A 142924-nucleotide genomic window follows, 5' to 3' on the forward strand; every position below is an offset into this window, starting at 1 on the left:
GCATGCCGCCGCGGCCCGCCCCCGGGGGGCTCTCCCGCACGGGCTGGAGGCCTGGGCCGAGCCGGCTCCCTTCCTCCTCCTCCTCCTCCTCCTCCGGGAGGCTGGGACTTGTAGTGCTGCCAGCCGCGAACTACAGCTCCCACAATGCACGACCGGGCACGGCACGGCAGGCTCGGGGTGCTCGCTCCGCCCGCCGCGCCCACCCGACCCGCAACCCCGAAGCAGCTTGTTTCATCGATGTATATACACGCACATATACCGATATATCGGGTTTGCCAGGGATGGAGGGGTTGAGGCTTTCCCGTAAAGTGCAGAGGACTGGGAAATGTTCCACCGGGAAGTGCTGGGGAGGAGAGAAGGTGGCAGGGGAGCCCCCGCACGGCGCCAGGCGCTGCTCAGGGGGGTTGCTGGAGCTCCGACGGGGCTTCCAGAGGGTTTAAGGGAGAGCCCTTCCCGGACTTCCACTCAAACTTTGTAGGACGAAGCTGGGAGCGATGCTGTGTTGCAGCTCACAAGTAGGAACAGGGACACGACGACGCTGGTCCTCTGACCACGCCGTTATCAACCAGCCTCACTGGTCCTTACCCCACCCTGCAGGAGGGTCAGGATAAAACCCGACGGACGTTTTCTGTCCCGGAGCACATAGCGCCTTTTTTTTTTTGCCATATTTTTTCCCCCTCTATCCTGGGTTGACATCTGCTGAAACCGTTTGTGAAAAATATTAGCGAGGCAGATGAACCTTCAAGTACCTCTGCACCGGCATTTTCAGTCCTGGGAGCCACGTTAAGACCATGCACAGGCCTCTCAGTTTCTCTCCAGGCTGCAATCCCACCAAGATGGGTGAGAATTGCAGGTATTTACCCCTCACTACTCACTCCAAGGTCAGACCACAAAGCATAGAGAATAATCTCTTTTTTTTTTTTTTTTTTTTTACACACAACAGAAAAGCCGCTGTTGGCTTTCTTTTTTTTTTTAATTCTGTGCATGACTGACTTGTTTTGTTGCCAACCTCTGTGGTTCTGCTGTGATTTTTAAGGGCTACAAACGTTTCCTTTTGTTTTCCCTGTGTCGGCACCCCAGCCTTTGAACAATGGGATGGTATTTCAACAAAGACTCTATTATTATTACCCAGGCTTATCTCAGTGCGGTAAGGCCTTACCTTTCTGCACAGAGCAGGTGACTTGCTATTAAGAGCAGCACGTGATTGCTATACAGTCGTTCGGTGTTTTCTGCTAGCTGGCAACGATCTTTCCTGCAAGTTACACAATTAAAGTGTAAATACGCACATCTAGTGGGCTATTCATAATATTCTATCTATTTCTAGAGAGAATCAGACCTAAGTACTGTGTTCTTCCACGATGCATTAATGGTAAAACTGAAGGAGCAGCTGACTGGGTTTGGGGTTATTCTGTTCGGTATCCTAAATGTTTGACTGCTGCCTGAAACGAAAAACAGTCATGGGGGTTCTACACTGATTCAGAAAGCCCATCCTTACATGTGGGCATCTCTCAAATCCCGCCGGAATGGGGAGCGTTAGCCTGGAAGTTAAGTACGGGGTGATAAACCTGTTTGTACCCTCACAGCAATGGCCGATGGCTTTGGCTTGAAACACGTCTTGCACCATGTCTGCCTGGAAGGACGCAAATGTTTCTACTTATAGATAACGGGGCTTTCTGTCAGCAGTTTATCTCAATGTGCTGATGAGTTACAGTTTCAGTGAATGCAGGAAAATCTTTCATTTATGGTGTGCTGAGCCTTGCCTATGCACAAAAAGAAGGCATTGGACATTTTAGAAATGGTTTCAGCGACAACCAGCTCTGTTTGCAAACAGCTCAAAGTCCTTTTGTACAAGCCGGTGTTTGTCCCCAGTCAAAGCCTCTCCGGCAGCCAACTCCCATCCTCTCTGCTTCAGTACAGAGGGAGGTGTTTGAACCTGCTTTGTCTGAACAGACATTTTGCTTGTCGAACAGGATGGTAACTGCGATGGTAACCCTAGCAAAATGCCACGCTGATGAACGGAGTAGCTTGGGCCATCAGGCTGGTAAGGGTGGCTGCGTGATTCTGGGTGCTGGATTCTGCATCTGAGACTGAAATTACATGTTAGGAAATTACACGGTAGCTGAGATAACAGCTTGTCGTTGACAAAAAAGGAAGATCCTGCTCTTTACTCCCTTCACCCACCATCCACTCTCAACCTGAGTACGGAGTTTGTGCTGGCTCTGGCACTCCTCTGACCCTGTGCTGATCCACCTTGCCACGCAGGCAAAAAACCCGCAGTTTCCTTTTGCCAGGTGAGTGAGGTTGAACTGGCTCAGCCAAACTTAACAGATAACATCTCTCTGAAGGGGAGTTTTGTAACTGGCTTAAGCTGCTCTGGTCTACGACAGCACTGTCCCCAAAAAAGGAGCATTCCCACCCTATGGTCCATCGCTTGCCAAGTTTTCCTGCTACTTCCATGTGTTGGCAGAGAGCTGTTTTTTCTGAAAGGTAAAGCAACCAACAAAATCAAGGTCAGTTTTCCTTGACCTTTCCCGAGGAAGGCAGCAAGTTGGGAGTGGGAAGGCTGTAGGACCACCTTCTGTGGCAGACTTAGCCCAGCTTAAACCTGTTGCAAAAGTGCATGCTAACCCAAGTGAAATCCTAGTGAAGGCACAGCAGCCTCTGGGTGCCAGATGTTTATCCAATTAACCGTATGTCTCTCTCATTTGATAAGGCATGAAACAGCTAAAAGACAACAAGACCTATGAAGGCAAACTTCACCAACACACCGGAGAAACCAACTGGAAGATTGAGCATTTCTAACTCATCTTTCCAGATAAATTCTCTTTCTGGTTGGCAGTGGCTCTCCAAGCCTGTCGTGTCCCTGCAATTACATTCCTGCTACCTACTTTTTTATCCTACAAACTCCAGTTCAGTGACATTTCTTCTGAATAACACCTACTGCTTGTCTCTGGTTTGATCTGTTGGATGAAGAATTGCTTGGGTTTATTCTGCTTGTGTAAAGACATTAGCAGGGGTGCTGGTATACTAATTACAACATAGGCAGCTTTCTGATGGCCTGAATTTTCCTGGGGGAAAAGGCAGGCTATAAATGATCATTTTGCAGGGGACTACGAATGGCCCTTGGTACAGGGCAGCCACGAGGTGGCATGCTGGGCTTTCGCTGCTGCGCCTCACTGCTCTGAGAGCAAGTTATTCAAGAAAAGTGGGCAGCTCTTTAGTGGAGTTACGTAAAACACCATTCCTATTAACATCCATCCATCCTGCAAGAACAGGCTTTGATTTCCACATAAATGGCTGGTCAGATTTAAAGTTATTGTCATATGATTGAAATAGATCTCTTATGTCAGTCAGTCAAAACAGAATGGAGAATGTGAGTCATGCTTTGCAAAAAGCAGGAAGTTTGGTTTTGTTGGCACAAATTTTTAATACAGAGAGAAAATTACACGGCTGCATTGCCGTGTTTGTTTTAAAGATTTGTGAATAACATTGTCCATGCCTTACAGAAATGTTTCCAAAACAGAAAAGTAAGAGCTTTTAGATTACGATTGTTATTCCTTATGCCTCAGTGGTAAGAAATCTAGGAGTCTAGAAGAAAACGTGTACTCTTGTGAAAACTGTTAGAGCCCCCTTAAAATAAAAGGCTGCCATTGCAAGACTGCTGATCTGGGGCAGGGGGTGGGAGGAAATACAAGAAAATGAGGTAATACTCATGGGTGTGATAGGGACACTTGCACAAGGCTGTTATTGTTTTGCCTTAAGCATAATAAACCTTCATGAGCCAGGACAAAGGTAGAAGCGCAAGTCTACTTGTGAAGTATTCCGATATTCTGAAACTTGCTGGGGTCTGTGGTTACTGCGTATCTGTCTTTAAGCCCCTTGAGTAACGAGTGAGACAAGAGATAAGTTACTGTAAAAAGCATGGCACAGAACTAGTTTTTCTGCACAATCTATAAATATAATGGAGTTTAAAATTTAAATATATTAGAGTTACCCTTCAACAGGACTGTTCAAAACATCGCTATGCAAGAAAGATTAATTTCAATGGGAACAGGTGCAGGGGAGGGCTAGTGAGATGAACGGGGGGAGCAGAGAGCCAGAAGTGTAAGGGAAGAACAAAAGCCTTTGGCTTGGTTTGCCTAGCAAAACAGAAGGAATTTGATTACTCTTTATGAACATATGAACGGGTAGACACGCAAGAGAGAGGAGTTATCTAAATAAAGAAAATATTAGCACAAGACTATATGGGTACAACAATAAAATGTCATTTAAGTTACTAAAAATGACATGAGCTGTTTGGCATGCAGCACAAGGTAAACTCTTTCGGACTTTGTTACAATGAAATAAGTTAAAAAAAAAAAACAACCAAAAACCTCTGGATTGTAATTCAGTGGTTGTCTGGGGAGCAGTGTTCATGACCTGACTTTACATACATCTGGTGCTTTAACAGAGCTGTATATCCAACTCATCAGAAAATAAGAGTGCAAGCAGGAAGAAAAATTTAGGTAGACATCTAAAAGTGACAATTACAAGCTCTTTAAAAAGAGTTCACTGCGTGATCAAAGAGCCACAATTTCAAAATCAAGAGAGAAAATACATTGACAATTGCTGTTTTATTAGTGGACTGGAGAGAGTCATTAAAAATGAAAAATAAATAGCCAAAATGGGGAAAGCGGGAAATAAAAAAGTGTTAGTATAAATGAGAAGTTATGAGAAGCAGAATAGTTATTGGAAGAGAAGCACATCAAAGGAAATCCATAGCTGGCAAGGCTAAATCCCAGAAAACCCTAGTAATGGTACAGGCCCATTACTAGGTGGACATGATTAAAATGTCAATAATGATGCAAAAGCGTTCATTGAACATTTATGATCCATGTTTGTAAAGCAGCAGGAAGATATGTGGATGGATTACTTAACAGATGTGATAAATTTCAGTCCATTAGTAAACAATGAAGCTTTTATCTTCTAGGGATAACTGTGGCCCAGTAGCTCTGAAACAGCTGGCTGCGGAGACCCCTTGACCGCTGACGTTCATCTTTAGTAAACCCTGATACACTAGGGCAATTCTAGAAAGCTAAAAAAGTGCCAGGTTGGTATCTGTCTTCAGAAAGGACAGTTGTATGAAATGTTAGTAAATATAGAAGTAAGAACAGTTCCTGTTTAAAACTTGGTATGTGACTCAGATTAAAGAATTAGCAATGCCAGTCAGAGGTCTAATAGAAATCTCATTTCATGCTTCAAGAAGACAACAAATAATTTCATTTCCTCTGGAAGGTGTAATAAACTTTTTCAAGGATTTTTACTTAGAACAGCACAGTAATTTAATTAAAAAAAACCAGGGTAACAAAGCATCAGTTAAGCATATATTAAACACTGGCCACATAGAGGTTTTTTTTTTAAACGGTTATAAATCATTACTGAATAAGGCTACTTCTAATGGGATCCTGTATAGGATCATGTATGCTATACTACACATGTACGTAATCAATATTTTCATTAGTCATTTGGAAGTAAATACAAAATCACTCCTAATACAATTTGCAGATGACATCTGCATCAGCAGGGTGGTACAATCAGGATGACAAGGGCTGTTGTTCAAAACATGGCAAACTGGGTCTGGATAAAGGCATAGCCTCGTAAAACAGTCAAACGCAAAGCCACGCATCTCAGGTACGCACACATACGCAGAGGAAGGAAAGCATCATGCTGTGTGCTCTCTCAAGGCCTACAATCAGCCTTTGCCCCTATGCAAAGGGGAGGCACACCTAGGGGTATACTAGGGCCTTTTCTGCCCCTGGATACAGATGAACACAGCACCCTGATCTCCATATTCTGAAATGCAGTGCTGAAAAAACTGGCAAAGGGGAGGAACAGAAAATTGTAATTTAAGGGCTAGAGGAGATGCCTTAGGACGAGAATTAGAGTTTGTAACTAATTTGGTTAGTTACAATGAAGATAAAGGTGTGGCTTGATAAACTATGTACTACCTCTACAGTCTACAGGGATGAATACTGGCACAAAGACTCATGGTAGCAGTGCAAGTCATGACATGATCCATCGCAGGCCGTAGGTATGCAGTTGGTGTGGGTAACTGCCAGCCTCGGTGGTGGGAACTGAAGGAGCAGCCTCTCCTGCTCCCCAGAGCAAGGGAGATAATGGGAAGTGCTGGAAGGGGGGGGAAATGGTCCCTGAAGGAAGCACAAGGTGTTACCTGCTTGATAAAGGAAATCAAAATCTGTGAATACATGGAGGGAACGTGAGTTGAATGTACCACCGATGGCTTCCGAGGCTGCTGTGACGCATGGCCAACATGCTGGGGCAGCTGTTCTTGGCCCTACTGGTCACCATGTTGTGCCACATACCTACCCAGCCAAGCTCATCCGCTGGAGCCAGGCCAGCCGAGGCAGCCATTAACTGGGGAATGACGGGAGCGGTTGATGCCGCCATGCCCTTTCCTGAAGGAGACAAGGCACTCTGCTGGAGAAGGTGCCTGAGGCAATACAAACCACCGGCCTCGGGAGGGGGATGGCCGCTACGGGCGCCTCAGCGGAGCCTATACGTGTTGGTGTGGGTGTAGGCATGGGTACGCGTATCCTCGCCTCGGCCGGCCTCTCCCTCCGGCCGCCCGGGGGGACATGGCGGGCCCCGGGCCCGAGTGCCCTGCGCCGTTCCCGCCCGACGAGTCCATTCCGCCCCGGAGGGGCCCTTTGCCCGTCCCTCCCCGACCCCCCCCGTCCCGCGCGCCGGGTGGTGCGCGCCGCTGGCCCCGCCCTGCCGACACGGAGGAACAGCCACGTCTCCAGCCCGGCGGAGGGCCGGCCGGGAAGGGGCGGGGCCGCACCTCCCGGCGCTCCAGTCAGCAGCACGTGTGGCGCGCCGGCTCCGCCAATCCCAGAGCAGGTCGGTGAATCATGCGCTTCCGATTGGCCGGGGCAGCGGTAGAGGGAAGGGAGAGAGCGGCGTGACTCCAATTGGCCCGGCGGCTCTGTTGACAAACACCGCTCCTTCCCGCCCTCGCCGCCGGCCGCGCCAATCAAGAGGAAGAGGCGGGCGGAGCGGCGTGGCGCCGGCCCAATGGACTCCCTCCCCGCCGCGAAGGGGCGGGCGGCGGTGTCAGGGGCGGTTGCGCGCGGAGTGCCGGTACGTGGCGGACGGGCGGGCGGGGCGCGTGGCGGGGCGGGGCGCCGCGGGGAGGGCTGCGGCGCGCGGCGGGCGCCCATTCTGTGGCGGCGGCGTTGGCAGCGGCGGCAGCGTTCATGTCCTAACGGCCGGTGGCGGCGGGCGAGGCGGGGCCCCTCCATGCGGGGGCCGCGGTGCCGCAGCGCTCTGGCCGCCTTCACCTTGTTGGTGCTCTTGGGGTTGGCGGCGGGCGGCCCGGAGCCGCCGCCGGGCGATGCCGCGGCTGTGGAGGCCGCTTTCGGGTTGGGGGCGGCCGCCGCTCCCGCCGCTTTACCGGCCGGTTCAGCTGACGTGACGGTGGAGGATGATGAGGCCGGTGTGGCCCCCGCGGCGCCCGGCGAGCAGGAGCCTGAGGAGAGCGGAGAGGCCCGGACCGGCGGCAGGTGGGCGGCGGGGGGGGGGGATGTAGTGACCGGGATTAGGATCAGTGCCTGGGCCGGCTGAGGGGGGGTCGGTGCCTGCGGTTGCTGAGGAGGATCGGCCGTCTGGGGGGGGGGGTCAGTGCGTGGAGATGCTGGGGAGGTTAGCGCCCGGTTTGGGGTGCTTGGCGGGGGCCGGTACCCGGGGCGAGGGCCAGAGCCTCAGGGGAGGGCGGGGCAGCGTCCAGGGTTGGTGCCTGGGGGTGTTGAGGCGGGGGGCTGTGTCCAGACTGCGGGACTGGGGAGGGGGGCAGTGCGCGGGAAAGGGCCTGCACGGTCCCGGGGGTCGTGTGTGGGAAGGGGGTCGTGCAGGAGTGGGCTGGGAGGGGTGCGCTGCAGGGGAATAGCACTTGGTAGGGTCAGAAGGGTTGGAGTGGGAAGAGCGGAGAAGAGAGGCGGGAGAGTTGGGCTGTGGGTTGTTGGTAGAGGGAGCGGTGCCTTGGGAAGGGGGTGCGTGGAGAAACGAGGGTGCCGCAAGCTAGTGCGTGGGGTTGAACTGTAGGGACAGGCAGGAAGTATCTGGCGGTGGGAGGAGAGGCGAAGGGGTGGAAGAGATGAGTCCCGTGATGGGGCCGGATGGGCTGGACGGGCTGGACCGAGGGAGAGGCTGTGCGGTAAGGAAAGGGTACTTCGGGACCTCACCATCACCAAGGGTCTTTCAGGACCTCACCATCGCTAAGGTACTTCTTCTTTTCTGTAGTTGTTAGTAGGGAGAAAGAGTGCCTTCATTCTTTGACAAATAAGCTGCCAGATGTCATGCTATGTGACATCTGGCCAGTCTACTTACCCTGGTAATACCGAGTCTCGATCCCTTCCTTGACTTGTTACCGCGTGTCAGTGCTGTGCCTGCGGGAAGGAGACTCAAAAGCACTGCATCTGTAATCTAAACTCTTTCCAACATTGGCAACTCACGGTTGTTCAGAGCATTGTATCCCTTTCTGTCATCTTTTCTTTTTTTCCTTTAAAGAAAATGCAGTTCTTCTGTTTACTTAATTGTCTGTTAAACACAGACACTGGTGTATGCTTGAAGGGAAGCAAAACATGCAAGACAAATTGCCGAACAAGTTTCAGAATATAACAAGGGGAAATAAAATACTTAATAACCGCATGTGGCAAGAAGCTCTGGCAAAAGGAAGATTTTAATGAATGACTCAAGTGCAGAAATGTTACTGAGCTGTTTCCAGCCTGTTTCTGAATTGGCTGAGAAAGATGAGGTGATAAGCCACAGCCAGAGTTTAAAGGAAGAAGAGCATGACTAAATGCCTACTATATTTGAGAACCTGTTCTAAAAATGAAAAGCCCAAAGCTTTTTATTAGTATACCCGAGCATTCACTTGGAGCAAGAAACTGGCTGATAACTTGGCATCCTGTTTTGTTTGAGGAAAATCTATTCACCTATTAGCAACAGGATCATTCTTTTGTGTATCAGGTCATCAAAATCCTACGTAGTTTATTAAAATTCTACTGTATTCAGTTTAATAAGACCTTCATTTATTTATCCCTGAAAATATTTAAAAATGAATTTTCTGTTTGACTACTAGAGCTAAGTAAAATACACTAAAGATGTCCAATTTAGTAATTTAAGCCTGAGATTAAATGTAGCTGTTCTCTAATTGATTGTCATCAAATAAAAATAGAATGGCTGCCTGGCCATAGTGTTTGCCTGCATTTCTTTATTTTTTTCATCTGTATTTGTGAGAGCTCTACTTACCTCAGCTAATTGTACTTCAGCAATAAAATACCCATGTAATATAACAGGTCAGTATAATCTGAAAAAAACCCAACAAAACCAAAGTCCAAACCCCAGCTGGTTTTGCTATAGGCAAATGAATGTAATCATCTTGGTTTTGAGGGTTTTTTAATTTCCTAGAAGAAAATGCGAGGGTTAGTGAATTACTGTGCTCTTTACGTACAAACATGCAGGTTTTGAAATTGGAATAGCTGTTTAGAGTTCAAGTTTGACAAACAGCTGTATTTGCGGTGTCCCAAATGGCTTTTCAGGGTATTAGGGTTGTTTGGGTTTTTTTAAACTGGTAAAAAAAAAAAGTGGTAAATGTTGTACCAAAATGATGATAAGTTCTGCTTTGTTTTTCTAACAAAAACAACTTACTTGAATAAATACAAAGTTTTTGCACAGTGAAAGGGTGTAGATGAGCTAAATAAGTGTTCCTCTATTCTGCTTACATCTTCCCTTGCAATCTTAGCCCTTTTCTTCTGTTTATAGGTAAATCAGATACCTTTACTTCTGTAAAGCAGAACAGAGCTGTGCTCAGGCCACCTGATCTCAAAAAGTGGGCTGTGTTCATGATGGGATATAAACAATGGTTTTAAGGCCCAGGATTGGCCTTTTGTCAATGTATGTGGAAGTTTGTAGTAGGTATTTTGCATAGTTTCAAGGGGGAACATTATAACTGCACTGCAATAACAAGCTCATGTCTGAGAGCAAAAGAGGATAGGAAATGGTAAGAAAGCATTTTCATTTAACTGTTGAAGCTATTTGTAGATGGTCGGGGTGGGGGAAGTGTGTCCAGAGGTGTTTTCATATTGACAAAGTGCAAATAAAATCTGACTATATAGTATTAGCTTAGTCTCTGCCAGCTGCTGTGATTACAGATATCTTTGTATGCGCTATGTTGTACTGGCCCCTTGCTTTAGTCCTGCTGGCCATCTGTAAGGGCTCAGAAGGGATTTTTTTCTCCTCCATCACTTGGTTCATAATATGTTCTGGAGCAGCAGCTAGAGGCAAGGTGAAGTACATAAGTGTCTTCATCATTTTACTGATGTTCGTTTTTCAGGTGCCCGGTTGATGAATCCTGGAATTTAAGTAACTGCCTAGTTTGATGTGATTCCTCTCTGTATCTTTTTTTGTTCTGGTCCAGGCTTATGGAGACTATTGCAATTCTGGTTTTGTGTTGGTGTTTTTGTTTTTTTTTTTCTTCTCTAGTACCTGTGTGATGTGATTCACTCTGTAGTGTAATCTGTGATTATACTGTCAACAAACGTCTTGCCATTTCAGGAATTTGCAGCCTTGATGCTGTTTGTCTCTATCCTCCTTGCTTCCTTGGCATTATAGTTGTGACTTTTGACCTTTTCACCTTTGACCTTAAGTTGGGTAATATTTTGTGGTTTGTGTAGGGTGGTATGCAGAATCGAGGTCTAGTTTGGTAGTGTTTGAAAACTTGTATGTTGTTGGAAGCTGGCTTCTTTGGTCAAGGTAGTCTTTAAGCTTTATCCCAGTCAGGAGGTGGTGTTGGTAAAGCCAGCGATAAGGTATCGTTCTGCAGAGAATAACAGAGTTTATCAGGCTTAAGTGAAATAGAAGCTAATACCGGAATTCCTTTTCCGTGCAATTTGTCAATTAGGTGTCCCAAAGATGCATCCAGAATATCGCTATTTCAGTTTAATGTAACAGGATTGCATGTACAGTCCTAACCTCTACAGCCAGCAAAGGATTGCAAAGAGATGGCTAAAAGGACAGCTCTTTATTCTTGAATCATGGCCATATTCTACTGGTGTTTGTAAGAATTTGCTGTAATAATTGGGCATAATACGCTACAGTAAGTTTATGATAGCACTGTGGAGTGACAAAAAGAGAGCTGCCTGCCTGTTTTTAAGCTTTAAAATAGTTTCTTGAAGTAGTTGCCTAAATTGCTTTTATCAGAATGTCTTAATCTAGTGCTTGATTAGATGACCTGGAAGATGGGAAGATCTCTTGTCACCACTTCATACTCTCAGTACGCAAAGCTGCAAGCAGGAATCTCACAGAGAACGGGGGAAAAAAAGGAAAATCTGATAGTGAGAAAGTATAACAGTAGACGAATTGCAGATCTTATACCAATTAGAGTTCAAACGACAGGATTTTAACTCACTGGAGTTGGTCAGAGATGGGGAGAACAGGTATTAAGATTTTAACTTATAGAAAAATAGAGTAAGTAACAAAGAGTATTATAAGAGTAAGGATTTTTAGCAGATTTTTTCTGACACACAAGATTATTGTTGAAGAGCAAGATGAAGATGGGATGAGAAACATGACTATTTAGTTCAAAATGAGTCACTCATTAAAAAAGCAGAGAGAAATGAATGCTTTTCTTGCACCTAGTTCCAGTTCTAAGGGTAGCCACATGCAAGATTTGGGTATAGCCGAGCCGGTCCCGTTCCCATGTCTCATCGAAGTGTTTGCTCAGTAGGTGGAGTTTGTGAAACGAAGTCCATTATACAGCTGGTGGCCAAGAGGACTAATAAAGAGTACCACTGCACCCGAGAAGTCAGGATTTTTAGGGTATGCAGAAGCGGTTGGTTAAACCAGTTTCTCAAAGTGTGTGCTATTGGTACAAAGGTTCCCTCTGAAGGCATGCTTTTATTTTTTTTCCCCTCCTTTCCTAATCAGCTAAACTTAAAACATAAGTGCGGTTACACCACGATTTGGGTGACTAGAGGTCATGATGCAGGTACAGATTCCAAAACTGCCATCTCGGGTGGTGGTGGTGAGGCTTAACTAATGAGATAACTCTTGGGGAAGGTTGAGGTTTGCGTCTGGTGGGGAAAGATAATATGGAAAGGTAAGATATAAAGGCATAAAGTATTTGTTACTTGAGGGAGAAGTCAAGCGGGAAGAATTAGATAAAGGAAAACAATGGGAGTAGATGGGAAGGAAACATTTCACAGTGTGATTTTAGGTTTTTTCTTCTCTACAGTGTTACTGCCAAAATTCCCTCCGTTCCAGCTACATTTCTACCTTTTTTATAACCTAGTTGTCAGTTGGATCAACATAAAATTTAAACAGTCCCACTTGGAATAATATTTTTATGCAATGCTAGAGGGCTTCAGATAAATTGTTTTACCATAAAGCAAACAGATTCTGTTAAATGTGTGTCCAAGGCCTTTAGTGCGCGAGCACTTGTTTACGGTGCTTGAAAATAGATAGTCTCCTGCAATCCGGTTTATTATTAACCTGGTCTTGGTTTCTGTATAGTTGGAATAATTGTATGTACTCAGCTTATAAAAACTCATCAATTCTACTGTTCAAATATTTGCACAATTGGTATTTTTCTAACAGTTTCTTAAACTAAGCTTTTGGAGGAATGTGATGCTTGGCCAACTTCAAAAGCAGGAGCTGCTATGTTATTTTTGGTACAGGTTAAAGATGTATTTAATTTTCTATTCGTTAGCTATATAGCGCTATAGTACAGTATAAGGTCCTATAAAATGTGTGGGTTACTTTTACATGTAAAACTGCAATGTTTTACATGACCTTTGTTACAGATGATGTAATAAGCTGCTATCCTTGAACATGTTTTTAAGATCATGATTTTAGTTTTTCCCTCTTTAAAGAAAAACAATAGCCCCCATCATTTCCTCTCTAAACTTCAGCGTACTACACTGGTAACTTTGGACAAGTGAATATATTTGGCTTCAGTTCTACACAATAATTTAGTGTTCCTTATTGTTTAAAGTAATGATTCATATACATGTCTGTGCGTTACCTCCCCCCTGCCCTTTCACCCCCACCCAAAAATAGTTAATCTACCCATCAGGTTTATTTGCACAGTTCCTTATTCTCATTGAAACCAATGTCTATAAAGGTCCTTCTGGGTCATTAGATCCAGCCCCCCTCAGTGCAAGCAGTGTGTAAAGTGATCAAGCTCTGCTCCCACAGCCTTTGAAGATTGGTGAGCCTGCTGCAAGCCAAAACTGCCAACACATCCCAGCTTTTTCAGGTCAGAGTGAAACAATCTTCAAGGAAAAAAAGGCCCTTCAAAAATGCCTTGTCAGTGTTTTGTCTCTGATGTGTTGTTTGTTTTTTTGGTTTGTTTTTTTTTTTTTATTTTAATGCTTGAATTCTAGCCCAATCAGAAATGCTTATTCTAATTGTACTGCTGTGTAAGAAATAAGATTTACTAAAATTGATGAGCTTCAGGCGCTGTGGAAATCAGCAGCTAGCCTGCCATTACCATGCATCCCCAGACAGACAGGCTACTTAAAGCCTAAGCTGCATAGGCAGTTTGCTTGCTTTGTTGTCTGCAGAGGCTGGAGGTTGTTTCTAGTGTCCTGTGTATGCCTTAGGCGAAACTTGCTTTATTCTAAGACTTGTCAGATCTCCAGGATTTCGATGTTTCATCCAGAGGTATTGAAAACTTCGTTGCGACTTACTATTTCTTACGTACTGATGTGCTGGGTTAATTGTTTCAGGTTTTGGATGTTTTGAAAGGACGTGTTAAAGATCAGTGTGGAAGGGACTGGAAAAAATAGGATCTATACTGCTCACATAAATGTCTCAAAAGATAATCTCATTCAGTGTTGTAGTGGTAACACCTGCATGTGGGAGCAAGAAGTCAACTATCTTCCCCTGAAACTGAACTCTGAAAGTGTCTTATAGCATGTAAATTAGTTTATGACATCCAGCCAGACACTTCAACTTTTCTACTCTCTCTTGTTAGTCTAGGTAGAGCTACCAAGTTAAATTGCTCTTTTGCAGAATGTATAGACTTAACTTTAAAGTTGAGTTGCGCTGTGTTATATATAGAAAACAGCTAATAGATAAACTCCATACTGCTGTAGTTTTGACTGTGAATGCTTCCAACTTGCAGATCTCTAGTAATTATCAGCACTTTGGATGGACGAATTGCTGCACTGGATCCAGAAAACAGTGGGAGAAAACAGTGGGATCTGGATGTGGGATCAGGTTCTCTTGTGTCATCCAGTCTCAGTAAACCAGAGGTAAGGCTTAATCTCTTTCCTGACCAAATCTTTAAAAACAGAATTTTCTATAATAAAATGAATGCAACTTCCTCCATATTTGATAAATGTTAAATAATGCAGCAAATTTAGTTTGGATAAAGTTTGATAGCTATTCTCAAACTTCTTTTTTGGAGCGCTTACATCATGTTGCCATTTCAAACTAGAATGTGTCAGCATTTTAGTCTTGCGATTGACGTGTGTGATAACTATCAAACCAGATGATGTAACTGAGTTCAGGAATTGTATGCGATTGCTGACTGAAAACAAGTTACTTGTAACTTGAAGCAAATGAAAGGATCATCTGCTTTGTATTACTAGAGTATGTTTTGGCAAGTACTGGCTTCTCCCTGCCCGCCCCCTCCCCAAGAAAAGCAAAAGTCCTTGTGACTAAATAAATGAACAAAGGATTGGTTTTTTTTTTTAATACTAGATAAGCGGGCTGCCTATGAAATAGAATGTGTTAGCAATGAAATAGAGCACTGAAGGTCACCCTGAAGTACTGAGTGGTAAAGGGTTGCATCACTTCTTGCTGATGAACTGTAAGAAGGAAATCTAAAGAGTTAAATTTCTTGATTGGTGCTATTTCCACATCAGTTTGAATAAACTTAGGTTAGAAATTAGAAGGAAGATTTTTTGCTATTTTTTTTTTTCCGGCATTGAAGAAGTGAGATCCATGAGTCATTCTCTCCTAGAATTAGGAGGAATAAATATACAAACTAAGAGGTAGTTTGTGGTGAAGACAAAGTGCACAGTCCTTCACTGTCATGGATGGTTGGATTTGATGACCAGTCCTACCTATATCGTGCTTTCACATGACGAGCATCAGAGAATGAACGTTGAATTCAGAGGTATTCAGACTGTATGAGCTGCTTGCCTGTGGTTCTTTGTTGCTGTCTAGTCTACATGGCCTCTGTTTCGGTACAAAGAAGTCTAAGGAAAGATTTGGTCTGTTGCTGTGGTAGTGCAAGTACGAGAGCTAGTAATAACTATCTCAGATTGCAGAAGTAATGTGAATGTTACTTCATGTTCCTTTGTTTCTGAGAGAGAATTTTATTTACGGATGCAACTTTTTGAGTCTCGTTCAGATATATTTTTGTGTTTAAGATGTATTTTTGTGTTTAAGAAAAAACACTGTGGGAAAGAAGAACTTTCTTAAAAATATGTTCTAGAACAGAGTTTAAAAGAATATGGAAACTGTAAAGAGAACTGTAAAGACCTCTGTAAAGAGGAAGGTGCCAGTTATAAACTGTGGTCCTTCAAAAATGTTTTCAATACTAGATACTTAAAACATTGTTGTTATCTGTTGCTGCGAATAGTTTCTAATGACCACTGTGAAAATACAACAACCAGTTATAAAACGCACATTTGAAATATGTGTAAATATAAACTTCATTTTTCAGTACAAATTAAGACATGAACCCAGGTATTTAAAGATTTCAAGAATGCAAGCATTTAATACTATAGAAGTGTTTTTGCAAATCTAGATTTTGTCGCTCAACTGATCTGTCCAGAGTTTTGATCTTTCTCCAATGTGGTTTGACTGTAGAAATTAAAGGTTGGTGCTTAGACAACAAAAATTGTAGTTTGTCCATGCAATATTTAATTCTCTTTCGTGGCTACAAGTTAGTAGGTTGTGGGAGTCATAAAAATACACTTTTAAAGAGCGTTTATTATGCGTATAGGAAGTTTTCAGATGGGCTTTCAAATTGTTGCATTTCTACTGTGGCCAAAGACACTGATGGATTTTGGCAGTTAAGATGCAGAGCCTACGAGAGAACTAATTTTGGAAGTAAAACTTCATTCTGGCCGTTAAGCGTTATGAATATAAGCCTTTTTAGACTTACTGTCATGTAAACAAATGCTGTTAAGATAAGATAGAATTTAAAAAGAAAAAAAAGTGATGAATACTCCAAATAAGTTACACTTAAACACTTAAATATTTATTTGGAACACTTAAATATTTATTTTAAACATTTAAATATTTAAATGTTTAATCTGCTGTCAGTATCAGCTGAAAGACTTCATGCAGTGAATCTAAACACTTCTTGAGTGAGTAATTGGCCTCATTAAAGTGTTGGGACAATTCTGTTTTGGGTCAAAATATTAAATTCATTAAAATCTCAGAGTCTGTTATCTCATCACTCTACAGTATTTCTTCCCTGATTTGGGCATGTGCCATGTTAAGTTTTAGTCTCTCAAACTATTGGGGCTTTTACTTCCTCTTCCAACATTTTAAAGGTAAAAAAGGTCTCTGTGCTTGAAACCACAATATTATCTTCATCATAAACTATCATTATGTAAGGTGTTAACCTACATCTTCTTGGAAGAAATGGCAGATGAGAAACTCTTTTTGCATTACACTTGCAGTGTTAAAGATTTGTGTTCTTTCAGAGTGAGGAAAGTGTGTGCTGCTGTGTCTTAATTGTTTTGATGAACGGGTTTTTTTAACTATCTTGGGTGAGAGTGCAATGAACTGTAGTTCCAGGTCCTGGTGCGAAAGCATCAATTTAGTTTCCAAGTGTCTTTTAAGAAAAGACATTAGATCTTCAAACTTTCAGTGTTTAATAGAATAGTAGTTACTTCCTTTGCCTAACTGTAAAATGTCAGCTTGGCTGTCTGGAGCTCATGTGTTAATTAGGGAAGTGAGGTAGTAAAATTTCAAATGTTCCAGCAGCTCTGTCAAACACTTCAGATCTTGAAACTACTGCTTAAGATACTGACAAGTGAGATGTTCATCATTTGTCATGTGAACAGATCAGTTAGAAAGGAAAGGCTGCTGAACTACTAATTGTGTGTCTAGGTAACTAAAATGGTAAAATTCATTCCTTGGCTCTAAGCTCCAACATAAACAATCATGGTCAGGGTGCCAATGCTGAAAAGTTATGACTCTGCATTTCAGTCTCGTGCATAAGAATTTAAAAACTTTGTTTCCCTGTCCATTGTGTTAAAATTAAAAGCCCTTCTCTATAAAAGCTGTATGTTTACCACTCGAAGGTTTCTTGTTACTTGCACATAAAGATCGCTTGTTAAAGTTCAGGGTAAAATCTCAACTTTTCTAAAAGGGAGCTTACTTTTCATTAACACACTTTAATTTATTATTTAAAATTTAGCTTTGTAATGAATACATCGTCTGTACTTAGACAGAAGAGAATACTTTTGGGAGAATCAGCCTGTTAAAATAACGATGCTTAATCATAGTGAAAATAGAGAACTGCCTCTCAAGCAGTGGAAATGGTTCATAGCACATCATTATGAGACTGTTGTTTACTAACGAGGGTGATGCGTCCTCTTACCTGCATAGCTTTATACTGAATTACTTAATGGGCTTCTGTCTTTCTTTTATGAGGCTCTATTATATGAGAGAAATGCAAGTGTGAACTTGCCTGTATGTTAAAATGACTGGCCAGCGGTGGCTAGCATGACTGATGGGACAGGGGGAGGCTGGGGAAGAGGTGGAGACAGAAGAAAGGCTACTATGGGATGGATAAACGGTGGAGATACTCCTGATGTTTGATGAGAAAGGGGAAGATAAGTGGGATACTTGATGGTGATGATGTAAGAGTAACAGCTTAAAAATACATTCACGACGGTGACACGATTTTTCTTTGCACTGTCGGCAATGCTGCAGGGAGTTCAGCCTGATGGGGCAGCTCCAGTCGCAGTAGTTTCAGTGCTCTGGGCAGAGGCTGCACTGGGACGTACTCGATAAAAGTAACTACATCGGCTCATGATTTGTCTATTACAGACTAATCCCTAAGTAAGCATCTTATTTCCTTATTTGAGAGATTGGGGATCATGGGACAAAACGAGTTTCAGGCCACAAGGCTGACATTTATAGCAGTCATGGTAAACATACCACTGTATCCTGGAAAAATGAAATAATTGGGTTATGTCCTGTCATAAAATCTGTCAACATCGTTATCCTTCTAACGGCTCTCAGAATCTTTGAATTGCATTGTATATATATTAAATACTTGCCTTTTGTTTCTTGTGATAGCCACATAAAATAAACTTTTCTACAAACTTAGACATCTGTGTGATCTTTTTTGGACATAAAAGTGGCATATTTTTGTGGAATAGCCCAGTACTGTATTTTTTCTCCACAGAAGAGTGGAGATGCAAAGAAATTTTATACTGAAGTCAGCTGAAAACTAATTGCCTTGTAGGCAAAATGAACCCATACATATCTTTAGCAGGTTGTTCCTTTTTTGCCCTTTGGAGAGGACAGACTGATGCTAAGAGCAGTGAGTTGAGAAAGGATTTTGAAATCTCCAAAGCTCCACTAGCGACAAGATTTAATGTACAGTATGAATGTACCTTTTTTTTTTCCTTTCCCTTTATCAGCATAATAAACACTTTCAAATTTTCAGTGCTTTGATTCCCCAAAAGAAATACTAAGTTCTGCTGGGAAGTGTCCAGGCACCTGGGAATCACTTTAAGGTACTGACTGCCTGCCCTTCCCGGCACATTGGGTAAGGTGGCCTCTGTACCCAGAGAAGAGCCAAAAGCTGTCCTGGGTTGCTTTGGGAACATGGGATGAAATTCAGCAACTCTCATCCTTGGGCCTCTCACACTTCAGTACAGAAGAAATTGCAAAACCCACGCTGAAGCAGGTCAGGGCAAGACAAGAGGTCAAAACGCTCTCTGAGGGGCTTGAATTGTGATTCCTGGATTCTTTTATGTGTGTTCCCAGAGGTTAGAGGAGGGTAAATAATTTAACCTTCTCTTTGAAAGAGAAATCTTGTGACATCAGTTTTAGGAGAGTCACACCCACCACTTAGGGTACCCCTGCAGCAGCATTTTATTAGCCTGAATAAAAATGAGGTTTTTGTTTGGTCCATGGCTTTCTACTTCAGTTGGTTTTCAGTTAGGTCACTGCCTGTAAATATCATCCAGCAAAAAGCTGAGATAGGTTTGTTTTAGGCATGGGTGGGGAATACTTAAGACTCTCAGTCAGACTTGTTTGAGTACTTTCACTTAAAAGGTTATTGTAGCAGCTGTTGAATACAGTGCTGAATATTATGAATTTCTGTTAAACGTGTGTAAATCTGTTCTAACTCTGCTAACAGTCACTGGACAAAACAAAAGGAGATTCGTTTCAAACTACACAAACATTCTGAGAAAATGGCTTTCTCTCTGGCTTTCTGCTTAAAAATGAATGGGTCTGTCTAGATCACTAGTGTTAATCTTAACTTTTAATGTATTTGTGCATCTTAAAACATCTGGCATGGGATGCATCAGCAACAGAAGCAATCTTTCCTGCTTAGCACTTGGAAGAGTCTGTGCACCGAACGCGCTGCTTGCAGGAGCAAATGCTGTGCAGCGGGGTTAGACTTCCATATACAGAAAATAACAAGTTTGTTCTCTTAAGCCTTTGAGTATGTGCAAAACTTTCTAAAGCAAAGTTTTACTCAAGGAATTAAAGAATCAAATTTTAAAAAATTCTATTAATGCTGTAAAATTACTTTCCAGCTGTAATATGTTGTGACCAGATGTAAAGCCACAAATTGCCACTCTGTGCAAGCAGGCAGAGTGTAAATCAATGGACTTGTTATTGAGGTGACTAATCTGGAAAATCAGTTTCCTCGCAGGTAAGGTGGTATAATTTTAGTTGTCTGGAAGAGTATTCTAGTAAAGTTCCTTGTGTCCTGTAGCTGATCCGTATTTTTGTACTGAGACAGATGTAGAACCACCAGATGCTTTGATAGCTGGAAGTATCATTCCTGTAGAGGAAGACAGGGGCATTATTCAGTTCTCCATCGTACAGGTTTTCTATAATAGAAATGGAATTAAAGTGTCCTAAACAAAACACAAGATGTGGGGATTGATAACAACAATTTTGTTGAAGGTTGGAGGTGACCAGTTTAAAACTGAGAATACTGTGTACTAAGAGATCCTGTGACAGGTTATCAGCTGCCATCTCGATTCCTCTGCAAGGGAAGGAAATGTGATCCTGTGCTGCCTGCCAGTAGAAAGAGAGATATTAGTGTCTTAAATGGTCCTGGAAAGGCTCATAATGAATAAGAAGTGAGTGTTCAGAATTGTACTTCAAAGGAAGATAAATTCTAATTGCAATTGAGGCAGAGAAGGTTTATTACAGCTATCAAAGGGAGTGGAGCCTGTGTTTTGCAAGAAGAGAATAGATGTGACTGCTCTTTAACTACATAGATGTATTATGATTTCTGATGGCACAAGCGGTTCTTCTCATTTCTGTTGCTGGAAACGTGCACGGTGTGCGTGGCCATAAAGAGGTGACAGGCTTGGGAAACTTGCTGGGGAGATCTGTGAATTTCTGAGTATAGATCTTTGCTGCTTTTTGGTGAAACAAAAAACTATAATTTGTAATTCTCCTGAAAATAAACTTCTAGTAATGTTTAGTGGACAAAAAATCATTGGCAAAAGACTAATTGTTTTAAAATACTTGGATAGCTAGAAGTTGTGCTTTTCTAGGAAATGCAACCAAACTTTTTGATGTGAAGTGGTAAACCCGCAGGGAAGGGGAATTGCTGTTGGACACCTGATCTGAGTTAGTGGTTAGCATGATGCAGCATTATGATTTTTGTCGGGGTGACAAGTAGGGCTATTGCTTAGACAAGTGGTCTTATGTATTTACCAAAACTGCACATCTTCAAAGACAGTCAGCCTAGTTCAATGTCTTGTTCAATTAAAAAAAACAAAAGACTTCCTATAACTGCAGCTTGGTGGCTTTCTTGCTGACACTTGATGTAGTTAGCACTGATAAAGCTCTGATAAAGTGCTGACATGTGTCCTCTGACTCGTACTGTAAGGATGTTTGGGGGCATGACAGCTTCCGTTATAAGACACGTGGGAAGCTACAGAACGAGATCTTGTGGCTTGTATGATATCTGAGCTCTCAACCCCAATCATCACAAGTGATGCTCTGCCTTGAACAAAGCCAGGAAAGTTTCTCAGAGTCACTCTGGGCTAATGTTTAGGACCAACTTTCGTCTGTCAGGCTCACAGACATGGTCGAAATGCATTGCTGCAAATCTTGGAAAGTATGTTTATTATCAGCTCGCTGTCTGTTGTTTAGTTATCTTTATAGTAGCTTGTAATTTAATTACATATGGTACACTGCATGTTTTGTATTGGCTGTTAAGCAGTTCTAGTGTTTACAGATATTAAAATAGATCAACTCTAGTAATGCCTAGACAAATACCTGTTTCAGCACAGCTATTTGGAGGTCAACTGCCCAAAATACAACAAAGTGATTTACTCTGCCCTAAAGCCTTTTTGAACTTTCAGCCTGTCTCTTTATCTGTAAAAGAAAGTGCCTGTTTCAAGCGCTAAGCATTTTAGACAGTTTAGCAAATCATTCCTCTAGCAGCACAGCCGCTGACATCTCGTTGCCGAATTTCTTCTGGACTTTGTTTTCCATATGCAGGTAACTATTAATCTTCCTATCAGAGTCACTACATGTTTTGTGCTCTCTACGTTCTTTGCATCCTTGAAGAAGAGACTGTGCATTTGCGATGTTTTGTTCTTCTCCCGTACTAGGCTCTGCTTTCCCATAGGAGTCGCTCTCTGACTTAATTTTTCAGGATGAACAGACTGTGTGTCCTTATCTAAAAAAGGACCCTGTCCAGGCAGGGCCAGAGGAAGAAACAGAGATCAGCTTAAATCCTGAAGGCTTCTGCTATTGCCCATTCTCCCTGTCTCTGAAGAGAAGCATCTTGCTTAGCTCCCAAGTGGTGCTGTAGGAGCCCAGGTAGTCTGCAAGAGAGCTTGGGGGCTGGCGGGGAGGTGGTGGTGGAGTTAAAACATCATCTTAAAATGTCCCAATGCGGAACAGTACCAATTTTGACATGGTGGCTGATGAGCTTCTATATAAGACCTGTTTCTGTAGAGGCAAGGTGCTGGGTAATTTTCATTTTCTTCACTAACCTTCTCCCTTATGTGCTATTAGTTTTAAGGAACTCAGTGATGGGCTCAGTAGCAGCAGCTCCAGTTTGTCTTGGAAGGGACTGCTCTTAAGTTCCAGAAGACTGTTGCAGTCTTTTCTTATTAATAAAACTTGCCACGTTAAAGAGGGGGATGGAATAATGTCAAAATAAAGTCTTTCTTAAAGCACTATGAGGTTTTTTTTATTATTAAGGAGAACAGTTTTTAAAAGTCTGTTACCATGGCAGCAGAGCAGGCTGGCATCTCTGTAGTCAAAACCCCAAGTCTTGTTTGACTATGATTAAAGTAATGGTGGTATTTTAGTTTGCCAGCCTTCAGAAGAAGGGTCTGTTTGATTGCACAGCAAACAGTATTGGGGGCCCGATCTCTTTTGAAGCTGGAGCGGTCTAGTTAACACACTGCAGTTCCTCCGTTTCCCTGCTGCTGAAGGGAGGGCAGAGGGCAGAGTAGGACTAATTCTTTTAATGGCAAACTCAAGACGAACAAGATACTGTACCCCTGACGCTAAAAAGGAGAGTATAATTCTTAAGCTACTGAGCTGCTGTCATCTGCTGCTTTTTGCACTGTTTCTGTACAAGACAGTTGTGTTGGGACCCTGGTAGCTTACACACGATCAGGTTTTAAGATCTGAAGTGTAGAATCAGGACAGATACCTACTATAGTAATTTAATAATGTTGTTGGAAGTAAATTCGTTGCAGGTGTTGCTTTGAGGAGAGAGAATAAAGGAATTTTCAATCGAGTTCTCTAGTACTCATCCAGGCACAGGATTACAGCATCACTTCAATGCGCTCATCATACGCAAAATACAGGGCTGTGAAAGTTATGTTTATGACTTGGCCCAGTCTTCTCTGAAATGAAAATAGAAAATGAAATAGAAACTACCAGCTTGTGGAGTATGGGTGGTGGTGGAGGGAGAAGACAGACCGTAATAGACATGAACTTCTGTCATATGGATCTTACAGTGGGCAGGAGCAGGGGACCAGGTTTGGCCACTTGACAAATTCCTTGAACTCCTGTTTCTGGGTGAGCCATACAGCCTGATGGTAAAAATCATCCTGAGGTTTGAGAAACATCCACACTCGCTATGGCTGTGCAGAGCTGGTGTGCCCTTTGGTGTGTCACACCCCAGCTGAGATGAAACCTATTTCCATGGCTTCTCTGACGTTCCGCTCTGGCACAGGCTGGCTCTTACCTCTTCAGAGGAGGAAGGCCACATAATCCTGCCTCCATAAACTGCTCTATAAAATACCGATTCATCGGATGTCCAAGTGCAGCCTTTCTCACGGTCCTGGTCTTGAAGACAGTCTGGGCACGTACGCTGGTTAACAGAAGCAGGAGGTAGTCAGGAACAGGTATGCACTTTGTAAACAAGTGTAGTGCTGAGATCAGAAGTAATGGCATTCACAAGAAGAAAAGGGTTTTTTTTTCTAGACAAAACAACCAGCTGTCTGTTGGTACTTCCTGCTTCAGCTTCCTCATTGCCCTTGAACATGTCTCAGAAGGTCATTTTACTGATGTAAATCATGGACTCCCCTTTGCAGTCAATTTTGTTCGTCCTTGGCTGGTTAAACAGCACTGTATGCTCTGAAGAATACTTTGCTCTTTTACCAGTGCTTTAGGCAGTGGAATAGCTTAACTCAACAGCCTTTGTTTTTCAAAAGATTGTACTAGTGCCTGGGTCTTTGTGATGTTGTGGACCTTGCAGAAAGTTTGAAGAAAAATGCCTCCTTAGACTCCAGCTGGCCCCTTCATCCCAGCGTACTCCTGTTTGATTAGGGTTTGCCTGTTAGTAATAGTATGCTGTCATCATCTGTGCTTCAGGATTTCTGCAGGTAGCTGAAGGGAAAACCGATGAATCAACATCCTGAAATCCAAGCTGAATAGGAGAAATAACCTCTCGTATATTGGAAGGAAGTCATAAACCAGTGCATCTGTGCAGATACCTCCCTGCATGCATGCCAAAAAAAGAGCGGACAATAAATTAATTCCAGACCAACCTGAACTAGGGACATCTCAAGACCTTGCCCTGTGTGTGTGTGCGCGCGCGTGTGTGTATATATATCTCACCTGAAAAATCTGTAAACATTTATAGTAGGGATACCTGTATTACTGTATGCCTATACATTTTTTTAAAAAATGTGGAACGTACAATGATTGCTTTCTCTTTCCCAGATTTGTTTGTGCAGACTCTTGTTTTTCTACCCTTTAGAGTGAAGCTGTCATATGTGGCTTTTAATGTGTTGCCTAGATTAATTTTAGAGGGGTTTAAAAGACAGAGTTCTCACTGAGAAGTAGCTTTCTTAAGAACATACCTGATGTTGGCTTTAATCCTGTTTGTTACAGTGATCCTATTGTAGAGATAATCATAGAGGAAAAAAATTGGTACCCTTGTCATTTAAGATAATATAGGTTAGTCTTAGTTAATCAGTAACTGGAATGAATCTCTCGCAGTTTATTGTAAGAGTAAGGTTTGAAAACCACAAGCTGAAGTGTTAGAAAAACGTAAATACATAACACTTCCTATTCTAAAGAAAATATTTTACCTGTGCTTAGTTATTTCCTTGGAGTTACTGGAAAGTCCAGCCCATCTGAAAATGATAATACTGACTTTTTTGGCACCAGGCTTGTCTCAGATGTGTCTGCACGTGAGCAGGCTTGATTTTTGCTTCGTATGATAAGAGTCTTAGGCATGGGAAATGAATGTCACACTTACTGTTAAACAGCTTGTGGAAGCTTTAGTACTTCAGCTTGTTTTGATCTCTGTTTACAACAATTTTTTTCTTTCTTTCTTCCCCCCCCCCCCCCCCGCACTGCTATAAATCAGCAGCTTTCTTCCTGCACCGATCAACCTGCTGTGGAACCTCGCGTGTGGTGCCCTCCTTTCCAGTAAAGAGTCTAGACAGCAAATTCCCTGGTAGCGTATGCCATTTCGGATCGTTATGCCTTTTTGCTTTTTTGTGAAGGCTTTTTAGAAACTGCATTACCTCACCCGTCGGCCTGGAGATTGAGCAGCCAGCGCCGCTGATAGGGCTGCGGCACCCTGCGCCGAGCCAATGGAGAACTTCAGCTTCAAACTCTTAATGAGCAAAAGAGCAGCGTCTCATTTAGGGCTCGATAGTTAATGTGGGGGGTTTTTTTAAGTGTTACTTCTGAAAGACAAGCCACTTAACAATTATGTGCCATATTGCTGACCAGTGAAGCTGAACAAATAGCTATTTACATTGACAGATCAGAGGAATGTGTAAGTGCATCGTGGTAACCTACATTTTCTGTGCCAAGAGATTTGCAGCTGACTGCCTGGGTGACTCACTCCTTGGATTAGGAGATGAGGTAATGCTTTTGAGATACGGGGTGATGTCATTCCTTTACCTGAGCTGCATGCCGATGCTAGTTGCTAGTACTTTCAAGGAAAGTCCCTTTGCTGCTTCTGATGTACTAGAGAATGAGCTGCATAACTCGGATAGGAGTTGTTATTATTAATGTCCTCCTAAAGCCTTTGGCTAAACTGCTCATTTAAAAGATGTCAACGCAAGTGCCCACAAATGCCTTTTGTTATGTGCGTGCGTGTGTGTGCGCACCTGCAAGCATGCACATTTGCCTACCTGCCCCATTCTTCAAATAAAGCTATTTTAGTAAAAGTGGACCTTTGCAGTAATCAGGTGCAGTCCCTTGTCAGCACCATGTCACGTAATCCCACTTATACAGAGATTCATCTTAAAAGAAGGGCATTATTTTTTTTTCCTCTGTTCTGTTTCTGTTGTGAAATACCACGTTTGTGATGGTTAGTAACCGAAATGTCTAGCTTGCACTTACTCACGGTCAGTTTAACCCCATCTGCTCGTACTCTGGCATTGTCCTTCAGTGCAATAGCTCTTTCCGCTGCCTGCGCGCCCTTTCCTGATGTGTTTGCCGACAGCAGTTGGGTCTTTTCTCAGCCTTTCTCTCCCAATGTCACACAGGACGTGCTGCTCCCGTAGGCGCCCTCAAGGTTGGGAGCACGGGCAGGTGATCAGCAGAGCTGATGGGGACCGAGGTTTTAACAGATGAGCAGGCAGCACCCCACTGTTGGGGAATTTTTGAAGGCATACAAGCCATGACCTGATTTGACCCCTATCTTGGGAGCATACAAGTGCGGGTTGCTGAGTGAGCTTCACGCGTGTTGGGAATTTGGGTGTGTGATTCCCAGAAACGGCCAACGTTTTGCCTGTTATTTGCTAGTGGAAAATTTCCTACTCGGGCCCTGGAGCAAGAGCGTCAGGACAAGGGAAACGCTTCAGGTGACGTGTGTCACACTCTCCCCAGAGCTCGCAGAGTTACCCGCCGAGAGTCTCCCTTGCTCAGCAGCGATTCCTGGGCAGTTCGCACCGCTGCCTTCTCTCTTCACAAACTGATGGGATGCTCTGCAGCCCTTGGAGCACGCCACATTACAAAGCCATTGTGGTTGTGGCTTCCAGCAAGTGTTTCTGAAAGTCTGAACTTGCAAGTGGCTGTCGAGCTGCCACTGGCACACGTCTAGTTTGACCACGCTGTATGAATTTAGCTGACGGATGGCCAGTAGAATTTCTTCAGGATCCAATTTGAAGTCAGTTAATGGCTGGGTTTGCCAGGCTTGGGCTCTGTGTGCTGAAACAGCAGTACAGGAACTGGTTTTGCTTTTGTATATTTGGAAAGCTGCTTATAAAAAGAACCTTTGCTGTTCATTTGTATTTATATATGGAATATCTCATATTGCTGGAGGTGAGCATGGGTCTCCAAACTACTTGCAGGTATCTGGACCATGTGCAGGAAGACACCTTACAGAGGATTTATTAATGCAAAGTAACAGCTGCACAGGCTAAAAGTTGTCATCAAAATTACTATGCATTTCTGAAACAATATATTACAAAAACATTTCGTAATATTACTCTTCTGTGTTGAATGTTTTAACAAGATACTCCAACAGCTGCAACTTTGGCACTGGCATCTTTTGTTTTTAAAAAGGTATTTTCCAAAATCTGCATGCCTTTGTTTCTCAAGATCACAAGGCTGCTCTTAAATATGAATGTTTATGTAAACCTTATTTGTTTGCTTTATTTTTGCACTGATCAGGTGATTTCTACAAATGACCCCTCCCCACACAAGTTTTTGCTCTTTTGTTGGTTTATTTCTGCAAGCGTATGTATAGAGCCGTGTGTGCGTGTATTTTTCCTCCCCAACGGTAGACTATAATGCAACATTTCTTGTGCATCACAGATCTCATGCACTGTCTCTTCCAGGATGTTTGGCCTTTTTTGCCATAAGGTAAATATCTGGGAGGGAAAGAACATACCTCATTTTGCTTTGTAAAGAACTTTGCAGCTACTCTCAGGGGTTTATTTTTATCATCTCTTCAATTACACATTGTGCTCCTGAGAGGAGTTTTTATTTTAGTTGTCAGTCATCATGAGGCTTTTCAAAGCCAGAAAGCATCGGCGGTGGATCCTTTAGGGATCTTAAATACAGTCACCAGCATTGTGGTGTAACTCACCTAAATTTTCTCTTTGAATGAGGTGTGTCAAACAATGTAAGAAGAGGTAGTAGTCATGACATGCATGCGTTTACAAGATCTGTCTTTCCTTCCCTGTTTAGGTGAATCTCAACTTTGCTTAATGCTGTTTGCTCGTCTGTGACCCAGTTAGAGGAATAAAAAGTCTCACGTTAGAGAGAATTTTAATCGTGCAGAAGATGTGGTTTCAGATCCTCACAGTGGTTCCAGAAATAATAACCAGAAACCTTATGGATCTTTTGTATGGCTTCGTAATACACATCTGCGCCTTGGAGTCTGAGCAGGAATATTTTGTTTGAAGTGACTAATATACATGTACCAGAAGTAGTCTTTAAATCCTAATGTGTAAAGTATCTGAATTTAATGTAATTATGTTGTAGGGTACTGCCCAAATGGACAGAGGTTCTGAAAAAGCATTAAAATCTTCCATGTTAATCCATATCCTCAAAAGCTAAGATTATGTGGATTACAGTTTCTCACTGTTCTTGATGGGCACAGCCACTGTGGCTCCACAGTATTAGTTATGGTCTATCATGCTGATAATGAGTTTCTTAATAAGTCCCTTAGTACTCATTGACAATGACTCATACTTCCGAACTAGGATCTCCTTGAAAATCTCAATGTAATGGATGAAATGCCATATCCTGGTGAAGATTTTTTTTTTTTGACTTGCGTGTTTAAGAAAAAGCCGGGCAAGTTTTAAAGGAACGGTATACTTAAACATAAGAAATTCTGGGGAGGAGAAGTTAGATTTAACTGTCTGGAAAGGCAAAGGTGAAATGTGAGCTTTGATCTCAATGATAATTGCCCTCTCTGCTTTAGAGGAGGATAGATATTCTGGAATAGTCATTAGTTGTAAAAGAGTTCACATACAGCCTCAGCTTTTCTTTTAAAACCAAATTCAGTCTTCTGATCTGGAGAGAATGACTGATTCTGTGTTTAGCAGTAAACTAGCTCTGGAAAAAAAACAGCAATGAAGTAGAACTTTACCTACAATGCCACTGTCTTGAAACTATCACAAATAATCTGCAAAACTTGCATTTTAACCAGTGACTGTCTCTTCAAGAATGCTTCTGCCCCTATCATATTTTCTACAGTTTGGATGAATACTAATCTATCAACTGATTGAGCTTTAAAATGTTTTGCTTAAAGTGGAAGAAGTGTCACACACTGAACTTTTTTAACTAAGAATAGTGAAATACAGATTTGATTTGAATGCCTGAAAGTCGAGTATAACTTGAGTATAACTTTGAAAAATAAGACTCCAAGATACGAAACCATAAAATAGGACACTGGAATATAATTCACTGTACTTGCTTATACAGCGTTTCTGTTTCCATTTGTGATCTGTGTGTTGTGATAAAGTTGTGGTTAAATGGTAGCTAACCTTCAATTCAATTATTGTAGGTATTTGGAAATAAGATGATAATCCCTTCTTTGGATGGGGACCTTTTCCAGTGGGATCGGGATCGAGAGAGCATGGAAGCAGTTCCTTTCACAGTTGAATCTCTTCTCGAGTCATCCTACAAATTTGGCGAGGACGTTGTCTTAGTTGGAGGGAAGTCTTTGACGACCTATGGGCTGAGCTCATACTCAGGGAAGGTAAAAGCCTGAAAAGTTGCCTTGTGTATGTGTGTTTTGAGCACTGTCTTGCAGATAGGTTGCTCTTGAGATTTAAACTGCAGTGCAGCTCAAGTATACAACTGCATGGCACAAAAGAGCAGAACCTGAGCTTCTTGGGCAGCAAATGCAGCGGGCTGGAGTAAGACTAACGGCTGGTGCGGTTAGATGGTATTGCTGAGACCCTCACTGCAATCTCCTCCTGCCTGTGAGCTCCCGCTGTATACCCTGTGGTGGCTTTAACACTTGTCTCACCCTTTGCTAAGCTGATTCAACTTGCTAACCCTACAGAAAACTGTTCACGTTTTATTGGATTAGTTTTGCACTGGGTTAGCTGTAGCCAGCTCAGCAAGGGGTTGGGGAGTGCCAGAGCCAGCACAAGGGAAGGCACAGGGGTTTTGTGACCAGAGGTGAGTGAGGGGAAGAAAGAGGATGACCCCTTTCTACCGAGCTGGGAGAGGAGTTCAGCTTTATTATATAGCTCTGCTTGAAGTAGACTTTGCTGTTTGGCTTACTGAATATCGAAGGAAGCTTTAGGTGACATGTTTTTTTCACAATTAATTTCAGATTTTTCACAATTAATGAGAGATAGCTGGTTGAAAACAAGAAAAACACTCAACATATGCAAAAGTTTAAGACTTGTAGTTGTTGTCAGCAAGTTTACTATCTCTTAGAAGAAGTTCTCCTTACATTTAAAGTCATATGCAAAAGTTAAGTTGAAAACTACTTGCTATTGACTAGTTCAGAAGGTATTTTTCTTCTGAAATCCATTGGTTAGAAGTGGTATATTTTTAAAAAACACAGAAGAAAAAAAGGCTAGGAAAAGCACAGGAATTAATTGCATTATTGAGAGCCCTAGAATTGACATTCCCTCCCCCCTTAATGTTAGATGTCATTAAAGTGCTTGTAGAGTGTTTGTGTAATGAAGAACAGACATTTGCTAAATCAGAAACGTTGGTGCATTTTAAAACCAGTTAAAAAAATATATTCAGTTTAAAAACTTTAAATTTCCAATGTTTGTTTTCCACAAAATAATCTTTTTTTTTTTCATTTTCACCGTGCATTTTAATGTAGAACACTTCTATGGCATGGTGTAAAGTGATCAGTAGTGATAAAGAGCATAGACCCAGAACAGGAGTTCGTGAAATTATTTTGATTTCCTCATTGATAGCAGAGAGCACTGTGCACCAACAGGCTGCTCCTCCTCCTCTTTCTTTTAGGTTCTTTTCTCTGAATTTATCACTACTTTTTACGTGAAGTTGATACTGAAATTGAATAGGTGCTCCTTCTTTATCAGTCAAGCTAGGTTTCGTTTCTACAGTAAGATATGGCTCTTCAGTCGCAGCTGTAAACAGTGTTCAGGAAGTGGAAGTTTTGGGTTTCTGCTTTGATTCCTGGCTTATGCTCACGGTAGCAAAGGTGCCTCATACAGGAAATAGTGCCTGACTCTTCCTCGTTAAGAGTCTGGGCAGTCTGTTGTCTTTGGCAGTACGGTGTCCATTCAGACTTCCTGAAAGTGTTCAACTCGGTTTTCAAAGTACAGTTGCTGTATAATCCAAATGCTGTTTGAGATTGAGGCTGTTGCAAAGTCTGTATGACTGCGAGAGTTCAATAATGTCTTCTTTCCCCTTTAATAGCTGACAAGACAAAGGGGGAAGGCTCTGCGGTATTTTATATAAATCAATAGTACTTCATTTGAAGCTAATAGGGTTATGCTGAGGCAAATACGGCACAAAAGCGGAATTATGCTGTGGGCCTTGTAGGAATGATCTTTCGATGCCCATAGAAATAGTGGGGAAAGAGAGAGCTAAGATTTCTTTCTGTTAGATGTAGAAAAACATTCATGGTAGTTTTTCTATGTCAAGGGTAGTCAAAGGTAGCCCAAACCGTAAGCTTCCTAGAGTGTTTTGAAAACTACAGTTCTGAAATGCACTTATCTCTTAAACCAGGCTTTTCAACATCTCTCAAGTCGAGCATGTAAAATCTCAGAGCTCCAAATCGCCTGTGTGCCAAAAATGTGTTGTAGGGATTGTTAGCTTTGAATATTGCTGTTGATTACATTTGTTTGTCGTGAAGTTCTGCAGAACTTCCAAGCACGTGTGACTCTCTTGCTTTGTCCCTTAGGTGAAGTACATCTGCTCAGCTATGGGCTGTCGCCGGTGGGATGACGATGAAACAGAACAGGAAGAGACGCTCCTATTGCACCGAACCCAGAAAACAGTCCGTGCTGTTGGACCACGCAGTGGCAATGAAAAGTAAGTGTAAGAATTGTTCAGAAACAATCCGATAGAGCTAATTTCTTAATACGTAATGTTTTAAGGATTTGACCTTCTTTTTAGTCTCATTAGACTAGGAATTGCATGAGGGAGTTTAGATTGTTAACCAAAGGAATGCACCAGACTGTTGGCTAGGATCTAACCCCTTTGCTCTTCAATGCTTTTGAAAAATGTCTTGAACTTCAGTTTTATAGATGATTAGACAGAAAAGATATGTGCACATATTATTCCCTCTAAATCAAATGAGAATTACTTTTTTTTGTCCTTGCATACCTCAAAAGAGTTTGTCACTGCTCCGACTGCACAGGCAACTGTCACTAATGTTTGTTCCAGCTGTTGATTTTTGTACAAAAGAAGACAAAGTCGTCTTATGACTTACTGATTCACTTTCAGGTTCTTTACGTACTCATGGTAACTGTCACTGTTGGTTTTTTTTTTTTAACCTTGATGTCTTTAGCTTTCATTTTAAGTGGATTTTAGAATGTCTTCAGTCTTATCTTTTAAAAGTCTCATTCTTAAATCTACTTTCTTCGTTTCATAACGAGGTGGTCTGTTCTCTACAGAAACTGGTTCAGTCTGTGACTTTCCTAATGCTGTCACGTTGAAGTTTTAATACATCAAGATTTCTATAAAAATACAGACATGCATTCCACAAGAAAAACCCCAAAACCCACTTCATAAAGTGCAGGCTTAAAAGGCTGGTTGCCATACACAGATACAGTAACTGCCCAACAATTTAGTGGAGAACTAGTCGTTCCTTGTTCCCCTGCTCCCTCTTCTGTTTGCAGCAGGATTTGACAGGTTGTGCATCTGTAGTGTATCAGAGATAACCTAACTAGAACTCAAATAGATTAGCAGATCAGAAGTCTGAAAAGAGAAATCTTGGATTCCATGGTTCTTGGAGACTGATATTGGCAGGGAGAAGTATGTCACAAGAACATGCTTTCTCCTTTGTACATCTCTCTCAAAAACAGAGCATGACATCTTGTACACCTGAATCCTCCTGTCTTTGTAGTCAGAAACAGACGTGCTTTCCTGGTGGCATGGTATTGTTGCTATGGAGTTTACAAGATAGCTCTGTTTTTAATCCAGAGAAAGAAAAGCTTTTAATAAATCAACTGAATATAAAAAATACACCAAACTTTTACCATAGAGGTGTATATTCTTTAAGGAGACAGTTTTGGCTCCTAGTTGATGCCAGGCTGGTCTTAAGAAACTTTGGGTACCCAAACATACTGTTCAAGAAATACTTTCCCCCTTCTTGCTCTTCAAAACACAAATTTGCCATCCTTTCCCTCTGTATCTTCTCTACAGCATTGGGCTGTATCATGGAAATAAGAAAAGAATTACTCTTTCTCTTTCTGAAAATAATTTTCAGTTTCTGCCCTAATTTGTTGGTTTACAAATATTAAAGAGCTTTTGGCTATGCAAGACAGGTCTGTGTTCCTTATACAGTTGTCTTTTTTCAGTGTTAACCTATGAGACGTGAGCAGTCCTGGTTTCATGAAGTATCTGTCAAACAGATCCTATGTTAGGTTGTGCGTGTGATTAAAACAAAAAAATAGCATTGTCCCTCCCCAGTTTGAAAAACCTTACATTTCAAATTAAATCCGCTTTATTAATGAAGAGAAATGTGTCTTGTGTGGAATGCTGCTTCCTAAATGCTTTATTCATCAGCTATGTAACATTTTCTTACCTAAAGAGACCCAGCTGTACTGCTTGATGATTTTAATTGCCCTCTCCATATACTAAACCTTTAATGCCATTGGCCCTACTGCACCAGCTGTTTTCTCAACTTTCCCATCATGTTGGACGAGATTTCTCAGCTTGTTAGGTTTGTATTCTGGATTAGCGCTCCCCCTCCTGGTACAGTTGTGTTCATCTGACAATCTGAGAGTTTACTGTGAAAATATGGGCCAAATATAGGTAATTCAGGTTAAGAATCTTCTGGACGGAGGATTTGGGACTTCCTTGGAATCTATATAAGTTGTTTCTATGAAGTTTTTCTCTTTTTCTTTAAGGTGGAATTTTAGCGTTGGTCACTTTGAGCTGCGCTATGTCCCAGATATTGAAACTAGAGCGGGATATATTGAGAGCAATTTTAAATCAAATATGAACAAAGAAGAAACAAAAATTATTTCAGATGTGGATGAGCAGGAAGCTATGATGAAAGATACAGTGATAAAGGTCTCAGTAGCTGACTGGAAGGTGATGGCTTTTAACAAACGAGGAGGACATCTGGAATGGGAATACCAGGTAGGGGAAAAGGCAGAATATTAAATATTACAAAAGTAGAAGTTTTGCAGCGTCATAGATGATGTATTTCACCTTGGGTTTCAGGTGCTGTCTTTGTAAAGAAGCACACATCTGCTTGTAATTTTTTTAACTGAAGTTCTGACTTTGAGCTGCTACATCTGTTACACAAACAAGGAATTTAAGCCCATTGTGTAGCAGTATTCTTATATAATATCTAGTTAATACAACATCAGTTTTCCAGTTACCTCTCTCTTCTTCAGTTTTGCACTCCAATTGCTTCTGCATGGCTGGTTAAGGATGGCAAAGTAATTCCAATCAGTCTGTTTGATGACACAAGTTACACTGCAAACAATGAAGTATTGGAAGATGAAGAAGATCTTGTGGAAGCTGCCAGAGGGGCCACAGAATCCAGTGTCTATTTGGGTGAGACACCGACTGCAGCATTTTCTGTAGTAAATGTTACCCTTTTCTCTGTTGAGGTTGTAGTAAAGCAGACCTTTCTGTACTGGTAGATTACAGTTAAGAGGAGCTGTAACATGCCAGTCTGCTATTCTGCATAATGTAGATTGTTAAATTTAACCCACATTGCTCAAAAATGGAGGCTTCACTAACATATATATCCCAGAAAAGCACCTTCTCTTGATTTAAAGTCTTTGAAACAGTTCAGATGTGTTCTCATCTCTTCCTAGCCTGCTCTGGTCGTCTTTGATGTTGTCATTCAAAGTCAGAGTTCTGTGTACCCATTTTAGAAATTCTGACAATTACAGAAGGTATGGCAGAATTAATATCTATGACTGTTTAGCCTAAACAATGATAATTAAAAGATTCTTTTTCTTACTTTTTTTTTCCTTTTCCAAAACCAAAACATTTCAAAACCATAAATCTTTTTGCTTTTTCATTCTGAAATGTTCACTGCTTTGTAGTGTCAGTACATTGGAGATGATTGAAAGTCTTGAAACTTGTAAAGATAGGTTTATATCTAACAAGGCAGTCTTACTGCTTGGTAAGCAATGAGCAATATCTGCCTCCAGCCAGCTAATTCGTGACATTCATTTTTTCCTCTACATTGATTACAGTAACTTACCATGAAGAAATTTCAGTTAAGATTTTGTGACTGAGTTTTCATCCAGCTGTCAGAATTTATTTGACGTAGTTTGTGACAATTTGAAATAGAGTGGCCTCAGGTCCTTCTTCCTCTCAGCTGTCTGTCTGTCTCTGGGAGGTAAAGGTGCTTTGGTTTTCCAAGACGTCGTTTGCCTTAGCCTTTTTCTCTAAGTCCTTACGCCTTGTACCATTCCTGTTAGTGGTTACACAGACAAAGAATAACGCTAGGAAGAAGCCAGCTTGTTCCAGCCTTCCTGGTAGTGGCTGTTGAGGAGTAGTCTACCAGCATTAACAAGGGTAGAAGTTTGAAAGACGTTTTACCAATGCAAAGCCCAAGCTGCATAGCTCTTCAAAATTGCTGGCATTTTTCTGCAGCCTCAGCTCTCCAGCAGTGAAAATGAGATGTCCTGATCTCTTGCTTTTCTAGAACAAAGGGAACATATTACTTGAATTCATCCAACCTGGTAATGAGAGTCAGTATCTCAGATTCTCAGAATTTAAAGAAATATTTTCAGAATGTTGTTAACCATGTACTTTAACTGGGCAATTTTACGCTGGGGGTGAAGAGAACTAAATCTTAAGACTAATATGCTCTATGGTTTATTACTCAGGTATGTACAGGGGCCAGCTGTATCTTCAGTCATCAGTCAGAATTTCTGAGAAATTCCCAACCAACCCAAAGGCTCTGGAATCCAGGAATGATAATGCAATTATTCCTCTTCCCAAAATCAAATGGAAACCTTTAATCCGTAAGTAACAACTCGAGAGTTTCATTTACCATCCCGGCTCTGAAAAGACAGGACAGCTTTCTGATTTCCAGTATGTATCAAACTAGTCTAACGTTTCCAGCTGTAAACCAGTTCAGGAACTATCTTTGTGCTTTATTAATTATTTAACTTTTTCTAATTAAATGTTTAATGTCTGCTTTCTTTTACCATGGATCTTACAGGGTCTTTTTTAATAATGAAATGTTGGTCTTCTAAATCAAATTTTTCTACAAAAAGAGGAAGAAGTTTTTTGCAGTGATGTGAATATAAGTGAATTGACTTTGTCCAAAACTAGTATTTTGGCGGGGGAGAGAGGTGTTAACTAACAGTTACCTTAAAATACCCATCTTAATGTTCCTTGCATTAATTTTGGTTCTCATGGTCTGGTCCAACAGACATTTTCTAAGATTATGCAATTGGAATTCTCATGAAATTCATACAAGAATAGAATTTTTATAACAATTCAGCTCAGAAAATTGTGTCTTTTCTATGCCTAGATTCTCCTTCCAGGACTCCAGTGTTGGTGGGGTCTGATGAGTTCGACAAGTGTCTCAGCAATGACAAGTATTCTCATGAAGAGTACAGTAATGGAGCACTTTCAGTTCTGCAGTATCCATATGGTAGGTGGAAGTCCCAAATTTTGGAGAGTTTCAAATAGCCAGGTTTACCTATTTATTATCTATGAAATTCAATAACTGGCCATTTGTTTGATCTTACATGTGTTTTGTTTTGGTTTTTTTAACATTTAGTGAACCAGGAAATTATTGCACAAACTAGGATTTCCAAATTGTGGTGTATGTACAATTAGTGTCACACACAGCTCTTCGAAGCGCCTGAAATTGCTACTGCAGAGGTATTGTGTGTGCTGCCATTGCCACTGATAGTTGGTCCGAGTGGAAAAAGGTTGTGAATTATTTTTTTCAGAATTTGCTAACAGTGCTAGAGACTCAGACTGGCAGTGTAAAGTTTTCCATATGGAAGATATTCTGGTTTAAAGTTGTCAGTGGTCAGGCCTTCTGAAGGTGGTGAACTTTGATTGGAGACCTAGTTGCCATGGTGTCCACAACCTTGATTAACTGAATTTGCTTATGTGCCATTTAAAATCATGGGACATGCAAACAAAAATACCCTGTGTCTTGAGGAAACCTTTTAATGAGAAGACAAAATTGTTTTGTAGTTACCAAAAGTAAATCTATGCCCTCTTTGTATCTTTTATACACAGATAATGGTTATTACTTACCCTACTACAAGAGAGAGAGAAATAAACGTAGCACCCAGATCACTGTTAGATTTTTTGATGATACGAATTACAAGAACATTCGCAAAAAAGATCCTGTTCTTCTGCTTCACTGGTGGAAAGAAATTGTTGGCACCATTATATTTTGCATTGTGGCCACAACTTTTATCGTACGCAAACTTTTCCATCCCCATCCTTACAGCAGAGTAAGTATTTTTTTCTGAATCCTAAGTACAGAAGGTATTATTCTAGCCTTTTCTTTCAGATTGGAGTCTACAATGACTAGTATTAATAAGTTAATAACTAATGAGATAATAAAATCAAAAGCCTAAATTTATTGTTTAATCTATCTGTGAAGGCTGTCAGCTGCCATGTATGATTTGCTTAACTGCTTCAGCAAACAGATTAGACTGCTTCAACCATATCTGACGTCTTTGGAGATATTTACACTGTAATTATTTAATGCCATATCTAGGGGTACAAACTGGTCTCAAGCACTTAAGGAGTTGAATTTGTTTGTTTGTTTGTTTTTCTTGTTTTGGTAACCCTTGTTAGCTGCGGAAGGAATCTGAAACACAGTGTCAGACTGATAGTAAATATGAGCCTACTTGTGGAGACGTTAAAGACACCAGCTGGAGTGACGTCAAGAACTCTGGATACGTGTCAAGGTGAGCTCAGTTCAACACAACACGTACAGGGTTTTTAGTCAGTGTGACAACTAGTGCTGTCTGGAGGAAAGAGTAGGTGTTCTTTTGTTCTTACCTACCCAAGTCCTAGTCCTGCAACTTTGCAGGATAATTGGCAACTGACACAAAGAACCCTGTCACCCCATTATCAATGGGAGATTGCAGTTATGATTAGTCTGAGCAATCCCGGAGAGTCTACAGGATACCTGTGATCAGGAATGTTGCTCTCATATTTCCTGCTGATATGTGAAATGAAAGATTGATTCTCGAAGTTCTTAATCAGTGCTTACTCCCTCTGTTTCTGTGTTTATGGATTAAAGCAGAGAATGGCAATTCCAGGTGGAAACAGATGATGTTTTATATACTGTGCAGAATAAGCAGACTGTATTTGGAACAAACCTTTGTTGCTGTGATGAAGGAATGACAGAAGGGTGTACAGGGGCATGTCATGATATTCTGGAGAAAATGTGACCATTTCCTGTACATTTGTAACTCACCAAAAGTAAGAACTGGAGTGTGTAAAATGAGGAAGAATAAGAAAGGTAGTGAGATTTAAGAACAGTGATGTTTCGGAAGGGATGCTTAGAAGGACTAGTTGCAGAAATAGTTATTTGGGGTGGGGTTAAAGGCAAATCATGATTTAGAAAATACTTACCTGTTACCACCTAGTTTGGGTATAGAAACTTGGGCTACGTACCTGTGGTCCATGATCCAGTAAGCATGCAACCTGACACTCTGAAAAGCTGCTTCAGTTTGTCATGTGCATGCATAATGGCTCTTGCTGGGTTGTGATAGACACTGAATAAATGCATAATCAGCCACTGTCCATTTCATAAATAGGTAACCATCTGATTGCTTCAGTGTGTGAGCAGGGAAAAAAGACAAGAAATGCTTCAAGTCATTCAGCATGTTTTGCCTGTACAGAAATATTTCACTCTTAGTCATAAATTACTTTATTTTTCTGTCTATACTGATGTATTTTTCTCCTCTATCCTCCCTCCATTCTTCTGTCCCTTCCTCACACCCTTCTCCTCCTAGATATCTGACAGATTTTGAACCAATTCAGTGTCTGGGTCGTGGAGGTTTTGGAGTCGTTTTTGAAGCCAGAAATAAAGTGGATGACTGCAACTATGCTATCAAAAGGATCCGTTTACCTAACAGGTAATGAATGAGTTTGTTGAGATACAGAAGAGGTAATGAATGACTGGTGGGATCCCGTCCTACACTGAACCATCTGTTCCTGAACTGACTTCCCAGATATTACATTAGGATGAATGACATACTTTTTAATGGGGGGGCTGACTTAGTTTTGGCATCGAGAATTTGGCATATGTAATCACAGCAGAAGGGTGACCTGCTTGGCTAAAATAGTTGTGTAGCAGGACCCTTGTGAGGATGCTGCGGCTACATGGGAACTCCTTTGATTTCCTTGATGAATAGAACCTTTGATAACAGGACCAGTTATTTGTAGCGCTGTTAATTTGCTTCTCTCCTTCCTCTCCTTACCTTTCCTACTCCACCTTCTCTTTCTTTTCTCTCTCCCTCACCAGCTTTTCTGACTCCATTTGTCCATTTGTTTCATTTTCTGGTCCCACAACCCCTACCTTTTCTTTCAGTCATAGGTGGTCAAGCCATGCTGCTGAATTACCCTACACAGAGCTTGCAGCACTTCCTTTTAGTGGGAGATGGGAGACACTGCTTCTGGAAATCTCAAGTTAGAACAGCAACAGGCAGGCCAGTAGAGGGAGGGGGTAAAGCTATGAAATCTAGAATAATATTTTCTTAATGTGTTAAATAAGCGTGACTATTTAAGATTAAAGGTTTTGTTCAGAAATTTAAGGTAGCCTGAATTCTTCTTTTCCAAGCATATTCAAAGCCATTAAATAAAACCATCTGACTTCATTTGATCCAGTTACGGTCTTATGAAGAGAGATTATTTACTTCAATAAGATAGCAGGCTACCTGCTTTCCTGTCCATAGAACGGAGATAGTCTTTATGCAGTCTCCTTACGTTATGCCAACTAAAAGAGAAATACTAAGGTATTACTGTCTGTCTTCTTTTGTGTCAGTGTCTTCTATATCCCTGTAGAATATTGCTGTTTAGTGGTCTTTTTTTCTATCTTTGTAAACAGTTGAGAGCAAGATGAACCTTTTCTTCTCAGTTTCGCTGCCTGTAATTATTTGAAAAAGGATGACTAAATACTTAGCTGTTACGAGCACGTACTGCTCCCCCACACTTCTAACGTAAAGGAGTTACTCTGGGGGATTTAAGGCGTATCTGTCTTTTGGTGTGAAGAGCAATACTACTGGCCTGGTTTATACTGGGCTATCTTTGATTAAATTCCTTTGCAGAAATTTCTATGCTATGTTGTTGCTTTATGTGACCATGTCTCTGTTTTTCTTCTCATCCCAAATCCTAGGGAGCTGGCTCGTGAAAAGGTGATGCGGGAAGTCAAGGCGTTAGCTAAACTCGAGCATCCAGGTATTGTTCGGTATTTCAACGCATGGCTGGAAGCTCCACCTGAGAGATGGCAGGAAAAGATGGATGAACAGTGGTTAAAAGATGAAAGGTAACTCGTGTTTTTTTAACAATTGAATTTGAGGTTGTACAACAGAACTGGAGAACTGGTAGATGATCCAGGAAGATGGAGAGACTATGTGGGAAAGAGATGGTTATTAACTTAGCCTGTCAACTTTTCAATTGAACAGGGTACAAATATATGACACTTGTGCATAGTGTCTCTCGATTTTTGGATCCTCTGTTGTGTTAAGGTTCTTCTTTCAGCTTAGGAAACATCTTGTAGTTATTAATTTAACTTCTGTAATTGAATCTTTGGGTGGCTGGAAGGTTGGAGCATTGCTACTGTGATCCAATTTTAAACTTTGGCATCTCTGTCCTCTTTGTTCCTTTCCACTGCTTTCCTTCTCTTTGTTGTTTTGGTTTAGATGGATCTGATTCAGTACTCCAATGGTTCGATGAATTTATTTCGGCATAAATCTGCGAGGGATAATCAGAGTGGCGATTTATAAAGCTTGGTAGAAGTAGGTTAAAAATGGAAAATTTAGATAAAGGAGTTAGAGGATGTTAAGAGAAAGGAAAAAGTGGGTGTATGTTAGCATTTAATGAATGAGGCCGAATATAAGACTATTTAGTGGTCTCATAATAACATCTTAACATGCCTGACAATTTTTAGAATATAGCGACCTTTATATTTCAGGCACCAAATTAATGTTTCACAGCTGTAATTCTTCCAAGGCACTTTAAATAGTCATCGCAATGCATGTTCTAAAGGACTGAATTTTTTCAAGCTGAAGATGAGTCTGATTGCACATTGGGAATCCAGGCAGTAGAGCTTGCTAAATTTTCCTTTATCAACACTCTCGTCTCAATGAGAAAACATTATCCTCGCTAAGAAAAACAGATGCTAAATCCTGGTTATTAGTGATTCCCACACTTGGGTAGTTATTTACCGTTATGGTATGACATGATTCTCGGAGGTAGCAGTTGCTAAAACCTGGGCTTCTGAAAATGCATTTCTAGTGGAATTAAGTTCTGTAGTATTGATCGCTCGATTTTGTTTCTCTAGCACTGATTGGCCACTCAGTTCTCCCAGTCCAATGGACGTCCCGTCATTTAAGATCAGAACAGAGCCATTTTCTACAAAGGAGCACATTGAAGTTATTGCCACTTCGTCGGAGAGGGTAAGGTCCGTGGGAATACCCTGTGGTCAATCCGATTCATCTGGAAGCCAGTTTTCTCCTTTGGAATTTTCTGCCACAGACCACAGGGACTTACACCAGTCAGAAGATCCACTATTAAACCTTCAGGACAGTGTCCTTACAGGCTGTGATGTAGAAGACAGTACTGTCTACAATAACGAGCTGGGTCACTCCCTGGAAATTTGTTCTTCAGCTGTTCCTGTTGTACACCTGAGGGAAGGGACCTCCTCTTCTATTGTGTTTGAGGATTCTGGTTGTGGAAATGCTTCTAGTAAGGAAGATAAAATTGATGTTTCGCATGATGAAAGTCTTTCTGAGGATAAGGCAAAAAGTACAAAGGAATCCGATAACAAGAAATCTGCTTCAGGAAGTCCCCTCTCTGTTTCTCCACCAAGGCCAACAAGTTTAAGCCTGGACCTTTCTAAAAATATTACAGAAAAAGTCAAGCCCACTTCTCCAAAGGTGTATCTTTACATCCAGATGCAGCTCTGCCGGAAAGAAAATCTTAAAGACTGGATGAGCAGAAGATGCATGATAGAGGAGAGGGAAAGGACAGAGTGTCTGCAGATATTTCTGCAGATAGCTGAAGCGGTTGACTTTCTGCATAGCAAAGGATTAATGCACAGGGATCTCAAGGTTTGTATTCATAGGTTACTGTAGGAAATGTGTTGGGTTTTTATTTATATATTTGTTGGCATGATCATCACTGAATGCCTGAACTTTCCAAATTCTGGTTGTAACTGGTTATCTCACTGGCTATAGGCAAATGTTTTCTGGTTTAGTACTGTGAGATTATCTTTGGAGCTATCACAACTTGAATTATCTGTGCCTAAAGTATCATACAGCAGTCTCTGGTGCTGTGAAATTCCTGAAACTCAGGGACTGACTCAAATGGCATCACAGGGTAGCTGTCCTTCCAGTGCATTACAAACTTGAGCATCACCAATTCCAGATTTGACTGCTCCTATTACAGCAGTGCCAGGCTGTTCAGTTCAGTGTCAAGTTCTGCTTTAAACTGACAGATCGTGAGTGTGTGGATACAGGTAAAATCTTTTTTGTATGTGGGAGTAATATGGCATGGGAGACAAATCCTGCTAAAATAGTTGACTCTTATCAGTGACCTCAGCATGGGTGTTACAAAAGCTGAGTTAACGTCTGTACATAGTCTGGAGGTGCAGTGCTCCAGGAAATAAACATTAATCATTCATTATTGCAATTAAAGTCTTTCTTAAGCAAGACTTCTTGCACCTGGCACAGATCAGTTGCATTTGTTTTATGGCATTTTTAATTCGGGTTCTTTATACAGGGTTGTTCGTTGCTGAGCGGTGTGGCAAAGAAAGCTATTTTGGATGCTGTTCTACCATTTCAAGTGAAGCAGATAATTGGCAGTGTTAGGTTTACAGTTGGACTCGATGTTCTTAAAGGTCTTTTCCAACCTAAATGATTCTATGATTCTAATTCTGGTATTTTCCTTCTTTCTGTAGCAATACTGCCTAAGAGCAGCAGTGTTACTCCTGGTTAGAGAAAGTAAAAATTAAGTATTGCTGCTCTAGGATAGAAATGTAAACTGTCCTGGAGTTGAATTCTGAGTCAATGCCGACTAGCATAATGCAGCTTTATAAAGGATTCATAATGTTTTTAATGTCTGATAACATCCTGCCAGTTAAGACTGGGAAAGGTGGTTTTTACCTCTGGCATTTAATGTAACTGAAGTCAGGAGTAACTTTTTGTGCCTCTTCTTTAATTTTGCTTCTGATACTACATTAGTGCCTAATCTTGCTGGAACTTTTAGTGCTGGAAGTGTCAGTATGTGTTACCAAATACCAGAATTTAATTAAAGAGCCCAGCTGAAGTTAGTCTTATTATTATAAGCTCTGAGAAATGGATTGCTTTTGCCAAACGGTGGAGAGGCAGTTCCTGTTTCTCTTTGCTTATTTGAGGAGGCATTAATACCTACCTCCATGGAGTAAATACTGAAATGATTATAACCATTGTTGTAGCTTCTCAGATGGTAATCGTTTGGTATCGGTAGAAACAAAAGAAAAAAATGCCATCTCAGATGTGGCAGTAAAAGGGGATTCAGTGACACTGAAAGGATATGTCAAAGTTAGAAAAACTGACGAACCCATCCAAGTATTTTCTTTCCCCATCAGCATTAAGCAATTACCTTGAACCAGTTATCTGAAAAATCTTTAGTGCTTGAGAAACAGACCAGAAAAATAATTAAATCCCTATACTAATATGTTGCTAGACATGTTAATTAATAACTTTCTTAACAATACTGTCAGTTGTAACTCTCTGCAGTCTTTACTGAGATGACTGTTCAGTAAAGCTTATGTAGATCTTCACTTAAAGCTGTATTAGGCTTTATCAGCAGTTGGGCAGCGTTTTTTTGAAACATCTTAAAAGTTCAATATTGGCAGCAATTTGAACAAGAGATTTTATTTTGTTTACTTGGTATAAACAACTTGGAAAGGCTTTCCCTGAACGAACAATTTCCTGCTTCGGAAAACTTCCCATGCGTGTATAGATGTTATTGTTGGACCCTGGAAGTTTATTTGTCTGTTATGTGTTAATATGGTCAAAACAACAGCCAGTATATTTAATTTTTTTCTATAGTTTTCAGAAGCTCCTAGAAACATATCTCACCTAATTTTGTAATTTGTCCAAGAGACTGGTCCCGCAACCCTAAGTTCGTGCCAGCACTAATAAACAAATAACCTGCAAAGCTGTTCTGTCTTTGCTAGAGGCAGAGCTAGCTGATAGCAGAGGCCAGTTCTTGCTCCCATTGGCACCAACAAAAACTCACTGACCTATGTGAAAATAAATTCGTATGCGTGCATATTAAAAGATTCAAGAAGATATTTTAAATATTTAAATTAACAGCGCTCATTGAGATGCATTAATTAGGCTCCTACTAATCAGAGCTACCGTAATGACAAGATGGCAGCAATTTAGGTAGGCAAGTGAACAGGTCACAGTTCAAATTCTTTTGAAGAAAATGAAGTACAGAAACAGAAGTCTGTCAAGTGAATTTACTGTTATTCCCAGGATAAGCTGTCGGTCATGCTTGACAGCTCAAAAGAAATTGAGTTTCATAGAACTGCAAGAACAGTCTTAGATACATTTTGCAGCATTAATTGAATTAAACAGTAGTCTTCCAGATGTGTGAGTAGCTTATTCATATCTGTGAAAAAATGGGAATTTTTACTCTGATTGAAGAATGTGGAGAGAAATTTCTTTGTGCAGGTGGCAAGATAACTAAAATAGAGGGTGGTTATATTCTTCTGATTTAAATCAAAATTGTGTGCATCTGCCTTAAACTTCCTCTTTCCGAATGTGGTCTTGATGGCTTATTTTTGCTGGCAGTTTGCGATAGCAGAGTCCATTCTCCTTAATTTGTAGAAACTATATGCCAGCCCATTCAGATACAATCTGTTTTCAGCCAGAGAATTACAAGAAATAAAACTTTCTGTTAAGAAGAGTTTTGCTCCGTGAAGCAAGACAGATCTTGTTGACTTCTTGTGTGTTGGTTAGAGGAGGAGGAGGGCAACGGAGATCAAGGCAATGGGATACAAATCCCCTGTGGAGACGTTTGTGCCTTGAGCATTAAAATTCTGATATAAAGATTTTTGACAACGTGGGTGTGCAGTCAGAGGGTGGGTGCCGTGTAAATGCTTCAGAGAGAGCCTGGAGACGCTATGGGTTTAAAGGGTAGTAGCTTTTGTGCACTAAATGAGCTGTGACTCCGAAGGGCATGACATTCATTACAGGAAAATACAGCGGGAGATAAAACCTGGCTCAGAAGGCAGTTTTAGAGGCAGGATGTGGGCACTGTGGAACTAACAAGTTATATGTAACTATTTCTGTAGTGCTTATCTCAGAGCTGTCGCTTAAAAAAAGCAAGAAGCTTTTTTTCTGTGTTGTTTCTCTCTTGCACAGAGTGGGTTTGTCTTTAACTGAGGAAGTCGGATGGACTTTGAAGTAGGTCAGTTTTGTAGTCCTTTAATCTTGTGGAAGAATATTGCTCTGTATCTGTCTGCCACCTCCTGTTCCAGGGTTTATGTCAACAAAGCATGGACCATGTTGTCCCAGCCTTGAAGGTCCAGGAGCTCTGAGAGGAGCTTGTCCAGCAGCACCTGCCTCTTTACCACGCCTCGGCCCTTTCCCCGTACATAATCCTGCTGCTTCTTCCCTCGTGCACGATCAGTCTGTTCTTCCCCCAAAACTCTGCGTCTGTCTCTATTTGTAACTGAGGTAGAACAGTCATGTTTCAAAGAAATAATAATTCATTTGGCATGTGCTATACTATCAGCCACAGTGCAAGTCTCTTGAGAAACCATCTGAGATACGTACCATAACCAAGGGGGCATCTCAGTTCCAGTCTCCTTTATCAGTAGGTTAAGCCACAGGTAGTCGTACCGGGCAAACAAGCTAAAGGAGAGTTAAGCCAGGTCATCACTGTTGCTGCTTCTGTGAACTGCAAAGTTCTTAAGCTTCTATCAAAAATAAATTTTTAATTCTGTGATGTAAACAGCTATTCCCACAGTTAAACTGCACAGTGCCAACTGAAAAGCAGACCTTGTTCTCAGGTTCCAGTGTATCTATAATTTAACACTAAGATGACGTGCTACATGCTCGTTAATAATATGGCGAATGAGTTTAGCACTCAGATTAGAATAAAAAAGACTAAGAGTCCGAACTCCAGTATCTGGTGTGAATTTACCATGTGATGGAGAGTTGGATAACTTATCTGTGCTGTTGCCCACAGCTGTTGACTTCTGTGCATGTTACTCAGCAGACCTATGTAATGTTAGTAAATGTCTATTGGAAGGCAAGAAATGAGCAATCTGAGTTTCAGGAAGGGAGACTACTTAATGCAGAAGTAATTCCTTTTTCCTGAATAGCTAAGATTCTTAGCTGGTTCTGCTAACCTGATGTTTAATGAGCATTTTTAGCCTTGACAGCATGGCTTATCTGAATTAGAACAAAATGTTGTATCTACTGAAACACAGAGACTTGTTTATTACTTACGTATTTTTTTCTTTTCACCCGTTTGTTTTCTTAGCCTTCCAATATATTTTTCACAATGGATGACATAGTAAAGGTTGGGGATTTTGGACTGGTAACTGCTATGGACCAAGATGAGGAGGAGGAATCAGTACTTACCCCAATGCCAGCTTACGCCAGGCACACAGGACAAGTAGGGACCAAACTCTACATGAGCCCAGAACAGGTTTGTGCTCTCTGCTCTAAAGCTGTATCTGGCAGTGCCTAGAAGACACCTGAATGCCCGGGAGCTCCAAGATCAGGCACTCTTTCTAGCAAATTGTTGCAATCAAGTTACTTAAATTCTTTCTCATCAAAGTAGAGTTTTGAGCTAAATTGAATTCCAAAATCAGTATTTTAATGTATATATATTTATTATAGCAAAAAAGTGGCTAATGATTCATACTTAGATGCATTCATTTATCTTGCTTTTAATGTAGTAGAAAGTTAACTGTGTAATATTCAAGTTAATTGAGGAAGGAGACACTATTGTGCATGAGGTTTAAGTTAAGTTGAAACATTTTACATTACAGTTGGGTCTGCAAAGAGCAGCTGATGATCAGGACCTTGCTCACCCATGCTCATTTGATGAAATTTGCCAATGTGCTTGTCTTGTAGTTTTCAGCTCTGCACAGGGCTAATCACTTCCATGTGTTGACTTGAAAGGGGGCTGTTTACGTTGTACGTAATTACATATAGCGAGTAGCTTGATTGACCTAACCCTAATTTTGAATTTTCAGATCTGTGGGAACACCTATTCGCACAAAGTGGATATCTTTTCTTTGGGACTGATTCTCTTTGAGCTGCTTTACCCTTTCAGCACACAGATGGAGAGGGTCAGGGTATGTACGGTATTGGATTATCCTCAGCTTGATCATCTATTTAAAATAGCTGTTCGCTTGGTGAAACACTTGCAAGAGGTTCTTCTCAGTTTTGAAAAAGCCTTGCAATTAGGAGCACAACTTCTTTATCAGCCTTGTACAGACCCCCTGAATCATTGAAAATAAATTGCAGTCTTCCTAATGTGTGCAGTTGAATTGAGGCCTTAATTTCTTTACAAAGCTCCTCTGTTGTCAAGCCAAGTAAAAGAAACTATTGAACTAGGATATCCAAGAACTCAAGCAACAAATATAGCTTGTGACTTTAAGCCTACCAGCTTGTTTTTCATTAAAGAATTTGAACCATGCTGTGCATTTTTATCATTTCTTCCTTCATTTGCATCTGCAGTGCTTTTTCACCCAAAGCACTTGGTGAAAAATTGCTGTTCCTTTTCCTGTAGTAAGTCTTAGCTGTGAGTCTCACTCAGCTTCAAGCACAATCTTCACAGTAATTGATGACTTTCATTGCATCAGCTGTGAATTTGGGGGGTTTGATGGTATATAGTAACTCTTCCTTGCTGCTAAAATGCATGCGAGATCCACCTTGCTCAGGAACAAGTTCATAGAGAACAGGGGCTATAGCCAGCAAGGTTTTTCCTCTTGTATATGGTGACTAGTGACCTATGCAGGAAAGAAAGAGTCATTATAACCTGTATTTATCATTTATGTGTGCTTGGGGTGTTTAAATTCTCATGTGAAGATGGATTGGTTTTAGCAGAGATGTAAGAAGCAGCTTGAACCACACCATGAATGCAGCCTGACCAAATGCTTCAGCTGTGCTGGTGGTATATTCTCTTGCTTAAAATGCTCTGGCTTTTCATGGTACAAAAGAGCGTAGTCTAGAGGAGGAATGAGAGTGCTTAACTTGAGCCCCTTGCACTGGAACCAGTTTCAATTTCCCTAAATAAAATCAGTTTTACTGAGACATACCCAATAAAGAGCTATCCTGGGTTCTCGAGATCTCCTGCAGCAATGACTATAAGCTTTGTCCTTCCAGTTTCTGTCCTGAGTATAGAAGCAAAGCAAGTAATCGGAGTGAATCCTAAATTGCATCTAACTCGATGTTTTACTTCACAAGACGGTAAAAAAAGTACCCTAACTTCCCATGATTTTCACTTTTTTTGATAAAAATCAAAAAGAAACTCCCACCCCTTTATTGTCAAGTTCTGGAGTATAGCTACTTTAGTGGTTGTTTCCGAGCTGTTACGCTGAAGTTTTCATTGGCATCAGCCAAGCATTAGCGCTACTTGCTGAAGCAAAACATGCTCTGTCTGACCAGGTAGCCCAGCAAATTCTAGGAATCTGTGGCAAAGAGCTGGAAAAATCCCCAGAGGAGAAGCATGAGACCTGCCTCTGTCTCAAGCTGTTAGCAATTAGTCTGTGGCAGTGCAGTTTATTTCCAAATTAGGTGTTTGAAAGCAGATCGCTAAATGCAGACTGAATTGGTAGAGAAAGGGAACAATTATTTGTAGCATTTTGTTGTCACACAAACTCACTTCTCTTGAACAGGAGTTTGACTATAGCCCATCACTATTAACTGGTCAGTTTATATTTTCAGTGGAGTGTAATAATGAATTGAATCTTGTTTTAACTTTAGAATTCTTATATTTTGTGCTCAAACTTTTGCAAAAGGAGATCCTTCCTAAAAGAAATTAAGTGCTAAATATTGCCCTTCTGCGCTAAAAACATGCTAAAGTGGGTCATGGGTTGCTGGAAATCACAGAACTTAAATTCATAAGGTAGCCTGCTGCAAATAAATGTGTGCCTGAACATTTAAAATTTACTGTCACTAGATGGAGCCAATGTGCTTGTTATGCAAGAAACACTGAAGGAGACCAGCTGCCTTGTAAGGACACAGAAATACACAACACGAATTGCTTTCGAAACTGCTGATAAATCTGCTCGTTAGTCCATAAATGTTAAATAAAGACTAGTGCTTACGTTGTTAAGACAGAGCCAATCATTTCATGTGTCTTAATACTGGTGTAGGTGATCTTGGGGATTATGTGTGGTGCACAGATTTGTTGACTTTGTTGAGCCAAAGTGAGAAAATACAAGTTTGTATATCTGGCTGATTTAAAACTGCAGAGATCAGAATTTTTGTAACATGATTCCTATTGCAGGCTGTATACCTAGGGAAGCAGCAACTTGCCCATTTAAGTATGTTGTGATTTTTAAGCACTAAAGCAAAACTTTAAACCAAGGTTTTTTCCATCAGGTTGATTTGTTTGCATAGTTTGCATATTTTTTGAAGAATAATAGAATAATACTACTGAAGAATGGTATTTTGGAAAAGTTACATGTTTTTCTTAATATTTTTGCAGACCTTAAGTGACGTTAGAAATTTGAAGTTTCCACCATTGTTCACTCAGAAATATGCACAAGAGGTAAGTATATCTGATGCTACTAATTGTAGCTTTTTCTTTAACAATTGCAGCTTTTTTTCTTTGCCTTCCAATTGCCTTACAGGTAAAAATGGAGGAAAAAAAAAGCTTTCGTCTTATTAAGATGCATTTCTCTATCCCTGTACTTTTCTACGTTTCAAAGATACAACGTTACAATAATGTCGATGATGATGATGATGATGCTTTTGTCACACAGTTTACCTCCAGTAACTATACAATATTGCCTGGCTTTCCTTTGTCACTTGCAGTCATTCATTTCACATACATCCTGACATGATTTCTTGCAACAAATCCATATTCATAAAGAGAAAGTGCAGAGTTCTAGACAGGTAAAGGGGAGACTGTAGGTAGCACCGTGGCTGTATGGGATCTCGCTCCAAGAACTGGATCTCTCAAGTAGGAAACCATATGAGCAAATTGTGCTGTGTTCTTACTAGGCAGATCTTTAAAGTGATACGGTTGCAGATAAAGAGGAGGTGATGTACAAAACCGTTCCAATAAAAAGCTGAGATGCTTTCAGGTTTTCATGGTAGCTTCAGACCAGCAGCTAAATGAGACTAAGCTTTCTTGCTGTACAGCTGCAGGCTCCCCCGGGGAGTGTGATGTGCTGTGCTCAGCTGGAACAGGACACCATAATTCTGATTAAATTTGAGACAAATATTCAAACTACGTATATATTTAAAGGAAAACCTCTAATTCACTGTGAAAAATTACTGTGTGGCTTAAAACATGGTGGCTTAAACATGAAGCTAAAAATTACTCACAAATTATGTTTCATATGTTTTTAAATTCTTTTGATTGCAGATAATGTAAAGGTTTTATAACTCTATTGAATCTTTGGTCTGATTTGATTTGCCTAATTGATTGTAGCCCTTGACAGTAAAGACAGTTTAACGGATGCACAGTGATACATTTTCAAATGTTTAATGCACTTTTAACTACTGTGCCAAAGCACTAATACCCAAATTAATCAGAAAGCAACTGGGGACATTTTCCACTTGTTCATACAGCCACAATTGAAGTCAGGACATTAAATAAGAAAGAATTTATGACTTGGTTCATGTAGCACATGTCATGTTTTCTTTTAGTACACCATGGTGAAGGACATGCTCTCTCCAAGTCCCACTGAAAGACCAGAGGCTGCAGCAATCATAGAAAATCCTGTATTTGAAGACTTGGAACTCCCACCAAAACCAGTGCTTAGGCAGAGGTCACGGACAATGAGTTTATCAGGAAATAAGCATTCAAGACAACCAAGCAAATAATTATTCTCAGGATCCCTTCTTCCACTCGGCAGGTTTTACAGGGATTGTTCAGCAGAAGGATCCTATGATGCAGAATGTCTATCTTGGAAATAGTTTACTTAAACTTTTTTTGCTATGTTTAATGTATAAGACGTATTGGACAGATTTTCGTTTACTTTGACAGCCAACGAAAGCCAGTAACCACACTTTTCACATTCCATTTTTCTTACCTTAACTCTCCTAGGCGGATGGGTCCAGCTACTGTGCTTACCAATGTTGTGCTCCATTATCGGTTTTATGGGTTTGTTGGGTTTTTTTGAAGCTTGTAAATGTCAGCTTGCTGGGTAAGTGAGAGATCTGTAACATGTAAATAGAATTAAAATACTGTATTTTTATAGAGCAAATTACAGTCTCTAAGCCTGGTGAGTATCTATCCGGATCACTTGCTCTTTGGTGAAACGAAGATGATTTTGAAATGAACTATGACTCCATTTTTGTCCCTGGTGGGTAAACTGGGAATCTGCACTATTTTTAAAGCAAAAAAGTACCACAGTTGTACATACTGTCACTCTCCATAGCCAGTCATTAGAGGAAATCATTTCATACTTCTGCACTATAGTAGATCTTAGGGAATGCATTTTATACAGATAAACCTGTAGAGAAGGAAAAGGAGCTTTTTGCCATTAAAAAAGGGGGTTTTATAGGCAGTGGTTGGAAGAGCCATAGTAAAAATTATGTACGAAAATGTTGTGATTCTGAAAATTTAAACCTACTGAAGTTATACGTGTCGTATGTAATCTTGTAGATTTGTACTTTTTAAAAAAATCAACTGGTAGGCATTTGTGTAATCTGCTAATTTAACTGCCTAATGCCATGCTTTTATTTCTCATTGTAAATACGTTATTTTTTATTTATAAAATACAGAATCAATCCATTTGGGTTGGTGGTGTACAGAATGCACTTGCTGTAATTGTTGAGTGCGTTAATTATTGTGACTTCTTTCAAGTCTAAATGATTTAATAAACTTTTTTTATTTATAAAAAAAATAGTTGTTTCTGTTCCGTTCATCAGTGCATGCTGCAGATGGCAGCCGTGTGCAGTTGGAACAGGAGGACAGGTACTGCGTTTCTGTAACTTGCTTTGCTTTCCTCTCTCATACCTGCATGTGATGATGCACACGTGAACAGGCTGCTTGGAAGTGAGATGCTATCTGAAGAAAGAAGGGCACTCTCCTAAACCGAGTGGATTATGGAGGCAATCTCTCAACTGTTAACAGAGAGGGAAGAAGAAGGGATAATTCTTACACTACTAGAACTGTTTTTGCATAAATGCATTTTCCTGTTCTACAGGCTTTAAATTTTTAAAGTTGTCAGCTCTGAAATCAGTTCCTTAAAAAGATGCTGGATTCAAATCCTTCTGGGGATCACTGTACTGGCTGTGACACTAAAACTAGCAATTAAACCAGCTGACACTCTGCAGCCTTATGATAAGGCAAAAGTGGATTACAAAGATTGTCGTCTTGTGCTCTTGGATAACCCTCCTAGATACGGGCTTGTCCAGTTGAAGCCAGAATGCTGCAGTGAATATTTAGTCAAAAACAGAACTTTATCGAGTTTAGCTGGGTTAAAACAGAAGGCAGGTCAGTGTGTCCTCTTCCTCTGGATTTCCCTGTAATCAGCTGTAACTGCACAGTTAAATGGCTGCATTTGAAACCTCCCTGGCTTCCCTGCCCATTCAGCGATTACTGATAGAGCACAAGAAATGAAGACTAAGGTATTTTTAACTTGCTGTGTATCTGTGCTGGATGTAAGTGGCTGCCTATTCCAAGGGCCCTGCAGCATTTCAGTACCTGAAGTGAAATACGTATTCTGGGATGTTACACTTACCCTCAAAGGCCTGTACAAATCCTACCCTGCGTGGTGCGTGCCCAGCCACAAAAGCTCAGCTCTTAACTGCCCCTGTCAGCGAGTCTTTGCTTCTCTTAGCCCTGGGTGCGGGTGTGCCTTGTGCCTGACTTTGCTCCTTTTTGCTCCAGAGGGGTTTCCTCTGAACTCAGGTCTTGCCTGCAAGCCCTCATTTCCCTGCCTCTCACAGCTCCACTTGCTCTGCCCCACCAGCAGGAGAAGAGGACACTTCTCTCTGCTATGAAACATCCACCTGGGCTTCAACACCCCCATCAGCTCCAGGACTATTTCACCAGCTCTTCAGAGCCAGGCTACCCAGAGGGGTGCACCTCCCATGTTCTTTTCCTTCTTTAAGTCGGGTTTTAATTAGACTACACTTTCCTGTTCCATCCCTGTCCTTCTGCCAGATGATGTTCTTCAGTCAACCATGACAGAAAGACTGAAGGCCTTTGGTCCAATGTGCATTTGCTCTACACTCACGTCCTGGAAGGGAAGGCAACAAAGGCAGGCTTTTCTCAGTTCTGTACAGATGACAGCAGCAGCTTTCCACCTTGTCTCTGAGATCCCAGTCTGTACACGATGGCCCTGTGGCAGGAACATCTGATGGCTCATAAGTTTATTTGCCTTCTTTCCGTTTACGAAGGAGCTAGAACCCAACTATCAGACTGTCTCAGGTCTTCCTGTGGCCATGGAAATCGGTGTGTACCTGCCTGCCCCCTTTTTTTGCAAAGGGACACCTGAACGCAGAAGCTAGCACAGCTGCCAGCTTACAGCCCCGCAGAAGGGAGCTCTGCTCGCGGGCTCTGCGGCGCTGGCCTCTTCTTGCAGAGGATGTTGCCTATCCCTCAGCTCCCTCCTCACCATAGCTCTTGGGGCTAAAACACAATTCTTTGTCCTGTTTATCAAAATGAACTGGGTGTCAGGAGCAGGAATCCTGCCCCATCCACCTTTGTGTCCGCTGGACCTAGATGCTTCCCCCAGAATACGGGCAGGATTGTGTCGTTATTCTCCTTACCGTCGTTATTCTCCTTACCGCTTCCATGTTGCTGGAGTCATAGGAGCTGGGAGCCCTAATCCACTCCATGAAGAGTCATTTGACAGAAGTCCCAGCATTGCAACCCCAGGTCAGGGCTGTTTCTTCTACCAGGCCCTTGAGAGAGAACTTCTGACCCTTGTACCAGTGTCTTCAGTAGCTGAGCTGCTCCCGGCAGTAGCTATTTGCTTTTTGCTACACCTCTGAGGACAGTCCTCTGCTACCTTTGAGCTGGAAGAGCAGAAGGACTCAGGACTTTCACTAACCCCTTTTTTTTTTTTTTTTTAATTTTATTAACAAAGTGACATTCTTCACCCCTCTGCGTGCCTCAGACCAGCAGTTTTAGCATTAAATGTTAGCTCTTCCTGCTGTGGTTGCCCTGCTTCCCAGGCTGCAGAAGTCTTGCCTGTCCCAAGCAGGTGATTGAGCACTCAGAAAAAGCTATTTCAGGAACCAGCCTTGAAGTGTTTCATGTCCACAGAAGAGCAGGCTCTAAGAGCAGGGTCTAAGGGGGTCTAAGAGCAGGCTCCGAGTGCCACGACTCTCCCATGTAAACCAGCGTGAGAGCCCACCAGAACCATGCCGGGGGAAGCGATGGCTGTTGTCCACGCGCTCACCAGCCCACACGTGACCCCGCTACAGAAAAGCTGTGGTCCTGGGGGCTCAGCTCCTGCTTTTACTCACTGTTACGATGCTGCGGAGACGTTCGGGAGCAGTCCTGCCTTTTCAGGGTAATCCTTCAGTGAGGTATTCCATGGCTCTCCTGTGGGGAGCCGGTGCTCTTCAAAGTCCAGACAAGCACGTGGGAGTGGTAAAAATAACCATTCCCATTTATCATCATTTTTTTTATGGCTGTGTAGTCCAGCAATACTCCATAGCTGCGCTCATAGCTTCAAGGCATAGACATCACAGTGCAAAACACACAAATAAATAATAATTCCTCTTCACATCCCCTCTTTGGCTGGTCTTGGTCACTTGTAGTCCTCTTCAAACCCCCTGGGCGCTCGGCGCTCTCGGTCTTACAAGCAAGTCTTGCTCATCTCCTGGGGTCTGCCCTTCCAGAATTAATAAGGGCTCACAGATAATTCACAGAAAGCTCTGAACCTCTCGATATTTCGGAAGCAAGTGAGTAGAACCCTGAGCAACAGCCCAGGCTGGTGCCTTTGTAAAGAAGTGACCTCTGCTCTTTGACCACGTCCCTCCTAACACCCATACACAGACTGACACAGGTGGAGTTATTAAAACTGGTCAAATTTGTAATGGAAGCTGCAAGATGAGAGCTACGGTGGCTTGATAAGAAAGACATACCGTCCCACCTTACGTTGTGGATCACCAGGATGTACACAAAGACAAGTTCACATTATGATACTGATTATTTTTTTTTCCCCCAGTGTGAAGACTGAATTTATCTTAGGAAATGCTCATTAAAAAAATAATTACCCAGGAAGGAATTAGCTCCATTAGTTATAACAAATTGCCCCTACAATATCAAAGTTCCTCCTTTGTAAAACTTTGGAAGATGAAGAAATGCATCTTCTTTGTATGCCCCCAGCTGTAATATTCCAGCCCCTCCTTCCCCTGTTTTCCTACCCTTTATTTTTCCATTAGGATGTGCTCCGGCACTTTCTGTACCACCACCTCCAGCAACTGATTCTGGATCCCTATTACTTGGGTTTGCCCTTCAGGGCACCATTGGGCACTGGTACCGTAATGCTATATTCTAGGTCTGGAGCCGTCTTGGAAAACGTGGCTATGGAAACCATGTCTTCTCCAATGTCCACCTGAGACCTGTGTCTGCAAATGAGCAGCTTCTTCAGGGCCCGTTGGAAGTCCCGGTTCAGGAAAGCGTAGAGCATTGGGTTGATGGTGGAGTTGCAATACCCTAACCAAGTGATGAACTTGAAGGTGTCAACCAAGACCGTGCTGGTGGAGTCGGTGCCTCTGGCAGCGAGCCAGACATTCAGGACAAAGTACGGCAGCCAGCACAGCACAAAAACTGAAATGATAATGCTAATGGTCCGCGTGGCCTTGTTCTCCAGCTGCAGATGGTTCTGCCGCTTGCTGTTGGGGTGGTAGTGAATCTCCAGGGTCTGAGACATGATACGAGTGGCCTTGAGCCGTGAAGCTCGGTAGATGAAGAAATACATGCTGCACATGACCATGAAGGGAACGAAAAAAGCCAGAGCAGAAGCCACGATGGCAAAAATCCAGTTGGTGACAAAGATGCATTCTCTGCCTGCATCAAAGTCCACCCCGGGGATCTCGTTCCAGCCTTGCATGACGGGAAGGAAGGAAATGAGGGAGGAGTATACCCAGACCGTGCAGGTCATCACGATGCATCTGCGCAAGGAAGAAGATGGGGAGGGGAGAGAGGGTCTGAGTTATTCTGAGTTGAGAACATCCAGTACGATTCAATCCCAGTGGGATATCACTGCTCAGCAGGCCCCCAGGGCTCGGAGAAGGGGAAAAAGCCAGGGTACAACAAGTCCATACGTTAATATCTCTAACGACCGGGTAATTGGGTCTGTGGTTTACAGAATTGGGGTCAGTGTGAGGGGTGCTCAGACCTGCCTGAAAAAAGAGGAGGAAAGGTTTTACAGAGGATTTTTGTTAATGTTCAAAACAACAGCATGTAGATTTTTCTATTTGGTTTCAGCTTTAATATCTGGCCATTATCTTACCCTCTGAGGAGCAATAAGGGGTGGAGCTGATGGACACCAGACGCTCAGCGCCGCTGCAGCGCTTGCGCTGCGACACGGCGTGCTGCGCAGCCCCCTCTCGTTTTGACCACTGCCCGCGCCCCACAAATCGTACACAGCAAGATTTGCAGTGGGAAAAACATCCCCAAAAGAGCCTGAACCCACCTTGTAAAGCGCCCCGCAGCTGCGGTGTCCTCTCTGCCCACCCTCGGACAACTTTCCCCACCCTGCAGCCCTCATTTCAATGTTTCATGCGAAACCTCGACAGGAGCTTAGAAACTCGTCGCTGTTTCCTCTGCATTTCCCCCATGAATATCACTTCAGAAAACGTTGTGAGTTTAAGAGGGGGAAGACTACAGCTACATCAATTCTTCTGGGTGTCATTTCTCCTAGTCCTTGGGGAAATCCCCACGAAACGCCTGCAAAGGGCAGAAGTTCTTGATACAAGTCCACACCACTGGTTTCTACCCCATTTTGCAACCCGTCCTTAACTCAAGAAGTGCTTTCCCAGGAGCACCATCAAACCAGCTCAGCTCTCCTTTTCTCCTGCACCACATTAAAAATTGTCCGCAGAGTTTTAAACGGTGCAAAGATCCTTTTGCCACATCGCTCCGCTTTTGGGCAGCAACTGCCGATAGCTCATTTGGTCCCTAGTCCATATAGGCCATGGCCAAGTACAAATTCGGAGGGACCCAAAGTGAGGAGCAACTCCACTCACCTGCCACGGGACATCCTTCTTGAATAGTGGTAGGGGGTCACCACAGAGCAGTATCTGTCCAGGCTAATGAAGCACAAGGTGACGATGGACGCAGTGCAAAACATGACGTCAAAGGAGATCCAGACTTTGCAGAACAGCTTCCCGAACAACCACATCCCCGTCACCTCGTAAATGATACTGCCAGAGAAAACGGGTAGAAATCAAAGCTAGAAGAACTGATTTCATCTATTTCTTCAAGACTCCACTGAGGTAACATCACATTTTAACGCAGCAGTACTAAAGATGGGCGTGCAGCTCAGTTAGACAGCAGGGATTCATCCTCAAAGCACAACCCAAGACCATAATCCACAGGTGGGCATGGCTGAAGAAGATCAAACCTATGCTTCTTATAAGCGGGTGCCTTGAGAGGGGTGCTTTGCTCTCCAGAGCTCCCCAAATTTACATCTGCACAGCTTTGTTTATCACAGCTTTTTCCAGTGCCCTGTGCAGCACAGACTTTTATGATTTCTCCCCAATTCCTGAGGCATGGAAGATGCTCTCTCCTCCAAGAAACTCACTTTTCATCTGGTCTCATGCTTCGAAACTAGAGGATTTCATCTCTTGGTTAAAAAAAAGAAATAAATCCTAGGAGGAAGCCTATGCAGCTTGTACGTTACGGAGCTCACAAATGCCTCAGCGAGGTAAACACACCAGCAAAAAGCAGGCGTTACGCCAAAATTATTTCTAACAAAGTCAAGAGGGGCCTGGAAGAAGTGAGGAGCGAAGGAAGGAACATATGGCAGCTGTAGGAAGGCTGATGCGTGTTTCTATAGCATTCAATGAGATGCCATTCGCTTCCCCTTTCTTTCACCAGCTTTCTGCAACTCCAGGGGTGCTGCTGAAATAACCACTGCGTGTGAAGTTGATGTGAAAGGCTGAGTAATTACCTAGTCCTGCAAAGCTTTAATTATCCTGTAACTTCACAGCTTGCTGGTCACATACAGTGAAAGTGGGGCTGCCGCGGTGCGCTCAGGTGGGCTCTGCCGTCCAGCAAGGGCAGAAAGAGTCAACTTGATGTCAGAGGAGTTAGAAACCAACCCCCGCTCTGCATCTGATTAGCAACGACTCATTAAAATGACTTTATGAAGGTTCTTTTAGAGGACAACTAACGTAAGTGGGTACCGTGCTGGCTGAAGGGCCCCAGCCCTCGGCAGCTTTTTGTTACGCAGGATGCTATGCAAAAAATTCAAGCAAACGTTAATCTAGAGCTGAACCTGGCCCTACGCCATGGTGGCCTCCACATGGGCAGCGTGGAGGGTCCCGCTGCGCACACATGGAAAGGTTTCGTGGCTCTTTTTTAGATGGGGAAATGAGACATATAGAAATTGAAGCACGGGTCCATAACGGACTTGGGTGCCTTGGTGCCACTCCTGAGAAGCCCTCAAAGCCTGTGGTGCGAGCGCTGCGGCCATCCAGAAGCGGACCGTGCTGCTGTCATGAACATCTCTGCACACAGATCCCAGCTGAGCAGGTACCTAGCTCCCATCAGCATCTGCTGGGATGCTCCTGACCTAGGAGATGTTCTCACAGCACAGGGTAGGAGATACCTGTTCCCTTTTCTCTGATGCATAAAGTCTCTGCAGGCTGGAAATGATGGTTATTAGAAAGGAATAATAAAAGCCCGAAGAAATGCACAGTATGAGAAGAAGTGAAGTCACCTCCATGTTTCACTTACGCTTGCAAAAGAAAAGGGTAGCTGGAAATATTCAGCCTGGAAACGACTGGGCTGGCTGGAGTACCCAGACGACAAGCTAAGCACAGCTGAACTGCTCCTGCAAACAAGCCAAACCAGGAACAAAGCAGAAGTCTCACTCTTATGAAATTAAGGCACCAGGCGACAACCTTGGGTTTCCTTTCTATCACAAAACCTCTTATTCCTGAAACAAACTGGCTCCCAAGATCATTTCTTTTCCTTCTCTTGTGCTAACATGCCGACTGAGGAGCAAACTGCAATTCAAAAGAGCAATATAGATACGAAGCTGAGACGGTGGGAAAGATGTGGACCAAGAGCCACTCCATCAGCAGGGCTGAACAACGCCCAATGGAGATGGCAGGATCCGTTCCTCACCATATGGCTCACCAAAACCTGGAAAGGCTTCACACCAGGCGATGCTGGAGCATTCAGGAGGGGCACAAAGCATCAATCGTGCTCTGCTCTTTGCTCGCCTTCGTAATTTTTTTGGTTTTGTTAAGTAAGACATCACTCTCCTAGGTGGGCCGTTTTCTCTCTGGCTGCATAGCAAAGCCATTGGTTTTCATGGAAATCTTCCCCCCCCCCTTGCAATGCCCTCTACTGTCCTTTGATAGGGCAAGGCGGAATGGTTTTAAACTAAAAGAGGGTAGATTTAGACTAGATAGAAGGATTAAATTTGTTACGCTGAGGGTGGTGAAACACTGGCACAGGTTGCCCAGAGCGGTGGTAGATGTCCCATCCCTGGAAACATTCAAGGTCAGGTTGGACGGGGCTCTGAGCAACCTGATCTAGTTGAAGATGTCCCTGCCCATGGCGGGGGGTTGGACTAGATGATCTTTAAAGGTCCCTTCCAATCGAAAACATTCTGTGATTCTATGATCTTTCCCCTCCCCTTATATTCTTCACAGCTGTGGTCCCCTCCTCATCCCTGCTATGCCCTTCTTCTCCTTTCTTGCTGGGCATGAGAAGCCACAGACAGATTTCCCAATGAAACATATTTTCAGCTGCTTCTTCTCATTCCCTCCATACTTTCCTGGGACCCTAGAAGTAGGAATTATCCGATTTCCTTCCCCTTTGCATTCCTAACCGAGCAAAACCTAGTGCCAAGTTTCCTCCTTCTTCTTGCCAAGGAAGAGGTCCTACTCCAGTTGTGAATGATGCTGTCAGTCTTACAGAGGGAAATTACAGCTGCCGAGACACCTACCTGCCTTTGCTTTTTGCTACCGCTCCCTCCCATCAAATACCACGTCAGTAGGTGGGAGGCAGAAGTAACAAGGATGCTGGGTAACTGGAAATGCCCCAAATCCATTTAGAAAAAAAAAAGAAGAAATCGAGGACAGATAGATACACCCAAGCATGAGCTGATCGTGGAGACTCCAGAGGAGTCGTCAGGTGGACAACAGGCAAATTTGGAGAGGAAGCGGTGATAGCAATTATCAGCTGGAACTCACTCCAAAGCAGGAGCTGTTCAGCTTTTGTCTTCTTTGAGCAAAGGAGGTGCCGCCGTTCCTGGGTAAGGTGGGGGTAATGGAGAAGATGATCTCCTGGAGGGATGGTTGGAGTGGGTGGAAGAGCAGGGGATGCTGTGCAATGCCAGAGAGGAGCCCACCTGGGCTGGACTGGGATGAAAAACCCTCATTTCTGGGCTTAACAAGAACATGGAAAGGAGAAGAAAAATAGCCCAGGGAAATGCCAGGTAGCAGAGAGATCGTTGCTTTAGCCTATCCTGGGTGTCTGACACGCGGTTTTTCTCTTTCTAGGAGGCTGAAATGGTCTGCCGCATTTATTGCGGTGACCTTGTCTATGCAGTGGGAAACATCAGAGCTTCTCTTGGGAAAAAAATAGCATGTGCTACTGTCGACAGGAGCACAGGGATCGCTCCTGCATCCCCCCCGGGCAGGGCAGGGGGAACCATGCTGTTGTGCAGGTAAGCCCAGTTCAGGCCCTGCAGACTCCACCATTCCCAGTCGCAGCCCAGCTCCAGCCCAGTTTAGCCTGGCAGCTGGAAACGAGGAAGGAAGCAGATACCCAGACTGCTGCAACACCAGCCAGGTCCTCACCCACACACCCGCTCGGAGCTGCTGGCGATCCTCAGGGAATAAGATCAGCCAACCTGGAGACCCTTCCCACCCCTGTCTGGCCAAGAGCCGCTTCCACAATCCCATCTTTCTCCAACATAGAGCAAAACCCCCACTATCAGCAACACAAATCTCCTGGTTAAGTCACCACCCTCATTTCCACCTTTGTATTCCCTCATTCCCCGACTTTAACAGGGTAGGAGAGGTTGGACCATGGTAGAGCTGAGCTGCAACCCAAGCCCCCAGGGCAGATATTTGTAGCACCAGGTAGGGGGGAGAGACCGGTGAATACAGATGGATGATTTCAGAACCTGAACTTTTTAAAAATTCACCGAGCTTAGAATTGAAATTGGCAGTGATATTTTTTAAAGGGCATCATTCCCCGCGCTTTTTTTTTTTTTTTTTCACCTGTCGCTATAAACTTGTAACTCGGTTTGTAATTCCTTGTTGGGAAAATATCTTGGGGTGCCAGATTGAAAAGCGTAGGCAGCCCTGTGAGAACTGAAGCACAGAACGTGAGAAGAGTTCAGCTTCTTCACATTGCTCCAAGAACACTAAATAGGGTGCAGCCCCTCGCTTTACACAAACCTACGGCCATTCTGCACCCAGGACAGCCAGCGCCTACAAGTAAACTGGTTTCTGGATTTGGTTTACTATGTTTTAGCCAGGTAGTGAAGTTCCTGTAAATATAAACCTCAAGCAGGGAGAACTGCCCTCTGAAGTGCCTCTTCCTCCATCAAATATAGGGGCGGCCTAAATTACCCTACTTACACTAAACTAAAATCCTTACATTTACACAGAGAGAGGGGAGATGGCCTTTGTCCCCGTGTCAACACTGCCAGTTATCCATGTGCGACGCAGTCGGGCAACAGGGGCAAAACAATTCCCCCGAGTGCAGCGAATCCCGTTGGTTATCCACTGCAGACTGCAATTCTTCTAGTCTGTTTATGCAAAAAAAGATTTATTTTGCAAGGTCGCCAGCCTTCCCCGCAAACTCCATCGGTACGTTGTCTGAACCAGAAGGAGCAATCAAAATTCTGTGTTTCACCAAGAATATGAAGAAAAACATCTCTGCAATAGCCTTTCAGGTTCAGTAATATGAAATCATCCGTTTTCTTACGCTAGCAAGGACCTTTTTTACTTCTCCCTCCCACTACCAGAAAATAAAAGATAAGGTTAAAGAAGTGTGAAATGGAAAGCACAGAATTTAACTCCACTGATTTCAGCAGTCATTCTTGATTAAGAAAAATAAGGGAAAAATATACTCCGTGATTTGCTCTACCTTTGAAATGCGAGATCAGCGCAGTCATCGCACTTCATGCTGACACACCAGTGACAGTCCTCGTCTCGCATTCCCCAAACACTCAGAGCATGAAAAATCATCTAGCAAGCATGCTGGCCCCACGTGCAACACAGACCTAGTCCTGGAAGAGAGGACTCATCGCACTGGAGCCACCTGAAAAGCTGGATACCTGGTTCAGACCAGCAGCCAGAGTCCCTCTGGAGCCAACAGGAAAAATACCCTTGGGAAGTCTCCTCCACTCAGTATAAAGGGACCCATTATAAAGGGTAGGGAAACTGAGGCACAGAAGCACATATAATCACTGACCCACCGTTAAGCTCTTTGAAGAGCCCAGCCCTAAGCACAGCACGTGAACATCTAGCCTGCTCAGACAGCGGCCGCGAAGCTAGGAGAGATGATGTTGCACGCACGCATCGCCATCTGACCTTACCTTACAAGCACTTCTTACCTAAAGGGCATGACCAGACAAGCTACAAGGAAATCTGCCATGGCTAAGGACATAATAAACATATAGGTGACGGTGCGCAGCCTTTTTTCCACCACGGGGCAGATGAAGACTACTGTATTTCCCAGGAGCGTGATCAAGTCAATGAGGGATAGTATCAGCCCAATGACCACCTCCTGGAGGCCGATCCCTGCCCAATTGCCACCTCCCTTCACGAAGGAGGAGGCAGCAGAGGAGAAATTAGAGAGCCAAGATTCATTTTTGTCCATCAGCATCTTCCCACTGTTAAAATCTGAAAGAGAGAAAAGGGGAAAAAAAAAGAAATAAGGACTGTAACGCACATGACTTGGAGGTCTACGAAAGGAACTACAGAAATAATATTTATGCTTCATTTACTTCAAGAAAAATCCACACACCCTGCTGTGCCATCACTGTCCCGTGGTTATCAGTCCGTTAGAAGTGTCTGAAATCCTGAGGGTGAGGATAGATGTGCAGCATTGGCTGAAGTCCTTCATGGCAGTTAAAAGCCCTCCTGTGAAGGAAAATACATCATCAGGTGAAGCGTGATACAAAAAAAAAGAAAAAAAAAAGAAAAGCACAGAGCAGAGAGAGGACAAGCAAGCAACCGAAATCCAGAATTAAAGCAGCTCTGCTAAATCCCACTGAACAGCATGCCATGTCCACAAAATATGGAACTAGGTGATCTTTAAGATCCCTTCCAACCCAAACCATTCTACGATTCTATATTCTCATTAGCACCTTTGCCACCCACAGCCCAGATGAGGCTGCTTGCCCAGGCTGGCCGCTTTCCGAACCCCACTATCCAGTACATGCTCTGCCCTGGAGTTGTCCTGGTACTTTTCTAGGCTCTGAAGTTAAGAGCTTTTTACTACCACGGCGGGCAGCTCCATCCTACAGTCTGAATGGCCGTGAAGAGCTGCCAGCAACCACACAGGGAGCTTAATGCAAGTAAACGAGTAATTGAGGCGTCTCGGGTGCAGCAGTGACCTCAGACTCATGTCCCCTTCTGTGCCCAGCTGGGAGAGGATGCTCCCAACCCCGTAATGGGGAACTTCTCAGTCGAGGAAATTCACGTGCTTGTGTCCACAGCTCGGTTCCCAGACTTTGACCGAGTGGTGTCACAGGTACCTGGGAAGGTGGGAATGATGCGCTGCAAAAATTCCAGCAGTTCAAAATTCACTGGTGTGGCTAATGGGAACACAAAGACAAAACTTGTGGGGAAAAGAAAATTATAGAAATATTTCCAGACATCAAATTGTTATATTTGAATACCGCCACTTCTCCTGGGCTCTGCTTCCACAGTACCCTCAGGTCAAGCCCACATCTCCAGGGCATCACTACGGAGTGCGGCATGAGAATGGGTCAAGATAAACGTCCATGTGGTCCAACATGCCTTATCTCACAGCGGCCAAACTTTGCCTTAGGAGGATTATAAGAACAAGGCAGCACGTAGCAAAATTTCCCCAATGTCTGTTTTCCCTTCCAGCAGCCTATGATCCCGAATTACCTCTACTAATGGTTTCAAGGACTTAGAAATCATGAAGTTGTCCCACTTCCCCTTTGGCCAATGCATACTTCTAGCATCTGTGACCTCTTATTGCAACAACTTCCACAGCTCAGCTATGCACTGTGCAAAGAAACACCTCTTTTTGCTTGTTTTGAGCCCGTCACGGGCTAGTTTCGTGTGATGCCCTCTGGTCCTTGTATTGAAAGACACATCACGCAAGCAATCCCCATCCACTCTCTCAATGCCACTGGTGGGGTCTTTAATCTCTGCCACACCCCCCAGCCCCCTCGTCATCTCTTGGTCAGGCTGAGGAGCCTGTGCCGACTTGCTCATTCCTCGTACAGACGCGATTGAGGACTCCTGGCCATCCCTCCGGCTCTTCCGAGCCTCCGAGATGAACCAAAACTGCAAACAATTTCCAAGAGGTAAATGCACTGTGGATTTATATAAGGGCATAATGATGTTCTCTGTTTCGTCCTGCTTCCCTTTCATAACGATCCCTAACGTGGTTTGCTGCTTTTGATTGGCACTTAGCACCGAGCTGACCTTTCCAGAGGACTGCCTATCGCCATCCAAAGATCTCGTTCCTGAGCAGTAACAGTCAGCTCAGAGCCCGCTGCTTTAGATAGGAAAATAGGATGAAATGAGGAAATTAGGTTCTCTCCGTTTTCCCCAAACTCCATCACTTCACAGTTGAATTTCTTCTTCCATTGTAATGCTCGCTGAGCCTCATAAAAGCTTTCCTGCAATTCTTTAAGTCAGGCCTTATCCTTCGTGCCCTGATTAAACTTTGTTTCACCTGCAGATATCACCACTTCACGATTCACAATTTTTCCAATTAGAGATTTATTGAACCCCACGTATCCCAGCCCCTATCCCGGTAAAGAGCATTGCTGACCTCTCTTCCACACGGTAACTCGCCGTCCACTCCCCCCCTGCATTTCACCTTTCAGACAAGTATTTATTCACACAAGGAACTTCCTTCTTAACTCCGGACTAATAAGTTCCCTTAAAAGCCCCCGACACGAGGGACCGTACTGAAAACCCTTCCGAAACCCAAGCAGACTACACCAGCTAGGTGCTTCTCATCCACATACTTGCTGACTTCTTCCAAGCACTCCCATAGGGTTGTGAGGCTGGGCTGCCTTTTGTAAAAGCAAAACTGACCTTTTCCTTGGATGTAATCGTGTATTACGTGCACCCACTCATCCTTCAAAATTCTCAGCTCCCTCCCCTGACTTCTGGTTATTTGCTGGGTTTAGTGGTTTCCTTTCTTTCAAGTTAAAAAATAAAAATAAATAAAAATCAAGACATAACTAAAGCTGTCTAGAAAAAATTAAGAAGGAAAGCTCCTCCTCTCCGGAGCTGGGACTTGCTGACTGAGACCTGAAGCTCTCCTGCTCCTCCAGCGCTGAGAACAAGCAGCTTTGTTGGACATCAAGCTCTGTGGCAGGCCCCTGAGCAGGCGCTGCTAAAAGTCTATGGGGTGTCTTAAGTACATCAGTCTTAATGAAAATGATCCTTGGACAACATTTCACACCCTGATAACACCCCATAAAAATAAAATTAAAAAGTCCTGTCTCCAGCTCTCACGTTATTGACAGGAAAGAGGATAATCTGCACCATTCTTTCTAACAACCCCACTGAGGATGTCATCAAGCTGGATGAGCTCCTGCGGAACAGTTTGATTTCAATGCAACCCCACGTCGTGGCAGAAAAATTGTTCAGCCCGTTCTCCTCCCTACGTGGTCCGCACGGATGGCACAGTGACTGCTGGCTGGCAAAACGACACGGTGACAACGTGGTGACAATGTGTGGCCGCACAGCCAGCTGCCGAGTTGCAGAACCTGCCACTGCAAGGTCCATTACATGGTCCACGACCATCTTCCAGCTCATCTGCCATCTCCCATACCTGCTGGGAGATGCTGGTGTCCTCACACCTCCGGGGCCTCTACAAGGTCTGGAAACAGTCCTCCGATTTCCACCTGGAGTTGAACCCTAACCAGTTTAAGCACATGAACACCACCCAGTCAGCCCTACATTCTCGCAGAAGAGCGTGCAGCGTTAAGACAGGCTCCCAAGACATGAACAGCAAAAACCAGGTTTAATGAAAAATCAATGGTTTAAAAAATCAATGTCAAATTTTAAGGTTTAAAAAAATTAGGTCTTAAAGTTTAAAAAAAAATCAATGTCAAATTTTTGGTCCATGGCCTTGAGTAATCATCGATGAGAATGCTGGATTCGTTATTTGGGATTTTTAGATGTAACACTGAAATAAGAAGGTTTAAAAGTCACATCTTCCTTCTCCTGCAAACGACGACTGTGCTCACCACGGTTGTTAGGTATGTATCAGTGTTAGCACAACTCTAATTAAAGCAGATCATTACTTACACAGCGTTACTTACTGGTCTCTGAACACACACTGCACTCAAACTTTAAGTAGAATTAGGACACAGCTATTATTCATCTTTGGAAGCTCTCCATGCTACTCAAGTACCACCTTAGCCACCAGCCTGGGTTAAAAGGTCTTCTCAAGTGAAAAACTGACAGCAGGTTGCTTCATGCAGGATATGTCTAGGAGCATGACAAATACATGAGACAAATGTGCCCACACTCACAAAACATTAGAGGAACACTCTCTTGGTCATACTGGTTTTTTGGTCAACACAAAGACAGGCTGAGGGGTTGGAAATGAGATTCTCCTCATTTGACACCCATGATTTCTCTGACAACAAAAAAGAAGGGGTGACGGATGCTTGAAACTGCAGGTTTGAACCCTGAACTCTAATTCAGGGTGCAGACAACAGGGTCCTGCTGCTCCTGGCTCCTTTTCAAGGATCCCCGGGCAGAGAGTCCCTGGAAGCTCATCCGCAGTCTGTGTCACAGCCAAGCAGCCAAGCTTGATGTCTCTCATCCTTTTTGCCTCTCACCGTGCAGCCAGCAACTTCTTTTTTGCTAAGAGGTGCTACTCCTGAACCATCTGGAGAATTGTTAATACAGGAAAGCGAGGGATGATACAATCATAACACCTCTGTGGAAATCTTTGGGACGAAGCCAGATGTGCCATCCTTCCAAGGGATGTACTTCCACAACTTAAATATTGGAGCTTTTAAATTCTCCTGTGGGCTGCAGCAGCTCCTGTGGTTAGGCTGCTGATACAGCACAGGGTCTGTCTTTAACATCAGCCTTTCCTGTAAGGAGCCTTCTTAAATCAATGGGATAAATGCCCAGTTGTACCATGACGTGGGATCATCCCAGGTTTTCTGGGGATCTCAGATGCCTTAGGGTTTGCGTTGTTCTGAATTGGACATTACAGTTTTGCTTCCCTTCAAAAATTGATGGGCTAGATTCTGTTCTCAGTCTGCCTGAGAGAAGCACCTCCATCATTTCAGCAGTTTTCCTTTAATATACTGATTTATTCAGCAGACAAAGCCCCAGCAAAAGGTTAATTTCACCACTAAATGGTAGGATTTGATGGCAGGGGAGGAAAAAAACCTCTGCAATCTCAAGGCTGACTGCATTTTAAAATCTTAGAGAAATTATGAAAATTGGAAATATATTTGCTGCCTGACTCTGCTCCTCTGCTAAACCAAGTACAAATCAGCATATGGCAGCACGCAACCGTACCTGCCCCAGGACCTCAAAACACATTTACCTCCTTCCCTCTGCCACGAGCCGAGACTGCAGCGCCTCAGTAATTTGTCAAACAGTGCATTGCTCTGCAAGGCTGGTGTGCGGTGATAAAGGAGAAATATCCCTGGGGATGCTTCCACCTGTAAAACACGCATTCAAGGAGGCCACGCAGCAGGAGAGCCTTTGCACTGACTTTCCTTCTCTCTCTCTCTTCCTCCGTCCAACTTTCCCATTTGAAGGGCAGCATCGCTCAGGGCACGAACGGTTTCTTTCCACCCCCAAATCAGCGCAGAACAACTCCTACAACCTCTCCGACAGCTAACCAGCCCCAGGTCTGGAAACCCAGCAGAGGCAAACGCGCGATCCTTACCTTCAAAACTGAGCGTTGAAGGCAGGCAGCCAGCTTGAAGCAGCGCAGCGGTACCGGCGAGCCGGGCGCACGGTGCTTTTCCCAGCAGCAGGGTACAAGGGACTCACGCCAGCTCCAGACCCCATCCCACGGAGCTGCTCCCAGCCCGACTGCGCGTGGCCAATGGTTTCTGCCCCGGTGCAGGATGTCGAACCCGCACCTGTGAGACAGCACAGCGGTTTGCCCTTTGAGATCTCCCCCCGGCCCCAGCAGAAGTGCCCGCTCTTCCGCAGCAAAAGCAAGTCTATTGCAACCGCTCCTCCGAGGAGCGAGGAGAGACTGAAGCGCAATCGCAGCAGTAAAACTCAAGGCAAAGTTAAACCCACGTTGCAAACGTGGGGGTGCCCATTGGCATTAGGGGAGCGACTGAGCCGGGGTGCCAAACCCCAACCCCCCGGGGGGGGAGCAAAAACCTCAACCCCTGGGTTGCAAAAAAGCCAATCCCTAGAGTGCGAAACCCCAGCCCCAGGGTGCCAAATCCCACCCATCGGTGGTCAAAAACCCCAAGCCCCGGGGGGCAAAACCCCTTGTTCCCCAGGGTGCAAAATCCCCAGCTCCCCGGGAGGGCACAATCCCAACGATGTTGGAGGGCACATCCCCCCCTGCACCAGCTCGGAGCAGGGGGAGACTGGGGGGGCTCCTGCCCGGGAAGACGGTCTGCTTCGGAGCGAGGGAAGGAGCAGGGAGTACCCCTGCCCGGGGGGGGGGGTTCTTTCGGGCGGGGGGTACAGGACCTACCTGGGAGGAGCCTGCTGGGGGGGGGGGGGGGAGTCCCACCCGGAGGGGCGAGCCGGGGCAGTCCTGCCCGCGGGGAGACCTGCCCGGGGAGGGGGGGTCGCAGGACCTACCCCGGGGATGGGGGATGCCGGCGGCGGCACTTACCGGCAGCGGAGCGCCGCTGCAGCCCGCAGCCCGCCTCCCGCGGGGGCCGGCAGCCGCTCCGCTCCGCTCCTCCGCCCCGCTCCGCCCCGCTGCCAGCCGGGAGGCGTTTCACCCCTTCGGGCGCCGTGGCTCCCCGGGGAAACGGTGCTTTTTCTTTTTTTGTTTGTTTTTTTTTTTTCCCCTGCGTTCAAACCTCCCTAACACGCAGCAGCTGCACGGGCCCGGCAACGGCTCAGCTGGGTAAAAATAACAAAAAAAAAAAAAAAAAAGAGGCGTGCAATCGGATCGGCTTCCCCGCCGCTAAAAGCAAAGGGGTGCTTTGTTCATAAACTACTCCAAAATGCTAAAAAATCCCAGGCTTTAAGAGGAACCTGTTAGCATTAGGGTTGGTGAGATGTTACCTGCCCAGCCCCTCTTTGCTTTGCCGGGGAGGCTGAGTCGGGCTCGGTGCGATGGGATGGTGGCTGTTGGGTTTGGGAGCAGAGCTGGTCGGGTTGGAAACTGGGCACTGGGTTGTTTAGGCATGTCCCTGGGGGAAACCCAGCTAAATTGGCTGCTTGGAAAGGAGAGGTCCTCCTCCCAGCTGCAGGTCTGGGGTTGAAGGAGTGACTGGCACCTCTCGGACTCCTCAGGGAGCTGATTCAGCTCAATGGTCTGGCAGAAAATTAGCTGGGCAATAAACGGTATAAAAATCTGGTTCTTTGAGAGCTTGGGTGAATGTTACACACGAAGCTGTGAGTGTGTAAACCTCATCCATAGCTCCTGTCCTAAAACACCCCCCCCAAATCACATCCAAATGCATCAGTTCTTCACACTTGCTTGCTATCACCAAAAAGGCCTTCTCCTCTCCCACCTGTTTTCCAAAAACAGTCACTGAGGTTTTGGACTGTATCTTCACCCATCACCAAAAATGTCCTTGGAGCATTTTCTCAATGAGTCTGGAGAGGAAACGTCTTGAGCAGGGTTGGTGGAAAATACAGAAATCCAGATTTACTGTCCTCTCCCTGGAATAGCTCAGCTCTTGGCTGGCTATTGGCCTTTCAGGTTTCAAACTTGTGTTTGACATTAACAATCAAACTGTGACAGATGAGCATGTTTGGAACATTTTGTGTCACGTTTATGGCTTCAGAAATAGCAGATTGCCCTTTGAAAATAATAAAATCTACTTTAAATGATGCTTTTCCACTCCAGGAATGAAAAAAAAAGAAAGAAAGGAAAGAAAGGAAAGCAAGGAAGGAAGGAAGGAAGGAAGGAAAGAAAGAAAGGAAGAAAGAAACGAAGGAAAGAAAGAAAGGAAGAAAGGAAGGAAGGAAGAAAGGAAGGAAAGAAAGAAAGGGAGAAAGAAAGGAAGGAAAGAAAGCAAGGAAGGAAGGAAGGAAAGAAGGAAGGAAGGAAGAGAGAAAGAAATCAAGAATGAATTTGTATCACACCCAAACACAATCTCATCTCTGTATTTTCCTTTAATAAGGATAAAATATTTTTTATAAAGGTGGAGAAATAAGTAATGTGTGGATCAGAGTATTTTGTGAATCTAGATTGATTTTATTACTTTAGTCAACATAAACGTCTGTGTATTTCTAAAAAGGTCCGTTTTGACAACTTCTGTGTAAAATACTTTAACATTGCTGTGTTTAAAGTTATCTTCTAATTTACATTTCATTTTTAAAAAAGGCTTTTATAAAACTTGAAATTTGAGCAAAATGTTTTCTTTCTGATCAAAAAGAACAATTTTCAACCTGAAGGAAAGTTTTTGCGTACTGTTCGCCAACCCTCTTTGCAAGCTGAGCTCTTTTCTAACCATTTTCTGACCTCCTTCCTCACACCGTTAGTGCCACTGAGCCAAACAGGAGCACCCAATCAGGGAAGATAAACAAAGGGGAAGAAGTTATAATAAAAATAATTTAGGAATTGAGGGTTTTATTAAAAAGCTCGTACCAAACTCTGTTGTTTCTCCAGCACTGACAACCAAACATCAACAAATAGAATGAAATTATATATAATATATATAAATTATATATCATATTATATTATATTATTATGTAATAATATATTATATATTATATAAATAGTATTTTATCTAAAATTTTTGTTATGCATTTTATATATAAGAAAATACAGAAACAAGAAAAACCATGTCATGTTAAATAATGGCTGGTTCATCTTTTGTTTGACAGGACCTTCCTAAAGCACGCTTTTTCTCCTCCTCTCCTACCCTCCTCCTGCTGGAGGGTAGGAAGGCTCTGCAGAGGGACCTGGACAGGCTGGATCGATGGGCCGAGGCCAACTGTATGAGGTTCAACAAGGCCAAGTGCCGGGTCCTGCACTTCGGCCACAACAACCCCAGGCAACGCTACAGGCTTGGGGAAGAGTGGCTGGAAAGCTGCCCAGAGGAAAAGGACCTGGGGGTACTGGTTGACAGCCGGCTGAACATGAGCCGGCAGTGTGCCCAGGTGGCCAAGAAGGCCAACAGCATCCTGGCCTGTATCAGAACTACTGTGGCCAGCAGGAGCAGGGAGGTGATCGTGCCCCTGTACTCGGCACTGGTGAGGCCGCACCTCGAATCCTGTGTTCAGTTTTGGGCCCCTCACTACAAGAAGGACATGGAGGTGCTGGAGCGCGTCCAGAGAAGGGCAGCGACGCTGGTGAAGGGCCTGGAGCACAAGTCTTATGAGGAGCGGCTGAGGGAGCTGGGGTTGTTCAGCCTGGAGAAGAGGAGGCTGAGGGGAGACCTCATCGCGCTCTACAATGACCTGGAAGGAGGTTGTAGCGAGGTGGGTGTTGGTCTCTTCTCCCAAGTAACTAGCGATAGGACAAGAGGAAATGGCCTCAAGTTGCACCAAGGGAGGTTTAGATTGAACATTAGGAAAAATTTCTTTACTGAAAGAGTGGTCAGGCCTTGGAACAGGCTGCCCAGGGAAGTGGTGGAGTCACCATCTCTGGAGGTATTTAAAAGACGTGTAGATGAGGCCCTTAGGGACATGGTGTAGTGGGCATGGTGGTGTTGGGTTGACGGTTGGACACGATGATCTTAGAGGTCTTTTCCAACCTGTATGATTCTATGATTCTATGATTCTATTCTATTTCCCTTGAATTTATAGTGCAAAAATAGTTCAAAAAACCCTAAAGAACTCGCTCCTGTCCCTAAATTAGAGTTAATTGATCGTCACCCTGGGTTGGAGGGGCTGTGCGGGGGCAGCTGTCGGCAGTACCCGAGGGTCCGCACAGGGGATCGCTCTGCCTGGCCCAGGCACCGTGACTTTCCTCTCGCTGTGGCTTTCTTTATCTTCACATAATCTAGGAAGGCTGTCAGTCTCGAATAATAGTTTTTACAGAGAAGAGAATAATAATAAAGACTTGCAGTTCTTCAAGAGATCCCAAAAAGCTGACGAGATAGATAACGGCAAGAAGAAGAAAGTGGTTTGGACAAAATGCTGCAAATGCTGTGTCAGCCACTTGTGTTAATGTCATATGTGGTTGATATCACCTGTCAGCATGTCACAAACCATCAAAAAACTTGGTGAGATTTAATATATATTGGAATTTCTAGGATGTTGTCAAGCCGGAAAAGGTCTCATGGGTTGCTGGGGTTTTGTTTTTACATTATACGCCATGCTATCTGGAAAAGGAGGAGTGAGGAAAAATAAAATTTAATTGACTTTCTGATCTTGGCAACAAGAAGAGTAATAGGAAATGTGCATTCCCGAGTCTTTTGCATATCAAAAGCAGCTTGATCTCAGAAAATCTGAACAGTCGTAGAGCTGTGTTCATGCAGACACCAACGTACAGCCAAGGGTAGAATGCAACAAATCTCCTTAAAATTGCCAAATAAGAGGGTACAGGGTGTAGAATACCCAGGAATGCTTTGAGACTTCATTTACCCTTGGCACCAACTTGGAAAGCACTGATAAAACCCCTGGGAAGGATCTCAAATGAATGTTGAGTTGCCAAGTGGAAGGATACAAGGAAACACTTTCCTTGGTGGGTTTTGGACACCAAGGCTTCAGCAGTAGGGATACTGCCATGGCATATAACCCCATCGCACAAGGAGATCTGCCGAAGGCACAAAGAATAACAAATAAACAAGGCCTGTAAATCGCATGGCATTGTGTAAATAGGCCCGTAGGAGTGGCAGGTTTGGTTTTGTGTTTTCTCTTCCTTTGTCTTTTCGGGGGGGCCTGTCCTGACGGTACTGCCCTGTGTTAAACAGCCTTCGTAGGGCAGCTGCATGAAAGGTAGAAGGAAGAAATGAGCATTTGCTTTCCTGTCTGTCTTGATTTAGCCAGGCGTGAAACTGTACAAACAGTCGTCTCTACTGTTCAATAACTCTTTAATAACTCTGCTGACTGACAGGGTTTCTGAACAGAGGCCACCACAGACACCTGCTAACCACCGCTTTTCTAGCAGCACTACGGATCAGAGGCAGCTGCCTCTGCAATGTGCTTTCTATCAGGTTGCATTGACGTGCTACGCTTGATTTCTGTATAAATGGTGTTAGTCATCAGCTCAAGCAACGGAGTTCCTTTGACACATGATACCTGCTGTGCTCCCTGATTGCGCTTTTTTGATATCTTACGTGCTGTTGTGTCTGAGACATTTCTTGTACTTGACGAATTCTACCTGACAATTTCCCTTTCATTTTTCCCTCATCAGACCCCATATATTTATATTTTCTTTTTCAGGTGGGATTTGTAATCCTTCTACCTTGACATATTCACCCCTAAAATGAACACCAAGGGATTACTCCTATTGCCTGCTGCAGGCATTTAGCTCAGCTGTTCTACGCTGCTTCCAGCTTGCCCCTCTGCCCCCAAAAGTGGTCTCACTTTTCTCCAAAGGCTGTATAGAGGATATACGCTCTTAATTTTTCCTTTCTCAATTGTGTCTAATTCATGTTCTGGAAGTAAATAGTACAGATACTACCGCCGGCCTTCCACATTTGGCTTCCAGTAATGTTTCTGTTGATATACTTCTAACCCTGCAAACACCTCCATGTCTTTGTGCGTGCCCTAGGTGAACTGCAGCCTGGGTCATTCTGCTGAAAAATCAGGATCCTCCTGGTTTTCAAGGAAACTAGAAAACCCAAAAACATTCCTAGTGAAATCCACAGGAATTACTGGAGCCTGGGATGGAGTTTATCAGACATTTATTATCACAGCACCCATTAATTCAAGGTAGGAAGATGGATAGTTAAGGAATTATAGAAAGAATAAAAGAAAAACAATTCTCAAAATTTAAACTGGCTCAGCACAGCAAGTGTTTGCAAGCTTCAGGAGGTTTTTATGGAAGTGCTCAATGTTTTTGGTCTTAAGGGGCAATTTTGGGTCATTGGATCAATCCCACTTGGAGAGGAAGAAGTGCAATTGTCATTTAAAAACTTCAAAACCCAAACTCTAAAATGCGGTAGAAGTCTCCCATCCAAGTGCTGATCAACCCCGGTCTTTGGTGGTGTTGAGGATCCAAATGTAAGGTCTGACAAAGAGCAGGACTGGACAGCTGCGATAGAGATCAGGGCAAAAAAAGAGGGCAATTTTGCAGGGGAACTCCTGAGGTGTAGTTTGTGTGACTCATGTTGAGAGGACAATGTATCCTTGGTAGCTTGTTGTTCATGAAAATGAGTTTCCAAATCCCTATTCTGTTGTTCTACATGGGTTTCTTGTTGGTACAAAAAAGCAAAGTATGATTTTCAGAAGGACCTGTGGTCACTCTCCCCATACCTCTGCTCACAACTCCTCAGCTGCAGGGCTGTAGGTACTGAACTAAGTTAATTAATATATGGAGTTATGTGTCCAAATTCTGCTCAATTATGGATTCTCCTTTGAGCTACAGAAAAGTTTGAGGCTTGTAAACTGCAAAAGCATGTTCAGGAACAGAAACGGCATAGCACTGCCCGGAACTTGCAGTGGTGGCAGTTCCTGAATGCTCTTTAACGTTTGAGTTGTTCCTTGTGGCTTCATTTCAGCCATACTCCACACAGCAATAGCAGCTCCAGCTGAATCTTCATGACACCTTGAGGAGACCTGGGATATTTTATCCCAGCAAGAAAGATCTGATGCTGTCAGGTCACGGTCCTTTCACACTGACCGATAATCCAACAGCCATAGTTATGCCTGAGATATCCTATAACTCAAACAGAGGTATCTAAGGCTGGCAGGAAAATATCCCTGAGTTTACATGAAAGCAATCATGATTTTTACGGTAGAACCAGCTGTTACGTATCAGGAGAACATTCTGGGAACATCGGTCAGCTTGCATTGAAGTGTGCATGCATCTGCTATATATTCTAATGAAATTGCTTGCTCACATCTCTGAAGTGGCTTGTTTATCTCTTCGTAGCTGCTGGGCAGATGCCTTGTATTTGTGTGGGAGATTTCTCCTGAAATTTGATGGTACTTCTAAGCAAAATGGTTTTGCCTGTAAAAGGGCATGTCCTAGTTATCAGATGGTCAGGTTTTCAACATGGGCACACTCCTTTCCCTTGTTTACACCACTGCGCTTTCACCTGAGGATCACCGTGTTTTGCAAACAAAAGCCCGTTGTCAAGAAGGAACCTTGGTATTTTTACCCTTATGTTAATGAGGAAGGAACCGAAACCCAGTGAGTAAGACCAACATTCCCCAAAGTGCTCTCTAATTACGGGCACCTCCGTTCCTAAGCGTCCAGATTGGGATACCTTGGCTGGGGTTGCAGCTGGGTTGTGTAACTTCGCCTTGTGTGCGCTTTGAGTTCTCACAGACCTTCAGAAAATTCAAGCCCAAGAGGTATGAAGATGCTCAAACTGAGTCATCAGAAATGAGTGGACATTTTTGTAAGCCTCCATCGCTTGCCAAAAACTGCATAATGACTCGATGTCACGGTCTGAAACAAAAACTCTGAGTTCTGTGTGTTAACTATTAGACCGTGTCTGATGTGAGGGAGGGAGAAAAATATAAATCTAGTCAGAAATCCCGCTAGGTAGACACTGGAGGTCTGTTGCAGAGACCACCAAGGGGAGTTGCAGAGGCTGTCATTGACCTTGGAAGCAAAGACCACCAGTGGGCACAGTGATACACAAAACAGTGTCCTGAGAGGGAGGAGAGCTCTGAAGGCCCACAGACAAAGCCACCGGAGGAAAAAAGACAGTACATCCTACGCACTGTATCAGGATGCAGTATTTATTTGAATAGCTGTGGTATTTTCATTTGTTTCCACCAATTCTGTTTCATGGCTCTATTATGTATCTTTAGTGACAGCGCTGAAATTATTTTATAACTTATTGGGAAAAAAAGCCATCTAAGAAACTTGTCAGGCTGAAAAAAGTTGCCAAAGAAATTTTCTTTTCCCTTTTTATTGTTTTCCTGACAAGCTGGACAGGGACTATTTTCTCTTCTGCTGCAAAATCTATTTATATACATACATAAAAAAATAGACGGCACTAACCATTTGTCTCGCATGACTCACCACCGTCTTTCCAAATGTCACAAATGCTGGCAAGCGAACTACAACCACGAAACACATTAGCGTCTCACAAGGCTGCTTGGCTTGATTACAGGCTGGCAAGGATTAGGCTGAGTAACTGGGAGAAGATGGGAGGAAGATTTCACTGGACATCTGGGATTATTGTGTGCTGGAAACATTGCAGAAGATAAACCACTAAAAGACAATCTAGCGCCTTCAACGGCAATCCCCATCACAGGGCGTTACGGTTTGTACAGCGCAGAAGACATGAAGAAACAGAACGTTGTCCAAGTGGAAGAGGAGACGCCCACATTTGGGATCACCTAAGAACAACGTCTTGAACACGACCATTCCCTGGGAATGGCTTTCTTCTCATGCACCCTGTTACTGCAGCAGCCACAGAAACCAAAGCCCAGACCTGCTCCTACCGAGTCTCTGCTATCGTAACTTGAACTTCTCGCCTGGGATAGACCTCGGGAAGCGTGCTGAACGGGACCACAAGCTGCACTTGTATCACAAGCACAAGCTGAGTGCTTCTCTGGGGTTGCCCTGCCTTAATCAGGCTGTTCAGATCTAACCCGAGAAGTCAAATTTAGCCTTGCATCTAAAATAAAGGGCTGTGAAACCATAACTTGAGTTTTAAAACAAAAAGTGGAGACCCCTCTCTGGATTACATCTTCATGGCCACCTCCAGTGCAGGAGTGAGGCTGATGCCTGAAAGCCCTGCTCTGGTCCAGGTGGTGGGGAGGAGGGTTTCCAGTACACCATGGTGAGACCCCCGGACATCCTCACCAGGGTGCACCTTCTCACATGGCTGCAGACAGTGCTGCACAGCAAATGCATTTTCCTCGCAGACCTCACTGGAAGATCGGGGTCCCGCTGGGTAGCACGGAACAGCTTCTTCTCTGCCCTGGGACTACACGTGGTGGGGCAGACCAGAGCCCAAGAGAAGTGCATTGGGCTGAGTAGAAGACGGGACCCAAAAGAGTAAGTCTCAGTCTCAGAACATCAGACACAATGAATCTGATATAGATAAGCTTTAAAAAAAAAAAAAAAAAAAAATCAAAGTAATTCTGAAACCCTGGAGAACTTTGAAGAAACTCATCCCTTCATAGCGAGGTGGGCAGCACCTTTCTGAAACACAGTGTTTCTTAAATTGTCTTCCTCAACCTTCATGGCACTGATTTGCTGGAACAGATCCTGGTGCCAGGACCTGTCTGTTCCAACAGGAGCCATTCTCCTTTCGATTTTACAATCCCGTTTAAAAATGCATCCCCTCGCTGTTTAATTTCCCATCCCCGGAGCGCAGGGCTCGGTCTCGTTCACAGGCGCAGCATTTCCCCCCGCGGGTCGAGCCAAGGCTGGCGGCCGCGCTGTGAAGTGCGTGAGCTGCCACCCCGCCGGCTCCCTCCGAGGGCCTGGAGCAAAGACTTTATCTCGCTGGGTGACACCAGGACGGTGGAGCCTGATCTGCGGAGAAGATTCCCAGTAGAATATTACGAATCGGGAAGAAGTACTCAGGCAGACAGGGAAATTGTGGAAAGTAAAAGAACTAGGCATGATGGTTTTTTGGGATGGGTTTTTAGGCTGTTTAAATCTCAGACCATCCTATGCTGCATTGAGATATTGTGCTCTCCTCTACAAACAGCTGCATTACATTTTTGTCATTCGGCAAATATAACTGTGGTTTATTATTAGCTTTAATTGAATATCTCCTTTTAAATCTTATCGCTGCCCACCCACATCAAGTGGAATGGACATAAATACAAACATAATGTAGACTACCTTGTGCTGAAGAGCGCAGCAACAGCAAATTAATAATCTTTTTTCCAAGGCATTTCATCGCAAATCCAGGAGAGACTTGTTTACTGATGTGATTCATAGCTGAAGAATAAAATGTTGTCTGGCAAGGTTGATATTTCACATTTTAATATGGATTTTCACCCGAGGATCTCAAAATATTTACAAACCTTAAAGTCTGATCGATACACAATTTTTTGCAGCAAATATCCTTTTTTTAATTAAGAACACGATTTTCCCCCCCCAGTACCTCTTAATAAAATCACAGTTACAGTTATAAAATACTTTAGAGCTCTACAACTTAATTCCCTTACCAATATAGAAAATTTTTTTACTAACATCAGTAACTTGATGATACTAAACCCATAGAGCATTCGTATATAAAAAACATACTATCACTTGTCTTCTGAAGCTTAACTAATGCTGTAATATGCCTTGCAGCTCCATGGGTGGAAAGTTGAACAGAGCAGTCAAAGCCTTGCTGTGGGGGGGTAATTGTTGAGAACACACACCTGATCTCAATATCTATGGAAGCGTTTGTAGAAACGAGGATGTGTTTAAACTAGCAGGATGAGAAACATGCTGCTTCACTGTGATGGGAAATCAAACTCTGGCAATGGTATTTTGCTCCAAAGGTAAGTAAGTCCTGGGGAGATTAAAGGAGCATGTGTTGGAAATTAGGTGTTATACTCCAAGGATTTTTTTTTTGTACAATGTTGAATCTCACTTGGTCATAAAATCTGGATGGCAAGAGAAGGGCTAGAATACAAATGCGAGGTCAGTGAAGGAAGATAAAAAATGAAACTGGGAGCCAGCAAGAATCATTGCACATGCTGGTAGGTTGTTAAGGAATCATTGCACATGCTGGTAGGTTGTTAAGGAATCATTGCACATGCTGGTTAGGTTGTTAAGGTGCACCAGCACCTCTGCTGGGGATGCCCAGCTGTGCCCAGCTGTGCCCTCTGCCGCTGCGCAATTGCATCTGCTGGGTCTCAGAAGGAGCAGGAGAGAGGGAAATTTCATTTGATAGGTTATGATTTAAAAGAGGCTGCATAGATGATAACACATCTTTTCTGCTAAGAAGATGAACTACTATTAGCTGGAATACACAGCTCTTCAGGAGCAGGACAAAAATCCATCTTGTCAAAACCCTTTCCACGAGCAAATACAAAGAAAGTCGGGAAGGGAATGAAAAATTTACAACATCATTCACAAGGACAACAGAAATTGTGGGGGGACATTGTCCTGCCAGTGAACTCTACCCACCCAGCAGATCTCTACATCAGCTCTTTGCTTTCTCCTATTTGCTTTTTTTCCCCTTTCCCCCGATCTTCCAGCTGCATAATTCTCTCTTAGGCATTCGCATAAAGCAGCGCACCAGGTGCTGTCTCTGTGTGGATCTATAACATGAACTACTTTATCTATCCAATAACTTAGGAACAAAGTCCAAAAATGTATTTCTGTTGACATCTGTGCCAGACTGAGTCCTAAAGATCCCCAAAGACCTCCTTTCACAGTAATAATCCATCTGCTTTCCGCTGCCTGATCTGGAATACTAAAACGTAGATTTACCTACTTTTTGGTTATTCTATTTTTCATGGCTGGCTTCAGGTCTGGCAATCTGATCTGAATAGAGTTTGGAAATCTTTAATTCTGCTGAACGCCTTGGTCACCTCAATGAAAGAACATCCACTTTTCTCTAATTTCCAGCTTATGTGCTTTTCATGTTTGAGCTTCTATCACTGACGTATCTAAGACAGAGTATTTTAAGATGTGATCTACATTTATGTATGTGTGCGTGCACTAAGAAAACTCCGTACTTAGTAACATAGGGTGGCTGTGTTACATTTTTCAGTCAAAGGACTGCATGCAGGGGAAATTGGGATTCAACATTATAGAGCCAAAGTTATGATTTCTACAATAAAAGGAGAAATATTCCTCCTCTTCTGCTCTTCCATGAATTTTATTCCCATCCTTTGGAAAGCAGAGTGCTGGAGTACAAGTCTATATGATTTAGTGTCTGTATTGGCTTTGTGGTTGCACTACGCTCAGATCCCATTGTCTGCACACAACAGAAAGCTTCCCACCTTCTTGGCTCATGGTCAACTTGGTGTCCACCAGGACCTCCAGATCCTTTTCTGCCAAGCTGCTTTCCAGCTGGGTGGCATCCAGCATATATTGGTGCATGGGGTTGTTCCTCCCCAGGTGAAAGACTTTGCACTTCTCCTTGTTGAACTAAATTATTGCTATTATTACCCAAAAGTCATCTGTTCCCTCCTCTCCATGCACCTTAGTCATGCTGTGTGTGGTTTTGAAAGGTTTCAAGTGCAGACTTGCCTTATTTATGAATTCCCAGGCAGCATCAGCCTAGAGATAAGTAGCTAGGTGTTTACCCAAAGCCATGACGTGGGCTCCTCTAGGCACTCACAGGAGGATTTTACGTTTCAAAGCAAGTTTTCCTGGTAGAAATTCCCTGGGACAGGTGTCTGTGACATCTCAGGTGCTTGGCCCTCTTTACATTTTGGCTGCTTGTTTTAATACTTCGTCCATTGTACTTAAACGCTTAAATTCTGCCAAAGCTGCACTTTAACTCTTTGTCAATGGATCTGCTCCATGTCCAGTGAAGCTGCTAGATCAGGCTCTAAATAAACCCTCTTTTATTGCTCAAAGGAGGTATTTGCCTGAAGGCTTTGCCCATGTTCAGAGCAGAGGCACTAAGGGAGCGATGCCCATGCTGGGTTGCACGGGATCCGTGCCCCATGTTTCTGTCCCCACGTCTCTTGCTGGTTTGCCACAGGACTGCCTGTGTGCACACACTAATACCTATTTTAGTCAAAATCAGCTGCTAGATACAGACCTGTCAGCTACATTTAAGCTGACCTGGGTAATTTTGACTGAAATGCTTAGAAAGCTCTCACAAATAGTTCAGCTGGAGAGGGGGAAGAGCAGGCACTGGCAGATGGGGGGTGCTCAGCAGCTGGTGAGAGGTACCCCTTTTCTACCTCCAAAGGTGGTTACAGAAATACCCCCTTTAATTCAGCTAGATAATGCAAAAGACAGGGACAACGTTCCTCCATACAAGCCAGCCTATGTTGGTTTATTTGACACTGACTTATGCAAGATAAATACGATTTATGCTAGATAAATATAGGTTGGATTCAAAGAATTAGTAACCAGACTATTTATATTAGGAGTTCTACTGAATCAGTTCTAATCAAGTTAGATAAGTAAAATTTGAATATAGAAAAAGAACCTGATACAAGCAAGAACACAGGTTATAAGATGTTCTGACACTTCTTCTTTTCTTTGCAAAACTACCTTTTTCTGATTATGGCGATGAAGCCATCATTCACCCCTTAAATCTAAGGTGACACCATCCATAGCCACAAAGCTGGCATTTCCCAAATCAGACACATCTACAAAAGCAGATCAAGGACAGAGCGAGCTTTAGGCTCGCCAGGACGTCGTCTGGAGGCACTGAGCTTGAGCCTAACTGCTAACACTACCCAAAGCAAAGCTTAACTCTCTGCTTGCTACCATTGGGGAAGAGTGGCTGGAAAGCTGCCCAGAGGAAAAGAACCTGGGGGTGCTGGTTGACAGCCGGCTGAACATGAGCTGGCAGTGTGCCCAGGTGGCCAAGAAGGCCAACAGCATCCTGGCCTGTATCAGAAATAGTGTGGCCAGCAGGAGCAGGGAGGTGATCGTGCCCCTGTACTTGGCACTGGTGAGGCTGCACCTCGAATCCTGTGTTCAGTTTTGGGCCCCTCACTACAAGAAGGACATGGAGGTGCTGGAGCGTGTCCAGAGAAGGGCAACGAAGCTGGTGAAGGGCCTGGAGCACAAGTCTGATGAGGAGCGGCTGAGGGAACTGGGGTTGTTCAGCCTGGAGAAGAGGAGGCTGAGGGGAGACCTCAACGCGCTCTACAACTACCTGAAAGGAGGTTGTAGCGAGGTGGGAGTTGGTCTCTTCTGCCAAGTAACAAGCGATAGGACAAGAGGAAATGGCCTCAAGTTGCGCCAAGGGAGGTTTAGATTGGACATTAGGAGAAATTTCTTTACTGAAAGAGTGGTCAGGCCTTGGAAGAGGCTGCCCAGGGAAGTGGTTGAGCCACCATCCCTGGAAGTATTTAAAAGACGTGTAGATGAGGCGCTTAGGGACATGGTGTAGTGGGCATGGTGTGTTGGGTTGACGGTTGGACTCGATGATCTTAGAGGTCTTTTCCAACCTTAATAGCTAGATCCTCCCTGCGGCTTGGGGATGAGTCTACAGAGGAAGACTAGGCAATGGGTGACTTGTGTTTCTGACGTGCTAAAATCAGACCCTACACCAGGCAGAGCTCTGGTTTTTTGGCTCTAAGTGACTACCGGGCAGGGACTCTGCCCCTCTCCCTGGGGGACCTTCTCAAGGGTGGCCGTCCCTGTGGTCTGGCCTCTGCTGGGTGGTCTCCAAATGTCTGAGGTTTGTGTGGAAAACCCAGCAGAGATTTAGCTACAAGTCAAGTCCCCAAATACAGAATCCTGCATTTCCCAAAGCTTCATCCTGGGGAATGGGTACCTTTGATGGGTCATCAGATCTTAGGCCGTCAGATATTTTTTCTAGATTATTGCAGAATATTAAGAGGGATATTAAGATAGCTTTTCTGATAATTGGGTTTTTTTCTTTTTTTTTTTATAGTTCATGTTGCACAGAGCATTAACAGAGAGTATCATGTGCTGTTCCTTTTTTAATAAAAACACAAGATGTCCTCAGAAGCTGCTCTCATTAGAGCAATTCAAATGCCTTCGAGTGAGGTCATTGCTTGGGAAATGCTGCTCCATTAAAAAGAAGAAAAGATATTACAGAAATACAGACACCCCCCGTAGAAAAAAATAGAATATAGAAAAAAATTTTTGGGCAACAGAAACCAAAGCAGAATTTCTGGCAAAAGAAAAAAACCCTGCAACAGCCCAGGGTCCCCCCTCACTGCCCAGTTCAGACCTGGCTTTCCTGCCTGCTGCCCTTTTGGCTGGTCGACAGGTCTTGGTTCTACTTCATGTCGCGTTAAAGTCTTTATTTTTGGTAAAACAAAATCCTATTTTTCTGGCTAGTGCTTGTTATAATGGCCTCAAGGGAGCTTTAAATGTTCATTTACTTTACCAGAGTTCAGAAATACTTAGCTGAAGCCAATTAAGTTTTTAATTAAACATGCATTAGGAGGAGAATCTTGCATATGAAATTTCTCCACATCTTTTTTAAGAGACAGAGCAATCAGTAAAGTTTGGCAACCCCTGCATTACAACAAGTCAAAGCCCAAGAACATTTTTAACCTTCGCTTGTGAATTGCATGACTCACAAAATTGAAGATCTCGGAGCAGAACCCTGCAACTCTATTTCTTTTTCCCAACGTGCTGATTTATGTATTGATCCTATTCCCCAGGTTCCTCTGATAGAAAGGCTGTCATTTAAAAAATAAGCAGCATTTCATTTGTGGCCACTGTGCTTCTGTGGATTGCAAAGCCAATATATGCAATTCTGCAGTTAGGCTGTTAAAGCACGAGCGTGTTCAGTAATTGATCTGCGTCAGCATCCTCCACCACTTGAATGATAATACATGGTTTAAACAGATTGGTCTTAAAAACTGGAATGAGCCTGGCAAGAAATGCCTGAAGAGATCCAAAAATGAAAGATATGATAAAAGAAAGTGTTACGGAGTCTCCTCTGTGCAATGTCTTGAGAGGGTATTTAGACATTTGGTGTCCAGAAGAGGTGGCTGATGCTGTTGATTTAAAAAAAGATTTCAGTCTACTTATTGCTTTGTGCTTACTCAAAACAAATGAAATCGCATACCAATGGGACAGCAGGTTACAGAAAACATTTCTGTTAGGAGGATGAGTCTGAAACCCAGTCTTTCGTGCTTGACAGCGGGGAAAGGGAAACTTATTTCTGAATCTTCATAAACTTGATTGCGTGTAGGCTGCTGATGCATTTAGTTAGAAAATGAAAAATCCCACCAAAATGCAAAAATCTTTTTCGTTTGGTTGAAAAATAAATCATGTACAGTGGAAAACAACCAGCTCTAAAGTGAAGACAGGAATGTTTTACAAGGATAAGTTAACCTCAGGTGAAATTGCTTTTCCGTAAGACCGAATCTATATGAAAGCAATAAAAGGAAAATCCAGTGCTCATATCTTTTCAAAGAAGAAAAATATCCACCTTTGAAGATTTGCTAAACTCCTTAGGTGGAGGTACCTAGCAGCACCTCTTCACTGGCTTGTGGTGTAACATAAAATAATGAAAATATGCTACCACAGCGATGTGAAAATTCATTGCAGAGGCAGCAGTGGGTCATCAGAGGTAGGGAATTAGCAGGAGAGGCAATGCTCACCCAAAACATGCTGCTGAGGTACCCAGGAGAGCCTGTGAACTTCCAGCAGTGCAAACTAGAAAATGTATTGATTGGCTTTGAGTATGAGATTAAACAAGCAGCAATTCTCCGTGTATAATTTATAGGTTACTGGTGACAATGTCACACTTAGCTGTTCCTTCTGAAGTGGCATCCTTCTCCCGTGATTCACCCTCATCCCTATCAAGGATAAAAGTGGTATAAAAAAACTGCAGCTGGAGCCAATCTATATTTTTCATTTCAAACTTTGACACATGAAAAATAGCCTGTTTTGACTTAGTGCTTGGATTTTAAATTTACCCTTCCTGTTCTGTGTTTAAGAAAAAAAAGCCTGTTTGCTTTTTAAAGATTTAGTTTCCTGTTATTCATCATTCTTTATCCCTTTAAATGAGGCCCTTCGGTACCTTTTTCAAGTTGGCAAAAATGCTGAGAAAAGGGAAACCCAAAGAATTTTTGTTTCTAAACTGAGAAAGGAATGTTATTTTTTTTATCTGATAGCAGGTAGAAACTAGTTTTGGAGAACAAATGAAGAGAATAAACTTTTCAGATACTCTTCCTCAGCTATCCGAGTGTCATCTTCTCCTGGCCACGGCCCTTACCACCAGATCCCAGCGTAAGGAGGCAGCCCTGGCTGAGCTGCATGGAAAAGGCCATGAACTGCAGGAGAAATGTCTTCTTGCCTATCCGAAGTGGGGGAAGTTGCCTAATTTCCCAGAGAAGGGCTGGGCTCAGCATCCCCCCTTGGGCATGTTCAACAGCATCCTCTTCCCAGTTTCTGATCACGTTTCCCACATGCCCAGTTCTCCCCTTGCATTACGGTGGGGTTGAAGGCATCAAACTCAGGCAGAAGAGTGCCTAAAAGAGGATAATAGTACTGTGAGAAGAATGCTCTGAGCATTTCTGGTCACCCTCACCAAAAAGCACCTTGCTGCAATACTTAGCAATTTTCCAGTGCTTTGCAAGAGCCTGGACCCACAGGTCCCTGCCAGCCCTGAAGCGTGGTGGGAACTCGATGTGGAGCAGAACCACACCAAAGCAGAAGGGCTTGGGCAGCATCCCCCATCCCAGCCTGGTTCCCAGCCTCTGTCTTCTCAGCGGATGTTCGCGATGAGGTCCTGTTTGAAAGGTTTGTTTTGAGCATCAGTCCCAATGAGAAAATTGGGATAATACCCGATATGTGAATTACAGACAGGCTTAGACGTTCCCAGAAGAGGAATCCGGATCCTCTTTTTTTGTCAGAGGGACAACACCCTAAAGACCCTTCCTACCAAAACCACAGGGACAAACAAACTTCCAGTACTGGCTAGGTGCAGCTTTTAAAGCCATAATTTGGACTTGAGTACCTAAATCCCTTTATGGCATAGCCATTGACCTCTAAGTCCCTTTGGGAAGCAACCCACATTTAGAAAACATATTTTCAATGTTGAAAAAAAAAAAAAAAAGAAAAGTTTTATTTTCCTTTTTGCCTGCAGGAATCCTTTAGCAAATGCATCAGACAGTGCCTGCCAAGCGTAGTCAGCTGGGATGTCAGCTGGGAATGAACAAATACGGGGGAGGAATCTGCCGGAGTCTGCAGGCACTTGGAGATCTGTTCGCAAAAACAACACGTATCTCCACAGCGGGACTGACCTACAGCTTTCTGAGCCCCCCACAGAGGAGCACCCGCTCCTCCACGGCATGTACAGTCTGCCTGGGGCATACATTACAGTGTCATGTACAGCACGTCCTATCGTCAGCCTTGATACAATGGCCAAGGCGCTCACTAGAGCTTGGAAATACCTGGAGGAAAATAAGCCATGAGTCTGAAAGGGATGCGTGAAGGATTTAAACCTACTTACAGTGCTTCTGCTTGTCCTGAAGATGTTCTTGAGATTCCTGCTCTAAACCAAACGCCCCATGAGATCTATGGCCATACTGGTTTTCAAACTCTGCTCCATGAGACTCCAACTGGTGATCTGCTGCTGCCTTGCCAGGTTGTATCCCTGCTACAGGATGATCGTTTGAATTCAAAACCCCACAGCGGTGAAACACACCTGTGTGGGTGGTCATCAGTGGGAGCAAGTTCTTCTGCAGTAAAAAAAAGAGTCTGAGACAGAGGGTCTAAAAAAGGCTGAGGATAATGTTGTCTGAGCTGCGCTGAAGTTCCCAGCTCAGTGTCAGACCAAACCAATTCTCTTGTTATCCATTGCCACATGGATAACACATCCATCCTCACGAAACAAACCAAAACCCCATTTTATTCACAACATGAAAAGCTGAGGCTTCATCTTGCCCCTGGCACAATAAATAGACTGACTGAAGCAAGCGCCCACCCTACTTTATAATTTCGAAAGGCCCACTGACCCGTAATAGGCTTCAGCAGTGTCCGGGTGCTGTACCTCTGGTCACAGAACGGGAAGGAAAATGCAGATTTCATGAGTTGCCCGTGGAGATTTATATTCAGCTGGTTAATATCTCTGAGCTTTCTTCACGAGATAAGTGATTTTAGTTGTCACTGCATGTTGAGCTGTGTGGCCGAGCCTGGCGATGTGATCAGTGCTAACCTGGAGGCGAAGGGACCACCGCAACGCTTCTGGCATTAACGGGTATCACCGCTTACCATCTGTGGTCTGCCAGTTGAACACACTTCCTTCCCATGCTGCGTCAGATACGTAACCATCCATTTTCAGATCTCTGCGATCTTTGTTGCCAGAAAAATGAAATGATGACGGCACTAGACGCTGGACAGAAGAGCTGAGTGTTTCTCATTGTTGCATATCTCTTAACAAATGTCTATAGAGTATCACAAGATGAGCAAGGTTGGCCCACAGTAAGTGGTACTGTATGGAGGAAAGTGTGCAGCCAGAAAATATCCAGGCATGGCATTGAAAGCTTGAATTGAATTCCCAAAGCTGATAATTACTGGAGTTGCCTGGGTGCTTAGCAAGCAGATAAAAGACTTGTATTAACGAAAGGTTCATGATAGATAAACGGCAGGCGGTAACGGGGTGCAGGAGGTACGGTATGATGCACAAGGGACTGATTAAGAGGAGCTGTAACTTGGGCACTTTGGGTGCTGGCCATCTGGAGCGTGGGGTGCACATGCTATTTTCCCTGCAAATACAGTATTGTGCCTAAAATTAGGTTGAGACACACATATATATACATACACACACACAAATCTATATACACACAGTGCTAAATAAAAAATGGTCAAGACAAAAGCCTGGCCACAAGGCTGAGCAGCCGGAACTGGCTTTCATCCACACCAATTGAGGCTAATCCTCTATAGCAACTTTGTCTCGGAGAGCTGTGGAGTAAGCCACCAATTCAGTTACGTGGACCACGGTGGTCCAATGCTTCAGCTGATTTCCCTGGCCCTCTCATTTAGCAGCACAGATGTGCCTTCAGGATTTCTTTTAAACCCATTCTCCATGGTTTGTTTAAATGTGGAAACAACAACAAAAACAGTTTTCAATGCCATTCCTTCGGATAAGACTATTAATTATTCATATCGGTCAAGATTTTGAGTGATCAAGGGACAGAGGAGTGGGTTCCTGCCATCTCCAAGGGGAAAAAAAAAAAGCAGTGCTTGAATAGGAAAACATCTATTACAGGATGTGCAGTAACCGTGGAAAACATGAATCCAGGAGCAGCTTTATGAGGGGATGACTCAGACATTGGTCATCCCCAGAAGAGTGGTCAAAACAGTCGGGAATACGGCGGCGGGAAGGCACCTGCATTGCAGAGCTGAGGTGACTCAGCGGGAGAGTTTAACCGCCAGCCTCTGAGATTTCTGTCCTGTCGTGCAAGCCCCATCCCCAGGAGAATTCCCAATCCACCCAGTCCTTCCTCCTCCAGCAGCTGCAGGCCTGGGAGTCTGGGGCTCACGTTCAGGTACTTTCCCCCTCCTTCCCAGAGGTGAAATTTGGGGGGAAGGGAGGGTCCCCTTCAATGCAGCGTTCATTCAGAATGAAAAACTGTTTTGGCCACAAAGCCGTTTAAAAATTCAGATGGGTTTCACCAAACACCACATGCTAGCATGGTTAGGATGATGCTGACTGTAGGGACAGCTGACTCTGCCCTGGGAAAGGTGGGTGGTCTGCTTAGGTCAAAAATGAATGGAAAAAGGCCATTATAATTTTCCAGAAGACCAAGTATTGTCTTTTCTCAAGTTCTTCTGCTTTCCTGCCATATTCCTTAAAAGCTAGAAATGTGTCAGTGACCGGAGAAAGCCTGATTCCAGTTCAAAGACTATTCCCAAACTTCTTTTAACCTATAGCAATTTACTCACCAAACCACAAAATGCCCCACCCTCACACTCCCCTGACACCTTGTGCCCCAATCCCAACCAGGACGGGCTGGTCCCCGCGCCCCACAAGCACTCCCAGCTGCCTGGGGATCTCCAAGTTGTTCTCCATCCCACAGATCTACACCATTACCATCTTCTCCTAAGCCCTCCAGCCCTTTCTTAGACAACAGAGGAACTCCATATGGTCTTCCTATAGTCTCCTCCTCCTTCATGTCTCACCTCTTTCAGTGTGACCTCCAGAGAGGAGTGGAGTTAGGTAACTTCCAAGGATTGCAGAAATGCTGCTTTGATGTTTTTCCTGCGAACACAATATTGGGTTGAGAAAGAATTGTATGTAAAGCCAAAGCATCAGAGCTGGCATTTCTCAGGCTGGCTGCACAGCTCCATTTGGAATAAAAACCATTTACTTTCTATTAGGCAAACAGGAAACTGATGCAAGCAACACGACGGCTGAATACCTACCGTTCCTTGTATGTGCACTGGCTGGGTTTCAAGGCAGCATTGTACAGGCATAAATACGCTGATGTAATTACGAGTTTCATCACCAGCGTCTTGATTCAAGCACACGTACCACCATACCAAGTCCTCCATCATCCTCCCTCACATCCAAAGGTCCTTGAAACACCAGGGTCCCTGGGGCAGGCAGCAGGCAGCCCTGACCCCACGAGGACCTTCATCCCCTGTAATGAGCCCCTCATCCTCCTCCAAGCCCAAGGTCTCACCCTTGTACAAGATGTCCAAATCTCCATGCAGCCCTCAGCCATCGACCTCTGCCCCCACGCACTGCATGGACTCAGAGGGCATCTTATTCCCCAGGCGCATCAGCTGCTGCTCAACTATTTTTCCTTTATTTCACCAAATCTTCATTTCTTTGCTAGGCTTGAAGCAGTTTCTTCCAGTTCTCAAAGCTATACTTCTCCAACGGCCTCAGGGGGATGTTTGTAGCTTTGAGGGCTCTGTTTTGAGCCAGTGCCCCTATTTTTAAGGGCTCTGCTATTAACCCATCTTTTACGCCCCATCACACCTGGTACCCAGCACCAGTCCGTGCAGCATGATCATGTAAACAAGCCTAACTCAGCAGCGGCGTCTTGCAAAGCTAGCGTAAGGTACAGTTAGCATAAAAACCTGCAGGCTGGTATTAGTAGCAGCAATATTGGTTTTACTGGTTCTAACGCAGGGAGCTGCGAGCGCGTTAAGGGTGATGGGGGAGGTAAGTGCTTTCAGCCACAGGGCTGCAAGCAAAGAGCCACGATGGGGGGCTCCTCTCATTAATTTTTTTCAAATGCTATAAAGTCTGAGCTTCTCGAAAGAAGTGGAAATCTTTCCAGGGAATTTAAAAGCCTTTGGATGCAGCTTTCAGGGTACGTGGGCCACCTGTCCCTGCAAGGTCACATGGGTGACCATGCCATAGCGAGAAATGCAATCTGATTTTGGGAGACTCTGTCACGTGTGGTGCAATACGGCTGATCTGGCCCTCCAGGTAGATTAGTTTTTCACTAGAAGGTGTCACAGCTGAATTAAAGATGGTGTAGGTAATTATACACGGTAGGAAATCTCAGCCCGTATCTGCTCTCCTACATTACACTCAAGACAGCTTGATTGAAATAAAATACTTAAGTGCTTGTTTTCACTTTTCGTATTTATTTATGTCTTTGATATGCGCATTCCTTGGGTAAATACAGTGAAATCTCATACTGTGAACTGAGATTGAAAGCACGAGCAGTTGGCGCAGCCTGGCTGGAAGACTCTCACGTGTTGATTAGAGCAGGAGCTTTCTGATGTGACCATTTGCCCTGCTGACCTATTTAATTAATTGGCTCATTATCAGCAACCCAGCCAGGAGCTATGTATCATCTGTGGGAATATTTTCCCCAGATATGCAGCCTATAGAGAAATAAAATCTATTTCTTTTTCCTATTGCTTTGGCATCTCATTTTACTATTGAGTAACACATACAGCTGTATGTCTCCAGCTGGCCATGGAAGGATGAGAACTGAATTTGCAAATATTATAGCCCGTTTCAATTTGACAATGTTAAAAAAAAAAAAAGGAAATGTTTCATATAGGCTTAGTTCCATGTAGGATTGGCTCCTCCTTAGGAGGACAGGCCTGGCTGGATGGCACCACCGTTCGCTGGGAGCACGGCAACGCTTAGGTCTTATGAAGGCCACATGATCCCAGCGTACCCGAGATGTGTCCTCTGCGCCAGGCATGACCTGCAAGGCAAAGGGAAGGCTCAGGCCACCCAAAAGACAATTTTGTCAAGGTCCAGTGACTGAGCAGTTAAAGAGGAAAGTAAAACATTGGGGTCAGCTCAGCCCTTGGTTGAAACATTTTGTTTTGATCTCACCAAAGGAGAACTGAAAAATACAGGCAAAATCAAAATATTAGTATTACAGAATATGTCGTTTTCAATTTAAAAAAAAAAATCAGTGGAAAATTCCAACAGCTTTACCAGCGTGGCTTATGTCTGATGAAGGCAAATCCAGCAAGCAACGTGCAAGCTGACCACGAAGCGGCAGAGGTGCCAGTGCCAAGCCCAACAGCAGGCATGTGTGTTTTCTTCCAAAAGAGGGAGAAGTGAGGCAAAGCATTTTGAGAACTGAGGTACCTGCCTCTGAGCTGAGCACAGGCCAAGCAGTTGCATGTAGAGGACTTGCCGTCATGATGTAGTCATTTATAACTGTAAACTCATTTTTGAGACAGCATCGGGGAGATCTGTACACCATAAATGGAGTCATTACATCTCAGTAACACATTCTTTTTCATTTTCTTCTGGATGATTCATGGTAGTTTTTAATCAAACCAAAGAACCTCTCTTCATTTAAGCAAGCTCAAATAAAGGTAGTGAAGACCACTTAAGTACCTATGAATGTCTATGAAGGTAGTGTCCCACATTCAAGCCCAGCAGACATGGTCCCAAACACTAACAGCTGCCACACAGAAACAACATGGAAACAGGCCAATTGAGGCTGGTTGGAAAGCAAAAGCCTTGATTTTAGGAAAATTGGGAGGAAGGGCTGACTGTTGCTTTTGTTCTCAATTGCCAAGCCATCAGTTAACTTCACAATAAGCCTTTCTCGCTTCTCCTCTCTCTTTCTCTCCATCTCTTTTGAACTCCATCATTGGCCCAAGAAAGTTTCATTAAAACTATACTACTCCCAAAGTTTTGTTTAAACATCATCCCTTGACAAAAATCATAGTTAATGTGTTAATTAACAAGTTCTTTCCCTTTACGCATCATTTCTGCTCAGGTTGGTGGCTGAGCCATGGGCAGGACTTACCAGAGGAGACCTGGCTGCAGTAGATGGTGGTTTTGCATCATTAACTCTTGCTACTTCAGTCCCCTCTGAAGAAGGGATTTCTGCCTGTTCCCACGCGAGTTGCAGACAGCAGCCACCACATTTGAGGTTTCGGTCACTCCTTGGTGAAGTAGATGTTCTGTAGTGGGGACCAGCACAGCCACAGACATATTTTAGGCTGTCTTTCAGCACTGCATAATTCATTCAATTATTCAACAAGGAGGTTTTACAACTCTAATGTCCAATGAGATAATTTGCGGTGAGATCTAGAAAGCCTCTAAGTAGAGAAATAGTTGTTATTGGATTAATCTCTGATCGTTTTGAGTGAGTTCTCCCATAAAGGATGAATGAAGTAAGTTCAGCATTCAGCCTGCTATTCCATGCTGGGAAATATAAAAGACAAAAGAAAGACGGAAAATGCTACTTGAAAATTCATGGTGATGACAAGGGATGAATGCAGAGCATCCTTTTCCCTGAACGGTTCCCTAAATCTCTGTCAGGTATCCTAAGGAAGACATTTATTTAGCAATTTAGCAGGACGAGGCAGAGTGTGGTATCTTGATGCCACACTCACACACCCAGTTGCTAAATGACTGAACCTGCACAGCCAAGGATGCTCAGACCACACGTTGCACCTCCAAAATGAGAATTTCCCCTTCCACCCAGGAGATGGCACTAAGGCACTCACAAAAAAACCCATCACTTCAGCCTTACCAAAAACCTATTCTCCCTGAAGTTGTGTGTTGGGGAGAAAACCTGCAAAATTTGCATTCGCTGGGTTGTGCATCTTGTGATGCAACTGAGTGTCCTAAGAGGGAACGCGTTTCTGACTGCTCTGTGGATGCTATCACTTGGATTTCAAGTGGATTGTACTTCTCATGGCTCCAGTGAGTTTTCCACCAGACAACTGGTGGATCAGAGCAGCCTCCATCCAGGGATGTTCCTCTGTTTCGGACACAAGGCAGCACCAAATGCTTTGGAGAAATATGCCCAGGGTCAACCATAGCAATAACAGGGCAACGCGCTCCTGCAAAATACCTCGTGATCTGCACCAGCCACCATCTGACTCATGTCCAGATTGTTTTTCTGTGCCATTTTTTTTTTTTTCCCTTGGACTTTGTTGCTAGTGTAAAACCTGATGTTCATACAAACATCTCATCCCTTTTTGAATCTTGTTGAGCTCATGGCTGGTGTTATCTGTGGCCATGAGCCCAAGCAGGTAATTCAGGGCTGTGTGGGAAAAGGACTGAAAACGGTTTTGAGGTAATACCAGCATTACCTAGAGCTTCTCACCTCTTTTTGACTCCAGCGCTCTTTGATTTTACACCTGTGTCACTCACATGAAGAGGCTCCATCCACCAGGTAACGGGAGCATCACTGGGGGCACTGGGGAGACAGGGAAGCTGTCTCTCTGGCTGCTCCCTTCTGTCATCTGGATATATTTGCATGCAGCCCGAATGTCCCCAGTTACAACAGTCGTGGTTCCCTGGGGCGGTGTGAGAGCTTGCTGAAGCCACACTTTGCACTGTGCTGACCGCTGCCCATCCTTTTGTGTGCTTCAGCTGCCTTGGGACCATCTCCTCTTCCATAGCAGGGAGTTGAGGGGTGAAAAATGCATTAACAGCAATCACTGCCAATGTCAGACAGACCAATATTGGGAAGGGGCAATGAGGGCTGGAGAAACAAAGAGAGAAAATAAATGTAATTCTGGGATGAGAAATGGCAGGAGATGGGGATGCAACAGGCTGGATCCTGGGCTGAAACGTGCAAGCGCAGGTTTCGAAAGCCCTGTCTAAGCCTGGTCTCCAAAACTGGAAAGCGCCTAAATAAGCATACTGCCAGAATATCCAGGAAGGACATTTATCTTCAATATCAGCAGCTTCCTTCCTTCTCCCTGGCACGCAGCTGAGGACCACACTAGCAAATCCAGCATCCATCTGCCTGATTGAATATCTTCATTAGTGCGCCTGACGGGGTGTATCACAACCATACATTCTGATTCAGCCATTTGTTTCCACTGTGGTTGCCCATTTTGATTAGCATTTAGCAACATAACTTTTTCCTACTGAAGATGACTCAAAATTACCTTCTATACGTGCCCTAAGCATTTGTCTAGACACAGCCCCTGTCAGTGTAAGAAACCGTTGCAGCGGAGCAATGTCGAAATTGGCTTGAGGAGCCTGTCTCCAGCATGGGGAGGATAATGATGGTTTTTCAGAAGAAAAACCTATCGGTGAGGCCACGGGATTCATTTTAAGTGGTGCAAAAGTGCATGTCCCATTAAGAACATCTTTATTCTCATGGTCTCATTCCCTAAGGAAATCAATTGTCTGGGTCTCCTCAGGAGCCTCTGATGTAAGCGAGTATTATTTTTCCCTATTTTTATTTTAAAGGCAGTTTCATCATTTCTGCCCTCCAAATTCTGCAGCCACTAGTCCACTATACTTAGCTACAGTGGAAATACCTTATGCCACCCAAACGCCGCATGGGCTGTGATCAGTAACGTCCCACACCAGAGAGGGGAGAGGGGGCAGCTTTGCAGAAACGCCGGACCCTTGTACCTCCCTGTATCATCTGCTTGGAGCTTGGCCTTGCCAGACATCATTTTGACAATCCCCCAATGCTTCTCCTCCTGCAGGGAAACACAGCCATGCACGTGGCTTCCCTAAGGTCCTGCAGCACGTTCATGGTAAAATTTGCCATGGGTAAGTGGTGATGAGTTGAAACACCCGCAGAGTTTAAGGAAGCAAGAGAGGTGATTCCCTTTGACGAAAAACTCCTTGGGGTGGGGACCAGTGTATATATAGTCCCTATATAGTCCCCTATAGTCCCCCTGTACCATCAGGTCCAGGTATGCTTGATCATAGAATCATAGAATCATTAAGGTTGGAAAAGACCTCTAAGATCATCGAGTCCAACTGTCAACCACTGTGGTGGTGTTACTGTGAAATAAGTTATTTGTTGTCATTATTATTATCTTTTGATATTTTGGCTGTATCTGTTAAGAATCTCTTATGGCTGAATACTGCAAGGTTGTCTCATTAAAAGCAATACTTTTTAGGCACTAAGGAGAGAGTTCTCTACATCATCTACTCCAGGCGAATTTTGGCCTCAATTCAGAAGACCCAGAGTCAGATCACTAAAGCCACAGGGCTCAGCAGAAAGGCTGTGATGGGTACGGTCCTCGGATCGGCGGCTCTGCATTGCCATCTTCAGGCTGGGAACAGCCCTGCTCCTCCCAGAAATCCTGGAAATCGCCCAATCAGACACAGCAAACTGAATTCTGGCTTACCCAGGATTAGCTGAAATTGGTGGTCAAACCCGGGAAAAAGGTGTTAAATATGAAGGAGGGGATGGAGCTCTGTAAGGTTGGTACTCAGCTGCCCTGGATAACGTGGATATTTCCCTCCCTGTGAGTGTACAAGTCTTTAAAGAGAGTAAATTAACACAAACAATGCTGTTTAACACATACTACTTCTTGCTGTGAGACAAAGTTTAATGGCAAGTTTTCTTTAAAGTACATAAATTGAAACTGCCTGAGTGATTTTAGCTCTGTAGCCTGCACTGTCCCAAAAAAAAGCCTTTTTCTCACAATGATAAAAGCTCAGATTTTTGGGAGATTTTAATGATAATATGTGTTTAAAAAGGTCTATGCCAAACACTTCACAGTTTTTTGATAGATATGGTGGTGGATTTGGAAGAGAGGAGGTTTCCAGGCTTTCAGGGTCTTTGATGGACAATATCACACATACAGCTTGGAGGCCCAAGGAGCTGTAATAACAGAAGACATCCTAAAATAAATCAGAAAGTCATAGAATAATGTAGGCAAGCTGGTCCAGCAGGGCCAGCTTAGATGAGGTTGCTCAGACCTTGTCTCGTCACCTTGTGAACATGTCCCTGCGATTCCCCCACCCCTCTGGTCTCCAGACAGTGTTTGACCACCCTCGTGGTGAAAAATATTCTCCTAATAAGATCCGGTTGCAAAATCACTTTCTAGGAGCCCAGAAAACCACAGAATCATAGAATGGTTTGGGTTGTAAGGGACCTTTGAAGGTCATCTAGTCCAACACCCCTGCAATGAGCAGGGAACAAATGCTGCTACTCAGAAGAATATTCCAGCAGTAAAGCTCTTACCATTTTATCTCAGGCCTCCTGATAGTTTGTACCAGGTCTCACGATTTTTTCCCACTGCCTCAATCCCTGAAATCCCACCATTACTCCCAGCTCTCAGTGAAAAAATGAGTAATCCTGGTACTTACCACTTACCACGGTAGCACCACTCACTGGGCTGCGTCCATCGCAACCCCTTTCCCAAAGGACAGCCCAGAGCACAGCCCCGCAGCGGGGATTTGCGATGACCAGTTCAGCCTCCGCAAGAAAATGCTGTAGCTGTCCTTGTACTCGGATACCCAGCGGTTCCTGCAGAGAACATGGAAGAGGGGATAAGAAGAGGACCTCCATCCTCTGCTTTGTGCACCGAGAGAGGGGACCTGCCTTCCCTTCCGCAGCGGTTGACCACCCAGCCGGGAAACAGCATAGAGCAAATGAAAGCACATGCCGACGGCACGGGGGAGAGCGGGAACAGCCTGTCTCCATCAGGAACGGCGCAGATGCTGGGACACACATGGCTGTCATTGGGATCAATCTCCCACCTAGATCAACCATTGCACAGGCTCGGTCTCCAGCCCACACATAACTCCAGGATCGTAGATCAAAATCGAGACTTCAACGCAGAGCTGAAATATATGTGTGTGTTGGGGGTGGTGGGGGGGATGAGGCAGCGGGGAGGAATTGCCTTTCCGCTGAGAAATGAGAGCTCAGGAGCAGTTTATGCCTGTTTGTTCATAGTGTGCGGATGAGTCACGTTGCAAACAGCTCCTGCCCTGTCTGATTTGAGAGAGCCCTTTCCCAGGGGAAGCCCGGGCATGGAAATGTTGAGACGTGCCTCCCTCCCCCAGTCCTACAGGGACCTCGGCATCTTCTTTCCACAGGGACATATCAGAAGTTGTCCCAGGAGAAGACTCCCCACTCCTATCAACCCCACTGCAAAAACTTTTCAAGAAAAGGCTGAGCAGGCCCTGAGAAAGGGTTTGGCCCCAAGGGAATTCACCTGAGCTCATTGCATAACATGGACACAGAGAAATACGCTTGAGAAACACCTTCCAATCCCAACCAGCTCCAAAATCTCCCTGCCCTACTCTTACCCCGACCCCACTCCCACCAGCCGCCCTCTCCCCCCAGCCCACCTCTCTCTTACTGGTTTAAGTGCTCATCTGTGGGGAAAATCTGACAAAGGCTCTTTTTTGCTCCACAGTATCCACCATGGACTCCCGGCCAGCGCTGGAAATCTGTGTTGTAGGTACTTCTCCAGTCAAGGTCAAAGCACTCTAGTGGAAGAGAGTCCAAATAATTGAAAGACTTTTTTGGGTCTCTATGTCCTGTATTCCACAGTCTGACTGTTCCCCCTTCTCCTGAGCTCCATCGGCTGTTTATGCTTTCTTTCAGCGCTCCGGTTGGAGCTACCATGATCGAAGGGTTAGCCAAGGGAAAATGCAAGAAGCACGTCCCTGGGGTAGGTAAGGTCTTTTAGACGAGATTATTCAGCCCTTATTTTCTATAGCCTTTTATGTATGATGGAAGTCACACAAGGCAGATCTGGAAATGATATCTTGTGCTCTTCCCTTCTGGACATTGACTTGTCAGCTGGTATATATTTTCTCCTACTGTCTAGATTTTCTCTTTCATCACGCCAGAGCAATGAGTATCTGCTGTATTTAATCAGGGACTACACCAGGAAAGAGATAACCCCAAGTGAGGACCATCACATCTGTTGTGCTATCTTCCCCAAAAATCCCCACAGGAGCTGGTTTGAAAGGGTGCCGTCTCCTATGCCGCTCTCCAGAGATGCCCCATCTGTACGTTAATAGCCTGCGTGTGTGTCCTTCTGATGGAGCAGATCTGCCTGCAGAGAAACGTGCTGCCACCTCTCGCAACAAAGCAGGGAGGACGCGCAAAGAAGCAGCTGCCGATTGTAGGTGTTTCAGATATTCTGCCTATTTTAAAAATGACACGTTCCTGTAATGAGTATTTTTGTTGTTTTCACTGAGGCTGAGGTTACAGGTATTTCACACGTGCATGACCACGTCAGGCTGTTAATGCAACCCGAGCGGTCGCAGCAGCAGTTCCCGTGCTGCGACATTATTTCCAGGGAGGCCACATCGAGCAGGGCTGCGCTACATGGAGTGGCCCATATGGAAACTGGGATGAAAGAAACGTTATTTACAACGCTCCAACCTCTTCTGGAAGATAACTGTTTTTCTCTGCCCTGCTTCTCCCCACCGATGGGCAGATGGTTACGGGGACTCTGCAGACCTTTCCCATGTTCATTCACCTTCCCTTCACCTTCCTCAGTCTCTTCTTGCGTTAAATTAAAAAACCCAAAACCAGGCTGAAGGCCACAAGTCACCCGCATGGAGCAGATGCCACAACCTCTATCCACTGACCTTCCACCAAAACAGATGAGCCCAGGATCATGCTCTTGTTTTGCTGAGCATCGCGCTGCCTTGCCCGGCACGTCTCCAGGGTGAATTGCTGATAGGTGGCCCAGCCCGGGGCCAGCTTCTGCCTGCGCAGCAATGTCCCTGAGAGATGGGAGAAGAAAAGAGCTCATTAGTTGGGAAGCACCATCAATTACTCACCCAAATCCTACCCTTGGGTGGGAGCAAGCAAACAACAACCACAAGTTGGAACCTCAGCTGGCATAAATCAGGGGAGACCCATTCACTTCAACAGAGTTTTGGTGAGGTACATCAATTTTGCATCGATTTGGTTCATAAAGCCAGTAGGGGAAGGATTTATGGTGATGCGAAGTAAATGGAAGGAGCCATGCTGTCTCCATGTTGCCCTGGAGTGCTAAAAGGAGCTGAGATCCTTTGTAGGAGGTTCGTGTATGAAAGGGAAAGACTTTGCTGGGCTACACAGGGGTAGAGCAGGAAGGGAAAAGCCCACAGCAGTTGTGTCATTAGCACAAGACAGCTTCAGATGGGCTTGGCAAGGAGATGCTTGAAACCCTCAGATGTTAAGTAGAGTCTAAATGAACAGTCCAAATGGACATCTGCCCACATGGAGACATGTCTGTCTGAGCTGCTTGTCCTAGTGAGTGGAGAGAGAGGAAACCTGCCAGAGCTTACTCCATCTCATCCTCAAGGTGGCATTTAAGCTACGGGAGATGGCTGTGTCTTTTCTCCCCACTGATCACGAAGGGAGCTGAGGTGATCAGCTCCAGACACAGACATCCCACGCTGGGAGAGGGGAGCTCAGGGAATAGAGGACATTCCTGCTCATGTCCTCCTGTTTGGTCCTGGAACATTGCTGAGCAATGCTACACTCTCCTCTCCCACAGAGGAGCTCAGAGGAATATCTCCACTACTTTGGGAAGGTTGGGCATGGCTGGGTGATATTTGGTGACCACTAATTTTGTTTTCCTGACTTCCAGCAGCATTTTAATCCATGCAAGCAAGCTGTTAAATGGCGTGGCTGAGGGCTCACTACCAGCCCCTTTGCTGCATGTGCTGCCAGTTACCCCTAGCAGAAGGGCACTAAGGGCTGCTGGTTTGAACCACCCAAGTCCCTCGTGCTCAACCACAGAGTCCTTTTGCCTCCCTGTGCTTCTGTTTGCCACCTGCAACACGGGATTAACTGCGTCTCCCTCTATCCCAAAGAAGCTGCTAAGATAAAACCTCTAAAGACTTTGCAGTGCTGATGCCTTGGTAGCAGAGGGTCTTCATGCACCGAGCGTGGCTCTGCAGAGGTTTCTGAGACTCCAGCTCACTACGTCTGCCCTTTGAGCTGGCCTGGGAGCTGCGTATTCATGGTAAAGGGGTGCTGTGCCCGCACTGCTAATCCTCGCCGGGCTCAGCCCAGCACCACCGCTTTGTCGGGATCCGCGCGTGTCCAGCCACCGGACCAGGGGCAGGGGGAGCTCAGCTGGCAGGGGCCCAGGCAGACAGCCCCTCGGGTAGCTGGATACGGCCGGTCAGCTGTTCGCGAGCGGCCGGCGCCGGCGCGGGGGAATTACCTGCTGTTCCAGCAGTCTGAGCAGCAGCTGGAAGAGGCTGGCAATAAGACAGCTCGTTCTCCGGCTCGGCGAGAGCCTGCAGCCTCTCCGATTTCTCTGCCTGGTTTGCTGCCAGTCCAGTGGCAGGGTAGTACTTTGGTAGGTAGCTTTCTGCAACGGGAAGGACCGAAGTAAAATGATTTCTCTGCTGCAAGGCTTTGGGGCCAGAGGTGCTACCTTCTGGCTTTCTCCCTCCTGCGTCTTCAGCACGACTGCCGGCTTGGATGCTCGGTGCTGGGATGACTTCTCTCCCCTGCCAGACAGCGCTGTCCCTGTAGGTCATCGCCCGCTCCTGCCGGGGTACGGCAAACTCCTTGGCTTTTAGCTGGGAGTCTGCAATCTGCAGCTTCTGCAGAAAGAAGTCCCATGTGAAGGGAGAGGCAGGGAGTGGGAAGGCCAGTTGCTAAAGCATCAACAAGCAGCACTACCTGCCCACGGGAAAGGCTGGGCTTTGGTGGGGTCAGCACCCCTGGGGACACAATGGCAACAAAGCAGCTCCATAACTGTCGTTAAAAATACACGGACAATCACGGCTTCCTCTTTCTGCCCATTTAATGGCTTGGGACTCTGCTGGGCCCCAGGTGGACAGTAGGAGGGAGGGAGTGAGCCCTGGCACAAGCAGCGGTTTGCTGGTGGGAGAGGGAACCGCTCCAAGATTCATGTTGGGGAAAGGTTAATGGGGCTGCTGGCATGGCTGCTCTGGGGGGTCTGCTGGCTCCAGCCTCTTCAGCTGCACACTACAGCTCCATCATGAGCCAGTTGCTCCTTTCTAGGGGCTCAGAAAGAGATTCTCCTGCTGTGAGCTCTGTCAGGCTGCTGGGGCCAGCAAGGACCATCCTCACGGATGGTCCATCATTGTCTTGGATCTCCATGGGTTTCTATTCGTCCCTCAACTTTCAAGGTCCCCAGGGCTCTCCCCAAGGTGGTTTCTCCTTCGCCATGCTGACAATCGGGCAGGTGGAGGCTGCAGAGCTACGGGAGCTACCTGTATCTGGGGGCTTCCCCACCGAGGATGGCGAGAGCTCCTCATGTGGCATCTCCAGAGGGATAGGAGCCTCCAGGGGCCCACGGTGGGGATGGCTCACGAGCCAGTGCTTTCTGCCTTAACCCAAGGAGCTCCCCACCTTCCCCTTGGGAGCAGGCTACCCCCCAAAATTTCACAGAGAAAAAAACCACCATATATTTTAAAGAGATTTTATCCTCTTAAAATAAAACCAAATCCTAGCAGGGCTAAGAGGGAAACCTGGGCCTCCTGAGTTCCTCATCATCATGCTACCCTGTGGGACAGCTTTCTTCTGCAGGCCTTGGGAGTTAATAAAGAGGCAATAAAGAGTCAAAGGAAGCTGCAACCCAAGGAAAGCAGACATATCTCAGGTTCTCCTTCCCTTTTTATCTCCCAAAATACATCAGGAAGCATGCAGCCTTCAAAAAAATTTAAAAAAAAAAAAAGGAAAAACAGAAAAGAAAAAGAAGCTGAGATGCATGGCTTGGGCACTGTGCTCCAGCAGGCAGGGGTTAAACCCTGCCCTCCCAGCCAGGATCTCGGCTCCTGGAAGCGGAGCAGCCACCTAAGGCTGGGGCTGCCCGGGAAGTGCTCGCCAGCCCTGGAGAACAGCGGGAGCCCGGAGCGGGACCGTTAATGAAGGCTGCTGGCAGCCGGAGCGCTCCCCGGGGCAGGAAGGGGGGAGAGGGAAGCAGAGGAGAGGAGAGGGCTCCCCAGGCTGCTGCCCAGGCAAGTATGGCAGCGGTGGCCACAGACAGTCCCTCTGCCCCAGCGGGCACCTTCACAATGATTTCTCTGTTGTTGTCCCCCCCTTTTTCCTCCCCAGCCTGAACTTCTTTTTTTCCCCCCTCTCTCGTGAGCGTACGAGCCCAAAGTATTTTAGCAACTGAACATGCCCCCCCGCCACTTCTCCGCAGTGGCCCAGTGCAAACCGCAGCTGTCCCCACCGGGCTGCCACAAGCAATTAAGCCAGGGCAGGCGGAGCGAGGCAAATCAGATTAAATAGCTCAGGGGGTCGCTCGCACTGCAAGAAGATTAGAAAAAAAACAACCTCAGCTTCCCTGCAGAAGTCTTCTCAGGCCCGTGTCAGGACAAGGAGACATCTCCATCCCAAATGCAATCCCCCTCCTCAAGGCGGTACCGGGATGGGTCTAATCCTGATGCGCTCCATCAGCCCCAGAGGGAGCAATAGGAGTCCAAAGCTTAGGCGCCGGTTCAGCAAGCAGTCGTTAGTGCCCTGACTTAATGAGTGTAATTAGCATCGCCCGCCCCAAACAGCTTTACCGGAGGGCGCGAGGGGGATTTCCCGCAGAAGGGATGGGGACACAAGCCAAGGGCACTTGGGCGTGATGTGACCTGCTGGTGGGTCACAGCGGTGGGGACCAAAGCAGACCCTGCCGGTGCAGATGGCACCCACGTCTCCTGCCCCCTTGGCACCAACCCCGTCCCTGGCTGTCCTGTAGCCAACTGGCACCACGGGGCTAAAGAGCTAAGCAAGGAAAAGCCCACGGTACTTGCACATCCTCCTCGTTGGGTGGCTTGTACTCCTCGCACCAGCGGTAGTCCCTCTTGTACAAACTCCTGTACATGCCCAGTGACACAGGCAGCTGAAATGAGAGGAGGCAAACACAAGGAGCTGCTAGGACTTGGGGGAAGCCTTCAAAAGTGCTCCCAAAATGCTCCCTCGTAGCTCAGGAGAGGATGAGCCGCTCTTCTGGGTGCAGCCTCTGTCCCTGGGCCACCTGGGGCCAGGCCACGAGGGGCAACCCCTTCTCAGTCGAGCCCCGAGCAGGGTGGCCAGGAAGGTCTTACACTCTTTTGGCAATGGTTTCTGGGGCTCTTCTTGTCCCAGGCAGTCCTTTGCAACAAACACCTTCCTCCTGCCTTTCTCAAGCCGCCTCTGACTGCTCAGATGCCCCCGGGCAGAGCACTAATATAAAGCTGCCGAAATACTTTGATCAGCTGCTGAGGTCCAGTGTCACTCAGCTTAAATCAGCATGTGCTTCCATCTCCTATTTCAGTAATATTTCCCATGTGCTTATCACATATTTAAAGTTAAGTGCTGGCTAATGTCAACATTCATTCTGCAAAATTATTGGAAAAATTATGGAGGAAAACTCTGCCAAGGGATATTAAGCCACTGACACCTGCCCTAAGACCAAAAATCACAGCGGTGCAAACTGATGGAGATGGGGAGAGGATTTTAGGGAAGAAGGACGATGTGCATGTCTTGTTTCCTGTGCTCCTCCCTCGGCATTCACCACGGGCACTGCTGGAGCCAGGAAATCGGGTGAGATGAGCCTTCAGGCTGACCCAAGTGAGCTGGTTTTATGCTAAAGCATTAAATGCGCTAACTTGTCAATGCATGGCAGAGGGCTGGGGGAGATGAGCTCTTGTGCGGTAACTGAAGGTGTTGCTGCGATCTCTGCTGCTACACGAACGTGTCTACCATGCGGTGGGTGGCTTGGCCAGCCAAGGCACGGGTCTGCGCGCCCATGCCTCGTGTGATAAAAAGGAACCAATAACTGCACAGCGCCTTAGGGAGGACTCCTCGTGCCTTGCCAATAATGTCACCCATTATGGGCAAGAATATATTTTATACTCTCATTCCTTTTTTCTAACATTTCACTCTTTTCCCCCTTTGGGCTTCCCAGACCAGTGGCTACCTTTGGCCAGGACCCACAAGCTTCTTGACACCAGCTCCTATTATCTTCCCAGCCTGGCAGACCCTGCAAACCCGTTACTCAAACACCGGTGAGGAAGAGAGTCCCGTGTGTACCTCACCTTTGAGCGCACTGTTTTCCTCGTTGTGTCCACCATGGTGAGCCAGGAACCTGGACCAGAAGTCACTCAGTTAACAACCAGCAAACCAGATCCTCTCCTCCACACTGCCCCAAGGGATAAGGGATCTAGAGACCTGGAGTTGGGTCCTGGCAGGAGGAATGGAATTCAGCTGGGGCTGTAGGACCCCTGTGCACCCCAAATTGGCAGCTGGAGTATGATTGACTTCATCCAACTTCAGCAATGCAAAACATACCCGTCCAGCCCAGCAACCAGCACGTACGGAGCTGGACACCTCAGGGGATGCAGCTTGGTGGGACCCAGCAGAGAAGAGATGGCAGCACACCACCACTACCAGCCCCAGAGCCAGCTGGGGGGCAAACACGGGTGTCCCCTCCTGGGACAGGGTACGTGTACAATGGGATCCACCAGCGTCCGCATGGCCACAGTGTTTCCAGGGACAAGTGAAACCTCTGTCCCTTTGTGAGACACCCGCGCTCCAGAATCCTGGAGGCCTTGGTGGAAGGGGGTTCCCCATGAAGGTGTGGGGTGAGGACTTGGAGGAGAAGCCACCCCATAGTCATAACTAGGGAGCTGCTACCAGCTCTTTCAACTGCAGCCAGCCATGCTGGGGACATATGGCCAGGAGAGGGACAAAGCCTGCCCTCTGTGAGCTCTCAAAGCCTCCCCAGCTCCTGCTAAAGATAAAGATGGGAGCAAAAGATGGGGAAACAGGGGGAAAAAGGACCCACTTTGTGGATGCGTTGTGGGGAGCAGAAGAAAACATCGTCCTTACCTCACTGCATGGAGGGGTGGAAACGTTGCAGAAATAAGGCAGGCAGGCATCTCCGCTTGGTCTTGGCGAGCGGCCAAGTACACCTGAACTGTCCCATCCAGATGTTGCAGCCCCCTTCCTCTGATGGCCTGCAACATAAGACAACAGGGGATGCTCAGTCTTCTGTCCCACGAATGGACAGGAACAGCAAACCAGTAAAGAATGTCAAACATTAACCAGGTTTGGATCCACCTCATCCAAGACTAATCTCACCTAATTTTAGATGTCCACAAAGAGGACATCTCTGAGTTGATCCTTCCTGGCTTCCTGGCTCATTTAACCCAATTCATGTGACCAATGTAGATACATACTTGAGGATTAAATAAACCGCTTTCTCAGAAAGCTTGAGTTTGGTCAGCTGAATCTCATCCAAGAGTCCAGTTTCTGTAGCTACCCATGAGCATGGCTATCGGTTCAGAAACGAGATTCTCTGGCACTACAGTAATGGAAAAAGTAGTAAATACTGGTGATGACGCATGAATCAGTACGATGACATATTGGCTCCAGGATCCTCCACAGAAGAGAGCTGCTCCCGGACCTGGGTTCACAGGCACCATCAGAATGAGCTGAATTTCTCGAGTTATTTCTCTTTGCACCCTGTTACGCACCAGTGTATAACTGGAGCCCGAGGATGCTAATGATCTGGCAAAGGTCGTGTGCTGCTAACAGCTCAGCACTGGACTCAGCCAGAAGGAGAAGCCCTTCGTCCCCATGCTATTATATACAAATTAATATTAGAATAAATAATGCAACACGGAAAAAAATTATTTCCAGAAATGTGAAACTCTCGTGTTCTCCTGTGCTTATATTAAAGGGATTACACTCCATTTCCTTCTTAATACAGCTAATGCTCTATGGGAAGCCCTCAGGCCAGGGATTAAAGCACTTATTCAATTAATTAGGAACAAACTTCTGCCTTAAAGTCAAACACACAAATATCAGTAAGCCCTTGAGAGTGTCTTCCTTCCAGGGCAGGGAAAATGGATCCTATTTCTGATGTAATGAAACCAAGTCTGTACTCTAAAATTACCAGGAATAACATAAATTAAGATTTACTTTTAAAACATCAGTGTTCTGTAAAGCAGCACAGTAAAGGAGGGACAGTGCCATCATCTTGAACTCAGCATCCGAACTCCCATCAGTTACAGGGGGAGGAGAAAATCAGGTCGTACAAGACTAATACAAATGAGAGACAATTTTAGGATGTACCATCGGTAACTAGCTCCAAGCTGCAGGCACAGCAGTGTTTGGATATATTTGAAGTTAGGGGTGAAATCCTGGCCCTGCTAAACTCAAAAAACAAAATGCTTATTCAGTAGGATCCGAATTTCACCTAAGGTGTCTGATTCATTACTGAGATAGGAGACAATTTCCAAAACCTGGCTCCAAATCCTAATCTTCCTTGATGATGGCTTGATCCTTCCGTCTTCTCGCAGGCGCAGCTCACATGAAATTAAAAGGCATTTTGCCAGGATAGTTCATGCAGAAGCAGCCCACTATTGCTGTTCAGCTTCCCATTTCTCCTTCCCAAATACCAAACGGTGGGGCTGATAATTGCCAACATAATCCCAATTCCTGTAGGAACCAAACTCCCAGCTCTCATCTTCCTCTACCTCCAAGAGAGCTTATCTTCCTCCTCGTTGCTAATTCAGATATGGAGAAAAAGATCATTCAAACTCTGCTGGGCTACGCAAAGCAGCACTGGGCACTTCAATGTTACCTGTGAATCTCAGCCATGGGGTTGCTTTGTCAGCATTTTTTTGACCAGGCAGCTTTTCCTGTGCCTTTTCCTTCCCCCAACTAAATTCTTTCTATATGTTTTTCTAAAGCTTCCCTGCCCTAGGATCAGTTCATTGAAGAGGGCTCACTGTACCCTGCATGGCTGCTGTCTGTGCAGCTGTCTGCACATCTCTAAGACAGAGGTTAATGCTGAAGACCAACACTGTGCTATGAACACCTGCAGGAGAAATTGGTTTAGTTTTGCAATACTCCAGGGAGACGACGGCTGAGATTCCCAGAGTCAGGAGCCTAAACCATATACCTGAATTGAAGTGCCTCTGTTTTTCAAGGCAATGATCACCCCAAACATCCAGGGAGGTTTTCAGAGGGTGCTGGTACTTTTGACCTCTCCGCATCATGCTATGTGCATGGATACAAGGAAATTAAAACAAGCCAGCCGCGACCAGATTGTCAAAGGAGACAATTATGTGTTTTAGTAGCACCTTGGGAGAATTTTCCAATAGGCCCAAATGCATGACAGCTGAGTTCAGGTCTTTTAAAATCAGATGGGAAGAGTTTAAATTAAAGTCAAGAACCTTAATTATAATGTAAAACATGAGATTTGTGTACCTGATCAGTGCAGCTCCTTCCCAACATCCTGCTGGACATTTCCCTGTACCTATGTACCTCTGGAAGGTCAATCTCATAGCCTCAGTAAGACTGCAGTAGCATACAGGACGTGATACAGAAATTAATTTCACCTCAATTTGGCCCTAACTTCCCGTATTTGCTGTCTTTTTCCACTTGTGAAATGGCAACGGTGCTATCTAAGCCTGCATTGCTCTTGTGCAAGGCGCTGCACTGGGTACCGGCAGGGTTCAGGTGAACCATCTCAGCTATTAACAACTCAACACAAGAAAACATGGCCAAGGAGGACATACCTCCCTGTCAACCCAGCTCTTGACAGGTGCTCTTTGGGCTGGGAATAAGATTCATTGCCCCCGTGAGGATGTTGAAAGAGGGAAGCGATCGGTAAGCAGGACCCCCATTGCGTGAAAGAGGCAGGGCGTAATCTGTGAATCTCCATTCAGGTTATCACCAGGAGGAGACAAAGCGCAAAGGGGAGACTCATCTTCAAGGGACGAGTGTTGACAGCCCATTCTGTCAGCATGAGGTCAGTCATCCATTTGGGTCTAAAAACATGAACTTTCGTGGCAGTGCAGCAGTCCAGAATGGGAAGGTTTCCCATGGAGTTATTTATTTCATGCTTCTCTCCAGTTTTCTTGATAAATTGGGGGGGCATTTATGGCATCTTGTGGTCAGAAAGAAGCAGTGTCCTTCAGCCTAAATCTGAGGCACCTGTAGCTTTCTTCCAGCCACGGACTGAGCCCTCAAAGTCAAACTCCTTGTTGCACAGACACTCCACTCCACAGAGGACAAGGGCAGCTGGTGAACTCAATGGTGGTGTCCCAAATCTTTGGGCAGTTCTACTGTAGCCTGCTAAAACAATCAGCTGTATGCTCTCGGTTCCCCCCAAAAAAGTATCCATCAGCAGAGGATGGCTGAAATCTCATCACTGTCTATGCAATGTGTCCTGTGATACAAATCAATGCATATTTATTCACCTGTGTAAGGCAAATACATATATGTATTGTTGGAGAACCTAACTCTGCTCACTAATTCCGTTGTTTAAATAGCCCTTTAACCACATCACTTTTCTCCTCGTTAGGTTAAGTCCCTAGAGGTGAAAAAGCCCTTCCAAAATGGTTTTCACTCACTCACTCAGTCCAAAGTAAACATGCCTCTGGGACCATTATGTGTATCAGATATCCAAGGCTTTGTTAAGAGCTTGCCTGTTAGGTAAATTCTGCTTCTCTTTCTCCTTGGAAGGAGAAGGTTAAAATTAGGGATAGGCTCACACGAGTACGGCAGAACAGCACCATGCATTACAGACACGTTGGAATTACAGGCAAAATTCAGAGCAGAGCACGCAAGTGACCCAAGTCTCAGGGAGGCTTTTGATCTAACATAACTCTGCTTACAATATGACATTGGCTTGACTTACGCCTGTCACTTGCAATCCCATTTGTCACAGATCTCACAGTGGCCGAGAGCCTGACGTTTTCACCAGCAGTCAGTGGAGCCACCACATAGAGCCCACAATAACAAGCATGAGTCCTTGCTAGCAATAAATATAGGGGGATTGTGCATTCATAGCATCCTCAAGCCATATCCCCACATGTGTGGAGGAGCTCACGGGTTTCAGCCAGCTGGACTTTCCTTGAGGCTCACCTCGCAATACAATCACATCTACTTCTTAAAGGCAAGTTTGGCAGGATAACGACCACTCCAGATCAGCTCATCTAGACCTCATCCCCAACTGACAACAGTGAAGAGGAGCCTTTCCATTGACTGTACCAAGGTTTGGACTGGGTCTGCAACCGGCAGATTTTCCCACTGCAGCCATTAGCTGTTCAGCTGATCTAAACTTGTCAGGGACAATAAAGGAACCACCTGCTTCCAGTGACAGGAAAAGTAAAGTGAGATCAAACGTTAGCAGGAGGAGAGAATTTAAGCAATGCGAGAGGTGGTTGCATGTCATTTCAGAAGTCACCTTTTGTCTTTGATCTGTGCTTAGGAAGCGGGCACCTCCTGGATCAGATGGTCATTAGAGAAGTGTGCCACCGAAGTCATCCCACCTTGAAGTCTCAAGTGTTTGCTTTCCCTGGGGATCCTCCTCCTACTTCCGCCGCCGTGTAAATCATCGGCCCTGAGATTTCCTTTAGAAAAGCCAATTAATACAGGTTAGGGAGCAGGGACCAGGACTTGTACCCTCCTCTAATGCCAGCATCATTCACTGTGATGAAGCTGAGACTGCTTTTTTATAACTGTATTATACACGCACAGGTAGCTCCTCTAAAGATCAGAGGAGAGTTATTATAAAAGCTGTTATGCCAACAAAAAAAGCCCTGGCCCTGAAGAGCTTACAGTCTAAACACACGAGACCGATAAAGGACTTTGACTTGAAGGATTTTAAAGACGAAGCACTCCGAGACAAAGCAAGCTGCAGATCACACAGAAAATCTGTGGCAAAACTGTGGATAAATCCCGCTATGCTGAATCGTCACGGCTGCTCTTAACAGCTCCTTGGAGCGAGCGCTGCCTGGTTATTGCTAACAAAGCATTTGTTTTAGCAGCACACTTTGGGGAAATAAAATACTGTGCAGTTTTAATATGGCAAACGCATGCAGCTACCCTCTAAAAGCAGAGATTTACAGCAGGTGTGCATGCAGATATTTGCCAACCCTGGGCATGCAATAAAATAAACCCTTTGCATTTAGTTTGTTGATACCTTCGGTGAGTGTTAACAAGAGGCAAAATCATGGGGAAGCGAGAGCCTGGTCTCAGGTTACCCCATAAATTGGTTAAGGCTGCAGAGAGGATTACAGTCCCAGAGCCACCCTAAGTACCGAGGTGTCATTACGGCAAAATCAAAGGTAACCATGGGGCTTGGCAGGTAACTGTCAACAGCTATGGGAAAGAGCCAGCCCGGGAAGGAGCTCCGTGTCAGGATGAAATTCAGCCACCTTTATTTTCATTTCAGGTGAGGGGTCAAGCAGAAAAGCTATCCCCAGCGGCCTTTATTTACAGTTTTCAAGGGAGCGGCCGATGAAGCATTTAGAGGAAGAAGGATGAACCCGCTCGTCCCTCACTCACGGAGACCAGCCTGATGACAGACGGAGGATGCTGTAATGGCATGAGAGCTGGGAAGACCCCTTATATGAATGAAACAGCAGTGGTCCTAATGAAGTCATTAATAAAACTCCCAGTGACTTGAACAGGGCCAGGACTTCCTCTGTAATATTTGCAGGGAGACCAAGGAAAAGATTTTCCCGTCAGGACACTTGCTTTCTGCAGCGTAGGAGCTCACTCCCAGCAGTGATAACAACAACACTGCCCCATAAGCAGATTTCGAGGCATTTCTTCAACCTGAGTTTTCTTTTACATTTCTTCTCTCCATCCTACCTAGGCAACCAACCTGAATTTCTAGAAAACCACAATACGTTCTTTTTTTTTCTCCTAGAATGTAGACAATTTGCTATAAAAACCTTGCGAGGTTTTTGTATTTCTCTGGATCTCCTGTTGATGAATGGATAGGAAAGCTATAAATGGCTTTGTGTTGTCAAGTCAGAGTAGATACACCCATGCTGGAAAAAACACCAGGGACTGTTCTTCGTCCCTGAGCTCACATCCACGCAGCCCAGCCAGCACTCCCCTGAGCAGACTGGTCCCATGGAAACTGCTCACTGAGAAGTTCATAGCCTCTGAGCCATGCCTGGGCATGGAAGAGTACTATTAACCCCAAAACATGCCTGGCTAATAATTTAACTTTATGGACTACTGCAGGTCACTGGCTGGGCCCTGGTCTTGTTTAATACAGCAGTGGAAATATAGCCAGTGTGTACGTACTGGGCACCCAGTATTTTTCTATGTCGCTATCACGTAAATGGTAGAGGACTTGCAAGGGAGTTTTAAGACCTCGCAGCTTCAAGCTGACCAGCACGGAGAGGGAGAGGGTGATGGCACCCCACAAGGACACTGCAAGGCACAGCGGGCTGCAGCAATGCAAGGAAATCCCCACCCAGGGCAAAAACCAGGAAACAAAAGGCGAAATTTCTCCTTTTCCACTCAAACATGGGAAACCTTCCTTCACCCTCCCCCCCTCTTTAAAGACCTAAACCCTACCAGCAGCCAGTTTTGCAAGGGTTAACCAGCATGAAATGAATGTGGAGAGACAGTCCGGGACCGTAATCACTTATTATTTTCAGGTAATATGCTTTATCTCTGACTAATCTCCTCATCTGGAGAAACACTCACTGCAGACAAGAGTCACCAAGGTTATCTCTGATGATGGGGCTCTACGGACTACTGGCTGCGAGGGACCGAGGAGAGGCCGAGGAGAGGACTTCAATTATGGCCTGAACTATGCTCTGGTAGCTGAAAGGCCATTGTTTAATCTACTAGAAATCATCTATTTTAGCAGATAAAGGGATTACTTGGGTTTTCTTTTCCCCAAGAACAGCGTGTTATTCCAACTACTAATGGAACACTTGGTATTTAATTAAAGAAAAAGCACAGGGAGAAGCAACACAGGCATCAAGATCACTTCTGGGGAAATTCAAATTGATTGTCACCCTTTGATGCTGCTCAATCACCTCTATCTCACTCACCCTTCCTACAGCCCAGATTAAATCATCTCGTTCTCTCCATCCTGCACATTTGATTATTTTTTTTTAGGGATCCCATCCAAAGCTTTGGGACTACGCAATGTGAATTCTCCCCGCTGCAGAAACCTCCTGACTTGTAAAAAGCCAGATTACCCGTCAAGAGGAGAGTGTGCAAATTTGAGTTGGATTTTGCCTCTTTCTCTGCTGGTTGCTGTCTGGCAGGGCTCCGTCTGCCTGGCCCATTAGAGTGATCTGGTGTCATAGGTCCAGTGTTCGGAAACTCGAAGTGGCTTCATTGCTCAAGGATGAACTTGAAACTGCTGCATCCATAGATCTTCTGTTTGTCCCTTTTCCCTCTCAGTTCCCTTGCCTTTGCCATCTCCATTTTCAGAGAGGTTTGTCCTTTATTTTTTTGGCCCCCAGACCAATGACCATAGAGGACAGTTACAAGTCATTCTCAAGTGCTCCACTGTGTTCAGCAAATACAGACTCATTTTCTTATGTCATCCACCCCTTCAGGTCCACAGACTGCAGACTCAAAGGGTCTGTGAAGGAGGATTAGGAAATAGCAGCTTGCAGAGGTAGGTGTAAATTCAGTACGTAGGGGTGCAGACCTCTGTTGAGAAAGCTGGAAAGCAAAAAAAAAAAGAAAACCAATAATCCAGTTTCTCCTACCATCAGCATCTTAATCCTCTTCCCTTTACCAAAACAAAGAACGGGGTACCTTGAAAATTATTATCCAGCCAGCAGCCAGAGTTTCCTCACACAAATGATTGTCCCTTTTGTAAATCCTACCACTGACTGTCCCATTTCTGACATGGTCTCACAATCTGCAACATTTCGTTGCAAATACCAGCTGTCTTTTTCTTTTTTGCCTTCCTGACTGTCCATTTCTTTGCACACAGAGCAAGGACGGGACCTACTGAGTAGCCTGATTTTTGCTTTCATGATTTGTCTGTGCCTTTTCATGACTCTTTCAGATGATCTACGCCCACGTGCACCAGCTACATCCTCCTTCAGATCTCTGTAAAGGGATCTGTGTGGTGAAATTTCTCAGATAAATGGAGCGGTCCATCTTGTCCACCCTGCTGCTACCTGCCTGTGTAGTTCTAATCCTTTCTCCCTCTTCTTCTGGTCTTCGTTTGGCCCATGCCAATGTTTGATCTGCATCATTCATTATCAGACACAGCAACCTGACTTGGCACATCTGATGAACTGGCACCACCACTGAAGATGTGATCATCCTCAGGCTCTGGCTCTCCTTGTCTGACTTTGCCCAAAGTCTTTGGTGACTCTAACTCCATCCTTCACTTTCTACAGGCAGCTCCAGCGTTGCTGCAAATTATCAAGTCACCCTGTCTGCTACCAGTCATTGTGTTGAACCAGTTGTTCAGCTTGCTCTTGACCAGGACTGCTGACCTCACCTCTTCATAATGTTTTTCAGCAGCTTCTTACACATATCATATAGCCCTAGGATACTCCACACACCTATTGCAACACACCGGGTCAAACGACTTTTTGAAATTGTGCAACCGAAGTTCTTGATATCTCTAAACCTGCCAGTGACCAGCCTCTTGCACTGGCTTTGCTGTACTGTCCCTCTCGCTTTGTGGAAACTGAATCCACCTTCTGAATCCTCCAGCAAGGAACACAGTGAGGCATTTGCTTAGGTATCAGGAAATGCACAGAATTTGGAAGGTCACCATTGTGGGCATTTGCTTACTAGGATCCTCCTTTCCTTGTTCAGGGGATCTTTTCTTTCCTGATAACATACAGTTGCCTGGCTGGGTCAATGACCCATGCTACAGCCCCATTGATCCATTCTCAGCCCCTCAGATTTCTTCAGTCTCCTGACCCTTCTTTGCAGCCTCTGCCAGAAAGATTCTTCTTGTCATCCTGCTCCTGAAGCGTTATAATCTCCCAAACACTGAGAATCCCTTCATCTCTTGATCGGTCATCTGTAAAGACTCTGGTAATATTTCACCCATCTCTTCAGCCTGTCCTTTTCTGAAAGCAGGGCGCTCGCCTCAAAATTAATGTTGTGGAGAGTACACTTCTTCTTCTTCCTTAGCATCTATTATAAAAGGCCATCTTGATTTGGACTTTCACAAGAACATTTTAATGCTGCCTTGCTTTTTAAACCAATCCTCCTTGACTGCCCTTGCTATTTGACTTTTGCCCAGCCCTGGGTATGCCTGCTCAGGGTATGTCTTTTCACCTATGCATTCTGCTTATCACTGCCCAGGTGGAGAATGTCTTCCAACACCCAGGCTCAGTGGCTGCCTGCTTTCTTTCTCACCAAGCCATGTTAAATAAATGTTGTTGAGACAGATGATGAGGTTATGACTGCAGAAGACCACTGCTCCAGGGGATACCCAATGCTTGCTCTTCCTCTAATTGCTAATTTTGGTCTTCCTAAATGCCAATCAGAGCTTTTCAGCTCTGCTGCCTGTTTAGTTTGCACTTGCACCTCTTTTTGCATATGTAGAGTCTGTAGAGCCTCATGAAAGCCTGCAGGCACTTGCCATATTTGCTCCTGGTTAGTATTGTCTTTACCAATCTTTGGCATGTGCCAATCAGTCATGAACATCAGTCACTGGGTACATGAATGGTTCACTCCCAAGGTACGGCTTAGGCATGCCTTGACTGGTCGCAAATTCGCCTGAAATTCTTCAAAGAAATCAAGGAAATTCTTCCTCGGTATCTGTCATAGAAGCCCGTAGGTCTATAAGCGCTACAGAACCTGTTTCACAGCCCTAAACCGAAGGGCTGATTTCTGAAAGGTGACAAATCTTGAGTTGACCAGGGTTTTCTTCTTACTGCTGTGATTCCTGCCGATGCCTTTCTTGTGTTTTGCATCATTACCTTAAAACAAGGTTTTCCCTATGGCATCGCTACCTTGTCTGTCCACCTGATTTTCAAAAGCTGCACAGTATTATGCTGGTCCCTCTCTAACTTGCTCATTAGGAATGAAATTTTACCCAAAACGATCTCAGATTCCTGCTTCTGCTGGCCAAAGCTTTCATTAACAGCAATCCTTTCACTGGACCACTTCCCCTCATCAGACACTGACCTCGTTACAGATATCAGATAGCATCTACATGGCCAAGAAGATCGAACAGAGCTCAAAACGTTTCTTGCCAGTAGCCTTCACGGCAGACATGGCCCTGTGGGTCTTAGCACATGTGGCTCTGCATCATATGAGTGGGTTTTTGGCTTAGATAATAACATGGTGCTCAGCCCTTCTCATAAGAGCCATACTTCCCAGAGAGGGCGATTCTTATTTAGGCATCACAGCAGTATCTAAATTACCCAAATCACCTGCCAGGGCACTAAAACCTGGACAGAAATATCGCTGTAGTGGGAAAAATTAAGCAAAGTGCAGAAGATGGCAAACCAACCGAGGAAAGCTCTGAGGCTGGATCTGGAGTATAGTGCAATGTTCAAGGTAGGACTGATGGTGGGAAAATGGGAACATGGGAGATCACTGTGGACAGCCCACATGCGTGTAGAAAGATCCAGGCTAAAGTTTCTCTTAGTAGCTGTCTTCTTTCAAGTATTAGAAAAAAATGTCCTATCTTGATTTTAAAATTGGTGGAGAATCCACAATAAGTTGCTCTAACGATTATGCATGATAGTAAAAATTGATACTTTGTACTTAATTCAGTTGCACACAAAGGTGTTCAGAGATGTCTGAGGTTCCCTGCGGTATCTGAGACGTCTGCAATGCCTGACATATTTGAAACAGTGCCAGTGGGAGACACTGAGAATGGCCACTGGAGACTGCAAAGCACCTCAAATAGTCCCAGCTATCCCTGTGTGAGCAGCTGAAGGAGCCCCTTCTATCTGTCCTGCTTCAGTTCTGGACACTGGTTCCTGTTTTGTCCTTTACCCTCATGCTTCTGCTCTTGCGTAGGTATTTATAGACTGCAAGCAAGTCACCCATAATATTCCCTTCCTGTAAGTAATTAAAGTGAGTTCCTTGAGAAGCTTCAAGGTAAGCTGCACGTTGTGTGTGCAGTGGTATCTTCTCAGGAACACGGTTCCTACCAGTTTTATTTGATGTCCCCTAGCTCTTGTATTTGACTAGATAGTAAACAACTTCATCCCTGTTACTTTACCCCGCTACTCATGATTTTATAGGTGCTATCATAATTTGATGCATTACCAATATGAAATTATTATAATTCATAGAATCATTTAGGTTGGAAAAGACCCTTAAGATCGTTCTTTATTCCTATGCCTCATTCACCCCAAGATCACAACAAGGAACAGATGATTATTCACAATAACCCCAACAACTTAAAAAAAAAAAAAAATTAATTTCCAGGATGGACTCCATCACTCATCAGTCTCAGATTTTGTTCCTAAACGTGTCCTTTTGCTTCCCCGTATCGAAATACACTCTGCCCATTTACTGCCAGTTGCCATGCAGAGATCGAAGTAGCTCTGTGTCAGTGAACTGTCCTCTTCATTATTTAACACTCCATAGCCCCAGTTTTAGACTCCTACACATTTGGTCTACAATGATTCTTTATTTTCCCCCCAAATGAATGACAAAAACAGAATAATGAACCAGTTTCCATAGGATTTCCCGGCAAAGAGACTCAAGGATTCATTTTTCACAATGACATTTGGAGATCTCTGTTTAACCAGTTAGATCCACTTAATTTGCACCATGTTGATTTTATACCCTTTTTTAAAAATCCACCTCCAACATGGTATTAACCAAACACCTTCAGAAATCAGTTACATCAAGAGTTGCTCACTCTTACTGGAGAACAACAGCAAATTGATTCGACAAAGCCTATGTTCTATATATGCACACTCATTTGCATCAATTTCATTGCCTTTCTTTAAGAATTAATTAATCAACTGATGTGCCCACTATTTCTTGCCTTTAACAGTGACAAGCTGACAGTCTTAGCATTACCCAAATCATTTGCCCAATCCTTTTAAATAATGAGCCAACATCAGCTTTCTTAGTCCTCTAAAATCTTTCTAGTGTCTCAAAATGAAAAGTCAGCATTAATGGCCCACACGGTATGTTCCTGGTTCCAAGAGTTCTGAAACTCTTGGATGTGAATTACCAGGACTGGCTGATCATAAAATATTTAATTTATGTGGTTGCTATTTAACATAATCCCTAGTTATTAATGGAGCCCAAAATGCTCTTTCACCAGCATCTGATACTAATACACTATCTGATTTTCTCCCCCAGACAAACATGGAAAAGAAATATTAATTTAATATTCCTCCGTTTCCTTGTGGTGGTGGTGATGGCAGCTACTGCCTAGTGTCGATTATTTTTACCTTAGCTGACCATAAATTTATTGTAATGTTTTTCTACTTCCATTACTCATTCCAGGGCAGAGGTGGCCTATTCAGATGAATTAAGACCAAAAGATACTGGCCTTTTCCTTACTCTATAGGAGCGATCACTATAGGGCAACCAGCCCAGAGCACTAAGCTCCATTTCAAATACCCCATTATACATCAAAAACACACAAAAAGCACAAAGATGTTCCTTTATTTCAGCCCAGGTCAGCTTCTAGCTTTAAGCAGGAGGGATGAAGCTCCCTGCTTAACACTCCTCCCAGAAAAGACACTATCCGATAGTACCAAGTTAGTCACACCTCATTGTCAGGTGGATTTTTTTATTGTTGCAAAAATAAAATGAGGAAGGATTAAATTCATGGGATCAGAGTGGGGATTTTTAAATGCTTTTTATGAATCTTAAGCCCGAGGAGAGCAGGAGGAATGCATGGCACTGAGAGCTTCTGCAAACGTGCTTCCAAACACCTGGAGCGTGCGCTTAATCCACCCGCAAATAGCTGACTTCCTTCTGTCTCCCACCAGGCTCCTCTTCCCCCCAAAACCCAAAAGTCAGGCTTCTTTCCCAGTTTTGGTAAAATCACTTCTGACATGCAGAGCTACTGAAGCTTGGCCATATCTCTTTGTCCCCAAAAACTCTGAAATTCCCACTTGCAACTGTCTCACTCCCAAGGTGTCTATTTAATCCTGCTTTTATTAGGAGCACAGCTCCGGGTAGGTTACAGAGGTTACAAACAATGAAGCTTTTATCAAAACTTTGGCTAATCAGTCGCTAACAAGCTCTCATTCAGGAAGGGGCTAGGCAGGCCCAGGCTAAAACTAACCTGAGGGGGTAAAAAAAGGGAAAAAAAAAAAAAAAAAGGATTGGGGAAAGGGTGTTCCTTTAGAGCTGGATCAGTGCCCCAGTCCACAGCCACAGAAACACTTGTGAGAGCACAGCAGCCAGAAAAAGCAGCCAGGAGTGGACACAAAGCAGAACTGCTTCTTTCAGCGATGGTGTTCGCTCACGACAGCCTGAAGTGCTGGAGTAACTACGGCTTCCAATAAACTATGATTTATTCCTTGCCTTGTGGCAGAGTCCAGGGGCTCCATCACGCTCAGCACCATATAAACGCACCAGGAAAATATTTGCTATTCCAAAACGCTAACCCTCAGTCTGCAGCCTGCAGTGTTTTTACGGAGACTGTGAACTAGAAACAAAACCAAACCAAGCCTGTTGTCAGTAGCCTGAAAATCATGGAATGAGGACACCTCCCCAGGAAATGTTGTAGGGTCTGAAAAATCAAGAAAGATTTGAAAACCTCTGATCTTATCGTAAGGTAAGTTGGCAAAATTTGATCGCCAGAACTTCAGTCCAATAGATGACTAGATACAGGGAGGGAGGAATATACATTATTCTCCTTAAGTAAGGAATAAAAATTACTTCAACCTGTATACACGTACACAGAACACCCTTCCCAAATTCATGGCAGTGAAACATCTATTGCACACCATCAGATATTCTCTGTTACCCACTTGCAGGACAAATCAGAGGTTGAGTGAAAAAAGAGACTTTCTTAGATCATATTAATAGGTGTAAAGTACCCAGTCTAGGAAGGAATAGGTTTAGCTGTAAATAAGGGAGTGGTACTAGAGCTCAAATTTAATTTGAGCTGTTCTTAGTCAATTCCTTGATATTCTTGAGAGTGGAGCCACTGTACTGGACCACTGCAAGAGAAAAGATAATTCTCCCATCTTGTCCCTGAGGATGAAGAACTCATTCCCAATTTCATTGATTACTCTGGAGAAAGATATAAAACAATTCTTCATGTGCAGATTGTATGTGGGCCATAGAGTTACTGCCTTGCCTCTTGCCACCCCTGGGGAAAAAGTGAGACTTATATTGCAAATGCAGCCAAAACAAACCAAACCTGTGGTTCCTGCTACACTGCGGCAATTCGGAGCCATTGAAGGGATCCAGGTCTCTCTCCTACTGGTGAAGTCAATAGCAGCCAATATGGGCTATTAGATCCCGATCCTCCAACACGTTCCCTGTGCCTAGACCTCAGCATCCTCGGGGAACAGAGAGAGACCCGGGTGAGTGCAGGTATCGGTTCCCGCTGCTGGGTGCTCAGGTCTGAAGCATTTACAGGTTTCCATGTTCAGCTGTACACACCTGAGATTCACAACAGGAAAGTTAAGCCTGTACCTACATGTTCAGAGGAGCAGGGCCTTAGAGGCAAAGACACTGTCTTCCTAGCAGGGGGAAAAGCACTTGCCGCATGCACGCCAAGGACAAGCACAACACCAAAGCGAACGGTGTGGCCAGCACAAAGCAGGGATGGGGAGGACCTTGCTCTCCTGCAGCACTTTTCCTCGGGAGGTCTTGAAACACTTTCCCAGGCAGCTGGCTGGAAAGGTTTGCACGTAATTGCAGCTGGCTGGGGAGTCAGCCCCGACTGCCAGGTGCCATGGGCTCCCCTGCCCGGCAGACCTCACTGCCACACTCGTAATGCCAATGCTAACGAATGTCCCAGCGACTCGGTGATAACAGTAATTTCACAGCGTTGCTCAAGCCCAACCCCAAATCTGCTCGCAGTGATGGACAGTAGCCTGACTCTTACCTTGAAACTGATTTCAGTTTTGCATTTTGGCACCTCGCTTCCCAGCTTCTCGGTGCATTTCTGAAAGGCAAACGTCTCCCAGACCTCTCTGGAAAAAAGCAGCATGTAGAAAGCAGAGAGGCAGAGTGCTGGATCTCTTCCCGCCGCTCTCCTCCTGCCTTGGCAGAAGGGAACAGCAACAGGTTTGTACTGAGAGCTGACGATCTTTCGAGGCAACACTGCATGCTACTTGCAGGATAAATGCATTAAGAAAATTAAACATTTTTACAGCCGTCACACCATCAAAGCTTTATTCTCTCCCCTCTTTAAATTAAGTGTTGGTTTGCATATCCGTGCCATCCCAGCTATGTAATAACCTCTCTAAAGCTATTTTTGTTTAACGTTCCTTACTATTTGGTAAAGCAAGCTGAAGTTTTCTGAGGACACGCATTTTTATTAGAGCTAATTCAGCATTATTTTCTCACCCGTTTCCTTTGTTGGAAGCAGAGAAATCAACTAAAGAAAACTCGAAGGCAGCAAACCATGCCTTTGAGGGAAACTGCCTTCCCCGCCTCGTCATAGCCGGGCTGTTCCTCTAGATGGCTCTGCCTTTGCCCAAATACATCAAATCCCTGAAGCAAAAATCGCAATTTCGAGCGATACGGCAATACCACTGACTGCTCCTCTCCCTCCTGCAACGATCGCGGGTTTTTTGAGCAAACGGATAAACAAGATTTGTTGTAATTTTAAAGAATAACATTTTCGGCTTAGCTCTTCAAACACAGAGGGAAGTTGCTTTTTAAAAATCTACTTGCTTCTTGTCCTTTAGATGCCCTTTCTAGCTGTGATTTCCCCATAAACTGCTTGTTTTAGATGCCTGTTGTCCGGCCAGACTTCAAATCAGCATTTTCCAGTGCGACCCTTCTCCAAAGAGATGCGGAGCTGTTATAAATAATAAAGGCAAGGAAGCTGAGAAGGGAAAAGGCACCTTGCGAAACAGAATGTAAAATTTTCTCTTGCTGTTCTGACTATCCAAATACACACGGTAAGCTCTTTCCCCAAAAGATGCAAAATAAAATCAGCAGCAGCAACAGTGACAGAAACAAAATAACAACAGGAAAAAAAAAACCCAACCCCAAACCCCCCCAAAAAACCCAAAACACCAAAAAAACAAAAAACCAATCCCAAAATCATAATTCTTTATCACACTCACTTTTAAGTGATTCTCTGTCTCCAAACTGTCTGTCCACTTGTTTTAAAACGAAATATAATGGTGAAAATCCTCCAGTTGTTACATCCCGGCTTAGGTCACACGAGGGATGAAAATTTGGGATTGGAGGTAGCCCGGGAAAGCTGCCCCGATTCAGCTTCACCGATTTACATGTGCGTTTATAACTATTTTATCGAAGACATAAAATGCAAAGACTTTTCCCAAACGCTCCTCTCTCCCCAAAATCCTGATGTCAAATCAAGACACCCGGCACTTGCAACCCTGGGGAGAGCGCTTCGCATCCGTACCTGGAAAGGGGATTTTTTGGCATTTTTACCAGCAGAAAACTGAGTAACAGTCCCGTTTAAAACCCGGGGATTTGTATCTTCTAAGCGACTGACAAAGACCCTCTAAATTCTCCCGCACCATTGACCGTATTTTTCTTGTTATACGTGTGGGTCCGATCGTGTGCTTTGCCCCGGACGAGGAGGATCTGCCGGAGCGGGTCCCCGTATAAACCCCGGGGTGTCGGGATCCTTATGAATACCGAGTTTTTTCTCTGCCAAAGGATGCGCTTTCCCTCAAGCTCCCCCGAAGCATGAAGGCGAAAATCAACTTTTATTCATTAAATCGCGCCCCGCGACCGCCAGCCCTTTCCTCCCGCAGTACGAGCGAACACGCTGATGTTGTTTGTTTGTTTAATTTCGGGCAATTCCTTATCCAAAGCTAATTAACTGCGATCTCAGCCCCGGCTGTTGTGAGACGGGCGGCAAAATTACACATAAATAAGAGAGTTTAAGCGAATTTCACCCTTCGCGTTCCCATCGGGGCAACCGCAGCGATGCTAATCTCCCCCAGACCTCAATTTCGGGGCCGGTTTCGGGGCCGAAGGGATCAGGGACGATCGCATCCGTGGGAAAGGGGAGATCGGATCCCTGAGCACCGGGGCAGCGCGGAGAGCCCCGGGGAGGGGGCGGCCGGGGCGGGGGGCGGCCGGGCAGCGCCGGGGCAGCGCGGAGAGACCCCGGGACGGGGTGGGGAGGGACGACGGCCGGGGAGGGGGGGACTCTCGGGGATGCTGCCCCCGCGCTGCCGGGAGCCAAATCCCTGGCGCCTCCCGCAGCTGCCCCCGCCGGTCCCTCCCCCATCGCCGCTTTTGGGGCCCGGCCTTGCCCCCCTCCGCCTCCCTCCCCGGCGCGGAGCCGCGCTACTGGCTGCTCCCTGCGCGCCGCCGCCGCCCGCCCAGCCCCGGCCGCGGGCGGGGAGGCCGGGCGCACGGCAGCGCCTATAAGGGCTCCGCGCCGCAGCCCCCCGGGATTTTTTGGTCTGGGGCCACCGGGGCCGCGGGGGGGGGGGGCTGTCCGCGGGAGAGGACGGGAGCGGGGGGGAGCGCCGGCCGCCCTGCATGGCCAGGGATTATGAGCGCCGGTGAGTTGCAGCAGGCGCAGCCCAGAGCCTCGGCGCCGGCGGCCGCCCCCGCGCCCCCGCAGCCCCGCAGCGCCCAGGAAGCCCCCGACATGGCGGTGTACTGCAGCGAGAACTTCAGCGTCTACCCCCAGCCCAGCCTCCACCCGCCCGGCGCCGCCGCGGCCGCCGCCGCGGCCGCCGCAGCCGCTGCAGCCGCCGCCGCCTCCTCGGGGCAGCGGGCGGGCGGGTACGCGCTGGGGGACTACGGGGCGCCCGCCAACGCCGGCTACCTGTGGGGCATGAACAGCCCCGCGCCCTACCTGCAGGGCCCGCCCGGCTCCGCCGCCGCCGCCGCCGCGCCCTTCCTGCCGCCGGCCTCGTACGGCTGCTCGCGGGGCGGGCAGCTGGTGGGCTCGCCCTCGGCGCCCGGCTCGCCGTCGGCGGGCGGCGCGGAGCTGAGCTGGCTGAGCCTGGCCAGCCAGGAGGAGCTGCTGAAGCTGGTGCGGCCGCCCTACTCCTACTCGGCGTTGATCGCCATGGCCATCCAGAGCGCCCCCGAGAGGAAGCTCACCCTCAGCCACATCTACCAGTACGTGGCCGAGAACTTCCCCTTCTACAAGCGCAGCAAGGCGGGATGGCAGAACAGCATCCGCCACAACCTCAGCCTCAACGACTGCTTCCGCAAGGTGCCCCGCGACGAGGACGACCCCGGTGAGGCCGCCGCGCCGGGCGGGAGGGTGGGCTGCGGGGGCTGGGTGGCGGGCGCAGACCCCGCGGGGCCGCCGGCACCATCCTGAGGAGAGCGGGCGACAGCGGTCCCCTCGTCCGACGGGTCCCTTGTCCCCTCTAGCCGGGCGCTGTGAGGAGTCCGGGCTCCCTTGTCCCCTCTAGCCAGGCGCTGTGAGGAGTCCGGGCTCCCTTGTTCCCTCGGGGCCGGCGCTGTGAGGAGACCGGGCTCTCTTGTCCCTTCGGGGCCGGTGACATGAGGAGACCGGGCTCCCTTGGCCGCTCGGGGCCGGTGACATGAGGAGACCGGGCTCTCTTGTCCCTTCGGGGCCGGTGACATGAGGAGACCGGGCTCCCTTGTCCCCTCAGGCCGGGCGCTGTGAGGAGACCGGGCTCCCTTGTCCCCTCAGGCCGGGCGCTGTGAGGAGACCGGGCTCCCTTGTCCCCTCAGGCCGGGCGCTGTGAGGAGACCGGGCTCCCTTGTCCCCTCAGGCCGGGCGCTGTGAGGAGACCGGGCTCCCTTGTCCCCTCAGGCCGGGCGCTGTGAGGAGACCGGGCTCCCTTGTCCCCTCAGGCCGGGCGCTGTGAGGAGACCGGGCTCCCTTGTCCCCTCAGGCCGGGAGCTGTGAGGAGACCGGGCTCCCTTGTCCCCTCAGGCCGGGAGCTGTGAGGAGACCGGGCTCCCTTGTCCCCTCAGGCCGGGAGCTGTGAGGAGACCATTCCCCCTCGCCCCCCTCGGGCCCGGCGCTGGCCCCCGCGGGAGGTTTGGGCGAGGGGCGGCTGGCCCCAGCCCTCACCCCCTCCCCGAGCTGGCCGGGTGGGCTGAGGCTGGGAGTGGCGGTTGTGCAAGGCCCGGCTCCTTCGGCCGTGATTCACGTCTCCCCTCCCTGCCCGCCGCTCGCCGGCCCGGCCCCGGGGCACAGCCGGTGCCCGGGAGTGGGCGGAGGCGCGCCGGGACGGTGCAGGTCCGGCCCGGCAAGGAGGGAACGTGCCGGTCTGGGGGATCTGGGGGGACGTTGTGGGGTCACTGCTCCCAGCAGGCCCGGGCGTGGGCAAGAGGTGCGTGGGGACAGCTAATGCCACCACAGCCCCCTCACACTAAGTAAGTGCCCCTGCCTGAGGCAGCCAGAGCAGGGGGAGCCCTGCTTCATGTTCCCTTTGGCCAGGTCTGAGGTAGACGTGCAGATCCTCCAGGGAGGTTTATGCTCTGAGGTGGGGAGGTTCTCCTCCTCCATGTGGCCTTAAGGTTCACTTGGGCATTGGAGGAGTGGGTGTGATGATGTCCTGGAGCCAGGTTTTGGATCCTTGTACTGGACAGCAGACAGAGGAGGAACAGGTGTAGGAGAGGTGTGGGTGCTGTGCTGATCGGACAAGGCATGGATATTGCTTATCTGTCTGCGGTGGGGCTCGCTGTCACAGAATTTGACTTTCTCTCTTGTTTCTCCTGTTTTCCACCAGGGAAGGGAAACTACTGGACCTTAGATCCCAACTGTGAGAAGATGTTTGACAATGGGAACTTCCGTCGCAAACGCAAGCGGCGCTCTGAGCCCAACGCCCCCGCGACCGCATCTGCGGCCTCCTCTCTGGGGGGCCTGAAGGCTGAGGAAGAGCGACCCATCCCAGCCGCAGGCAAACCCTGTGGAAACAGCCCACCCCCAGAGCTGGACCCCTCACCTTCTGCCAGGGACCATCCAAAAAGCTCCTCTCCCTCCGGTATCATTTCATCCACCCCTAGCTGCCTCAGCACCTTCTTCAGCGGCATGAGCTCCCTGAGCAGCGGAGGCAGCCGGCTGACAGGGGGTCTCAGCAGTGACCTGCATCACAGGAACTTCTCTGCTGGACAGCTGAGCAGTGGCACTTTCACCCCTTCCAGCAGCTCTTCTCAGGAGGTGCCTTCGCCAGACCAGCTGCAGCGGGTTGCGGGACCTTCCCCCGCCTACTACAGCTCCTTCCATCCCAGCAGCAGCAGCCAGGGAGCCCAGTACAACCACTACTACAACTTCACGGTTAACAGCCTCATCTACACCCGGGATGGAACAGAGGTGTAGGATGCTGGGGCAGTCGACCGACGAGCGCTGCAAAGGGAATGGGAGTTGCAGGTGTATTTGGCAGCACGGAGGACCGTATGCTTTTGCAAACAGCATTTCAATGTGGACACTTCCCAGGAGTTCTTCCAGGAAGACAGATCTTCTCACCTTTCAAAATAAGAACACCCCTTAAACACCAGCGGAAGGCAGATGCAAAGTCTTTTTCCCACCCTGGAAAATAGTAGGTGGTTTAGATGGCTTGCCGTCTAAATTCTGCAGACGAAAGCGAACTGAATTCATGTTTTCAGAGGTTTCTAATCCTGAATGTAGAATAAGAAGTTTAAAAACTATAACCATAAAGCGGTATCAGCAAGAGCCAAGTGTAGACATCCAGTGAGTCTTAGAAGAGAACAGGAAAAAAAATGAAGAGATTTCTTATGAAGTGCCTTGTACAATGTATTAAAAACCTCTTCTGCCAGCAATTGCCTCTGTAAGCCCTTGCTTTCTGCCCTGATCCTGTCATATGCAACGCACGGGGGGCATGCTCTGGGTAAACACCCACCCAAAACCTCCTCGAAACCCGCGGAGGTTCGCTCTGGTCTTCCTGTGTGTGGCATATTGTACAGCCAGGGCCGTGTCTTGTAAAACGATCTTTTTCCCTGAGCTTAGTACCAAAGATAACTCTAGCCATGCAGCTTTAGCACGAGAATAAACACTGGGGTATTTTTATACATATTTGTACGTAATGTAACTCTTCTGTACATATGTTTCTATGTGGTTTTATATTTGTAAATTATGCTCTGGAGCTGTACTTATTTATAATGTGTTTTAAACTTTGTTAAAGTTTATTTTACTTCGTTTCCCCTTCTTTTTTGTTTTATTTGTTTTGAATTTTTTGTTGGTTTTGTGTTTGTTTGTTAGTGTATTGATGAAACTTTTCAGGCTGAACAGCTGTTGGGAATAAAATGTTAACAATTGTTAGATTTTTGCCTGGTTGTTCCTCAGTATGTTTGAGGTATTTTAAAACTCCGTGGGAGACAGGTTTTGCTTTCACGTGGTTTGGGATAAAAGGTGCAAAGATTTATGAACAATTTCATCTGCGCAGTAAGACAGAAAAACACAGCTCTGGGCCCGAAGGAGACGCATCCGAGCTGATTTGCAGCCTCTCATAGTCTCACTGTGCAGAGTGGGCACTCTGGGCTTGTTTGTTTGTTTGTTTTTGTTGAGGGTCTGAACTACAACTGTCCTTTTTCAGCCTGGTTTAGTAAAAAAAAAATAAAAGCTTGCAAAAGTAGAAGAAGCGGGGCTGGTTCCAGCGTGGTGCTAGCTAGCAGGAGGTACGAAGTCCGAGCTTGACTGTTTTGCAAATCAGTTTTTCGAATAGGATTGCACCTGCTTAAAATGGCAGGCTGTGTCGGGACCGGAGAAGTCGGACCCGTCAGCTAGCGGGCCGGTGCCGTCAACAGGCACTCCTGAGAATCCGTCCTGATTCGCGCTGCTGGGAAAGGAGAACCCATCCTAGAGCAGCCATTATGCAAAACAATCAACTCCCAATCCTTGTCATTTGCATAAGCTGTTTGTTGGGTGCTGTGTGCGGGTAGCGCATAAATATAAATGTCTTCATGAGGAATGTAGCATCAATAATGAAGTTGAGCATGAAATTGCAGCTATTTAACATATATGCATCAGCCGTGATGTAAGGCCATCCCTGCAGGCTATTCAGAAAACAAAACTGTTGGCAGTGCGATGCAGCGCCTCTTCACTGGCTACCTGCATAACATACAGGGTGGTGATGCAAGACAAACCACTGGCCTGATCCAAAATATAATGAAGCCATGACGAAACGTCAGATGACTTCCATGTGCTTGGGATCGGGACCAAGTACTTTCCCCAGCGCTGGCCAACCGCCGTTTGTGCAATAGCTGAGACCAGTGGGCGGGTGGCAACTCCTGCCTCATCCCCCTCTCGCTCACCCCTTCCCAGCACAGATACCATCTTCCTGGCTTTAGGGGTAATTCCTCCATGTCTTGATTTTTAATTGCGTCTCTGGTGATGCAGGGGTAGTGATAATGGGAGGGAAAGGGCAGACTGCCACTAGCAAAAAGACAAGGTGGTCAGTCTTGTCCTGCTCGAGTTCAATCGCGCCAGGTGTGGAATAGCTTTATCTGGATTTTGGATGCTGAGTTTGATCTAAAAGCGGTGGAGGGATTCTCAACACCTTCAAAAGATTTAAAGCCCGTCCTTAAGTAAGGCAGGAACTGCTTCTTCACGTATCTAAGTGACCATTGCACCCCTTCTCTGCTCCACCAGTCTGTTGTCAGACCTTAGCAAGCAGTGAGCCAATGTGGGACACTTGCATGTGTCCAGCTCATGTTCTTCCACCCAGATTTGTTTCAGGATTTACCCTCTGCCACTTCCATCGGCTATACGTTTCTGCAAACAGTACCCATAAACATTTGCTTCCGAGGATCCTGAATCAGTGGCAAATTTATGTTGCTGTGTGGTCTGCCCCTGGCAGTATGTCCTCGGCAAATATCCCATGGCTCAACAGACCTTCTCATGCCACGTCGGTTGGGTGGTGGCATAGCCAGAACCTGCCAGAGCAGAGCCAGGGAAGGATTCACCCACCACAGTGCTCCAGCCCGGCTCCTGAGGGATGGTGATGGGCTTTAGGGAGATTTTGGCAGGTCTAACTGTCCCCAGTGCACCTTTCCTGCCGTTAGCACCAAATCCCGTCCCTCCAGGGAAAGTGAGCCCTTAGGTGGAACCAGGGGCTGTGGCCCCTCCTGGGGACACACCACCCCAAAGGCTGGTGTGCTCATGATAAAGCAACCTGCCCAAGGGACACCCGAGAGTAGATTTCAGCAAATAGACACCTAGTCTGCAGAGAGGGGGCCAAGCGAATGTGCTAATGGCAGCCTTTTAGGTTTCCTTTTGTCATTAAAAGAGACTCCTCTTTTAGGAAACCTTGGGAGAGGGAGGGCAAGAGGATTGAGTTTAATGAAAGGCACTTAAAAGCAGTAGGGCTATTGTCATGGGCTTTGGGGATTTACTGTGATTCCCCCATTGAAGGAGGGGGAAGACAAAGGCAATTAGCCTACTGGTCCCACCCCGAGAGTCCCCACTCCCCCCTAAATGCCAAGGCCATGCCTGGGATGGGCAGTTCTCCATGACTATGAGCTTCTTCCTAGCCTGGGTCAGGTGATAGCCCAGCAGCCCAGGGCATAGCCTGCTCCCAGGGAAGTCAGCGGAGAAATGTCCTTCCCTTGGAGAGAGGCTCAGACTTCAGGCCTCCATCCTCTTTGCTCTGGCAGCCATAGGAATCACCCTGCAAAATGACTTCTTCTGGCTTTGAGGGAGCAGTTGAGAGCCCACAGATCCCAGTTGCTGGACGCTAAAGCTAAGCGTCACAGGAAGTTTCATCTTTGCTTGGTTTCCCCACTCTTTCTAGGCACCTAGAAAGATGCCACCTCAACCGGGCAAGACTGATGCAGCGCAGCGGTACTCGATGCGAAGCCATGGTCGTGCTGATGACTGCAAGCACAACTGCCTGGTACCTCCGCCCTGCGCCGCCTGTACCCTCCGACACTCCCAGCCGGGGACTGTGGCTCTTCCAGCACACACAACTACTAAAAAAGGCAGTCCCTGCTTGAAAAGAAGTACAGTCCAAAGGCTTTTCAGGAGACGCGTTGGATCAGTAACACAGATGCTTGCTGGCTCCTACGTGTGGCACTTCTCCAGCACGGGGTCGTTTAACTTTGCTCAGCGCTGGCCTTATCGACATGCCAGCAAAGGTTCAGGCAGGCACCCACGGCAGGTCTGCACTTGAACTACTCCACAGTACAAAGGCTTTGCCAGTACAGCTGGATCAACCCAGTCCCCTAGAGGAGACCCAGCTCCCATCAACAAAGGAAACTCTTGTGCCAGTAAAGTTAAACCCCCCACCCCCAGCAACACCGAATATATTGCGGGGTGGTGGGAGGGGATTCAAGAGGCAGAACACAGCCATCCGCGCTGGGTTTCATCGCCCGCCAACTCTTTTGGAAATAGGGCTTCAATTACTGCCACTGGCCATGGACTGTGGTTTGCATCTCCTCTGAAGGAGGAGGCTTTTGATTTGCGCTGTCGCTCACCAAGTCCATGAAAGTTGGCCACAGTACATTGTGCCTGTACAGAAGGTTTTATTGCCTTTGTTACGCTGATTGAGGGTGATTTTTTCCTGAAATCTTTAGGAATAGTTCAAAAGAAGTAGTAGTGTTCAAGGAAACTACTCTATGGATATCCTGCCCTTGCCCTCACTGTATTTCTAGCAATGGAAAACCTTCATCAGTCTCCTTGAGGTAGGGCCACCAGCCTTGCAGATCTCACCTGACTTTGAACGCGACGTACCTGAATCCTGTCCTGCTCGTTCATGGGAAATGGTCCTGTCGGTCTCATTCAGGTAGCACATGAAATAAGAGGGGAAAAACCTCATTTTGTAGCTTGACCCAAGAAAGGCAAGATGAGAATCAGACCTGGCTGATGGTACATGGATGGTTGATGCCTCAGCTAGAAAGAGCTGTGCCAGATGGAGAGTGGAATTGTTGGGAAATTGTTGTTTCTCCTTAGGCTTTGGCAAAAAAAAAAGACTAGTTTTATTGTCCTGTTAGAAAATCCCTCCAAAACAGATTTTTGTGCCTGATTTTTTTTTTTCTGTGATTGCTGAAAGAAGAAAAACATGGATTTACCTTTTCTTTTTCCTTCTTTTTGGCAGAAAACTCCATCAAGCTGAACTCCCCCCCACACTTTTTTTCTATTAAAAAGAAGGTTGATGGAATGTTTTTGACCAAATTACCGAGCGCAATATTCACCTGGGTAAGGTGACGAGAATTTGCCCCTCAAGGAATAACTGAAGTGTAATGTAAAACATCAAAGGTGTTATTTTTTTTTTTACCTTATACCTGAGCTATCTCTGAATCATATCAAATAATCTTCTCGTTTCATAACACCATACAATGCAGGCTAAAAGTGTATGTGATCTGCTTTGTGTACTGCTGAATGGATGATTAAACTGTCTAACCCGAGGGATATTCATCCAGGGCCTGCCCCAAACACAGTGAAGTCAGGGGAAAGACTCCCACTGACTTCAGAGGGCTTTGGAGCAGACCCATAATCAGCCAGGCTCTAATATACTTCAGGTGGTGTCTACGAGACTGCCCGGGGACACGTAAAAGGAGCTAAAGATTGCACGTTTGTGAATTAAACATCGTCGGCCTGATCCAGGCAATTGGCTGCCGTAGGAGAGCGGAAGCCGTCTCCCCCGTCCACCCGGGCTCCTCGGATCATTCTCCCTTTCCTGCAGTCCATTGTGTCTGGGATTTATTGACCAAGCAAAGCTCTCGCCGTGCTTTGCAATAAACGGTGACAAATCAGGTCAGGACCGATGGTTAATCTGCCCTTGGACCCTTCAAGTGGTGCTGATTTTATATCTAATTAAAGTAAATAACGGAGCTGAGCTGTGCCATTTCCCTCCCAGGCTGGTTCAGAGGGTGGCAGAACCCACACCTCGCCCTACCACTTCGGGGCCACCACAAATTGTGATCCTGAAACAGGCAGGGTTAGTGCCTCAACTCCAAGAAAGCGGAGGGACTCAAAGCTAACACTTAGCAGAACCAAGCTTGGACTTCCTTCAGCAAAGCAAATGATACTCAAATGGGCTCAAATTATATTGTGGCAGGGGGGAAATGACATTTCCACCCATGTGAGTGTTCTTCTAGTCTAGACAGTGGAGATCTAGTGAAGCTGCCAGCCAACAGGTTCAAAGCAGACCAGAGGAGGTGGAGGTGCCTTACTGGTGGTGGAGATGCCCTGGGGATCTCCTTGCTTCAGGAGGGTGGAAGCTTGTAGGGAGGTAGGACGGGGTGATAGAAAGGAAACCCAGTGGGGGTTAGGAAATGCAAAGACCCCCATCTTTAGGAAGAAAGTTCCTGAACTGCAAAGTATTGGAGCATGGGAATGTATTTTGGGGAAATACCACTGAATGGGACAGCCTTCCCTAGGCAGCCACCTTTCGGCACTGGGAGGCAGGACAGTGAGGTCGACAGTCTGATCCAACAGAGCCATTTTATGTTCCTGTATTTATATTAGTGTAGTTGAAAGCATAATTTCAAGTGTCCATCGTAGTACAGGCTGATGCAGAGCTCTGGCCGATCCTATTGATGTGCATGAGCACTGAAGACACTCAGCTTGCTGCAGCAGTTGTCACCCTAAAAACAAGCTGGCTACGTCAGGGCAGACAAGTTGCTCTCTGCAGGTGCCTATTTCTCTCCATCCAATGCAGAGGAAGCCTGGGGAGCTAATTTAGGCTAAGCTTTTAGACCTCCCCCAGGGCAGGAATGCATGGATATCTCCAGATATGGGGCGTCTGTCATGTGGGGTCTTATATCTGGTTGCAAACAGTACCATGGCCACCAAAGATGGAGGAGGCCAAGGAGGTTTCAAAGCCACACACAGGCCTAATCCATAGGTGAGCCTCCTTAGTCATGGAAGAAGTATGGGAGAAGAAAACTCCTGCATAGCGTTTCCTTCTCCCATGCAGCAACATCTCAGCCTTGCTTTGGTTCATTCAGTTCTGAGGAGAGCCAGGGAATTTCTTTGAGGTGAGACAGGAAGGTTTGATGAGCTTTTTTACTCTACTTACTGTATTCTGGTTCACGCACTGCCCTAATCAGTGTAGGCACCTTCCAACAGCGCAGCATGATCAGTATGTCATGTGTATTCTCTCTTTCCTGCTGCAAGAACTGCTCATGAAGTGTAACGCTTTTGGTTTTGCAGGGAAGTATTGTTTCTTACATGTCCAGGCTGCTCTGCATTTCTCATAGAAAAAGCTGTTTGCGAAGGCCAGCCTGGCTGGAGACAGCAGGAGGTGACGTTTGTGGTGCGCTGAGATTTGCAGCTCCACTGCACCCTAAACTGTCCCAGCACCTGGGGCAGCAGTTTTGAAATCGTGACCCCAAATGATTATTTGATCAGTAGCATCAAAACCATCGGATGTGTCAGTGACAGAAGGTTGGACAACCTTTGCTGGGCAACAGAGGAGCAATGCTCATGAGAGCGCTATGGCAAGACGCCCTGGCCTTGCACCAGTGAAGCTTTATTAGGGCCCTTCGTGAGACCAGAGCTCATGTCACGGTCAGGGAAACGGATTCAGATCCTAGTGAAGACAACATGAGTTCGTGGCTTTCCACAAGTTAGCAAGTCAAAATAATCCATAGTCTCTTCAGATGGAGCTCTCTCAGCTCGCAGGAAAGATAGGGACCACTTTGTCCCTGCTTGCCTGTAAAGCCATGCGAGCTAATGGAGAGCAGCTGGGTTCGGTAGCCAAGGCAGTGTGTGCCTATATGTGGATATATGTTGTCAAAAGATAATAAGAGCTGTCATACTTTGGTGGAGAAAAAATTACCGTCTTCTTCCTCTCCAATATTTGCAGCTTATCCTTGGCAGCACGGCAGGGAAGCAGACCTGACGAGAAACCAAGGAGACCCTTCAAAGGATCAGGGAATGCATTTATTATAATTGAACAAGGGACTGTATTTATTTTCACTGTCCCTGGCAGGGAATATGTGAGCAGTGGGAAGACTAGAGCAATGAGCATGTCATGAATGTTAAGGTCATTTATCATAACTCTGAATGCTGTTTCTTTCCAGACAGCAGCTGCTTGTCACAGCGTGAAACCTCATTCCCTACCCTGGAAAGGTGACAATCCAAAGAGACAAGTATGACTGAGGAAATGTTACTGGCCCCATTTTACTGCAAGGGGTCAAGGAACATCATGGGAAAGTGATTTGCTAAAGGTCACACAGCGCTATAGCAGAGATAGGTGTCAAATCCATACTTCCCAATGCCCCCGTCACAAAACTGTCCCTGCTGAGTCAGCCTGAAACACTCTGGCATGGCTCCAAAATTGTCCTTCCTTGGTGCTGTTACAGGAAAGCACAATGGATCACAACATTTCTGGCCTAAATCTTACCTATAGCTGCTTTACACAGGAGCATGGGTGCTGCTGGGGGAACACTGGTCCTGCCTAGGGAATCCACTAGCATTTAATCTTCCTCCCTCCAAACCTCACAAGTCACCTGCGCAGCCAGGGACTGGTTCTCTCCCAAGGGATTTTCATGGTGTGTAAGACCTGTTCTCAACCACAGGACAACTGGAAATGTGCTAAACCTGCCAGAAATTATACCAGCAGCTGGGAGCTGCAGTGACCAGAAACTTGTGATCCATTTCCATGCATTACAAATCTGCTCAGGTTTTATAGTAGCAATGTTTAGTTTACACGCCACGATCTTAGAAAAAAGGGTTAAAATACGTTATGAGCCGAATCCTGCTCTGGAGATCTGATAATCTAATTACAGCAGTTCAGGTCCCTTCTCTGTGCAATCATGTTTGCATCCAGGAGTGATACCGATCTGATTCCACCCAGTTTGAGCTCTCTCCAAGCAGCAGCCTCGCTCCCCGCGTAACACGTGCTGCTTGCACTTGTGCACCTCCTCCTAGCAATGCACCGAGAGCATCTGCTCCCCCTGTCCCCGGGGGTGGGGGGAGCTTTTCCCCCAGTTTTTGGTGGGCGGATGAGCTCCTGACCTCTGATTTGATGAAATGCTTCGGATGCAGGAATGCTGCTTTCCCCTTGCCACTGGCAATCTGTTTCCACTGGGAGAAAGTGATGCTCAGTGCTGCTACGGGGAGGGTGCTGAAGCGGGAGGAGGGATGACTTCTGAACTGACCTCAGAAGTGGCCAAGCCACCACGACTAGATCCTCAGCTATTAGGAGGTGTTGGTTCAATAAGTCTAGGAAAACGTCAATTTGCAGCAGAGGAATTGCCCCAGTTCACTTCACGTCAGACATTTCACTGCGTGACTCGCTCCCTAGGCTCCTCTGACTGTACAGACCATATTTCTCCTGCTTCTTACAAGACTTGGACACCTCGCTGACTTACAGACACCCACCTGCAGACACGTACGATTCAGTGTCTTATCTGCAAGCTGCATCCTGCCCTCCCTGCCCACCTACACGTCTGGCTCTCAGATCCTCACCAAAACTCCTCAACTCTTTCTAAGAGTGGGATTAGTTTCACCAACTTCAGGTGTTTCCAGCACAGATGTCTGCATCCAAGCTAATCACCCTTGTCTCCCTTTTGTGCTGAAGTAGAGAAATCGGTGTGATGCACCTGCTTTGGTTTTTTGAGGTCTCCTTCAGGAATGGATGAATCGGTCCCTAGATCTCTACTGCAAATGGAGGGGAGCAGATCTGCTTTAGTCGGATCTATTGATCCGCAGTACTGCAGATATCATGAAAGCCATCAAGGGCATAGAGGGCAGAGATCCAAATTAGTGCCTCCCCCAGGGAAACAATTATAATTCAGCAGCCCTGGCCTTCAGACCATGCTGCCGCGTGCCCAGAGAGCCAGGTGGGGGATGTGGAGGCAGAGAGGGGTTAAGCGAGATAAGACAAACCCATCAAGAACCACTCATTAGTTTCACTGCCCATGGAAGAGGTCTTTTTTCTTTTGCTCTAACACCTAGAGAAACCACTGCGTTTCTCTAATTGTTGAAGGAATGAGGCCAAGTCCCTCTTCTGATGTAAATCCCTCTGGATGCATCCTGCTCTTCCCAGTACGGACAACTTCATTTGCTCTGAAAGCAGCACAGGGAGCCACGCTGGGCCCAGGTTGACTGACTGACACCGAGAAATGGAATTCAATAGCTCTGATTGTTAAATGCTGCTCAAGCAGTGAAGAGAAACAGCCCGCATGGGCTCTCCTAACCTCCTAAGTGAGTCGCTCCAGTTGTGTTTCACTGGACGGACGCAGCGGGTTTATCTTCTGACCGATGCAGGCTTTCCACCAGCGTTGCTGCTTGGAGTCCAGCAGTCCTAGGAGGTGAAGGGAAGATCTCTCTTTCTCCTTTCCAGGGGCCAGTGGGGGCAGAAGGTCCTCAGTGTGTTCCTCCCCTCTCCTCAAAGTTTTCAACGGAGGGGAGGGAAAGCCCCCAAACCATCCTTTCACATTGTGTTTCCCACACCTGGCTGGTCTAGAAAAATCAGGGCTGGGCACACCAAATCACATTCAGTCTTAAATCCCTTCCAGGTTTATAAAGATTTTCTAAAGCTTAACTACATTTCTAATTGTCCCACCACCTGTATTGAAATGTACTGTATGTGTTAATCTCAAATTCTTTTCTCTTTCCATAATCTTTTCAAGTTTTCCTGCACTCAGGCAGTAAATCCAATTAGGTCCATGGGTGTTAGTAGAGAGCCAAATTTACTTTTCAGCTCCAGACATTCTTTCTCTTCTTTTTCTTTTTTTTTCCTCTTTTCTCTTTTCTTTCTTTTTTCTTTTTCTTTTTCTTTTTTTTTCTTTTTCTTTTTCTTTTTCTTTTTCTTTTTCTTTTTCTTTTTCTTTTTCTTTTTCTTTTTCTTTTTCTTTTTCTTTTTCTTTTTCTTTTTCTTTTTTTCTTTTTCTTTTTCTTTTTCTTTTTCTTTTTCTTTTTCTTTTTCTTTTTCTTTTTCTTTTTCTTTTTCTTTTTCTTTTTCTTTTTTTTCTTTTTCTTTTTCTTTTTCTTTTTCTTTTTCTTTTTCTTTTTTTTTCCTCTTTTCTCTTTTCTTTCTTTTTTCTTTTTCTTTTTCTTTTTTTTTCTTTTTCTTTTTCTTTTTCTTTTTCTTTTTCTTTTTCTTTTTCTTTTTCTTTTTCTTTTTCTTTTTCTTTTTTCTTTTTCTTTTTCTTTTTCTTTTTCTTTTTCTTTTTCTTTTTCTTTTTCTTTTTCTTTTTCTTTTTCTTTTTCTTTTTCTTTTTCTTTTTCTTTTTTTTCTTTTTCTTTTTCTTTTTCTTTTTTCTTTTTCTTTCTCTTTCTCTTTCTTTTCCTTTTTCTTTCTCTTTTCCTCTTTTCCTTTTTTTGTTTTTGTTTTCTTTTCCATTTTCTTTTTCCTTTTCTTTTTTGTTTTCTTTTTTCTTCTCTTTCTCTCCTTTCCTTTCCTTTCCTTTCCTTTCCTTTCCTTTCCTTTCCTTTCCTTTCCTTTCCTTTCCTTTCCTTTCCTTTCCTTTCCTTTCCTTTCCTTTCCTTTCCTTTCCTTTCCTTTCCTTTCCTTTCCTTTCCTTTCCTTTCCTTTCCTTTCCTTTCCTTTCCCATGCCATTCTCTCCTCTTCTTTCCTCTCTAAACCCTTCCAGAAGTCACACCAGTACTAGCACTCTGCTCCTCTGCACGTTCCCCTTTCTTGTGTAGGCTGAAACTGCTGGAGGTAGAGGTGTGGCAGTGATGTTTGATCTTATTTCACATTAAAACTCTTCTACCGAGGGCTGATCCCCCCACGCACACCTTCATCTTGAAGAGCATCCTACTCTATCAGTGCTCTGCGGGAATGAACAGGCAGAGTAAGGTAATACCCGTTGTAAGGGTATCTGGCAGGATCAGTCCTCAAGCAAGCTGCCATCCCCGCAGGCTGTAAAATCTGTAGCCTCCCCCAAAATAAAGGTGAAGGTGATGGCACTGCTTTTAGACAGTTCGTGCAGTTCATGCCTCAAAGCATATTCTGGTTCCAGCTGAGGATAAAACCTCACCGGGGCCAGGATTTTGCCTGTGTCTCCCTCCGAGGAATATCTCAGAGCTGCCCGTGTTGTCCCAACTTTATTCCTATGAGGGCAGAACCAGGCACTTAAGAGCATCCTAGTCCGCAGCCTTTTGACTTCCCAAACACAAATGAATGGGAATTATGCAGTGACGGCTTATATAAAATAGAGAGGTTCTTGGAGAAGATGTGTGCGTTAGGGAGGAGCACGCACTCCCCGAGCTGGCAGGGAAGCTGCAGGATTGTCCCTGATGCACTTACTGGGATTTAAACAAGCCCTTCTTTTTTTGTTACAAAGACTGAATAGTTTCCTCCCAAAATGTTTTGAACATCACTACGTGAAAGCAGCACTTCAGACCTGTTTTCTGCTGCCCACCTCGGTGCCCTGGGAAACACCTCGTCATTTTAATGCCCTCAGTTCTCAGCTCCGGGAGCTCTCGGAGCACCCCAGCCCACCCAGGCAAGCTGCCCCAGTGCAGGCATCTCCAGGAGAAGCACAACTGTCTTGCAACTGGGTCACCCACAGGACTTCTGGGCAATGGCCCCGTGGGAGCTGGAGCAGCCAGTCCTAGGTCTGGTTCCTGTAGCGCCATCAAGCTTTTCCTTGAGAAGATGTACAGTGGAGACCTCCTCCATGGTGGTTCATGGGTTGTGCACTGGCCAGTGGAGAACCATATCTTGGCTCCTGTGGCCACAGGTACCATCACCACCATTAGTGAACACCCAGAGATCATTGGTTCTTCCTCAGGCCCTCCTTCCCCAGAAGTTGGACTGGGGTACTTGGACATGGAAAAGACATGGACAGCTGTGAAAAAATTCAGAGAAGGCCAACAAGAAAGCTAAGTGAGTGAGTGAGAAACAGAGAGAGTAACTGAGTGTGAACAGCACGGCAGACAAGCCAGAAACATGACCAATACCTAGAGGTATGAAGAGTCAAAAGGCAGGGAGGAAATAATACAGAGGATTGTGTTAGCGGGTATGAAACTAAATGCAATCAGCTGAAATAATACAATGGTTGCTCCCCAGCTCCTCCATCTCCAGTATTTATGATAATTTTAAAGACAATATTTGCTAGAGACACAAAATGGCCCACTGGGAGAACGCTAAAGGTTTCTGAGGACGAGCGGTTTCTGTACCTGCTCCTAGCTGACCTCGTCATGAAGGCACTTGACATCACCTCAATGACGAACAGCCTGCGATGTTTCTCCAGCAGCTTTCTGAGGGCCCGTAGCTGTGAAGATACACTGCCTTCGTTTCACCCACCCCTGCTGCACCCACACAAAGCACAGGAATCCTTATACCAGCAAATCAGCACGTCTTCTAAAGCTGCAGTGGTGTGCTCCACGAGTATTGATCTATTTGTCTCGCTAAGTGCTTTTCTGGCCTGCTGTATCAGGGCTTTTCAGACTATGGGAAAGGACAATCTTTTCCCCTCCTACATTACAGGGGGAAATTCTTGTGTAAGCAAGAACTTGTATCGAAATTACTGGCGGGGGGGCCGTGTAAGGTGGTGCGTTGAACAGTTGGTTCTGAAGATGGCATTATTCAGAGACTTTCTTCCTCTCGCTGGCTCAAATGGGATGACATTCCCTCTGCCCTCCCAAACCTGGACGTCAAAGGGAAGGCACCTTCCTTCTGCAATATGGTATGGAGCCTGAATGTCATCCCACCTGAAGGCATGCAGCCTGATCTTTGGCCAGCTGCAGCAAGAGGTGGGTGCCTTGCCACTCACCTAGACCTTTTCTGGAGGCTCTCCAGACAACCCCAAGGCTTCATGCTGACTACATGCTGTTGGGTGACTACCCTCTTTGAAGTGGATCTAGGAAAGGCAAATTTCTCAGCATACCTTCAAAGCACTGGTGGTGCCAGGAGGAGCTCACTCCAGCTTGGCCAATGATGTTGTGCTTGCAAGTCCCAGAAATTTGGACCTGAGCCTGGCGTAGGTGGCTGCCAACCCATCAAGGTTGTACAGATGCAAAATAGCCAGAGGAAGGACTCTGCGCACCCTGAGATTCCCACAGGTAGGATGGGTTAGGAACACAGCCATTGCCTTGCTGGGACCAGACCAAGGTCCAGCTCCTGTTTATTATCTGCTCCTTTATAAGAATGAGGATTTCAGTCCTCCTCCCTGTCCCCAATCTATTTTAATTTGGGGTATTCTTGTGAGCATAGAAATAGCCAATACCCTTTTTAAATCTCCTAAGCTCTGGGCAAGAATGACATCTAATAGAGCCAGGTCTGATAGCCCCGCTGCACCGGTGTGGAAAGACTTTTCCTTTCCTTGGGTTCAAATGTCTTCCCTTTGAATTTGTGATAACACTGCTCTGCCCCTGCATTACAAGAGTTAGTGAGATACCAGCCTACCCAGTTTTACCCACTTGCATTGTTGCTTTTATGAAAGCCCCACCATTTAACAGCACAAGAACATATGCCCTATGCCTATGGTTGGCCTGAGGAACCAGAGCTATTCCAAGATGTTTTGTTTTCTCCTGTAGCATGATGCGGTGAGGAGGTGATGCCTGGCAGTCTGCACCTTGCCCAGGAGAATATGAGTGGCTCCACAAGCCACTTTTAGTGAGCCAGTGATGAGCTTGTGTTGAGCTGCTCCTGGGGGACGCATGACATCTCCAAACTGCACTCATGGTCACTCATGGTGATCAGTCGTAGAGGCTTCTGGTTTGGTTCACTTTCTACTAAAATGACTGGCTTTCTGCAACCACAACAGGACATGGTTCATTAGAGAAGCCACTGCTACCTCAAGACCCAATCTGAATTTAACTGAGATTCATCTTGGACATTTCTTTTTGGTGGGTTACCTCAAGGGTGACTCTGTCCTATTCATATTAGGTGTAGTCCTAACTGTGGTATATACTGGTTAGCTTTGGCCCCAAGGTCATGGCAAGGTGGCAGTGTAGTGCCATCAGCATCCAAACTATCCTGTGGTTGGATAATGTCTGGCCGCTGTCAATTCATACAAGGACATGTGACATAACCTGGACATAATCTGAATGTGCGCCATGATGGCTGGATACCCACATATTCTCCTGCTCCCATGTCCTGCCACTATAAACACGGATAATCCCCAGCTCATGCTCGCTCGGTCCTTCTGAAAGCACCTCATAGGCTTGAATTTAAGCTCTGCTTTATGACCAAGGGAGCAGAATCCTTGCAAAGCCCCAGTAATCATAATACGCAGAGGCAGAATTGATACATGTGGGCTTTTTCTATCACTCAATTAAATGGTTAGTTTATGCAACATGCCGTCTTTTTGAATCAAAGCTGGGTCACTGTTAGGCTGAGGTAACATTAATTATTTTTCCGCCTGTCGGATCCCATGAAAAGGATGTGAAAATGGCCTGTTTATGAAAGAGTGCGGGCAAAGGCTGTGAGCTGATTATGTCAAACATATTCAAAGCTTCCTCTGCAAAAGGGATTGTGATCAACAAAGCATAGCCCACACCTGCACCCATTTCACAATGAAAGCTGTTAGGGCCACGAAGCTTTTGGGGGAAAAGAGAGGTTGCATTAACCCTTTTGGGGAAGGGGGTCCTCCACTGTAGGATTCACACACACACACACACAAAGTGGCTTTTCTCATTCCCTCAAGTCGATCCCAAGAACATTAAACCAGTTTTTTCCATCTCACTTTTTTTCATGCATGGGCTTTTCTAAGCGGGATGAAAACATCAGACTGCCGCGTCTTCTCCTGCTCTTTGTTGATTTCCAAGGGAAGTTGCAGAGAGGAGCTATCTGTGCTGGAAGAGCAGGAAAGCAGTGCAAGCTCAGACCCCAGTCCCAAAAGAAGTTCTGTTCAGGGTGATCCCGGCACCCTCGGGGTAAGTGCCTATCACATGGAGCACACTGCTAGAGCCAGGCCACCTCCTTAATAAAAAGTGTAGCTGCTTGGAAGGCAAGAAGAAGAAATGTACTCTCAGGGAAAATTGAACTGGATCCTAACTGCAGGGTATCTATCCCATTTTTTTGCAGCCCTGTTGGTTATACGGCAACTGGATAAGACGGTCTGAATTCAGTATGGAGCCTGGTTTGAGCAGGAGGTTGGACTAGAGATGTCCTGTGGTCCTTTCCAACCCAGGTGACGCTGTGATACGCAGTTGTGTCCTCATCAATCCTCATCACCGAGGGCAATCTTGCATCTGCTTCTCTACAGTGGAATATGGGACAGAGCAATGTGCCGCCGTACCTTTCTACAGCCTTAGTATCTGTTCTTCCTTCTCTGGTTTGGGTGGCAACGCTAAGGGAAATGGAGTTACAGGAAGTGTGACCTCCTTTGCCAATCTGTGGTGAACCCCACCAGGTCGCAGTGCAAGCTCAAAAGGCAAGACAGGAGCATTCATCCAGCATTTTCCTGCAGCACCCCAGGAATTGTGCCATGGGAGAGCTGAATGCTCAACTTCTGCACACAGAACCCCAACATCTGCCCATAAATACTTCTCTTCAGAGAGAAGGTCACAATCCCACCTGTGGGAATTTTCAATTCACACTGTTAGCTAATACAGATGAGCTCTCCATGGGCAGACGCGCCTATGACAAATTCCCTTGAAGTCAACTAAAGTCAACCATTGCAAAAGGGAGGTAAGATCCACCACAGGATAAAGATGATATTAAAACTTCAAGTTTCTGTTCATGCTTCCTGTGGATCAACAGATTTCTCTGGCTCTATCCTCTAAATCATTTCTGGCTCCTTCGCCATGTCAGTATTGTTTCATGGTGTGCCGGTTTTGGCTGGGATAGAGTTAATTTTCTTCACAGTAGCTCGTATGGGGCTGTGTTTTGGATTTGTGCTGGGAACAGTGTTGATAACACAGGGATGTTTTCGTTACTGCTGAGCAGTGCTGACACACAGTCAAGGCCTTTTCTGCTCCTCACCCCACCCCACCAGCGAGGAGGCTGGGGGTGCACAAGGAGTTGGGAGAGGACACAGCCGGGACAGCTGACCCCAACTGACCAATGGGGTATTCCATACCATATGACGTCATGCTCAGCATATAAAGCTGGGGGAAGAAGAAGGAAGGGGGACGTTCAGAATGATGGCGTTTGTCTTCCCAAGTAACCGCTATGCGTGATGGAGCCCTGCTTTCCTGGCGATGGCTGAACACCTGCCTGCCGATGGGAAGTGGTGAATGAATTCCTTGTTTTGCTTTGCTTGCATGCGCCGCTTTTGCTTTCCCTATTAAACTGTCTTTATCTCAACCCACGAGTTTTCTCACTTCTACTCTTCTGATTCTCCCCCCCATCCCACCGGGGGGGAGTGGGAGAGCGGCTGGGTGGGGCTGAGTTGCCAGCTGGGGTTAAACCACGACATATGGGACAATCCTTTAATACAGCAAAACTTGTACTGATTAATGTAAGAATTCTGCCTTAATAAGGATGCTATAGACTAATTGCATTTCTTCTAATTAATGCTCCTGAAGGGAGATCTAGAAATGCCCTGTTAAGCATCACATATTATAAAACCAGACTAAGGAAAATCTCCTCCTAACTCTTTTCACGGTTGAAATTTTCCCTGATTCATTGCATATCATGATGGCAAAAAACTGTTCCTCTTGCAAGTATTAAGACACTTCCAGAATTATTTTCCCACGTATGCTCGTTTAAAATAATGTTGGTATAGTTCTACCCTGAGTATGGAGCAAAAGTAATTACACATCACAATAAACCTCTAAAACTCTGATATTTTAATATCTTCAGGTTAGGCTTTAGAGTCTTTAAAGATAAAAAGCTATAAAAAGCAT

At 45.3% G+C, this 142924-nt stretch overlaps 4 protein-coding genes across 6 annotated transcripts in view; 2 read left to right on the forward strand and 2 right to left on the reverse strand.

The window, feature by feature from the left end:
• The window catches only part of RPIA (ribose 5-phosphate isomerase A), a 16806-nt gene extending 16710 nt beyond the window's left edge, over positions 1–96 (reverse strand). The window contains exon 1 of one of the 2 annotated variants that reach the window (XM_075148436.1): positions 1–94. This exon is cut by the window's left edge and continues 179 nt beyond it. In XM_075148436.1, the coding sequence (XP_075004537.1) occupies positions 1–4 (4 nt within the window). In that variant the 5' untranslated portion in view covers positions 5–94. The other variant, XM_075148437.1, reaches the window with a different exon arrangement.
• Positions 97–7185: 7089 nt separating this feature from the next.
• Positions 7186–52072, forward strand: EIF2AK3 (eukaryotic translation initiation factor 2 alpha kinase 3). Of its 2 annotated transcripts, none has more exons than XM_075148438.1 (17): positions 7186–7562; positions 14186–14315; positions 29192–29386; positions 31529–31659; positions 33702–33936; positions 34197–34359; positions 35652–35789; positions 36305–36427; positions 37030–37250; positions 37600–37712; positions 38769–38891; positions 40151–40300; positions 41318–42086; positions 46519–46686; positions 47240–47341; positions 49702–49764; positions 50871–52072. In XM_075148438.1, the coding sequence occupies exons 1-17, from the start codon at positions 7300–7302 to the stop codon at positions 51045–51047; spliced, it is 3264 nt and encodes a 1087-aa protein (XP_075004539.1). In that variant the 5' UTR covers positions 7186–7299; the 3' UTR covers positions 51048–52072. The 2 variants fall into 2 exon arrangements, with proteins under 2 accessions (XP_075004539.1, XP_075004540.1); XM_075148439.1 differs by having other exon boundaries at positions 7510–7562; positions 14157–14315.
• A 3555-nt stretch (positions 52073–55627) lies between these two features.
• On the reverse strand, positions 55628–63881 carry LOC142082391 (histamine H2 receptor-like). The gene is made up of 3 exons (XM_075150510.1): positions 62942–63881; positions 57381–57557; positions 55628–56303 (listed from the first exon to the last, which is right to left on the reverse strand). The coding sequence occupies exons 1-3, from the start codon at positions 63328–63330 to the stop codon at positions 55628–55630; spliced, it is 1242 nt and encodes a 413-aa protein (XP_075006611.1). The 5' UTR covers positions 63331–63881.
• Positions 63882–122826: 58945 nt separating this feature from the next.
• FOXI3 (forkhead box I3) lies at positions 122827–125589 on the forward strand. The gene is made up of 2 exons (XM_075150511.1): positions 122827–123526; positions 125000–125589. The coding sequence occupies exons 1-2, from the start codon at positions 122827–122829 to the stop codon at positions 125587–125589; spliced, it is 1290 nt and encodes a 429-aa protein (XP_075006612.1).
• Positions 125590–142924: the final 17335 nt, after the last annotated feature.

Source organism: Calonectris borealis, chromosome 4 (assembly GCF_964195595.1).
Source record: "Calonectris borealis chromosome 4, bCalBor7.hap1.2, whole genome shotgun sequence".
Lineage (NCBI taxonomy): Eukaryota > Metazoa > Chordata > Aves > Procellariiformes > Procellariidae > Calonectris > Calonectris borealis.

Excerpts from the sequence above, each read along its gene's own strand:
- FOXI3 (XM_075150511.1), top strand. The coding sequence starts at position 122,827 with ATGAGCGCCGGTGAGTTGCAGCAGGCGCAGCCCAGAGCCTCGGCGCCG. Across the intron at positions 123,527-124,999 it reads CCGCGACGAGGACGACCCCG|GGAAGGGAAACTACTGGACC; the intron begins GTGAGGCCGCCG and ends GTTTTCCACCAG.
- LOC142082391 (XM_075150510.1), bottom strand. The coding sequence starts at position 63,330 with ATGAAGCATAAATATTATTTCTGTAGTTCCTTTCGTAGACCTCCAAGT. Across the intron at positions 57,558-62,941 it reads TGTCTGGTCATGCCCTTTAG|TATCATTTACGAGGTGACGG; the intron begins GTAAGAAGTGCT and ends TTTCTCTGGCAG. Across the intron at positions 56,304-57,380 it reads AGAAGGATGTCCCGTGGCAG|ATGCATCGTGATGACCTGCA; the intron begins GTGAGTGGAGTT and ends TTCCTTGCGCAG.
- EIF2AK3 (XM_075148438.1), top strand. The coding sequence starts at position 7,300 with ATGCGGGGGCCGCGGTGCCGCAGCGCTCTGGCCGCCTTCACCTTGTTG. Across the intron at positions 34,360-35,651 it reads AGAATCCAGTGTCTATTTGG|GTATGTACAGGGGCCAGCTG; the intron begins GTGAGACACCGA and ends TTTATTACTCAG. Across the intron at positions 37,251-37,599 it reads ATCCCCATCCTTACAGCAGA|CTGCGGAAGGAATCTGAAAC; the intron begins GTAAGTATTTTT and ends AACCCTTGTTAG.